The sequence below is a fragment of the Molothrus ater genome, chromosome 12 (genome assembly GCF_012460135.2).
Source record: "Molothrus ater isolate BHLD 08-10-18 breed brown headed cowbird chromosome 12, BPBGC_Mater_1.1, whole genome shotgun sequence".
Taxonomy (NCBI): domain Eukaryota; kingdom Metazoa; phylum Chordata; class Aves; order Passeriformes; family Icteridae; genus Molothrus; species Molothrus ater.
The window spans coordinates 17,793,002-17,927,901 of NC_050489.2; the positions used below are offsets into that span (position 1 = coordinate 17,793,002).

Consider the following 134,900-nt stretch of genomic DNA (forward strand, 5'->3'; position numbering starts at 1 on the left):
CAGCGGCTCCTGCAGTAATTATCTGATGAAAGAGGCAGATTAAGCTCTCAGATGGGCAGGCAGATGCAGAGCTCTGCCGTGTGGGTGACATTGCCAGATTGGGCTCAGATGAAGCAATTTTGAAACGTGAGCAAGGAGAGTTGTGTAACACAGCTTCTCACCCCTCTGGCTTCCCATAGATCACCTTCCTAGAAAATCCTAAAAAAGGAAATTATTTCAGGAATTTCACAGCTTGGGGTAACTTGCTCCTGGTGGGTTCAGATCCCAAGAACTGTATTTTTTTTTTTCAGCCATTCTGGAGAATAATTTACTCTTGATTGAGTCTTTTCTCTGAGCTCTGAATTCTTGTTGCTGATCCCAGCACAAAGAGTGACCACGCCAATTTTGGGGTGAAATGACCTGCTGCTGTGGTTGCAGCTCTATCAAGGGGAATAAAACCTTGAAGAGCTAAAGGGTTAAAGTCCCTCACATACAAAAGAGAATGGCAGAAAGAAATAAGGAACAAAACCTTTTATTTAAAGGCCTAATACTGGAGCAAAGTCCCTCAAATGTGCCCCATATATTAATTCAGCATCACTCATGTGGCTGGAAATGAAAGGAATGCTCCATTTGTTCTGAATGCTTTGGGTTTGCATTTAAAAGTAAAATTGCCAAGGCTCTACAGGCATGTTATTTGTTGGGATTTTCCTGCCTTTATGTTTGCAGAGTTGGATAAACTTTATCACTTTAGTTTAATAGAAGATCTGGAAGATGTTTGCTCATGTGTTTTCTATATTCAGTATATCAACATCAACATTTTCTCATGGATTTTTCACGGATTTGTGGATAATTCTGGCTCTGTCTGGAAAACATAAATGCCAACTGGTAAAAATCAAGTGTGAGAGGAGATCTGGATGTCTCAGTAAATAAATATCCACGGAGGTGATTTTCAACTCAATCTAGTGGTTCTTAAAACACATTTCATAAAGTGTTTCCTGTTAAAAGGCCAGCCCAAAAAGATTTGAGAACTTTTTTTTTTGACAGAGGTGCATTTCCCTTCTGAAGCAAGTGTTCCCACACCTGAGACCCTGTAAGTTACCTGGGATTTTTTCCTGTCATTCCTTTGCAATAAATTCATCACAGTTTCAGTGGTAATGCTTTGATAAAAGGTGCAATTTCCTAAACACTCACCTGTGTTTGCTGAACACACATTTTTTCTGTTTCACTGTGTTTCTGTTTTCAGTTTGTTAGAACTCTCTCTTTTCTTCCTTTTTTTTTTTTCCAGGCCAGCAGGGTAGAAGAATTTAAATATTTAGTATCATGAATATTTGATTATCTTCAAGATTATACTTGCACCTAAAAAGAGAGAAAAAGGACCATGTACTTCTGTCCATCTCTCAGACTACCTGCAGCCTGGGCCCAGCAGCCACAGACTTGCCGAGCAAAATATTCACATTTTTGAGTTTATACTGTGGGGTGGTGTTTGTGTAAGAGGCAGGAGTTTTGAAGACAATGTGGCAAAGTTTGTGCTCCATTTGTGAAGGTTTATTTGTATTTTTTAAAGTAAAACCAATGGGAAACTCACTGACTTCAGACCCACTGAGATACAGGAGGAGACTTTGTGGTGCTGCTTGGATGGATTTCCTTGGCCAGGGCTCAGCCTCACTCTGAATTTGTGATTTTGCTCCAAATATTTGGAAAAGCACCCACTCCCAGCACAGCTGGCAGCAGCCACTTCCCCAGGCTGAAGGAAGGTTTGGGGTTTGCTCTTCCTGCTCCATTCCTGGCAGGGACCTCTCTGAGAGCTCTGAGCTCCTCGTGCTCCCCAGGGACTGTGATCCTGCTCCTCCAGGACTCCCCATTCTGAAAGAACAGCTGAGGAACTCCAGCTTGCTCCATTGCCTTCTCTAGTCCTCAATGTGTATTAGAAATAGAAATAGAAATAGAAATAGAAATAGAAATAGAAATAGAAATAGAAATAGAAATAGAAATAGAAATAGAAATAGAAATAGAATAGAAATATAAATATAGATATAGATATAGATATAGATATAGCTATAGATATAGATATAGATATAGTATAAATGTAAATTAAATACAAATATAAATATAATATAAATATAAATATAAAGTTAAATATAACTATAGATATAAGTTAAATATGAATATAGATATCAGTGAAATAGAAATAGAAATGTAAATTTTAAAATAAAAATAAATATAAATAAATATCAGAATCTTTTATCAGCCAAGGGATCCACAGCACCTGTTCTGATATGTGTAAGGGGGTTACAAACCTGATTTCAGCACCTTGTGGCCACCCAAAACATTCACCCCTCTCACTGTGAGCTTGATCAGTGATGAATTTTCCCACTGTTCTAAAGCTTCCACTAGATTTTTTTGTGTCTATCCATACTAAGTAATGGAATTGTAAATTAGAAAAAGAAAAATAAAAAGCAGGTAGATCAGGCATACATTGTTTGCTCTGGTGGTGTGATCCAAATTAAAAAAAAAAAAAAGGGTTCATTTTTTCCCCCTTCTTCTTTAGCTCTCCTTCTAAAATAAACGACATCATGGAGCAGAACTGGAATACCCAGAATTTAATTTCAGCCTGATGTGAGCACCTCAGAGGGACAGAACAAGGGGAATGGGATGAGTTTTGAAATGCCAGCAGCCTGGCTAATAGCCACATCATAAGCTACACACTGGCAAAAAATGCATGTGCTGGGAAGCATGTGCATGTGCTGTGGTTGTTTTCATGAGGATGGAGCACAGCGTGACTGTGGGGGTTTATAAACAGCAGAGGCACTGAAAATTATTTGTGGGTTGGAGTAAGTAGGAGAAAAAAATCAAATTGCAAAGCATTTTGGTTCAAACTGTCCCACAGACCTCTGGGTAGCTGAGAGTTTATCACCAAGATTGTTGTGGAAGTGAAGGAGGAGGAATTTAAAGTTTGACTGTGCAGGAATGAGTTGCTTGAGGAGCATGGGAAGAGCTGAACAAGCCCTCTGTGCCCTGTGGCTGGAGAGGCTCCCCTTGGCAGGACCTCTGCTGCCTCTGAGCAGCCCCAGAGCCTCTTTACACAAAGCAGTAAAAAACAGGGATGGGAGTAATTCCCAGAGGCCACACACACCTGCTCCCAAAGCAGGGTTAACCCCTTTTATCCCGTTCCTGACAGGGACTTGTCCGAGTTCTCCCCTTGCTGCCCATCCCTTCTCTCCTGCCTCAAGGGAAAATTGAGAACATCCCATGCCCACAAATGGATCCATCCCTGTGCTGCCAGTGCTCAGCTCTCCTCAGAAAGAGAGACTAACAAGAAGTTATCAGGGTTTTTTCCAGTTTTCAAACCCCTTCTGCCATTCCTAGCCTTGTCCAGTGTTTGTGGAGAGCTGCAAGGAGCAGGGTAGAAAATCACACTGTGTAGTTACAGCTTAATAACTGCTTTGAATGTCCAGAATGCCTTCTAAGTGATGTTTTCCAGCTCTTCCACCACCTTTATTACCCTCTGTATGTTTCAAGAGACTCTCTATAACATTCTTTACACCCTTGGGCTACAGGTACCAAATTCAGATGGCAAAGATGGGAACCCATGGGGTTGTGCAGGCTCCTTGTGGATTGGGGCCAAAAACAAAGAGCCTTATCCTGCTCTGTCAGGGCTAGTGGGAATTTTGGTGTCAGCTGAGGGAATGATCAGCCCCTCCAGGAATTAATAAGAGTTCAGGCACCCCAGAATTCTGCTGAGCCTGCAGAGCAGGGGCTGCCTGGCACCATGTGCTCCTGTGGTTGGCACTGGAGGTAATCATTCCCAAAGACAGAATGGCTGGCAGGAAAATGAAAATGATCTTTATCAAATTAACTGAGAATGTGCATTGTGGCTGTATCTGGAAGCACTCTCAGGGCTGCTCTCAGCTCTCACTCTCCCAGCCTCAAAGACATGGCCCTGCACACTGCTGCCAATGTTTTGCATGGGAGGGAACATCAGGCAAAATTCACTCATTTCTTTGTCAGTGCCACCTCAGCGGGAGCCCTGCTGCAAAATTTGGGGTCCTCCTGGCTGGAATTTCAGCACAGGAACTTAACTACTGGACTTCCAAAGCTTTCCATTTAAAGTGTCCAATTTTTAGGGTGAATGAGTTAAAACCAGGAGGAGGACTTAGAAACGAGGAGCCAGAGTTTGTGCAAATAACTCGTGTGGACATCATTCAGCATCAAGGTGAATTTTAACTCTGTTAGATTGTTAAAGGAAATTAGTTTAACATGCCAGAGAGGAATGTTTAGAATGTGTAAATTATCCAAAAGTGTGTGCTTCAAGTAATGGAGAGAATGAAGAACTCTGCTGGAAACAGAGACGTTTTTATTTAATTAGGAATAAACCAGTGCAGCCACAATTTCAGGTTTTCTTTCTGCAGAAATGTTGAAAGGTTTTGTGAAAAACTTGCTGTGGGTCAAAGGTGCTAAATCACAAAGCTAAGGAAGGCTGAATTTATTTTTCTGTTATTTTTACTTCAATGAAATAATGATTAATTTTAATATGAAAATTAAGAGAAAATGTGTCTGTATTTAATGAGAGGAACCAAGGCACTAAAACCTTGACAACTGATTGCCTATCTAGATATTTTTTCCTTTATATGTAAATCTATCTGCAACTTTTCATCTACACATTTAGATGCAAGAAGTTCATAATATCTCTTTATATATTTATTATCATTCATTTCTACTTGTATAATCCCACTTCTTTGTATAGAATTGCTGCAATAATTTTTCTCACAGAGCAGAATGTGTCCACTGAAAGCTGGTGCTGATAGAAGTGTCCTTCAATACTAAATTAAAAATATGAGATTCTATCATCATCTGTCTGGACCAGGGACCTTCATCCTCCTGCTGTCTGCAGCACCACGACAGCTTCCACCTCTTTCCACAACTTCATCTCCAATTTAGGGATGAGCAGCAGCACACATGGCAACCAGAAATAGCCTGGCTTCCAGCAAAATGTCACTCACCCCAGAAAGTTAATAACAAAAAGTCCAATACCTGCTTTTTTTGCTGCCCTGCAGTTGGCATCTCGCACGTCAGGAGGATGCAGGTCCAAGGCTGTGGGAATGGCCATCTGTTCTGCCTGCACACTGCTGATGCTTGGCTCTGCTCAACTGCTCTCATTTTTTAGAGACATCTGGAACTGGTGGCCAGCTATTAAAAAAAAATAATAATAGAATAAAATAAAATACGGCAGCACAGAAAAAATGAAATTGGGCTGAGTGCCGTCGCCATGGGATCATGAGAAATTCCAGCATCTTGGTGGAGTCATGGGATGGTTTGGGTTGGAAGGGAACTTTAAAGCTCATTCAGTCCCACCCCTGCCATGGCAGGGACACCTTTCACCATCCCAGGTGGCTCCAAGCCCTCTCCAGCCTGGCCTTGGACACTCCCAGGGATCCAGGGACAGCCACAGCTTCTCTGGGCACCTCCCACCCTCACAGGGAGAATTTTTTCCTGATATCTCATCTAAATCTACTCAGAAAAGTGTAATAAAGCCAGAGGGGATGACAGCATGAGTAGGTTTTACTGGTTTGTTTTCCTAATGACACCACAAAGCACATGGGGAAGTAGAAGAAGACAATCTAGGGTGCAGAAAGGTGGAAAAATCCAACTGGTTGAGCTCAGTTATGTACAGACTAATGGGGCACATTGTCTAAGCCCTTTAGAATGAAAGTACTGTAATTATATTTTAGCATTGCAGTGTTAATTGGTGCAGGGAATCCCAAAGGTGCACAAGCCACTCCTGGATTCCATGGGGGGTTTTACAGCCAAGGGCACTTTGGAGCACATCAGGAGCCAAAGGAACATTCCCTGTGCTGTGTGATGGGCTAATTCAGCTGCCAGCCCTGGGATCAGCTGGAACACACATGGCTGATGGAAAATATGGAAATATCCACCCAGAGTGAGGAGGAGAAGTTGTTCCCTGGTGAGGAGAGCAGGGGCAGGCAGCTGCTGAGGGCTCACCTGCAGCACCTCCAGAGCCATGGAGCTGATGCTTCACCTGCAGGGCCCTTGGACAAGGGGCTCTGGGTGCAAGTGCAGAGTCAGGAGAGGAGTGGGGAGAGCAGGGCATGGTTCATAACTCTGCATTAATTGCAGCCTCAACAAACACAGCGTGGAGCCACACGGACTGTGAGGAACCAGCTCAGCCCCCAGGGATGGCAGCATCTGCCATGGGCAGCTCCTCCCTCCAGGCTGGGTCCCCTCACCTTTGTGTCCCCCAAGGCATTGTCCCTAAAAATAAAATATAATATATAATATTATTTCAAATAATATTTTTTTTCACTACGTTCACAATTTTTCACTAGATTCATATTTTCCCTGGGGGAAAATAAACCCCCAGCTTTTACTCATAGCCCAAACCTTACATAACTCTTCAGGATATGATTCTGTTTGAAAGGTAAAATGAACATTCTAACAATATAATCATTTTTTTTCAGTACTGAAACCATCAGAAGATTTTTTGCAACTCTTTCTTTAGTGCCTGAAACGACCAAAGTTTTCTAGAACTGCTTTTCTCTCTCCTGCAGAATTCGTGTCAGTATCTTTGTGACACTGTTTTGGGGAGCAGGGAGTTTTGATGGAGAAGTTTGGAGATCAATTCATTTAAAATTCAGCCTTGCTGTGAAGTTTCCTCCCAGCAGCTCTTGTTTAGGAACACAGTTTTTCCTGTACTTAAATTTGAGTCAAACACACCAACAGGATTTCATATGGATGGAGCAGGTGCTCAACAACACTATTGCCAACACCTGCAGCTAAATCACAAATTAATCTTTGCAAATTTTGTTTAGAAAAAAAACCAAAGATGTTATCCCACTTGTACCTCCTGCTTGGCCCTGAAAGGTATGTTTAGATTAGATTTTTCATCTTTTCACAGCAATGATGAAGTCTTAAGGTTGAATTTATTTTTTATTATTATTTTTTATTTCCTATGGGTTAGAACTCTTGGAGCCACCAACTTGCTGGGACTGCAATTAAAAAGAAGAGGGGAAAGCACAAAAGAGTGGAAATGAAATTGAAAATATTGGCTACCTGGCTTAAATTGTGTATTATGCTGTGAAACCTAAAAGTAAATATTTTGTACAAGGAAAATGCTGCTCACATCCTGGGCAGGTGTTTTGCACCTGTGGACCTGCCAAGTTCTGGCTTTTCCCTTTATTTAGCAGAATGTTTGCAGGTGAAATATTTTCACACAAATCTTCCTCTGGTGCAAAGGTCTTGAACACCTGGACAGTGAAGCTGGGAGATCTCAAAAACTGGGATTTTATGTGTCAGAATTGATATTTCTTCACCTGCTTCGCTGTGCAAACTTTTACACAGGAACTTGTGAATTCCAGAGACACAAATTCACCTCTTAGGGGAAACGTTGCTTGTGGGGGCTGCTGAAACCATCATGTCACAAATGTATGTCCAATCTTTTCTCTGATTTACCATCATTTGATTGCTTCAGGATTAAATATGAAGAGGTGTGAAGTAATACAGGCTCTCTGTATCTGCTGCAGGACATGATTCCTAACAGAGCAAATTGGAATAATTGAATTAACTCATCACTTTACTTGAGGATGTGTTTGTTCACATATATATTAACTATATTTATTAATATATATAATATATAATGTTATATCAATATATAAGCATCATATAACTGTATAATAATCAGTTGTGCAATATTTAATAATTATATTATATATTATATACTATATATAATTATATAAAATATATAATATTATATAATTATATAATATATTTTATATACTATATATTATGGTATATAAAATAATATCTAAAATAATATATAATAAATAAATGGAATGCTATAGTAGAATTGTTAGAATATAATATATTCTCTAATATAAAATAATAATTTATATAATAATATGTTTACATATGCATTAAATATTCATATGTATTTATAGATAAATATAAATATATATTATAATATGTAAATGCAAGTATAAATATAAATATTTCCATGAATATAAATATATATAAATGTATTTAATTTTGAAGTGGATTTTCTACCTTTATTGTAGCAAAGCAATTAAATACAAGGTTTATTGCTCATTTTATGGGGTTTTTTTGGGGGGTTTTGCTGCTGTTCCACAGGTTTGGAACCAGCCCCTCACTCAGTCACACACTTTGCTGCATCCAGGTTCCTTTGGAGACTGAATCCTCAGTGAGCAGCACACAGATGGCAACTTGTGCCAGCATTGCTGGGTTCATTACTCCCTGTTTCAGATGGCTATTTAATTTGTTATCACTTCTGGCTGGAAAACTGGCTGTTCATGTAATCAAATGCCTGCTTTCTGTCAGGCCCCAGGCATTTATTTTCATTACTGGGGTTGCCTCAAAATAAAAATAAAAAAAAAAAAATTAAAAAACCAATCTGGAGGCTGGGTGTTGGAGCAAAGCTCTTTGGATAGCTGGGTGTCCATCTGGTGTGCGAGTTTGGAATAAACAGAGAGAGCCTGGAGGATCTTCAGGAGGTGTGGGAGCAGGATGCTTAACAAGAGCCCCAGGGAACGGTGCCTGCCTGAGGAGCACAGATTTAACTCAGTTTAGGAGACCTTAAAGGAGGGGAGAGCCCAGGAGGCATGAAAATAAAGTGGGAATTTTAGCAGTGTTTCCAATTCCATTCCCAGCTCTTTAAATTACAGAGTCTCAGGTTTTCTGTGCTTGAAATGGCTCCTGAGGTGTCAGAAAGTCTCTTTTTTCCCAGCCCCATGACCAAAGAAGTCAAGATTCCTCATCTCTGCTTTTCAAGGTTGTTTATTTTCTCTTATCTGTTCCATTCTTCTGATCTGCTGAGATCTGTCCAGCAGGTCGGGTTGTGGCACAGTCCCTGCCCTTGGGGTGCTGTTGGCTTTTTATACTAAGAACTACCTGTACAATAATTTTCCAATGCCTATGCCCTATGTTAGACAGTCTGTCTCTACTCTAAACCAATCCAGAAGTGTCACCATCACAGCAGAAGATGGAGGAGAAGGAGAAGGAGAAGGAGAAGGAGAAGGAGAAGGAGAAGGAGAAGGAGAAGGAGAAGGAGAAGGAGAAGGAGAAGGAGAAGGAGAAGGAGAAGGAGAAGGAGAAGGAGAAGGAGAAGGAGAAGGAGAAGGAGAAGGAGAAGGAGAAGGAGGACAGGACACACCCAGATTCCTCCATTTTGCCTCTTGAACCCCCATTCTAAATCCCCAAAATGCTACTTTTTCATCCTGTGACAAATTAATTATCATTCTACTCAAATCCTTGTGGCTTGTAACTCCTCACACAAAGCTGGGAATTGTTTCCATGGGCTAGAATCAAAGGCACAGGCGTTTGTGACTCTGTGCCAAGGTCTCTGAGCCCCCTGCCAGGGTTTTGAGTCATCCAGAGGAATGTCCTGGGTTCCCACAACAGAGCATCTCTGCTACCTCAAGAACCTTTCTGCAGCCCTTGTGCCAGCTCTGCATTTCCTCACTCTCTGACCACAAAGATGAAGGATTAGAGCAGAGCTGGGCAAGCCAAGCCCTGCTGGCACCGGGCTCAGGCCATTCTGGGCCATAGTTCACTCATTATTGCTATTTGTTGACATGTTCTCTGTAATTTAAGGAGCTGTTTTCTGCTTTCCCTGGCACTAAAGTCCGATGGGTGTCTGGGATTTTCTGCCCTGCACTTGATTATTTCTTCTGTCTCCACAGTAAGAGCCCAATCTGTCACTGGATTATGTACATTGACTTAGCAGTGAGATTTTAAGGCTGAAATGAGTGTATGAGAATTAGCTGCTGAAATCCTGTGAGAGTGAAATATTGGGAGGGGAGGACTGAATAGAAATAATATTCTGCACAACCCAGCCAATATATGGAAGCCAAAGAGAAAAGGCAAGCAAACAATTCCTTTCTATTTCCATCGTGCAAATTTTAATTTTTAATTCAGTAACAGGAGGGCTTTAAAAAGCCATTAGCCAAAGATTTCCTCTTGGTTGATTTTATTTTCTTACAACAGAATGCCCCTGATTCCTTAAAATAAAATAACGTAGCAGCATTTTATTTAATTAAACCATATGAAATATTTAATATTTTTAAGGTTTCTGGGCAGAAAGGTGTGTGTTTCAGTAACCAGATATCAGCCAGCTCCTGCCCTGGTAACACCACACCATGGTCCAGGAGTTCTCTCTGGCTCCTGCTCAATAGTCCAATTAAATTTGGACACTCTAATCCAAGTAACTGAGTCCACAAACCCACTGGTTCCTAAAGAAATAGTCGCCCTGAGCAATTCTTATCTGAAATTAATCAGATTTTGCCTTTAATAAATGATAAATTTTTAAAGGAATTTCGACATTCTATCAAAATAAGAAAATTGGTGGGTTTTTAGAAAGTGATCATTTTTTAATGTCAATATTCCAGGTATCTCCATCTCAAAAATGAGATGCCTCACATGGGAGCTAAATGTTTTTGGCCGCACGGAACCGATGACAAGAAATCTGAATTTCTCTTCCTCGAAGAGTTCTCAAAGTGTTGATGGATTGTCCTGATGCACAACATGAAACTCTTCCAAAATCTTACAGCTCTTCAGGGAACAGGAAAAATCTTCCCACTCACTTCTTGTGGCAAGGGAGGTATTTCATAGTGAACTTTAAAAACATTGACAGATTTCTCCCTGCAGCCAAAGGAAGGCAGTGAGAGTTTATGTGTTTCAAAGAAAATTGAGATGCTGGCAGACAACATCACTGTCTGTGTGTGTGTCTTTCAAAATGCAGTTGTCACCCAATGCAGTTGTAGTATGAATCATATCCTGAGGAGTTACATAAGGCTTGGGCTATGAGTAAAACTGGGGGTTTATTTTCCCCAAGGGAAAATTTGAATCCAGTGAAAAATTTTTAATCTAGTGAAAAAAAATATAATAAAAGTAAATAATAAAATAATATTAAAATAAAATATTATTTGAGATAATATATTATATATTATGTATTATATAATATATAGTATATAATATATAGTATATTATGTTATATATAGTATATTATATAATATATATACTATATTATATCTTATATTTATTTTATATTATATCTATTTTATGTATTTTCTATATTATATCTATAAAATATATAATATAATATATTCTATTATATATTCTATTATATATTATATTATATATTATGTAGCATATATAATATATATTATAATATATACAGTATGTATTACATTATACATTATACTATTTATAATAGATAAATTATTATATATTATATTTTATATATTATATAACTATTATATATTATATCTATTTATAATAGAAATAATATTATAATATATAAATGTATATTATACATTTATATATTATAATATTATATCTATTATAAATATATGTTATCTATTACAAATTTATATTATATTATATTATATTATATTATATTATATTATATTATATTTATTATATTTATTATATTTATTATATTTATTATATTTATTATATTTATTATATTATATTATTTTTTAATTGTAACAATAACTGAAAAGCTGGAAGCCCCAGAATTAGGAGCCTATTTATCCAAATTCAGTATATTGGACTTATAAATGGATAAATATCAGTGTACAGAGGGTCAGTGCAGAGAACAGCTTTTGTGGCCTGAATTTAGCAACCACTCCACTCTGATGATAAATAAGAAAGGTCCCCTTGGTTATGTAAAAAGAAGAGGGAAGCATCTCAGTGAATAATCCCCAGGGATTACAGGGTCCCAGTGAGAGTCCAGTATTAGCCACAGCCAATGGCTGCACATCTGGAACCAGGAGCCCAGAGGCAGCTGGGGGTGGCACTCATTAAAAATAGATCTGCTGGGGAGCTAAGATGATTATTGGTGCTGATTTGCAGGATTAGACATGGGCAGCAGTCTGTCAGGCTATTTCTTCACTTGAGCACACGAAGCCTCCTCCAGGGCTGGTGCAAACAGTGGTTCCTGGCTGGGGAAGGGAGAATTTGGGAGGGGAGAAGGAGAATTTGGAGGGAGGACACCTCCCCTCTGTGAGCACATGCCCAGACCTGCAGAGATTTGTGTGGCTGCAAGTCTGGAGATGGGGATGATGAACAGGATCTCCCTGCCTGCTGCTCTGAAGCCTTTGCAGCTGGATTTACATCCAGTGTGTGGAAATTGCAGGGGAGCAGGTGCTGCAAGAAGGTAGAAAAATCATAGGGAAAAGCTTCATAAAATCAGGCCTGCTCTCCTAGAATCAGTGCTGGCCTTGTCAAGCTGGCACTGTGAAAGCAATCCTGGTGTTTAGCCCCAAAATTGCCTGTTTTTCCTGTCCCTGAACAGAAATCTACTCTTCCCCCCCCCAATATTTGCTAAGTGTTTTCTTACAGAACAGAACAATCCTGAAAATAAGAATAAAGAGGAATTAGTAACAAGGAAAGCAAGGGTTTCCCAGTCAGATTTTTGCACACTGTTATTTCTGTGGGGACTACAGTTGGTGAACATAACAATCTATTCCTGGCTAAGAAACAACTTACACCTGTATAAACTGGTTTTACACCTTAGATAGAAAAATTAAATCTCTCACAAACAACTTTCCCTGCAGGTACACACTGAGAGTTTGAGTGACCAATCAATCCAGAATAACAATTTGTTACTGACCAATAAAGTCATTGGCAAGAAAGCTCCTGACCATTTGGAATCACACATGAAGTCTTTAAAACTGTATGACAAAGACTTTTGTGAATAAAGAATGGGCTTTTTCCATCATGAATAAAATGGAGTCTGTGTGATTTATTCCCAAAAGCAGGGAGTTACAGGTTCATTTCTTTGAAGGAAATTCTGGATACGTGGGATGGACTGAGAGTGGTGGATGCAATTCAGAGTTTTATTTTAGAATAAACAAGTCAGAGGACTGTAGTCCCCACAGAAAGAACAGTGTGCAAAAATCTGACTGGGAAACCCTTGCTTTCCTTGTTACTAATTCCTCTTTATTCCTATTTTCAGGATTGTTCTGTTTTGCAAGAAAACACTTAGCAAATATCGTGGGGGAAGAATAGATTTCTGTTCAGGGACAGGAAAAATATGCACTTTTTGAGGCGAAACAAGCAGTTTGGCTAACCAGAGGGATATGATCCTGACAGCCCATTTCCCTTCATTTGCTGAGACAATGATAGAACAAACAATTTAAAATAATAAGCACATTCAGAAACATTACAACCTGTGCTATCTGCCAAGGGGGGAAAGCCTCATCCATCAAAGAAGTGATTACAGGTAGTTTGCCCAGATCCTGCTAATTCCAATGTGTACCACTATTTCCTCCTAACTCCTGGTTTATGTGTTTGTTGATAGTGAATGAATATTCTGTTGAACCATCTGAGCACTGGCCTTTCAGCTGGCCATTAAGTTAACTGCTGAGAAATTAGAGCTGGACCTCAGAAATGCAGATTCATGGGGGTTATTTGGTAATTCTTTAATCAACTGCTCCTGCTGAATTGCTGCATGAATTTTGTTTTACCTGGGGCTGTGTCATCCATAGTTACTGTTTAAATTAACCTGTCAGGTCAAGTAAATGTACTTTTCTAATTAGATTCTTAATGTTTCCATCTGTGGCTTGGACAAAATATTTCAAGATCCTTTCCCACCTTGGTTCAGAAACTCTCTCCTGAGAGGGGAATTGCTGGAAAAAGCCAAGCCATGCCCAGCAGCCAATTCCCCCATGCAGATGTGGGTGGATTCAGTGGGGATTCACATCTGGGAGCAGAGATAATAAAAGAGAAGCCCATAAACCCAGTTTATGGCAGCAGCCAGAGTATGCTTTGGAGACAATCTCACTCGGTGCTTCCCCTGTAAATAATCACAAGATACAATGGATCTGTGGGAATTAAGTTCTTAGGAGGTGGTGATGTCATGTCCACAGATTCAGGGCACTATTCACTTGCTTTTGGGAAACATTTGATAGTTACATAATATTCCTCAATCCATGTTCTGGATCAGCTTTGTTCCATCAGGCTTTTCCCATTACTTTAATAACTTCTGGCCCCAGCCTCACAAGTTTGTTTGTTTGTTGTTTTTTTGGGTTTTTTTTAATGTGCCACCATATTTAAAAATAAAAAGAAAAAAGGCCCAAAAAAAGAGAAAAAAAGCAAAGAAAAAAGCCAGGGAGTCCAGCAACTTCTAATTCATGGTTGTTGCTCACATGGATATAAATAATAGGGGTTGTTTAACTCAGGGCAGCTTATTTCTTATCTGAGGAAATATTAATGCCCTCCCTGTTATCTAATTCAGCATAATGTAAGGGGATTTAGTGGAGATTAAGAGAGAAAGTGGGAGAAGGATTTATATTCTTTAGGGCCATGCTGGTGCTCCCAGGAGTTTTGGCATCCCTTCCATTAGAAGAGGTGATTGCTCTCTGAGGAGTTAAAATAATTGGAAGGAGAGGCAAGGAATGAAAAGTCCCGAGGAGAAAAAGAAGCAATTGCTCAAGTTGCAGACTCCCTGCCCTGCTGCTGGAGGGAAACATCTTTGTTCTCAGACCTGGAGGAAAGGCCAGCACCCCAGCAGCAGTTAATTTTTAACAGCTCTGCTCCTCTGCAGAGATTCACTCCCTCGGGGTGCTCCAGCCTGGCCAGACAGTGAAAGAGCACAGTTCTATAATTTAATGTTATCAAATCTCTCCAGTTATGTGTGCAGCTCCTCAGGGAGAGGCTGGAACACCTCCAGGTGATGGATCCAGCACACCCCCAGTCAATGCATTGAGCTTTGCAGATATCTATTGGTTTTATACAGGAATAAAACCAGTTTTATGGTTTGTGTAGAGGTGGGGAGCTATATCAGAAGTCTGCTTCTGTTTGCTTTGAATGCTGTGATGTGATTGAATCCCCAAATTTACCATTTAGGGAATGCTCTGTGGCAGAGTGCCTCTTTCTAGTGCCAGCATGAAATACTTGAATAACATTTGCTCCTCAGCCTTGGAGCCCAAAGCATCACCTTCTTTCCTGAAGGTCACATATTTCCACAAGCATTTTGGACAAGAGAGGTGAATCTATTCATTGCAGACTTACTCTTGATAGGTACTTCCTAAGCAGGGAAAGACTCAGGCAAAGTCAACCACTTTTGTGAGGGTTTATGAGATTCCAACTGGTGCAAACAACAGATTCAAGTAAATTTTGTGGGAGCCTGGTTGTGCTAAGCATCCAACAGGGACAGAAGTTTTCTTCAGCATCTCAGCTCACGTGTAAAATGCAAGGTTGACTTTTTCCCTGTGGAGGTGACATTGGTAGATATGCACAATTATACCTTGATGAGGATGAAAATGGGATCCCTCCAGGGCAGTGTGAAGGCACCAGACTATTTATGACATCTGATCTTACAGTTCTGCTGAATGTAATTGCTCCTTTTGGTGCTAACTGAGCAAAGGCAGGTCAGAAACTCAATACTTCCAGGCTGTGCAGTGAAACAAACACCATCTTTCCACACAAAGGAGGCTTGAAGGGCAGGAACAAGATTAAAATGTGGATTTGAACTAAGGAAAGTTGCATGGACATCTGCTGTTTGAAGCAGGTTGGAGGTAATTCCATCCAGATCATTGGGTTTTACAGCCTGCTCGTTTTTATTGCTCCTTATTCCAAGCAAAAGGAGTAATCCTCTGGGAAGGGGAAGAGAAAAAAATCCTGGATATAATAATACAGCTGTAACCATGCTGTCCAGCCATTTGCATCCAAAAATGGAAAGTCTTTGTGAAAGTGAAGGTTGTAGCCATTCTCTGGGCAGCTTAATCCAGCCAGTGATCCCATAATCCAGGTTCCATTTACTGGCTTCCCCTCCTAACTGGTTTGGAGTCAGCATGATTTCTTCCAAATGCTAATGAAAACCAGGGAGCACTTACTCAGGGAAGCAAATGGAAATAAAATCCATATTTGCAGCCATTATTACAGCTCGGGTCTGACTTTGGCTTTATGTCACAGCATTTTGTGCAGCTCAGCTTCCAGCCTTTGTTCTTTTCTGACCTGGAATATTGGAGGAGTTTGAGATGACCAAGAAAATTTTTGTTTCGGAAATCAAATAGTTTCCTATGGAATTCTTAAATATGGACAAACTTCTTCTGTTTTGTTTGGGGTTTTTATTCCAAGAAATATGAAAATTACATTCCAGGTTTCTGAACTTCTTCTGTTCATCACCCCACGTGTGCAACCTTATTGTTTGAGCTTCTCTCATGAGCAATTTTCACTTTTTGCCTAGTTTCCTCTTGGTTTCTTTTCCACCTGTTCTGGGGTGATTTATGGTTAATTCGCAACTTTCTCTGAAATAATCAGAAATAGTTAATAACGAAATAGAATAATTAAAATGAAATAATTAATCAGGATTCCCTCAAATGTGAAATGGGACCCCTAAATGAGGCCCTCATGTCAGCAGCTTTCCTCGCCACCACCTCACTTCAGTCCTTCCTCACTCCATTGCGTGTGGAGACGCTGAGTTTAATTGTGTTATTCCTGGCAAAGAAGGAGAAAAAAAGCAGAGGAAAACTAGTTCTAACAATCCTATTTGTGAATTATAACTGTACACTCTAATCTAATCATGTTTCTCTTTCCCCAGATGTGGAGAATTTCAAGAGTGCCTCATTACCGACCACTAATTAAATGTGCTGTGAAAGAAATGTGGGGTGAAATCCTGCCAGCTTGGAGCTGCTGGCAAAGCTCCCACTGACTTCAGTGGCACTCAAGTGTTGCTTTTTGGGTTCTGGTCTAATCAGAAGATGATCATTGTAATTATATATTATCTGCTAACATCTGGGATCTCCAATTAAATCTCCAGCCTCATGGCACTGGGCAAGTAAAGAGGTTTATTTGAGTTTTAGGTCATTCATCACAGGTAAAATCCTGACAAGTGCCTGCCTAGAACCACAGGATTTATTTTTTTCTTCCTGGGGGCCCACAGCCCCCTTTGAAGCCAGAGTCTTTCCAGAGTGTGTGTTTGGGTCTGGAAGGATTATCAGCCCCAAACAAGAAGGACTCAGGGGTTGGTGCAGGGGCCAGACATCCTGGGGAAGGCTGGCTGGAGTTCCATGTGAGATGTGGCAGCAGTGCAGGAGGGACCAGAACAACACCCAGAACACAGGAGAGGAGGGTGTGGGGTCTGCCTGAGGGGGCTGAGCTGCCCCAGGGTCTGCTGTGAGCCACAGATGTGAAAATTCAGAGTATCGGGGTCCTCAGATCAGTGATATTTACAGCTGGGGCCTGCCTTGATGGTGACTTTCCTAATTCCTCCCTAAAACTCATTTAAATTCCTCACTGGTTTGTTTTTCCCTTCCCCATGGCACTCCTTGATCTATGTAGTTCAATTAAAAGGCAGCATGAGGGCAGTGTCTACAAGAATTTGTTTATTTCCACATTTTGCCTCCAACAGAAGTTCTCTAAATGCTTCTCTTCTACAGCAACATATTTTCCACTTCTTTTTATTTCCCTCTCCTCTAAGCTGCTGAAACTTTGCTTGAAAGCTGCAGTGTGAGTTAACAAGTGAGTGCCCAAATCCCTGCCTGTTGGTATAAACTGAATTTCCCATTTGTGACCACTCACCTGATGAGGTCAGGCTAACAGAAAGAGGCTCAGATTTGGATTCCTGATTTCCCTCTTTGCTCACAGGAGCACTGCAATGAAAGGAGACTTTTCTGGCTGTGTTTTACCCTTGTCTCTCAGCAGCACTTTTGTGCTAGATCCCTTCCTGTTTCATCTGTGAGGTTAATTGTGGATGAAAAAGGACAGAATTAGGTCTCTGTCATGGCACCACAGTGTGTTTGATTCCTTGGGGATGCTGCAAATCAGACACCTCCCACCAGCAGGTGTCTGAGAATTAGTAAATAAATCCCTTATTTTGTACAAGCTTTCTGAAGAGCTTTTCCCATGTTCAGGGCACACCATGATTTTGTTCTGAAAAATCTGCTTTAATACCATGAAGTGTTTGTTTACATCTGAAGGGGGGGGGGTGTGTGCCCTTAAACTTGTAGTGCTTCCTTTGGCTAATTACAAACCTAATCAGTAACTCCTTTTACATTTCCACTGACTTTGTAGCTCTGGAGACAGATTTTAAGGTGAAGGGGCTTGAAACACTCAGCTGTGGAGCATCAGAGCCCAGTGAAAGCACCACAGTCCCTTCATTTCAGCTGGGGCTGCTCTGTGGGAAAGGGCTCCTGTGGAAATTCATCCTCAGTACTTCTAAATGATGTTGTGTTAATGCAGTGGCTGTGCTTCTTCAGGTTACTACTGAAGGATGTTCCTTTTAACACAGGGGGGATTTCTGGGGGAAAGTCCTTTGTCCTGGGCTGTTCACAGATCCAGCTGCAGTGAACAGCATCTTCTGTTCCCAGGTGGATACCCAGTGGTAAAACAGCCAGACATCAATAGCAGGGCATACCTTTAGAAAAAAACAGCATCCCATTTGAAAAATGAAACAGCCCTTGGCCTTTCATCTGTGCCACTCTCTGTCACCCTGTTTTTTAAGTTCTTCTCAGCCTCCTGATGTTTTACATTCTTGTAATGAACTTTCTCACACTTTTCATTTGTAAATATTTATTGTTTGCATTCTTTTCTGGAGGAGGAGAAATTAGATGGATTGTTGGTTTGTCCAGTGTCATTGGAGAGGTGGCACTGTCACCCTCCAATCCACTGTCGCTTTTGAAAATCTATAAATGTTGGAGTCAGAAATTAAACTTCCCTCTCTTTACCTTGGAGATTCCAGTGTCCATGTGGTTTTATTTCATGTCCTATAGTGACCACTCTGGGACAACTGTGGGAGATGCAGTTTGTGTCTGCAGGGACAAAAACCAGGGGCTGCCAGTGGGATGGGAAAGGCAGAGCACAGCCCTGAGCTGGCTTTAATCAGTGCTGTGGAAGGGCAGGAAAAGAGGTGTAGGCCCAGGTAATCACAGAGGCTGCACCAAGGAGAATTGCAGGAAAACCTGGAGGGCTGGGTTGTGGCTGAGCACCCAGGTGTAGCCATGATATTTTATGAAAAATCCTTTCCTTAGGATTTCTCCTCCTGAGAAGCTGAGAGGCCTCAGGAACAAAATGCAAACAATGGTTATCTGCTGCTGTGGAATGCAACAGGTGCATCTGGGATTGGGCTCATGTGGTTGTTGCTAATTAATGGCCAATCACAGCCCAGCTGGCTGGACTGTCTTGGTCAGTCACAAGCCTTTGTTATCATTCTTTCTTTTTCTATTCTTAGCCAGCCTTCTGATGAAATCCTTTCTTCTATTCTTTTAGTATAGTCTTAATATAATATATATCATAAAATAATAAATCAAGCCTTCTGAAACATGGAGTCAGATCCTCGTCTCTGCCCTCACCCTCAGACCCCTGCAAACACCACCACACCCAGGTGCTGCTGAGGGCCCAGTGTGCACTTTATTGGCAATTAACCTTTCAAAGCAAAACTCTCCTTGCCCTCAGTTTGTTCACCCAGATGTTTCACAGCTCACTCCATGGACAAGTGAGTTCAGTCACAAAGACTCTCCATCCTCTTCCTCCTGCTAAAAATCATTTCATGCATGAACACCACAATATCTTAGCTGAAAAAGCTCTTTACTTCAACTGGGACAGCTGAATTCTTTAAAAATGTCCAAAACACCCTTAAAAGTCTCAGCAAAGGCATCTCCCAGTGTAATTCTGGAGTGGATCTGAGCCCCAGCCCAGTTCCAGTTTGCAGTGCCATGCTGTGCTTTCAGATCCTCCAGCTCTGGGTGTTTCTATTGTGCCATCTTCTGCACCATAAAAACACTCACAGTTTCAAGTTAAATCAACAGTTGTGGCAGAATGGGTACCAGAATTGCAGTCAGATCCTCAATTGCCTTTAAAAGAAGGGAAAATGCTGTGTGACATTTGAGGATGACACTAACAGCATCACTAAAATAAATTAAATGAATGTTATCTCTTTTTCTGAGTGGCTTTTAGAGTCTTTATAATGGTTTTTGGATTGTTGCTGCAGAGTAGCATTAACAAAGTACCAAACATCTATTTCCATGTAATTCATCTTTTGCAATATTTGTTAGTACTGGAGTAATGGAGGAGCCATTCTTAACTGGAAATGGAAGAAATGGAGCATCAGAAGAGAGAGGATGCCATCAAATAGGAAAGCAAACAAGTCTCTGAAATTAGAAAATGTGAGTTTTTTCAGCTTTCAGTACCTTCTCAAACAGAACTGATAATGCCATGTGGGGTTACAGGAGGTTTACCCATGGCTGTTAAGCTGCAAAGAGCTTGTGTAAACAGATTTAATTTCCAAACAAAATCAGACCTCACTCAAAATGAGCACTTCTCTCTATATTCATCCTCAAATGGAAAATTTCTTCAGAAAGTTTGAACCCTGACTTCTAAAACTCCACAACTCTGAGATTTACGCTTGCATGAGGCAAGCCCCTGAGTTTGAATTGAAGGCAAGGCTTTGATTTTAAAGCAGGAATCTCAGAGCAGCTGGGATTCAGGGAGTCTGAGTTTATTCTGAACTTTGAGTGACTACCTAGGGTACTCTGAAAAAAAGAGAAAACTCTGTGTTTTGACTTCTGAGGGGGATTAAAGGCTCGAGGTGACATAAATCACAGATAAGTGTTTTGAGGAGGAGTTTGGCTCTCCAGATGTGACGTTCTCAGTTTGCAGGGGCAGATAAAGAATTTCAGTGCCCAACTTTGACTGGAAGGTTCACAAGCCCTTGCCCTGGGCCATTTGTCAGACATGACACCATAAGGGTGTCCCAGGGATGGTTCAGGCCACGTTTGTGCCTGTCTGGATGTGCCTTTCATTGTTCAACAGCAACACAACCAGGAGCTCAGGGCCAGGGTGCCAAGATCCTGTCTCAAACTGCAGTGGTTGCTCTCACCCCATATTATCTTATAAAACAACACTTCTCAGCTTTTGGTGAGGCCTCAGAAGGCCCTGAATGAAGCTCTAGTGAAGGAGCAATTTCCCCCAAAGCAAAGGAGTCCCCCAGAGGAGCCTGTTTGTGGAATCACTGCATTACAATTAGCTCTGCACAATCCTTCTGTGAGGAATTACAGGACCTTACTCACAGTATCTGTCAAAATAATTGCACCTCTCAGTGATTTTTATCCCTCCATTCCTTGTTTTAAATATGTTCCTTAATTAAGTGGCTCAGCTCATTTCAAAGTGGCCCTGAACTGAAATGAGCAGCACATCTTCCCCATTATCCTGGGAACAAACTGAAACCCTTTCTGTCAGCTCCTGGAGCCTTCTCTGTTCCTCTGCTTGTTCTGATTATGAGACAACACTGTAAAGGGAGAGGATGTTATTTTGGAGCTGCAGGTGACAGGTGACACCAGAGGGCTGACAGTGCACAGGTTGTCCTAGATTGCAAGGCAATGTGTGTGTGTTCTATTGCCCTCTGTCAGAGGTGGGGCAGTTATCTCTGTTCATTGGGCAGTTTTTCTTTATCTGTTCCACAACCAATCCTCCCTCCAGGAGATTTCTTCTGTTAATGGGCCATTGATTAGTAATTATCTTCTGTTCATGGGCCAGTGAGCGTTGCTGCACTTAAAAAATAATAAAATAAAATAAAATAAAATAAAATAAAATAAAATAAAATAAAATAAAATGGCTAATACAAGTCCATCATCCCATTGGGAGATGCTCCACCCAGGGGAGGAGCCAAGCATTCCTACCTGGATACAATCTGAGGTTTGGGACGCCAGAACAGCCTTTTCCACTGGATTCCCAGAGGAGCAGCTGCCTCTTCCATGGGACCTTCAGAGGAAAACTCCCCCCTTGTGCAGGATCCCTGCTCCAGCAGAACAACAGCTGGCACTGCAGGAGGGCTGAGCCCCCATGGGATGGGGCTGTGCCACCCCCTGACACACAGGGGGGCAGCTCCTCTTCTGACTCTGCCAGTGTTGTTTTGTATTACTGCATTGTTTATTTTATTTTTATTTTCTTCCCTAATAAAGAACTGTTATTCCTGCTCCCGTATCTTTGCCTGAGAGCCCCTTAATTTCAAATTCATAACAATTCGGAGGGAGGGGGTTTGCATTTTCCATTTCAGGGGAGGCTCCTGCCTTCCTTAGCAGACACCTGTCTGTCCAAACCAAGACACAGGTATATGCAGAAATAGGTCTGGATTTCCTTCTGGAGACAGAGGGGTGGCACAGGGTGAGTCAGGGAGCCCGGCTGTGCTGCTTTGGGCTGGGACAGAGCTCATCTCCTTCACATGGCACCAGGCTGTGGTTTGGGTTTGTGCTGGAAGATGCTGAGAATTCAGGGATGTTTTGGTTCAGCCAAAGGCCTCTCCTGCTCCTCATGCCACCCTGGCAGGGACACAGCTGAACAAGGGGTTAATTAATTATTCCCTTGTTGTGGGGGAGGATGAGGATGGGAGGATGCAGAGCTCTTGCTGCAGGTGTGGGCACACATGGCAGGACATGCAAACATCACTTTGTGTCACCTCTTTCATCCTGTGCTGCTCCTCAAGCACCTCTGCTGAAAGCACTCCCAGGGAAATGCAGATGAGCCAAATTGGAATCGTCTGCAAAGGAGCAGGAGCTGAGGGGTGTTTTAATGCAGTGGTTCTAATTGCTCCCCATTTCCTGCCAGGGAAATGTGTAACTAATTAAGTCTATGACATTAATTTAACTCAAACAATAAAATGTGCTCGTGTCATCAGAATTATTTACTAAACACACATTTTCCTGGAGGGAGAAGGGGAGAGTTTGTAAACAAAATGCTAAAATATGTTAAAAAACAAAATGTTGTGTTTATCACCTTTCTGAATCCCAGGTGAAGCTGTTGTCAACACAATGAGGGCATTAATTAATATTTAATTTATCATTTATATTAATTTTACATTATTAATGTATTAATCATGATTAATATATTATTACATTATGTCTTATTAATATATTAACTGTAATTATAATATTATTTATAATTAATATGGGAAATAATGCCTGTTTTAAGGTTAGAACTCAGCCTCTGTGCTGGGCACTACCTGATTTCTGTCTGCCTTCCCAGCAGAATCTGTTGTGTCTAATTGGAGATTATCCCAAGTATCACAACACAGCCCAAATCTGACAGTTCAGCTGAGCACTGGAGTAATGACTCAAATAATGCACCTTGGAAAAGTTAATCCTTAAAAATCCGTTAGACATATCTTGTTTTCCAGGTCAAAGCAGAGCTATATTTGACCTTTCAGAGGAATTCAGGAATTTGGGGATGGGGGACAAAGGGAGGACTGAGCAGTTGTTCTGTGGCTCATCTCATGGTGCAAAACAAACTTGCGCATTCTGTGGAAGTGCAACAAAAATTGGATTTTGTTCCACTCTTCCCAGATCTTGTCCCAGCAGATGACAGCCAGGCACAGAAATAAAATAAAGCACCATATCAAAGAGATATTAAATCCTGCTGCCAACAATTGGCTTCATTTTTCTAGATATTGATTGCTGTCAAGGTCCTGTCTGGGGAAGGCTGCAGAGTCCTGGTTTATGACAGCTCACAGAAACAGGGGATCTTCAAATCCTTGCTCTGGGAACATTTCTATTTTGCCACTTAAATTCTCCCACGAGCTCTGATGTTTTATTCCTTAGATCAAGAGGCCCAGAAGGGCACCAAGTTTTCCCTGTCTGCTCTGGGAGAAGGAGGGAGAGGCTGATGGAAGCACCCTGCAGGTCAGGCATTGTCACTCAGGGGTTCTGCCCCTCTGTGCCAGGAGCACTGCAGCACTGCACAGACACTCCCAACACACCAGAACCCTCAAAAACAGCTTCATTTTTCCTTTTTCATTTCAACAGCCCCCTTGGAGAGCCACACAGCTTAAACCCCAAGCCCTTTGAATTGTTCCACAGTGTAAATGCCATATTGATGCTGTGAGTGTAAAAGCCATCCCATCCTCTCCAGGATGGAGTAATTTCTGCCTGGTGATTTCCCCCAGGAGGCTCAAAAAATGAATTTTCTCCAAGGAGGTGAAAGAAGTTGGCAGCAAACCACTGAGGCCAGTGGCTGGAGCAGTTTTGGGGTTTGTCTGAAGCAGTCACAGCTCAGCAACAAAATTCCTGCATTCCCCTCTCCTTTCTCCCAGGGTTTCCTTACCAAATGAGGGGATCTATCACATATTGAAGCCCCATTCACAGTTTCCATATTTCTGCTCATTTTTCCCCATCTATTTCCCACATGGCGACTCAGCCAGCCCAGCGTGCAGCGCTGCCTTTGATCTGTGCACCAGAAAATCTGTATCAAGTCAGCTGCACATTTCTAAGCAGATTAAATTTGCCCTTGTGGTTCATCTGAAGCCTGACAGATCTCTCCTTTGTGTGCTTTGAGGTCCAAGATCCCAAACCAGCAAAACCCTACAGCCCATCTGGAAGTTTAAGCATACGATGCCTCCTTCAATGGGAATCATTTAAAGTGCTTAAAACTCCGTGCTGCCAAAATCCTCTGCTTTTCTACCCTGACCAGTGACCTTCACCTGAACATTACTGAAGTGTTCTGGGCTTGTAATTTGGGGTTTTTTTTTGGAAGATGGTTTTGGAGAAGTGAAAAAAGCCCACAGTCTTCATGTGGAGAGGTGGAGGCTCTTTTTGTTTGGGGTGTGATGGAGATGTAGGGCCTAAGGTAGGGCATGAATTTGAAAGAAAAGCCAACGGTTTTGGAGGAAATGGTAAGAAATGGTGTGGCTGAGTGTCCCCTCTTTGGCTTCACGAGGTTTCAGGCTCATTTGCTCTTTCTCAGCCCACATTTAAAGGAAGGTGTGCTCCCAAGAGCTTGAGATGTGGCAAAATGCAAAGACCTGAGGGAAAAGGTTCCCAAGGGTTGACATGATGTGGGACCTGTGCTTGCAAAGCAGACAGCCTGCTTTTCCCAGCAGGAGCTGCAGAATGTCCATTTTGGGGATCTGACATCTGCCCCAGGCTCCAGGGAGCAGTTTCACCACAAAGGCAACTCTGAGAGAAGCAAAAACTCTGAACCAACTCCAGGCTCAGCTCCCTTCCCTAAGTAGAAACAGAAATTCAGTGCTCTCACTTCTTCTCAACTGCCAAACAAAGCTGAAAGGTTGTCATGCCTGGGGAAATTGATATATTATTACTTTTTAATACAAATGCCCTTTTTTGGTGGCTATTCAGCCCAATATATCCTGGGAGCTATTTTTGAGTGCCAAGCACAGGGGAAAATAGCCCTCTGAGCTCAGGAGCCAAGCCCAGAAGGAACAAACCTCCCCAGGATTCTTCTGGATGCTGCCCATCCTCCCTCATCTATGGAAACATTCCCATTTTGGTGCAAATCATTTATCTGGTAAATTGCAAATGTCAAGGTAAAATGTAATGAAAGGAGTGGGAACAAGAGGAAACTGTGTCCAGTTTTCCTCTCCTTTTGCACCACCCTGTAGCCTTTTTGAAATGTGAAACTATTTTCCAAAATATGCTTCTTTGGAATAAACTGCATGTTATTTACAGCTTCTGACAAGATTCTAAGCTACTGATACCCTTGATATGTGTGTTTAATTTGGGTTTTTTGCAAGAAAAACAGAGAGCAGTTGCTTGTGTGAACCTGAAATCTATTGCAGTTCTTGACCAAGAAAGTTCAGGGAAATAATTTATCTGAAAAAAATGAATTGCTCCTTTTAATCTTTTCAATCTGCTAGGTAATAAATAAATAAATAAATAAATAAATAAATATTAAATGGAAAATAACAGGCCACTTTTTGATTCAAATTGGACTGAAAGAAATCTAAACTGATGGGGGAAGAATCCTGGCTGTTTGTTTTTTTTTGTGGGATCTGCAGCTTGAAAAAGCTGAGGGAGAGAATGTCAAGGGGACATCTCTGATTTAGCTCCTGGGGCTGAGGGGATAAAGGGATCTCCGTGCTCACATAAGGTGAGGAATGAGCAGGGATTTTAGATCATGTTGTTGGTTCTGATAAAGCCATTTTGGCTGCTTCTGGAAGTGACTTTAATTACTGGGGTTGGGACAGCCCAGTGGGTAATGCTGACACAGAGCCTTCAACATCCATCCCAGCCTGATGCTCCCAAAACAGGGGCAACAACATTCTCATCCTCATCCTCATCCTCCTCCTCCTCCTCCTCATCCTCCTCCTTCTCTTTATCCTCTTCATCCTCATCCTCCTCATCTTCCTTATCCTCCTTATCCTCTTCCTCCTCCTCATCTTCATCCTAATCTTCATCTTCCTTATCCTCATCCTCCTCTTCCTCCTCCTCATCCTCCTCTACCTCCTCCTCATCCTCCTTATCCTCATCCTCCTCCTCCTCCTCCTCTCCTGCATCTGCACTGCCTCATTTTTCCCCTGCCCAGGGCTCGGTGGCACCTGAAGCTCTGAGGACTCAGATTTGTGTTTGCTGCCATCCAGACCACCCTGGGTATTTCATCTTCAGCCCATAAAAGTTGCAGCCTGTGCTTCTGAAATCCTCTCACAGTGGCTGCAGCACATGGCTGGGGAGGAGGAGAGGCAGCTTGCCATGTTTTTCCCATCCTTGCTCATAAATAGCCTTTGCTTTGATGTTTCAGATGGCCTTAGCATCCATCAACAGTTGCAGCCCTCAGCAGCTCATTCAGTGAGCTGATGTTTGTGAATAAAGTGGAGATTTTAATCCCCGGGAGCAAAAGGTCAGTTGGAAAGGGGGGATGATTCATCTGTGGGTCTGTCTCCTCTGTCACACAACTGGGCTGTAAAAGTCACAAACTGGTTTTGTGCAAATCAGAAAAAAAAAATATTTAATTAGATAATGAAATATCAAGGTAGCAATGGCCAGGAGTAATTTCTGTCAATGTGAGTTCTCTTTTTAGTAAAGCATCTTTTGTAAACCCCTCCCATGGCCTCTGTTCACAAACCCTTAACTGTCTGGAAGCAGATTCGTTCCCAAACATCCCAGCCCTCTCTGCTCTCACTGACCCCGTGTGGGAGCTCCCTCCTGCCCTGACATCCCACTCCTCCTCGCTGATCCCCTGCCAGGGCTGGAGGTCACTGCAGGGGCCCTGCAGGGAGAGGTGCTCCCAGCAGCTGCCTTTCCTTGCCCTGAACCACAAGCTCTCTGCTGACAGCTTTTTTAGCTTTTATGATCTCTGGAATTCATCATTTTCAGCACAAAAAAAAAACCAAAAAATCCCCAACATCTGTGCAAGGAAATGTCCTTGGTAGCTCAGCATCCCCGGGCTGTGTGCACATAACCACAGCAAGCAACACAGAACTGTCCTCCAGCTCCAGCTCTGGTGACAGGAAAGGGAAATCTCCCATAAATTACAGTTGTGCTTTTAAAAGTTTGTAAGCAAACAGCCACGAATCCCCTTTGTTCTCCACAAGGGCCTGTTTGTGCAAGATGCAAGCTGAGGGCAGGCCTTGGGCAATGCAGGGTGCCCCTGCTCAAGGTTTTCCATGAATGCCACAGCTCTGGGGCAAGCTGGCATCTCCCTGGAGACAAATAATGTAAGGGAAAGGGAAAGGGAAAGGGCAAACTTTGCTAAAGCAGATTGCTTAAGAAAGAAGGCTGGAGTTTGCAAGAAGCTGGGTGTGAGGGGAGCAGTGAGTTTGGTGTTTTGCTGGCAGGCTCAGGCAGTTTGGATTGTTTGTGAGGCTGGTGAAGGAGCCCTGGGGTCCCTGTGAGCTGCTCCATCTGACCTCGGTGTTTTATACCAGTGATGTCCCCTCTCACTCTGAAAAGAGCGGCCCCAAATCCAGAGCAGCTGCTGATGCAGCAGGAACCCAGCCCTGCCCTGCTGTTTTTTCCTTTTTATCCCCCAAAACCATTTCACTGCTGGTCGAGGAGCAGCTCGGAGCTCTCCCCCTCCCACAGACTCCTGCCAACGTGGTTTAGGAGCTGGGGAGCAGGGCCAGGAGGGACAGACCCACAGCACCTGCCTGCATGGATGTGCCAACACATCCCTGTGGTTACCTTTGCTGTCAGAGCAGAAAATGCTCCAGCTCTGGCTGCAAAGCCCATCACAAAAATACCATTATTGTAAGCAGCGGTTATTTCATTAGTGTGGTAAAAGAGATGGTGGCCATTTAAAGGAGCAGGATAGAGTCTGTAATAGAATTAGATGGTCCTGAAAAAGCAGTAGTGGAATTCAATCACGGAGCAATCCACATGCACTTCCTGAAGGTAATCCATCCCAGTGTCAAAGGAAGCCCATTGTTCTCGGCCCCCAGGGTCTCCTGCTCCCACAATGTACAAAGGGCTTCCTTGTCAAGACCAACAAATCTACTTCCCCAGCTTAGTCAGAGATAAGAAAACAATGTCTGGACTAGCCAGACAATTTGTCTATCTTTAGGCACTTTGCTTTTCTCTTTCTAAGTTTCACTGTTTCCCTGTTTGGGCCACTGCTGATAATGCTTTCCCTGGGGTAAGGCTCTGCCTGTCTTTACACATTGCAAAACTGAAAATCACTGCAGGTCATCTTGCATTTGGAACAAGATACTGGAAGTACATTCACATCCCAAACTGGTTCACACACAATAGGAAAAAAAAAAAAGGTTATTCAAAATATGAACCAGCTTCCAAGCTCCTCCTTTGGTGGCCCTAATTTAGAATTAGACTTTTTATTGTCCCTTGCCACCTGTGTACTGTGAGATTTGATTTGTAAACACTGGCTCAGAAACTCAGCATTCATTCATTAATTCTACCAAGAATGTTCTGTTTTGTAACCAGAAAATTGAATTACTTGCTACTTTATTTTAGTACTTTCCACCTTTTGTCTAGGAAATTGAATTACTCTGGTTAGTTTTCTTTCTCCAGTGTCTAATAACTCCCACATACACACCACCCTTCTGTGTTAATATATATTCAGCATCCTTCCAGCAGGTAAAATTCCATCTAAAGCATCCCTGTCCGAGCTTGTTGAGCCTAATAAGAGCTACAGAGGTGAAAGTGGAGCCAGAACTGAGTCAGTGCTTCTCTTTCTTTTGGGGGTGCCCTGGGGGGCTCAGCCAACCTGGGGAATATTGGAAACAAGGCAACCCCCAAGGCAGGGAGAAAATGATGCATCTCACTCTATCTTATTAGAAGGCTAATTACTTTATATATATATTATATAAATTATTCTATAATTATATTACATTATTATTCTATATTATTCTATATATATGACATAATTCTATATATTGCATTCTATATTATTACATAGAATATATATTGCATAAATTACTCTATAATTATATTACATCATTATTCTATATTATTCTATATTATTCTCTCTATATATTACATTATTATACATATGATATTACATTCTATATTATTCTGTAAAATATATATATTCTATATATTCTATATTATATTACATTATTATTCTATATATATGACATTATTCTATATATTATATTACATTCTATATTATTATATAGAATATATATTATATAAATTATTCTATATTATATTACATTATTATTCTATGTTATATTACATACATTCTATATATTATTTATTATAATATATAATATTATATATTGTTATATATTATAATTATATATGATTCTATACTATATTACATTACATCTAAACTGAATCTGCCCAGCACTCAACTCAACTGTACAACCTCTCATGACTGTCAGCTGACAATCCTGACACTCACACACCTGGATTCAATTGGTCAGTGAATCAAAACACACCAGAATCTAATTATCAATTTCCTTCAGGTAAACAGCTCCTTCAGGTAAAATCCTTCCACTTTGGCACAACACAGGTGTGCAGCAAATGAGATAAGAATTGCTTTGATCACTCTCTGAGGTTCAGGGAATGTGAATCTCGGAATGTCCTTGGGAAGTGTGAGAAATGTGGTGACAGAGGGACGTAAAAACCAAGTTTGTGCCTCCACGGAGCTGCCATTAGCTAATGGTTCTCGATTGCAGTTTTACAAAGAGAAGAACTTTCCCTGAGAGCCCCATCCCCGGCAGCAGCAGGAGCCCAGCAGGTCAGGGGAGATGAAGGGCATTTCCCCAAGGCTTCCCGGTGCAATCCATGCCTGCTAATCTTTAGAAAATTACACTGACAAACTCCAGGCAGCGGCTGCAGGAGCCCTGCACAGCAGCCCCCGAAATCACGCACAGCCCATTAATGGATCAGGCCTTTAATGAACTGGAAAATCTCTCCTCAGCAGAGGCCAGAGGATGCTTGGAGGCTCCCAGCCCTGCTGAGCTGGTGGGGAGGCAGGCAGGAAGCTCTGACAGCAAAAACGCTGCTCTGGGGGCTGATGCAGGCTGGGGAGCAGCCCCAGCACCTCACAGGGATGTGGGCTCTGAGGACCGAGTGATGCTCAGCAGCTCCTGAAAAATCCTGAGCTCAGAAACCCCCAGAGGGCAGCTCAAGGAAAGCTGCTGCTGCTCCTGTGCTCTGTGTGTGTTCAGTGGATTTTCAGGAAATACCCTTTTTTCTTCTCTTTCAAACCATCAGGCAGATCTAGGAGGTGCAGCTGGCCAAAACACAATTGCTGGAGAGGCAGATTACTTCAAAGTGAATGGAATCTTGCTACAACCTGCATTAAAAAAAAAAAAAAAGCTTTTTTTTCCTCCTACCAGTCATAAAATCTAGTTATTTCCTGAGCAATATTGCAATTTGCCTGATGCTTATGAGATATTTTGCCTGCTTTCTACTCTGTTTCCTACTGGGCAGAACTGCAAGGTTCTCTAATCTCTAAAAGAAACAAGCATCTGTTTCCTTCATGGTCCATGCCTGATTTAAGGTAATTATACTTCTATTATACTTAGGTATTTTATACTTAGTTATTGTATTATACTATTTTATACTTAGGTATTATATATTAAGGTAATTATACTCCTATTACTCCTCCTACATGAAAAATCCTAGGGAAAATAAGAACAACTGATTTTTTTTTTTTCCTCAAAAAGATATTTTAGCTTGTAATCCACGAGGAATGAACTTTTTAAAAGAAGGAGTCTCCAAATTTTTGTCCTCTCTCTGGGTAAATTTGGTGCATTTCCAACTGCTCCATATCTCTGATGTGTCTTTGCAGAATCTGCACCCAAAGATCTCCCAGCTGGCACATCCTGCTTCTCCTGGTACATCAGCAGTCTGAGCATCCCAGGAGCCATGAAAACAAAAATAAAAAAGCTGATTTTTCTCCAGGAGAGAGGAGAAAGAATGACCAAAATGCAGAAGGGAAAAGAAAATTGCTGGGAAAAGAAGAGAGCTCAGCAGGGAAAGTCTTGGAGTTGATCACATCACCCTGTGGAGGCAGGGGAGATATTTTCTCTCACTCTATTTTCTCTCACTCCTCCCTGTTCTGAAGCAGCTCCCTGGCAGTGTTGGCACTGACAGGAATGTCCCATCAGAGATTTGTGCAGAGATTTGTAACAGAGTGACTCCCATGTCACCTCAGCAAGAAAGCCACGTGAACCTGCATCTTTAGATCTGGTTTTAGATTTTCAGTAATTAAAAAAAACAAAATAAAAACAACAACAACAACAACAACAAAAAACCCAAATAAAATAAAAATAAAAAACCCAAACCATCTTTGTGCTTCTTCTTTGGAGTCAAGTATTGGATTTTTGAATCCCTAGGGGTCAGCTCCTGCTAAACAAAAGGCACTTGATGTCCCCACTGCCCTGAGATGGAGTTTCAGTTCCATTTCCATCCTCAGAGGTTGGGCTTTGCTTCATCTCTATCAGCAGCCACTTAAAAGGCTCAAACAAAGCAACTTTGCCATTCAGAAGAAAACCACCAGACATGCTCCTTAAGGATTTCTGTTTTCCAGAGCTCCTTGACCCCCTGGCCTCACTTCTCAGGTTTTAATAAAAAATCTTTGACAAGTATTTTTCATATTTCTGATTCTGACATGGGGAAAGGGTAACCATTACTTTAAATATGGCTCTGAATTAAAGACCTTGCAGAATCAGCATTTTTCAAATGCAGCCTTTGAACAACTGGAATGTTTCCTTCCACAAAATCCTCGATGAAAACTGAGTCTTGAAGGCAATGTTTGCCCCCCTGCAGAGTGTGAAACCCACAGATTTCAGCACAGATGCTGCAATCCCTGGGCTATGAGAATGAAGAGCAATTTCACTCGAAATGGGAACAGGATTTCATCCCAAAATACAATGGTCCCAGCTGAGGGGAAAAGCTGCCATTAAGGGGTGAAATTCAAAGCAGGAGGGACATACCTTGGAAAAAATTAATTAGGAACAGTTTCAGGTTCTTCTCTGCCTGCTGTCAGTTTGCTGACTTTACACCTCCCACATTCCTACTTTAGAGGGTTGGGGTTCTGCTTTGCAACATACACCCAAACAGCAGGGGCAGAATATTATTATTATTATTATTATTATTATTATTATTATTATTATTATTATTATTATTATTATTATTAGAAGAAGAAGAAGAAGAAGGAATAAGAAGAAATAGAAGAAGAAGAAGGAGGAAGAAGAAGAAGAAGAAGAAGGAATAAGAAGAAGAAAGAATAAGAAGAAGAAGAAAGAAGAAATAATAATAAGAAGAATCATAATAAGAAGAAAGAAGAAATAATAATAAGAAGAATAAAGAATAACAATAATAAAAAGAAATAATAATAATAAGAAATAATAATAAGAAATAAGAAGAAATAAGAAGAACAAAAGGGAATAAATAATAATAAAAAGAAATAATAATTAATAACAATAATAAAAATAAATACTACTAATAATAATAAGAAGAAGAAGAAGAAGAAGAAGAATAAAGAAGAAGAAGAAGAAGAAGAAGAAGAAGAAGAAGAAGAAGAAGAAGAAGAATCCCAAACTATTCCCCATGTGCAGAAAGGGAGACCCAGCACACACAGATTGATGCAGAGCCCTCTGATGAAGGTTGGTTTTTTTCAAACCCAGAATTCCACTGATCCTTTGTAAGCCCTTATTGCCTGTCTGGGATGGGATGAGGCTGTGTCACATTTCAGAGTGCCCTGACCCAGAGGAGCCCTGAGAGGCTGTAAACACAGCCCTGCTCATCCCTGCTCTTGGAAACACTCAGTGCTGCCAGCACTGCTCTGCTCTCCACCATCCGCACTTTCCCAGCCCTTCCAGCAGAGCAGGAGCCCAGCCAGGCTCAGGGCTGGCAGCCTGGGGAAGCAGGACAATTGCAATTCCAAGGGGTAGCTGTGCTTTGGGGCGGGGACCAGGGCTGTGTTCATTTTTCACAGTAGCTGGAGCAACAAAGTCTGCTCTGCAATGGGCCCTGCCCAGAGCTACCCTGATCCTGGTGGTGCCAGCAGATGAAACCTCCTCGGGGGCACATTCTGGGGGGCACCGTGGCAGTGCCCCCACTAAACCTCAAGGCTGGCTCAGACACCAAACCCTGCTGGCATCTGAAGCACTCACGTTGTTTTCCCTTGCCTCATTCCAGACCTCATCATAAAACCCTCTGTCCTTTTTTCTGCTTCTTTCCATCAAGAGGATTTTCATCCCCTCTGAGGAATAGCTGTGGATTCCAGGCTTTGCCCCGGGTCCCTCCCAGCGCCCGTGGGATGAGGACACACAGGGGCAGCAGTGGGGCTGCCCCAGCCCTTCTCTGCTCCATGGCCAGGCTCCAGCTGGCTCCAGGGGCACTGGATCCATCCCCTGGGGGAAAGGGTCACAACCCAGGCTGGCATTTGTTAGAGCAGAGCAGCAGCAGCGCTCAGACATTACTCACATCCCGAGATATGCGGGGCTAAGGCCAAGATTCCTCCTGGAGGCTCCTGGGGCCCTCTCCAGGTCCTTGTGGCTTTGCCAGTAACCCCTTGGCTTCTGGGCTCCCACCTCAGCTCAGCAAGTGCCCTGAGACCACTTTTCATGGTGACCCCAAAGCTCTGGTGTGGAAGGAACTCGTTTGCAAAGCCCTCTGTCAGGGAAAGCAGGAGTTATTCCTACATCTGTTCTGCACAGAGTGTGGGAGCACATCCCACTGCAGAGTGAGGGGAAGGAGGCACAGAGTGAGGAGGGATGGACAGAGTGACAGCAAGGAGGCACAGAGTGAGGAGGGATGGACAGAATGACAGGAAGGAGGGACAGAGTGAGGAGGGATGGACAGAGTGACAGCAAGGAGGCACAGAGTGAGGAGGGATGGACAGAGTGAGGGGAAGGAGGGACAGAGTGAGGAGGGATGGACAGAGTGACAGCAAGGAGGGACAGAGTGAGGAGGGATGGACAGAGTGACAGGAAGGAGGCACAGAGTGAGGAGGGATGGACAGAGTGACAGGAAGGAGGCACAGAGTAAGGAGGGATGGACAGAGTGAGGGGAAGGAGGCACAGAGTGAGGAGGGATGGACAGAGTAAGGGAAAGGAGGGACAGAGTGAGGAGGGATGGACAGAGTGAGGGGAAGGAGGGACAGAGTGAGGAGGGATGGACAGAATGACAGGAAGGAGGGACAGAGTGAGGAGGGATGGACAGAGTGACAGCAAGGTGAAACAGGCTGAAATGCCCCAGCCTGACTGGTGGGCACAACTCCAGCCTTTCAATTCAGAACTCCTCTCCCATTCCCATTCCATTGCCAGCAGAATTTTTATTTCCTTCCTCTGAAAGTCTGCAAACTGATGAAATGCAGTGACATCTGAGTTTGCAGTAACCTGTCAGAAATGTATTTATGAAGAACCAGCATTTCCCCCTAAAGTATCTATTTTTAGGTGGTCACTTTATAAACAGTGCTGCTTTAGAATAGCTGCTCCCCTTTGGGGGGACCAGCCATGAGTTATTCCTGCCCTGAACGTGTTTTTCCACATTTCCAGGAGCTGCTGTGTGGAATGAGTGGCCGCTCCAGTAGATGCATTGTGTCTAATGGCTTTGCTTATGCATTCCTGAGGCTTTGCATTGGTCCCAGCAGCAGCCTGGAAGTTCCTGGCTGTGACTCTCACTCAAGGGCTGATGGTGCAATTATTCACGTGAAGGGAGCTGCTTTATTCTCAGTTATTATCTCTTCTGATCTCCCAGCAAACAATTGCTTGCAAAGAAAGCAGAATCAGGCCGTGTTACACACAATTATAAATCTAAATTGGCCTGGAGGGGGGAGAGCAGCACGTTTTCTTCCTCAGAGAGAGAGGAAAGCTGTAGGAGCTGGGCTGCTGTGCCAGGTCATGTGTGACATGTGTGTAAGTTATGGAATTTCTGACCTAAATTCCAGTGTTTTCTCCTGGATATAATGCTGCCTTCCTATAGCACAGACTGCTGGTTTATTCATCCTCATTCTCCCTTAATTTAAGCTCCCTTCCATTCATTCAAATAATGTTTAAATCTGTTTTCCTTGATTCTTTGAGTGAGGTGTTGCTCTGTAGTAATTCACAGTTACTGTAAATAAACTGATTGTTGAGAGGTCTAAATCTGCCAGTTTAGCTGTGAAAAACTTCCTCTGTGGGAATTCCAGACTAAATCTTCAAAGAAAATCTCTCTTTGAGGCAACTCAGCTAAAAAATCCTAAGAAATTAGTTGGGAAGAACCTACTCCATCCCAGCTTTGAGCTTGAGTTTTCAACATTGACATGGGGCTGACTGTGGAGAACGAAGAGTTTCCTGCTCAAGGAATTGTTGTGAAGATGTTTGAAAGAAGGAGGGAGTTTATTTGAAATTTCTAGAAGCAGGACTGGTCATTGTCCAGTCAATAACTCTGCAGAGGGTGCTAATTGTTACTCACCCTTATGTCCAGATTAAAAGTTGCTTTGATTTGCCTGGGATTTATGGCTGGCAACAAGCTCCCAAAGGAAGGAGCCTGAGGAACAGGAAGCTGGATGGAAGTGGACAGGATTTCTCCAAAGGAAAAGTGGGATTTCATCCCCTGAGACAAGGACAGGCCTCCCAAGTGAGGAGCAGGGACCCAGGGATGAGGAGACACCACTCACATTTCCACAGCTCTGTTCCAGGGCAGAGGCTGGAACAGCTCAGCTGTAAATGCCAAAACTTCTCAGTCACAGTCTGAAACAGCTGCACAGCAAAGTAAATCTGCCCTGCTGCAAACAGCATGTCCAGGGCTCCTCTGGCACAAATGTTGAGTTAATTGAGACAAAGTTGGTAATAACTGCCAGCTCTGCAGACACAGAGCCCCAGATGAAAGAGGTCTTACCCCATTTGTCTCCATTACCTTGTCATGAGAAGGATTTTCCTTCCACACAGCCTCAACAAAATCTGGATGTGGGGCTCAGTGCCCCAGAAACCTCCAGCAGACTCATTGCTCCAGTGCTGGGATTTGGCATTTTGGAATCCTTGGAACAAGGACCCTTCCCTCCTGGGAGCCGTGGGAGGGGTGGCTCAGGCATCAGCTAAATCAGCCTTGTCACTTTGTCCCTGGAGGGTTGGATGGGATAAGAAAGGCTCTGAATCCTCTATTCCAGCTGCTGAATCCCCAGCACGTGGAATTTAGTCTGCACCACCCCTTTGAATTAAATCTGAAGGGAAAAAATGCCCAAAGGAAGAGCCTTTCACCCTGGGTGGAAGAGATGAAGTGCAGAGCACCCAAAGGTGTGGGTGGACAATAAAGGAGCTGGTATTTAACCACACAAGAAGCTATGATTAAATTAATCCACCATTCTCCTTTTTGCAGCTCTTTGGGGGAATTAGATCAAGAAAGTAACAAAGGAATGCCACAGTCTGCCAATAATGTAATTAAAGAGCCAAGCCTCATCTGAGCTTTCTCTTGCCAAAGAGCTTGCTGGATGTGAGTTGGAAAAAAAAAACCCAGATTCAGGACTTTAAAGGGAAGACAGAGAGATATTGTGAAAAAGTATTTGAATACCCAGCTATTCACTTCCTCCCCTTCACATTCTCAGAATACAGAAAACATGGATGATGAAATAATGCACCTACTTCAGGAAGACAAGGCAGAAAAAAGTGATTTCTTAGGGGTGGTTACACTCAAGAAAAGGTTGATGACTTTAAAAGAGAGGTGGAGTTGAAGGGGACCTGGAATTTGTGCCAAACCAACTGCAAATGTTTATCCCATCCTATGGAGATGTGCTAAAAACCAGCCCATGGGACCAGTGCACTGCTTTTAGGTTGTTCTTCTACTCTTAATAATTAAATACAAGTCACAGAGGCCTGAGGCTGCCAGGATCCAGGCTGGACAAAATATACAACTGCTGGTTCTGTAGAAATAATTTACATTGGAACATGTCCATCATTGCTGGGCACTGCAAAACTCAGATAAATGAACCCTGAAGAAGCAAAAAAAACCCCCAAAGTTGCCAAGTGGTGCAAAACATGGGTGTAAATCTGAGCTCAAACTCTGCAAAATCTGAGTGTAAATCTGAGTTTAAACTCTGCAAAACATGAGTGTGAATCTAAGCTCAAATTCTGCAAAACATGAGTGTGAATCTGAGCTCAAACTCTGCAAAACATGGGTGTAAATCTGAGCTTAAACTCTGCAAAACACAAGTGTGAATCTGAGCTCAAACTCTGGCAAGCCCTGGAGCTGCCCTGCAGGTATTAAGTAGCCAGTATTAGGAAGAGCTATAACATACCAAGCAGAGAGATTTGATAATTAGTTTGGGATTCGATTTTGGGAATAAATTCTTCCCTGTGAGGGTGGGCAGGCCCTGGCACAGGTGCCCAGAGGAGCTGAGGCTGCCCCTGGATCCCTGGAATGTCCAAGGCCAGGCTGGATGGGGCTTGGAGAGACCTGGGATGGTGGAAGGTGTCCCTGGACATGGCCTGAATGTGTTTTAAGGTCTTTTTCAACCCAAAACAGTCTTGGATTCTGTGATACTCCTCCATTACTTCTTGAGGGACAGTCTAGAGAGGCATAACCACATAAGAAACGTGCTGGAGATTTAATTTTATGGATATGTAAACAAATATAACTACATAGATATATAAAAATATTTATCTTCATATAACACAAACATGACACTATATAGCACAGTTAGACAGTACATAAAGTTTAACAAGAACATCGAACCAAAACTGAAATGAACATTTTCCAGCACGTAAAATTCACAAGGGGAACAGCAAAGGCAGCTGTGCCCTGCCAAGCTGGGGGTGCTCCCATGAGAGCCAGAGGTTTGATTGCTCTCTGCAGTGCCAGGTCTGAAATTCAGCCTGGTGTGAGTGCTGCTCTTAATCTCTGCCTGCTGCTAACAGCATGTTCAGGGATCTTCTGCTCTGTGCTCTTCAACCTACGCATCTCAGGGCAGCAATTATCAACAGCAACCCGAGACTTTTGTGCCCACCAACCAACTTCATTTTAGAGACTTCCTGATGTGATTTGTCTTTCAAAATTCATCATGGGTTTGCCATTCTTGCAGCATTTGTCCAGTCTTCTCTTAAGGCCATGTAAACTTCTAGTGTCCATAACAACCTTGGTGGACCACGTCAGTGAAGACCCACGTGCTTTGAATTTGGGAGTTTTGCCTATTTCCTATTAGCTCCAAATGCTCTTATAATGGCTGGCTGAAAAGTCAAGTCTTCATCCATAGTTTTCAGTGACTTTTTCAAGATGAAGGATCGTGGTTTACTCAAGTTGCACCATTGACCCTGTACTAAACTACACAACACCTTTGATCGCCCTTGCAATTTTGCTTGCAATATTATCTGCCTGGGCAGATAATGGGCAGCTGGAGCTATTTCAGAGCTCTAGAGGTATTTTACCAGGCCTGGGATATCATTTCATGTCCTTGCCAAAGTGCTGCTGGCCCCAGAGAAGCTGCAGCAGGACAAGGGAGTGCAATGTAATAGGATGTGGGATGTGGAGGTTAAAGGTTCCACGGAGGAAATCCTACACAAGCACAGTGCTGATACACATCTGGCCTTTCCTCTGCCTCTGCAGGTCTCTCTGACAGGCCCTAGAGCTATGAATTTGCTATTTCTGGTTGTAGGCAGGACATTTGTGATGGGAAATCATCCGTCTGGGGCAGAGCTTCAGCCGGGAGAGGTGCAGCCCCAAAATCAAACGGCTTGGCCCAAACTTTCTGACCCTGCCCGGTCTTTGTGGGTCAGAGGACGGTGTTAGCCACAAGATAACCCCTGTTTCAGTGTGCTGTGTGAAATCTGGGATTTGCACATGCCTTTCAGGAGGTTTTCTTGGTGTCCATGATGACGTGTCTGTGTGGTCCCTGGCTCTGACTCTGCTGTGCCCCACAATTTCTGGGAACCCCCAGAGCACAGCTCAGCTCTTTTAGGGCTGGGGCCCCTGAATGTAACTCTGTTACCCCCAGGAATTCAGCCTGGCTGAAGGCACAGCATGGTCAAGGCTGAGGATTTGCTGTGGATCTGTGGGAAATGAATCTGTAGAAAAGTCTCAGAGCCTGACAGAAGGCTCACATAGTCTGCATCTATATGCAAACCTTGAGATAAGAAATGCTCCTATCTCTGGGTCAGAAAAGAGCTTTGTCCAACATGGATCCACAGCCAAAATCCCTTGTCTTTAATTTTAGGGTAAATCTCTGAGATTTCTCTGAGGTTTCCAGTCTGGGCCTCATCTCCTCTCAGCAGTCCCAGTGTGAGAGCTCCACTGCACATCCTCCCAAAATATGAACCAATTCCCAGTGTCCTGAGAGGGAGAGCATCCTGCTGTCCCCTCCTGGGGGGCACCAGCAGCTCACAGAAGCTTTTTGGAGACAAAAGGCTGTGGGACAGCCATGCCCTGGAGGGAGCTGGCACAGGGAGGGACAGCAAGAGCAGCTGGGGCAGTCCTGCCCAGAGGAATTGTTTGGGATTGTCCCCAAAGAGGAGCCTCTCCCCCACACTGAGAGCCATTCTGCCTCCTAATTAATGGGATCGTGCATTTGGAGGCTTCCTGGGAGTTTTGTCAGTGGGATGCAGCACTCAGCAAGTCCTTCCTTAATAACATTCATCTGCTTCACTCAGACCTCATCTCCAGCAAAGCTGGCTACAAGTAGAGGCTTTATATTTTTCTTTACAGGCCTTCCCACATGGTCAGGGGCCACTTAACACTGACCTCTGCCAGGCTTTGCAAGGGCTTGGGGCCAGATGCTTAAAGGGAATCACCTGGCTGTGTTTTGAATTGCTTTTGATCTTTTATTTCACTCTATAAATTCCCAGAGGAGCTCGCTGGGAGCAAACATCTGGCACAGCTTTTCCTGCTCAGGGAAGGAATGAACCCAATATTGAAACCCCAGGTTTGGGGTCTTCATGTGCAGCTGGCAATAAATAAGGGAAGGAATGAACCCAATATTGGAACCCAATATTGAAACCCCAGGTTTGGGGTCTTTCTGTAGAGCTGGCCATGAATAAGGGAAGGAATTAATCCAATATTGAAACCCCAGGTTTGGGGTCTTTATTAGAGCTGGTCACAAATAAGGGCATGAATGAATCCAATCTTGAAACCTCAAGTTTGGTGTCTTCCTGTAGAGCTGGCCATAAAAAAGCCCATGGGTGAGGGGGTGAATCATCTGCATCCAGAGTCACCCCTCAGAGATGCTGCTGTTCCTCTATTTGTTGATTTTTGTATTCACCCCTCAGCACACCTACGGGACTCCTTTTCCTGCTAACCCATGCAAGGACCAATCCCAGTTGCTGGGTTAGCAAGGAAAAAAGTAACAATTCTAATATTGCTGCTGTAGGATACCTCACACACAGCAGAGGATGGAGGGGTGACCACACAGGGACAAATGATGGTGTCCATCAGTGCTGGGGAGCCCAGCACCCCTGGGGCTTTTCCTGCTTCTCATGGGGCAGGTTCAGCTTTGGGAAGCTGAACCAGGGCTGTGGTTTCTTTATGTTCATATTCATAATTTCACGTATTCATAGTCACAACAAAACCACTCTGGATTTACTTTTTTTTTTTTCTAAGAGTGAAGCGAAGTGGGGCAGAGCCTCCATTTGTGAGGCAGCCAGACTAGCAAGGGTGAGACCATCTAAATTAGCTCATATATTATTATTGGCTCATATATATAAAATATCTATATAATAATAATAATTATTATTATATAATATATTATATAATATATTATATAATAATATAATATAATAATATATTATTATATAATATATTATATATTTTATGTTTATATATTATATAATATATTATATAATATGTATAACATATATTACAATTATATTATAATTATATACAAGTATAAATAAAATATATATTATAATAATACATTATATTATATATAATATATATAATATATTACATTATTATTATTATTATTATTATTATTATTATTATTATTATTATTATTATTATTATTATTATTATTATTATTATTATTATCTCATATATAGTCCCTCCTCCCCTATATTTTTTAGGGGGGACACAAAGCAGCTGTAACCTTCCCACTGGGTTAGGTAACATAAAAAATCTCTACTAAGCCCCAGAAAACCACTGCCTTTTGCTGCTGGCAGCAGAACCTGTGCAGAGCTGGCAAGGAAACAGCCCCTGGAAAAGGAATTGCAGCAGCCCCTGCCATGAAGGTGCTGGGATAATATCCAGCTGAAATGAGTCACCTGGTGCTGCTGCAGTGGTGTGCTCTCAGGAAACTCTCTCTTTGATATCATCTCTCTTTAAAAGTCAGATCTTTCCTCTGGGAAAAGGCAAGTCTTGACTTAGGCTGACCTACCTTGTTTTTGGCTAGAAAAACATCTTTTCCCTTGGCTGCCCCATGACTTTCACTCACAACCTCCCTGAGAACATTTTTAAAAGCCATTGACATTTAAGTCATCCCAATCAGGCAGCATGAATCCCAGTTCTAAAAATTGTTTTATTGCCCTAAGCTGATAAAACGCCCATCCTTTCATTCAGGTACATCTTCCTGCAATTATTTTTTTTTTCTTTCTTGTGATAATTCCTTTTAAATCACCATCCATCATCAAATACCTGGCATTTGAATTCCACAACTCAGACACCTGCTTACCAGTAAAATTGAAAATTCTAATTATTGCCAGTGGTTGTGTTTGTAAGGATTTGTGCCTGATGCCTAGAATTTCTTCACAAGCTGCTCAGAATTCTTTACACTAATAGTGGAGACATAAACCTGCCCGTGTTAAACAAGAAAGTCTTCAGAAAGTCAAGGCTGTTCTTTTTTGTTTAAATGGGCCATTCAAAACTGAACTTGGTAGGGCAGGAACTGCTTTGTAGTGGATGAAAAATGCCTCCAGAAGTGAGTGGACTGAGGTCTCTCATGTTTTAGGTTTCACTGAGCTCCAGTTGGGAGGATAATGTGGATATAAATGGGATAAATGATGTCCTGGAGTTGTTTGTCCTATGACAACACAGCCAGAGACTGCCAAGAAGATGAATATCCAGAAAAGGGGAGGAAAATATTCTTTTTTTTTTCTTTTTTATTCTTATTTCTTTTTTCAGTATTGCCAGGGAAGTTTTTCTTAATCTTGCAAAAAATATAAAATCCCTTGCCCAGCTTCCAACAGAGACTGCAGGTAGAAGCATTGGAGGAATGGAGATGGGTGGCAGAAAGAATTAATCAAGAGTTGTGTGCAGGATGAGTTACAGTTCCAAAAGTGAAACATAAAACATCAAAAGTGAAACATATAAACATCAACTTTCATTTTGATGTGAAGACCATGACCAGCTGTTGAATTTTGGTCCTGCAGAATTCTCACTTCTTCAGTGCACAATCCACAGACTGCAAGGCACAGACCCTGTTTTTTCCCAGATAAATGTCAAAGCTGTGTAGCTGCAAAAACAAAGGCCAGTAAATGGTGTCTGAAGTAGCTATTAATCTTTGGAATTAGTTGCTCCAAGTGCAGATTGCAAGTATATGAAACAACAAAAAATGGAATTAAATTAGGGAGATTTATCGTGAGCAGTTGTTGCACAGTGGTTTGTGTTTCAGCAAGAGCACAGAGCAGAGAAAGATCAGCACAAAGACATAAATAAAGTAGGAATACTCCAAGGAAAAATCCTGTTTACTCTGTGCAAGCAGCCATGGCATTTGTCACCTCAGAGCAGAGGAGCCAGGACATGGGTGGGAGCTCCTGCATGGGCTGGATCAAGGTGCAGGTATTAATATTGAAACAGAGTTTGTGAAAGGAATTGGAGACTCCTGTGGTGTCAGACAGAGCCCTCTGAGCAGTGAAAATTCAAATCAGAGGTGGGAGAGGTGGCAGGGCTGTGATTCATTCCTCTCTGGATATACTGAAGCTGTCTGAGGGAGCCTTTCAGTAATTGCAGCACAGCTTTCAGATGGTGTTGGATCGGACCTGGGTGGGGGTGACAGTGACCTGCAGGTGCTGAGCTCTGCCAGCATCCCAAGGTGACACTTTTGTCCTTAGGGAGTCACCTTTCCATGGGCTGGCCTGTGAGCTGCCCACAGCTACCACGGGGTGAAGAGAAAAGCCAGGGGAAAGTGGCCTGTTTGAAGGAAAACTGGGATAAATTCTGTTTTAAATGCCTGACTGCAGCTCTGGGGCAGAGGAGAGCTGGTGAAATGGGGCAGAGCAGGTGACAGGGGCCTGGAGCAGGTGACAGGGCCTGGAGCAGGTGACAGGGGCCTGAAGCAGGTGACAGGGGCCTGGAGCAGGTGACAGGGCCTGGAGCCGGTTACAGGGGCCTGGAGCAGGTGACAGGGGCCTGGAGCAGGTGACAGGGACTGGGAGCAGGTGACAGGGGCCTGGAGCAGGTGACAGGGCCTGGAGCAGGTGACAGGGGCCTGGAGCAGGTGACAGGGGCCTGGAGCAGGTGACAGGGACCGGGAGCAGGTGACAGGGCCTGGAGCTGGTGACAGGGGCCTGGAGCAGGTCATAGGGACCTGGAGCAGGTGACAGGGGCCTGGAGCAGGTGACAGGGCCTGGAGCAGGTGACAGGGGCCTGGAGCAGGTTACAGGGCCTGGAGCAGGTGACAGGGACCGGGAGCAGATGACAGGGACCTGGAGCAGGTGACAGGGCCTGGAGCTGGTGACAGGGGCCTGGAGCAGGTGACAGGGCCTGGAGCAGGTTACAGGGCCTGGAGCAGGTGACAGGGGCCTGGAGCAGGTGACAGGGCCTGGAGCAGGTGACAGGGACCGGGAGCAGATGACAGGGACCTGGAGCAGGTGACAGGGCCTGGAGCAGATGACAGGGACCTGGAGCAGGTGACAGGGGCCTGAAGCAGGTGACAGGGGCCTGGAGCTGGTGACAGGGGCCTGGAGCAAGTGACAGGACCTGGAGCAGGTTACAGGGGCCTGAAGCAGGTGACAGGGACCGGGAGCAGGTGACAGGGGCCTGGAGCAGGTGACAGGGGCCTGGAGCAGATGACAGGGACCTGGAGCAGGTGACAGGGGCCTGGAGCAGGTGACAGGGCCTGAAGCAGGTGACAGGGCCTGAAGCAGGTGACAGGGCCTGAAGCAGGTGACAGGGGCCTGAAGCAGGTGACAGGGCCTGAAGCAGGTGACAGGGGCCTGAAGCAGGTGACAGGGGCCTGGAGCAGGTGACAGGGGCCTGGAGCAGGTTACAGGGCCTGGAGCTGGTGACAGGGGCCTGGAGCTGGTGACAGGGGCCTGGAGCTGTGTTCCCTGCAGGGACAGCCCTCTCCACAGGCAGTGCAGGGTGAAACCTCTGTGGCACAAAATGCTCTCCAGCCCAAATGCTCCCTCCCTGTCCCCCTTCTGTGCCTGAAAGAGCTCTACCATGAGGCCACCTCAAACGCTGCCAGCCCCCAAAACCCAGCTGCACTTCTGGGGATGACTCTGTGCACCAAGCAGGGTTTACAGAAACACAGCAGGGCAGGCTCATTGGGTTAGGGTTAGGGTTTGGGTTTTTGGATTGGATTGGATTCCCAGCTACACAGGGAATCCCAGACCATGCAGAGACACAGCACTTGTGCTGTCCCACTGGGATCCCCCACCCGGTGCCTCTGCAGCTGTGAGGGAGGTGATTATTTCCACTTTAACTCTTCATTCCCTTTCTCCCCATAAGAGTAATCCCTGGTTTTACTTCCCAGCAAAATTCCCAGGCATCAAGTGAGCAGATTTTGTTACAAAGAACATTTTAATAGCTGTAGAGATAAAGAGAGAACTGCCCAAAGCACAGTTACTGCTAGAAAACCTTCAGGAACCTCAACTCTAAATAAATCAAATATATTCCCTTAACTACTGAGCTTTTTAAGGCACACCTTGCTCTTTTTTCAGGTTCCCATCATCATATTCTGGCAAGCTTCAAGATGAAATCCTTTGGCTTCCACCAGTGTGCAGCTCTTGACACTTGGGCATGGATCAAAGTGAATTTCCACAGCTTTCAGGTATAAGGAATAATTGGAAGATATTTTTTTTTGTGTATCCACAGGGTATAACACTCCTCTGCAGACCCATTTTAAAGTGGATATAAAATAAATCCAGCAAGGCTCCTCTCTGCTCAGCAGGGCTGCAGCTGGGGTAAACTGAAGGCAAACAGGGCTTAGTGTCTGCATCTTGACAACTGTTGTGGTTCTGTTCCTTCCTTCACTCAGGTGGAAGCTGGACAAGCTGCTGGAGGAGAAATTCAAGGGGAATTATAAAATAAACAGCCCCACATTTGGCTCAGCATGCCCTGAGCAGCCCTCCTGATGTCTCTAAAGTGACACACATGCAGATAATCACATTTATACACACCAATGTGTATGAATGCCTTGTTCTTACAGCTCTCCTTTGCACCTGCCTCTGTGTCCACCCCAGGCAGGATGCTGGGCACTTTCAGCCTGACTCCAGCACCATTCCCATCCTGCAGGCCCTGGATGTCCACAGAGATGTCCAAAACCCCACGTCCACTCCTTCCATGCCTCCCATTGTCAGGCCCAGCCTGACTCACGTCCCCTTCCTTGCTTTCTCTGTGTGCTCATGTAATTTCCAAGCCACCTTCCTTCCCTATTCCACACCCCAATTTATTTTTTCCTAATGGTCTTTCCCCTCCTTCTAAATAATTTTCAGAAAACCAACGTCACCTTGGTTTAATGAAAGCCCCTGGATGTTTATCATGTCATTAAACCATTTCCTTCCAGTGGGCTCCAGATGAAGTTGTCACTTTGTCAAGGCAGCAGGAAGCACACAAAGGGAGAGCCCACCAGGCTCTTGGGAAGTTTGGGTGAACTGTTTGCAAAAAAATCTGCCGAGCCCACCCCTCCGAGACCTTCATTTCCCCCTGCGGCAGCTGTCATCTGATCCCACGCTTCGCCTCTGAATGGGGCTCTCGGAGGATGCCAGATGTTGGGAACAAAGGTCTAAAAATAACCTTTCCAAGTAATCTTCCCGTCCATCACTCAAGGAGAGCGTGAGCTTTGTGCGAACATGTGAGCCGAGAACCTGATCTAACTTAAACAAGTTCAACAGCAGCTCCCGGCTCCTGCCTCTGGGCTCCTTTTTTTGCTTTTTCTTTTTTTTTTTTTTTTCTTTTTTTTTTTTTTTTTTAATTCCTTCCCCTTTGCCTTCCCAGAAGCTGCGCAGGGAAAAGCTTGGAGCGCTCAGCCCTCGCTCTTTCCCTCCCTCCTCTCCTCCCTCCTCGCAAACCCCGACAGCTCCGGGGTCTTGCTTCCATCTCTCCCTGGGAAAAAAAAAAAAAAAAAAAGAAAGGAAAAAAAAAAAAAAAGAGTTCCAGGCTGCTTCCAGAGATGCAAAAAAATCTTTTCTGTAAAAAGCTCCTGGCTGCAGCGCTGTGTGTGCTGGTGGTGCTGCCGGAGCCGGGCTGTGCCAGGAGCCTGTGGAAACGCGCTCTGCTGAAAATGACGGAGAAATACGATGTGAGTGGGGCTGGGGGGCTCGGGGGATGCTGGCCGAGAAAAGGGGAGTTATCCTGGCGTGGTTTGGGATAAAGGAGTGTTGGATCGGCGGGATGGCTCGGTATCACAGCCATCCGTGAAGTTTTCCCAGGCTGTGCGGGACTTTTGCCACCTAGCTGCTGCAGGGGGAAGCTTGGGGAGCAGGGAGAGAGGTTTGGGATGGCACCGGCACCGCTTTCCCTGGAAAAACCCCGGGGCCACAGGAAAAGGGACCGGGGAGGAGGGGGATGCAAACCCTGAGGCTCCGGGGAGAGATTTAGTGGGGGAACAATAATGGGATTTATTGCTTGGGGCAGGGAAGGTTCCCTGCCCAGCTCCTGTGCTGACTTTTGGGGTAAATTTGTGCTGGAGGGAGGGATGGGGGCATTGCCCACGGCTCTGTAAATCCCTAGAGCACTGAGAGCTCAGCCCCACAGTGCCAGAGCAGCGTGCCCATCGCCCTATGAAGGGTGGTGATCCCAGAAATCCGTCCCTGAGGCTGTGCCTGGCACATCCCAGAGCTGCTGCCCACGCCCTGGCACACCCTGGGTGCCACCATCTGTGCCTGCTCCTGGCAGCCTGCAGGCTCCACAGGGCACTGGGCACAGCCACCACCCCTAGTCCCACTCTGGGGAGAGCTGCCCAAAGCACAGTTACTGCTGGGAAACCTTTAGGGACCTTCACTCTGGTTAAGCAGGAGTGCTGGAGCTGGAACTGGGACAGCAACGAGTGCAGGGGATGGTGCTGGGTCTTGCCCTGGTGTGTCTGGTCCAAATGACTCTCAGAGATGGTCAAAGAGGAAATGGGAATTGAAAAAAAAAGGAAAATAATTTGATAGCTTGAGTTTTGGGACTTGCTGTTTAAAAAAGAAAAAAAGTTTGAAATTTTTGCTTGGTCCATTCAAGTTCCCTTAGAAACCAGCACTGCCCCTTGAATTGCTTGGGTGCAAGCCCCAAACAGTTTATTTTCTTATGCTCAGGTCTGACTGCATCTTCCAACCACTGCATGTGTGTAAACAGCACCTCAGTGTCACAGGCAGATCCTTCCATCTGTTTTCTGCAGCTTTTCATTCCAAAAGGATGTTTTTATGCCCATGACTTTTAGAGTGATGTTCGTGCATGGCAACATTTGGTTTGTGCAATTGCTGACTCAGAATTGTGACACACATCCCTTGCCCCCCGTGAGAAAACTGAAATTCTGTCTCCTTGAAATTGTGCAGAAAACATTGTGCTGATGTTTGAAAGGCACCTCAGGATTTTGTAAAAAATCTTCCTTATAGCCTCTCTTGGGCTAGGGTGTCCTCTGGTTTGCACTTGAATTGGAAAATGGTGACACAAAGATCTGCATTTCCTGCAAAATCACTCACTGCAAAGTGCATTTATCTGGATGTTCTTCTGCCATATTTCAAAGTGAAGCTCAAATTTAATAGGAGCTATGAGGTGAATGACCCAGAGAGATGGGACAGGAGCAGAAGAGGAATTTACATGTTGATTTTCAGATAAGGAGCCAGCTCCCCTGGGGATATATCCTCTTCTTTCAACCTGCACTTCTTCAAAGTGCTGTTTTTCCTGGCAGCCCTGAATCCAGGTGCTACTGATCTGGCAAGCTCAGCTAGAATTGCTCATATTGACAGAAACATTGATCCAGGGAAAACAGAAAATGCTTTTCTTTCTCCTCCTCCAAGCCTTGTCAAGGGGGAAAGCGTCTGCTCTGCATCCTCTCCTGCAGCAGGAGGCAGTTCTGGCAGCCCCTCTGCTTTCTCAGAGGGATGTTTTCTTTCCTACCAAATGCTGTGTGTTCCCTGTGGTTGGAAAAATCAGAGTCTGGGGGCAGAGCAGCCGATTTGTGAGTCATTTGGACAGAGGGATGACAGATGGAGGTGCTCATGGCAGCATGCAGCCATGTGGGACATGGGACATGGGCCACAGGACCTGTGGGACTGTCCCACCCCTGTGGGAGCCCAAAGGACACAGATCTGTGTGGTCTGAGCCCAGAAAATCTGAGGCTGCAGCAGCAGGAGGAGGGTGTCCAGAAAAATGCTGGGTGCAGAATGGCAGGCAGGAGTGAGGATGAGGAGCTGGCTGGGGTCTGGCCAGGGGGGTTTCATTCACCCTGGGTGAGGAAGGCTGTTGGTTGGCAAGCAGGGGTCAAGTGGGGCTGGAGAAGGGAGGAACAGGGATTGCAGTGAGGAGAAAAACCTGGCAGTCACAGTGGGATGCAGGACCTGGGCTTTAAAACAAATCCATGTATTTTCCAAAGGGACATTTGACAAGTTTAGTGATTTGCAGCTGGTGTTCTGCAGCCCCCACACTGCAGGGACTGTTCCCAAGGGTCAGAGGGAGGGAGATACCTGGGTGTGGGTTCAGTTCATTATAAAACACCCATCATGTCTGTTGGGAAAATCTGGGCCAGTCTGGATTTCATTCCACTGACAACTACAGCAAGTGTTTGAGAAAAATCCCAGCCTTCTTCTAAAGTTTTCCAGAAATGAAGAATTCCTCACAGCTGCTGTAATGCTCTTCCAACAATTTACTTACCCTCCAGCAGCCAGCTGTCATAAATCAGCCCTGGGGTACCCTCTTTGTGTTCTGGCCCCCATATCCTCAGAGTAACCTGTGAGCAGAGCAGCCTCAGCTCCCCTTGGAACCTGCACACACACAAAAACCTTTCTCTGCATTTCCTGCTTTCCAACCTTTTCCTCATTGGTGTGCATCTTCTTGGAGCCCACCCCAGTTCTGCAGGGTTCTTCCAGCTGCAAACAGCAGATCCTGAGCTAACAACAGGAGAAAATTATTCCCATTGCTTTGGTGTTGTCCTTCACATTAAGCTGCTTTCAGGCTGATGTTTGCCACTTTGATTATCATTGATGGGTGATTTCCCAGGTCTTTAATGGAAATATTGGAGGATTCAAAATTCATCCTGTGTATTGTTTGTTTGTTTGTTTGATGGCCCGTGTTTGGGAACACCTGCCAGGGCCAGAGCTGGTGGTGGGAGGCTGAAATAAACCTCATGTGTCACCTCTAGAGGCTCCATGCAGAACATGAATGAGCAGAGAGCTGTGCTTTGACACAAGCTCAGCGACCAGTTCCAGACACAAATAACAGAACAGATCTGGGATTTTTGGGAGGCAGACTGCATTGAAATTATGGCTGAGACTGAGTGATTCCATCCAGGGTCTTCCTCACCTTTGTTCCTCAGCTGAACTCTGAATTTTTCCCCTTACTTTGTTTCTGGCTATCTAAGGCAGATATTGTCATTAAAATATTTAATAAGTCTCCCTGGGAAACAGAAATTTACCTCCTGCACTGAAAAATGTTTTTAAAGAAATTTTGATTGTCATCACAATCTGCAAAAATAATAAATCAGAGCCAAACTGTGAATGCTGGGAGAGCTCTTATAAACCTTATAACCCAAACCTGGAGATGTCCTTAACCAGGTTATTTTGGGGGATGAGGGAATCCTCTTTTATGCACCCATAAACAAGGGGGTTTATTAAACCAAACAAGCAAAATATTCTTATTTTGAAAGCAATGAGTTGAGAGCAATAGGTGACCAGAGAAAATGGGCAGGGAGGTCATGAGGTCCAAAGTTATTTGGCTACAACTGTTATATTGTTCCCCAACGGAAATTTCATTCATGGAGCCAGCTGTTCATTGCAGTTTTGGCTTCTTGGGTTCTGAATCATCTGTGAAGCAACTGCAGTAATTGTTTGGTGTTTTTTTCATGTGGCCATTATTTGCCAGTATTATTTTGGTCCCATTTCCGTCTGCAGATGACCTTTCAAATAGAATGGTAAACTGTGACCTTCCAGGGTGAGCACTCCCTCCAACAAGGAGACCTGTTCTGTGTTTGGAACTGCACAGATTTATTGCTCAGTGCTCCCTTATATCCCAAAATTATAGCTGGTATGACAATTTTATCTATTTAAAATCCAGCAACTCAAAAAAAAAAACCAAACCCAAGAAATGTGTATTTTCAATATCTTCAATTTTCACAAAGAGAATAATGAAGATTTTCATGTTTCAAATTTGGAGTGTTTGCAGCTTTTGAGGAATGGACAAATACGAGAGCTTTCACCTTCAGCATGGGAAACATCATCAAAATTGTGTTTTCCAAACCTTTTTAGTGGTTTAAACAGCCTATCAGTTCATGGGAAAACAATGTCACAGAACGGTTTTAAAGGAAAAAGCAGAAGATATTTGTTTATTGATATTGGGAACGGGGCAGGAGACTGTCAAAAAACATCAGGAATTCTCTGTCTGTCTGACACTCCATCTCCTGCAATGGCCTCTCCTTGGCCAGCTTTTGGGAGAATCCATGTGGGAACAGGCTGTTGTCAAAGGACAGATGCTCCAAAGGAGCCATTGGGGGTTACAGAAATAAGGATGGAGCAGGATGCAGAGAGGGATGTTAATCTCACCTCAAATTTCTCCATGGTCTGGTGGTGAAATTTCCTAGAAACCCCTGGGGGACTGTTGCACCACGGTTATTCTTGGAATAACAACCCAAGCTTCTCATCACTGATTTTGTAACACACCAATGATTTGGCCAAGTGTATCTTTACACACGTTTTTATGTATTTATGGCTTTACCATCCTGCTCATGAGCCCATGGCAGCGCTCACTTCATCACCCCTTGATGCTGATGTCTTTTAAAGTGCAAATCCAGAATCCACTTTTGATTTTATGAGAGCTCATGAATGGTTGTTAATAAATCTGAGACCTGAGTGCCCTGAGCACCTTTCTGCAGCCCAGAGGTGAGGGAGTGGTTGAGCCACAGGTGAGAAAGGAGTGGGCTGGGGTGATTCACCTCTGCTGCAGGGATTTGGCTTCTTGCTTAAACAGCCCCAGTGCAAAAAATATCTCAATGGTGCCTCAATAAATGTTCCTGTGCCTGTTGATGCACTTTACACCCCCCTTGTCCTGTCAGTGTGCAGTGAAACATGGGCTCATTTTCTTTGGGACAAAGCTGGCATCACTCACAGGTCTCACCAGAATGTCCCATGGTTTAGAAATGGTCTCTGATTTAACAGCCCAGAGCTCCACCATGGATAAACTTGAAAGGCTCCCCTATAAATTCTGGTCCAGACAAGGTGATGGAGATGGAAGGAGCCCACTGAGGAGAGAGACATTTGTTCCATGTCCCAAAACAACACAGTGCCCGTATTTCCACTGCATCCCTATCAAAGTGTTTTGATGTCCTGGTCATGAGGATGCCTGGAGTCTTCTCTGTTTCCCAGACAAGCATAAAAGACTTTAAAGGATTTTTTTAAACCTAATTTTGAATGCAATAATTTAGTGCTTGTTTGGTATTTCCAAAGCACTCCACTAAGGGGATCTCACAGTGCTGGGGGAGCTGCACAGTTAATTCTCCTCTCTGCTGAATGCTCAAAACCCACTCTGAAACCCCTTGTGATGTAGCACTCCCATTCCTTGAACATGATTCTTTCACTCAGGATTTTTCTCCTGGGAAGCTGAAAGGCAGCGAGGGGCTTCAGAAAGAAGAAAAACAATTCTTATCTCATTTGCTTCTCCTGTGTTGTGCTCATGTGGAATGTGTCTGGAGGTTGTTTACCCACAGGTGATTGTTTCATTGGTTTCATGTGAATTGTTTTGACTCATTGGCCAATCAGGGCCAAGCTGTGTTGAGACTCTGGAAAGAGTCATGAGTTTTCATTATTATCTTTTTCATTTAATGAGTATCTTTTCTGTATTCCTTAGTATAGTATAGTGTCACTATAGGACACAAAATGACCAAATGCGGACACGCAGCTCTCTCAAGGGTAAAAAAAGAATTTTTAATTTCTGATTCCAACATTTACAGATTTCCAAAAGTGACAGTGGATTGGAGGGTGAAAGTGCCACCTCTCCAATGACACTGGACAAACAAACAGTCCATCAGATTTCTCCTCCATAAAAAGAATGCAAAACAATAAGTTATTTATGTGAAGTGCGTGAGAAAGTTCGTTACAAGAATGTAAACATCAGAAGGCTTAGAAAAACTTAAAAAATCAGGGTGACAGTATGGTATAGTATTCTTTATAGTATAATAAAGTAATAAATTAGCCTTCTGAGAACACAGAATCAAATGCACCATTGTCTTGGTTTGGAAAGACAGGTGTCCGCTAAGGAAGGCAGGAGCCTCCCCTGAAATGGAGAATGTAAACCCTCCCCACCCCTCTGAATTGCTATAAATTTTAAATTAAGGGGCTCTCAGGCAAAAATATGGGAGCAGGAAATAACAGTTCTTTAATAGAGAAGGGAAAAAAAAAATAAAGGATAAAATAAACAATGCAGTACACTAGAACAACACTGCCAGAGTCAGAACCCAGCCTGACACCCTGTGGGTCAGGCTGTGGGCAGCAGTCCAACTGGAATTGTGGCTGCAGCCCTCCTGCAGTGTCAGGGGTGGCTCTGCTGGAGCAAGGGGGTCCTGTAGAGAAGGATGAATTCTTCCTCTGAAGATCCAGTGGAGAAAGAGGCAGCTGCTGTTCCTCTGGGGAATCCAGTGGAGAAGCCGTGCTGGTGTCTCAAAACCTCTGGATTATATCCAGGTAGGAATGCTTGGCTCCTCCCTCTGGGCTCACATCTCCCAGTGGGATGCTGTAGTTCTTATCAGTCATGCAGGGACATTCAATAGCTGCTATCAGCAGATGTGTCCCCGGAGGGAGGAGTGACTGTGATCACTCAGGGAGATAAGGCAAACTGCCCACTTGACAAAAGATAATCTGCCATACCATAGCATAGGTAGTAGAAAACACCTTGCACTGCAATCTGGAACAGCCATTCTCTCCCCTTGCTGGGGTAGCCTGCTTTTACAACACCTCCTCCCGCTTCCTCCTGCAGGATGTTCCGTAACTCACCTTACAGCCAACCTGATTTCCTTTTCTTCTCTTTGCAAAGGATTATGAGTACCCTCTTCATTCTCACAGCTCCCAGCAGCAGCAGAAGAGCGACCGGTGCCCGCCGCCGCCGCAGAGCCTGCCGGAGCGCGCCTGCGAGGTGCCCAGCTGCCGCTCCGACGCCGAGTGCCAGCGCCACAAGCGCTGCTGCTACAACGGCTGCATCTACGCCTGCCTCGAGTCCGTGCAGCCCCCGCCAGGTACAGGGAGCCCCGGGGGAGCTGGCAGAGAGAGTGGCTTGTGGGGATGGGGGTGGTGGTGGTGGTGGTCTTCATGTGCGTTGGCGCGGGGTGGGAGGTTGGAGCGCGGGTTCTGTTTCGCACTTGGGGTTTCTGCGGGGTTGATGAGTGAAAGAGGTGTCCAAGGGAAGATGATGTGGCAAAATTGGATGACTTGTAGAAGTCACTCAAAGGCAGTTGTTTTCCCAGGATGGCATTTTCCATGCTCCGTCCCTGGTAGTGTCCAAGGCAAGCTCATGTGGCAAAATTTCCGCTTGGTTGAATTGTAGAAGTCACTTAAGGCCAGTTGTTTTCCCAGCATGGTGTTTTTTCCATGCTCCAACTCTAGAAGTGTCCAAGGAAAGCTGGTGTGGGAAAATTTCTACTTGGATGAATTGCAGAAGTCACTCAAGGCCAGTTGTTTTCCCGGCATGGTGTTTTCCATGCCCCATCCCTGGAAGTAGGGATGCCACACCAAGGCAAGCTAGTGTGGCAAAATTTCTAGTTGGATGAATTGCAGAAGTCACTCAAGGCCAGTTGTTTTCCTGGGATGGCATTTTCCATGCCCCATCCCTGGAAGTATCCAAGGACAGGCAAATGCTGTGGCAAAATCTCTGCTTGGACAAATTGTAGAAATCTCTCAAGGGCAGTTGTTTTCCTGGCATGGTATTTTCCATGTCTCATCCCTAGAAGTGTCCAAGGACAGGTTGAATGAGTCTTGGAGCAAGCTGGGATAGTGAAAGGTGTCCCTGCCCATGGCAAGGGATTGGAATGAGGTGATCCTTAAGGTCCTTTCCAACCCAAACCCCACATTCTGTGTTTCTGTATTCAGGAAAAGAGGCAATCCTGGCCTGAATTAGTGCTGACAGAAGTGAGGCAGCCAGCTCACCATCCTCTGCCATGGGAATGGGAATGAGAATGAGACTGGGAATGGGAATGGGAAGCAGCAGCTGCTTGAGCCTCTAGGACACCAGGTTCTTGTGGCCTTGGACAACATCCATGTCTCCCTTTCCACTGGGACAACAAAAACATGAATATAAATCCAAATCAGATGAATCCATCAGGCAGCCTTCTCACAGGCCCTTAGAGGAAATCCATGACTTTTCCATAACTCTGTGCCCTGTGGCTGCTACGTCTTGACACTGTGGTCTCTTATTTCTGTGTTCTGCAGTCCTGGACTGGCTGGTTCAGCCCAAACCCCGCTGGCTGGGAGGCAATGGGTGGCTTTTGGATGGCCCAGAGGAAGTCTTACAAGGTACAGGACATTTCTCTGTCTTCTCTGCAATATCCATAATCCCACAAAGGCCCTGGAGAATGAATCCCTCATACACAGAGCTTGCCTGGGATGTTGGGCTTCTGGGGCTGCTGGTATTTGTCTGGAGTTTCCACAGGAATAACTCTGTCTGGTGCTGGGAGCTGCTTTCTGCTGCAGTAAATACTTTTTATGGATATGGATTATCCAGCAGAGCATTAGGAATGCTGCAGCGTGCTGGGCTTGTACCCATTCTTCAAATAATAAGAGATATATCTTCCTTTTAGAAAAAGGCTTTGTCATCATACACATAATTTTCTGCCAGCTTCCTGATAGAATGTGGGCGGACTTGGAATGGGAGATCCTTTAATCCAGAGTGGCCTCATCACCCAGATGCCTTGGGCTGGGGCTGTGGCTCTTGGATCTGAAGGTGACTTGGACAGGAGCCCTGGCAAACTGCTGCAGAGCTGTGCCAACTGGGGCATCTAAATTTGGAGACTGACAATGAGATTGAGCTTCTCAGGTTCATTCCATAGGAAAAGGGTTTTAATTAATTTTTTACAGTACCTAAAACTGAAATAAGGAGGGAGTGGGGAGGTGGGAAGAGAAGTTTTCTTCTGTGAGGCATTCCCAGATGTATGGACACCTGAAGTTTTTGGGTTTTTCATGGAAAAGTTAACCCAGCTTTTGATCAGCTTTAGACAGATCCAGGTAGTGCCAATAAATTCCCCTCTTTGGTCTTACACAGATGGTTTTAGACTCGCTGAGCCTCAACTCTCATCTATTATGGAAACTCCAAGTTCTTGAAGAGAAAATTCTGCCTCCAGCTCATTGGAGCTGCACAGCTAGAAACAAGATAAAATAGGTTCCTCCTCATCTATCCTTGTCATGCTTATATTATTTGTTCTTATCTGAACACCTTCATCTCAGCTTGAGGGAGTAATTAGGGAAGCAAGAACCATCAGTCATGGCATGAGAATTACAGCAGAGGTACTTGAAATTAAAAGTCAGAGGGAGGAGTGGCCCTGCAGAGTCTGTACATGTAATGGCCACAAACACTGCCCAGGTCCTGCTTTGCCTTCCCATTCTGAGCTGCACTTGCTGCCTGTCCCAGGTCAGAGTGGTGAAACCTCTCTTTGGGACAGGGGTGGCACGGCCTGACCCCTCGGTGAGTCACTCCTGAGGTTTGGATTCAGCAGCAGGTCTGTGGGTGTGGAGCAGAGAGCAGAGCAGCACACTGCCAGCTTCCTGCTCGTGTTTCCAACTCCTCACCCAGCCTAGAGCCTGGTGGGACACGTCCCTGGGGACCCTTGTCCCTGGTGGGACACACTTGTCCCTGCTTGGGGAGAACAGCCCCATGGGGGGATGATCATCCTGCATGGTGGGCACTGCTGATGCCTCTTTGGGCTGCCTAAAAACAGAGGTCAGACAAAATCAAGAGGGTAAAAAGCAGTTTATTTATATTTATTGAAGGGCCTTCAGGTACATTTAGGGCAGACAAAGCCCCCCAGCAGCTACACCCAAAATAGATGATGGGTCACGGGTTTGCACACTTTTATAAGTTTGGTCCATTTCCATATTGGGGGTTCATCTGCCAATTACAGCTTCAGGTTATGAAGTCATTTACCCCCACTTTGCTCCTTCAACTCACTTTTGTTTCCATCTCTGGGCCCTGAGGCAGTGAGGTGTCCTTGACTGCCAGGCCTGGAGAGGAATTGTTGTGTCTGCCCAAAATGGGAAAGCAGCAGCTCACACTGTACATGGAGTTCAGAGTTACACACTTAGTGCCTAAAGAGGCTGGCCTGGAACAGAGTTAAAAGAATAAAGTAGGGATTTATTAAAAGGCCTTCAAAGGATACACCTTGGGCAGCACAAGAGCCTGGCCATGGCTACACCCAAAATGGATCCAAGATGGACCTCAGGTCACAAGCTTTCACACTTTTATAAGTTTTGGTCCATTTACATATTGGGGTTAATTTTCCAATTACAGCTTCAGGTTGTGAAGTCCCATCCTCCCAGTTTGCTCTTCTCAGTTCACTGTTTTTTATGCTTTTTGGGCCTGGTGTCCTTGGTCCTGGGGCTGGAAAAGGATTGTTTTGTGTGACTGAGCTGTGAGGAGAACTTGCTAATACTTTATATGAAGCTCAGAGTCACACACCAATGAAGTACATAATCTGAAAGATACAGAAGCTAAACTTAAGGCATCACACCAAAGAACTGCAGGATTACAAAACACTGAAAAACATACAAGCTAGAACCCTGCAGCACCAGTGGTGGGCAGTGCCCACCCCACAGCTGGCACACAGGCTGTGGGGAGGGTTTGTGCAGGGAATGGGGCTGAGCTGTGCCAGGAGGGGCCAGCCTCCATGGCAGGGAGCCTGAGGTGGGCTGGTGGCCGCGTTGGGGTCCCTGTGGGTGGCACAGCATGACAGGTTTCTCTTGCAGCTGAGGCCTGCAGCACCACGGAGGACGGGGACGAGCCCCTGCACTGCCCCACGGGCTACGAGTGCCACATCATCAACCCGGGCAACACGGCCGAGGGCATCCCCAACAGGGGCCAGTGCATCAAGCTCCGGGGAAACCCAGGTGGGTGCGGGCAGGAACCTCCCTCGGTGGGATGAGGCCCTTTTCTGACTCACAGATGGGGCAGCTGAAGGGTGTTTTAAAAACTTGGATTCTCTTTTCCGTCTCAGGTGAAAGGTGGGACAATGCAGATTTTATAACTCGTGCCATCACAATCAGAAGCCAACTATTTCTTAATTTCAATACACTTTAAGCATTTCTTGGCCTATCAGCTTTAGCCACACCAGTGTTGTAGATGCCTTAAAGCCAATAATCTAAAATTACTCCTTGTGGGTCCCACTGCATCTTCATCTTTCACAGTTCTGTTTCTCGAAAGTATCCAGTCTTATTTGCAAGGCCACGCTTTGAAACTTGTTTCTAGCTCCATTTCTCTCTCAGCAATGTTTGTCCTATTCCATGGCATTTCTAAGTCAGCATTTCTTGTCTCAAGGTTTGCATACAGATGCACACTGTGTGAGCTTTCTATCAGACTTTGAGAATTCTCTGCAAATCCATTTCCCACACTTTCCCCTCTCTCTTGAATGGAAAAAACTTCTCATGCATGCTGGTGTTTGCAGGGCAGAAGCAGAAAGGAAGGGACCAGGACACCAGGACACTCATGCCCACTCTGGGGCTGTGTCTGCCTGTGCTGTTACTACACAGCACAAAAATTAGAAATATTTATCAGTTACTGCATGCTTCAATGAGAAATTTGAGTTTTAAATTCCAGTTTTGTCTTCTGACTTTGCTTTCTGCATCTAAAAGTTTGTTGCCTTCATTCTGCTGACGCATTTGCCCAAAAAAGAATCTCATACATGCCAAAATATTTTCCAGGAAAGCTCATAGCATGTTTAGGTATTCATTGAATGGTAGGATATGTACATTGGCACTGGGCTACAAATCACCTCAGTATAGAGACATGAGACATCAGTTTTGCCATTTGGTCACTGTAAAAAACTGGAGAAGCATCAAACCAGGTCTCTGAGCTGCTTCCAAAACAGATTAAGAGTTTTTTTCTCAGGCTTTTGGACCATGTGTTTTATAACCTTTTCTTTAATAACATTCATAGTAACCAATGTAATGCAGAACTGTGGGGATCTTAGACATGAAGTATTTCTAAGGGCCTAAATAATTACATAAATGGCAAACAGAACAACCTAGCTGGAACTTGAATTATGTAAAATGTTAAAAGATGGTCTGAAAGGTTACCCAAATTTTATTTCATTTGGGAAAGCCTCTGATTCCTTGACTTGTAGCTATTGAAAAGGTTATAAAATGCTAGTGGCAATTCCCACTCTTATGGCAAATGAGTTGTGTCCACAGAGCTCAGTAATCTCAGCAGTTTATAAGAGGTTTATAGCAACCCAAATTACTTCAGCCACAGAGGACTTTTATTTCCCTCATTGTGAGGCCATTATTTCCCTATCTCTAATTTCTCTGTGCTGTACACAGCAGGTCAAAATCTAACACAAAAAATGAAGGCTGACTGGGTATGTTCTCACCATGAACCTTCTTTTCCAGATGGACACAACCTGAGGCATAAGTATTACAAGGAATATTTTGGTAAGCTGCTGGCATGAAGTGTTTGTTGTTATTATTATTATTATTATTATTAAGCTTTATCATTCTTGCAATGCTTACAAGGAATTTGCTCCTTATGATATGAAGGTTTGAACATAGGAAAAAAAAAAAATCTTCTTTATCTTCAACTCTCTATGCTTTGGTCAGATCTTATTTTAAGATCTACAATGTCCTGACTGTGGACTTATGAGAACCAGAATTTTCAGCTGTGACAGAATGAGTTGAATAGTTTTCTACCAGGGGAACCACCCAGTCCAATAATTTTTGTTATTTTTACGCATATTTTTGGAGCTTTGCTTTTGGCCCAGGACTCCTTTGTGTTGCAGCTGAACACAGAGCTCTGTGAAAAGCAGGGTCTTGGACTGTGGTAAGAGATAAGGGATGGCTGGAGCCCAGTGAATTCCCTCAGAGGTGTCAGGTCCCTCTCACAAATCTGGGGCTCAGAGAAAGCAGGAGCATCTCCCACATCTTTCCTCACAGTTCCAAAGCTCCTGGTTCCTCCCTCTTGGATCTGGATCAGATTGGGAGTGACACTCAGGTATAACTAGACAGCAGTTTGACATAAGATTTCCAAATTTGGCCACTTTGGCTGATAAAACCAGGAGAGGATTTCCTTTCCTCTCCTCCAGTGTGGGCCAGCCCAGCTATCTGTTAAATAATGATACCAATAAACCTGCACTGCTGAGGGAACCTCAAGAAGCCACTTGCCAGGGCCCAACCCCAAAACCTGACTTTGCTGATGTTTGTTTTACAGGGAGCAATTCCAACAATTTGGTTGGCTATGTGAAAAACCAGCAGAAGCATTTAGGCTAATTGAAGGTGTGCCTGGGTAAGTGCCCTGTGAATAAAGGGAAAGCTGGGTGGAAATAGCTGGTGCTTAGAATGCAATTATTCACAGAAACATTGTCTGAGGGTGGTATTTCCTCTGAGCAAAATGCTGGAGTAAGGACAGCACCTTAAAACCCTGTGCAGGTGCATGAAACACTCTCATTCCACCAGACACACCTGATTTCTTTGCAGAACCTTTGCCTTGTGGGTATTTAGAGGATGGAGTGATTTTCAGGATGAAAAATAACTGGTGTTCCTTAAGACTTTAAACTTTGTGTTTAGGGGCTTCTTCTAGCACAGGTGTAACTGGGCCTGCCAGACAAATAAAAAGCTGTTTATTCTGGCCTGACTGCAAAAAGGGTCAGTCTTGAAAATCCTTCAGCACATGGGGGGTTTTGTGGGATAATTTCACGTGTGTGAACACTTGTGCTGAGCAGTGGCACCCACTGATGAGAGCAAAGGCACATGGATCTGGCCAGAGCCAACAGCAAAAGCTCTGTCTGTTTTATCAGCCTTGCATCAGGCAAGAATGAAAATATTTATTACACCAAAAGTTCTCTCCCAAGATGGTTTTCTCAACACTTTCAGCTTCACTTTAAAATTAACTTGGGTTTAACTGGAGTTGTGAAAACAAAGAGTTCTGTACCTACGTCAGGCTGGCTGTTAAGATTGCTCAGCTACTTAAGGACAAGTTCTGTGCAAACATCCTAGGAAGGATAAATATTTTAATTGCTCTTCCTCTTTTTTTTTCTCTTTTGTTGTTTGGTTTTCACCCAGCTGGACCACTCTGTCAAGGAATGCTTTCACCCAGCAGCTTTCTGGTCCCAGATCTCCACATCTCCAGCACCCCCTGATCCCTGCCCACCACTGACCAAAAAATTCATTATCCAAGGAACAGGAAGAGTTTGGATTTTAACCCCACCAGGAAGGGGAGAAATGTGATCCCCTGAAGGAAACCACACTGCTTATCAGCTGCCCTTCTACAAATGAAATGCAAACACCTCCAAGGGATCCCTGAAAGCCACAGAGCCATGATCAGGCTGCTGACACAGAGCCAGCCCTTCATGTGCTTGTTGTGTGACCAATTCAGATTTCAGGCCTGTGAACACAACCCAGTGACATCAGAATTCTACCTAAATATCATCTCTAAGCTGCTTTAAAATAGGTGAGACTAAAGAGGTTCTCTGGATCAAATCCAGTGCCTGCCTGTCTAGAACAACCCCTTTACAAAAGCCTTTTCATCAGCTTAAAATTCAAAGAAATCTGCAAGTTTCTTCTATTTATACCCAGATAAAAACCAGGCTTGACACCCACTTTAAATGGCTAAACCTGAAGTCTTAAGAATTTGAGGAAGTTTAAGCTAGGAGCAAAACCAGCTTTATAAATGATTTTAGGTTACTTTCCTCTTCTCAGTCTGGTGAGCTGCAGATTGAGAGTTAATAATGGAACAGATTCCTTCCTACAATATCCAGGCTGACACACAAATGCATGCCAGGTTTTGTAATGTGCTGCTTTTAGCCAGCACAGTTAATACTCACAAAATCTGGGGGTTTGTACCTGCAAAATCTCAGCAAGAGGCCTGAAGTCTGGATAATGTGTAAAATGTGTTAGAAAATCAAAGTCAGGATAAATTTGTGTGCTGAAAAGGATTGTCTGGCAGATGGGCCACTGCTCCTCAGGAGTCCTGTACCTTTGTGTTGATTTCCCTAAATCCTTAAAGTCTGGATATTGGTATTTGGGCCTCACAGCTTCTTTTAGCTGTTTACAATGGAAAACACATTTTCCATTGTTTTCCTTTCCTGTGGCAGTCCTAAAGGGACAGTTGCATTTATTGTGACAATCCAGCCAGAACTGTCTGGCAGAAAAGCCCCTTTTGCTCCATGGTTTAGTCCATGTCCCCATCTGCCTGCATGAAATTAACATTTTCATTTGCACAGTAGTAGCACTGCATATAAATACCCAATTCACAAATGCAAGCCCCTGCTTCCACTCACAAAATACACGATTTTTTTTTTCCACTCACTAAATGGTTTCAGCCAAATCCAAGACACTCATAAAACTCTTGATACTTTGCACATGACATTTGCAGCTGCAGAGATGGAAGGTGCCAAACTGCTCTTCTGTTTCCTATTCTAAACACACTCCTGGGTGCTTTACAGAGCAAAGGAACAGCTGAAGGGCTCCACATTTTCCTAAATATCTCCATTTGTTGTACTCACTCTTTTTCAAAGTGCAAGAGATTAAATGCAGCACCAAGTTTGGGCAGAGCTGTTTCTATAATTTTGTCCTATGCAGCTTTCTGCAGTGAGATCTTAATTCCTGCTTGGACACAGGAGCCACAGAAGCAGAGAATTGTGGAATGGTTTTGGAAGGGAGTTTGAAGCTCATCACCTTCCACTAGACCAGGTTGTCCAGGCTCCAATCAATATTTTATAGTTCCAATCTGTGTTCAGACCAGAAACTTGTGACTTTTCCTACTGCAGCCTCCCTCCTCAGTGCTGCTCAGTGAAATGGGTTGATTTTGTTCAGCATTACTTCCTGCAGGAAAAAAAATCAAATTCTGATTAAATGAGCAAAGCCCTCCAGTGATCACTGCTGGCCCCAAAGGGTAAATGCCAAAATGTTCTATTTTAAACTAAAAAATTGCTAAAACCTTGGGAGGAGGTCGTTGAAAAACTGGTGGTGTGCATTCACAAATTTGAAAGATTAAAACTTCAAATCTCAGCCTAATCTCTCAAATGCTTAATTTGAGTGGACACATTCACTTCAGTGTCTGTTTTCTTTGTAGCTGCTGAAGCACATACCTGACCACCTGGGTGGGACAGTGCAGGTATGTTCTGCTTGCAAAAAGAATTAAATTTAAAAATAAAAAAAAAGAAAATTGACAAATTAATAATTTGATGATGAATTTCTGTTTACTGGGTGTCTCACAGCCATCACCCTTCTATAGTGGTGCTATAATGCTCAGGGGGATTTTTCCAAGTTAATTCAAGTTATTAATTGTCAAACTCAGAAACAGAAGCCACAGAAGGGACTTGACAAAGTGCTGTGTTTTCAGCAGTGAAACGCTGGAATGTGAAACTCAGACACTGAAATGAAAACACAGAGCAGGTGAGCTGTCCTCAGCTGCTCTGCTCTCCAGAAACAGATGCTCCATCAGCAGCCTGATGCAGCACAGTAGGAAATGCCTGCTGTAGGATGTTTTTAACATTTTCATGACCACTCTGCAGCGTGTTTGGTGCTATGAAAACCTTCCTGTGACTCACTGAGTGCTGCACTGCCCACAGCTCCCACACCCCCGAGGATCTGGGCAGCCCCAGGAGGCCCCTCCCTGGTTTGTGCTGTTCAGGTTCTGCTTTGGTGCTCAATAAAAAGTGACCAGTCTATTTTTCAACCCTGCTGAGTTTCTGTTGTGTCTTCTTGATGTACTTTCAGCTTTGGATTAGGGGGAAAAAATGGAGAAAACTTCTCCATTTTAGTTCTTGGGAGAACATAACACAAGCGTAGGGAGACAAAAGTCATTTTGTCCACTGGGAGGGAGGTGATAGACCCCAAAACACAGCCACCACCTCTGTCCCCTCTCAGAGGGGCCCCTGTTTTGGGTCAGCCCCTCAGTTTTTGGCATTTGCAGTGCCCACAGAGGAGCAGGTGGACGGTGATGCCCCAGGAGAAGTGGCCCTTTGCACGGGGGCCGTGCTGGGGCTGCCAGCTCAGGTGCTTTGGGCTGCACCAGCACTGCCCAGGCAGCTTTGCAGGAGCCTCAGAGGGTGGAGAAACCAAGCAAGGTGGAGGGCAGAGCTGGGCTGTGCCCACTGCTGGCACAGGACAGGGGTTGGGCCGTTCCCAGCCTCCACCACCCACCTGCCCCACCCAGGATCCTGCTCTGCCTGCTCCTCAGAAGGGACAGGAGTGCTCCTGCTCTGCCCTGACAGCACAAAAAAACCAAAACCAAAACCAGACAAACACAAAACAAACAAACAAAACGAAAATAATCAACCAAAAAACACCAAACCCAAAACAAACAAAGAAAACCACCAACAAAAAACAAACAAACAAACAAAAATTAAAAAAAAACAAAACAACTTTTTCTGGTGAGTCTGCAGAGGTAAATCCTATTTCTTCCCATTATTTTCTCCTTGTTATTTTCCATGCAGACAAAATGGCAAGAACAACAAGACAGGCTGTGTAAAACAAAGAAGATTTTTAGAGAGTTTCCCAGACACAGCAGTGGATGGTGGGGCTTGTTCCACTCATCCTGAGTCCCCCACCAGGTGAGACTCCCAATTTAAGCAATGGAAACTGTGCAAAAAGAAACCAAAAGCTTCCATTAAATTCCTCTTCCTTCCCCATTACACACCTGGGGGCAGACCTATGGATTTTACTCAACCTTGATGGGACAAGATGTTCTTTGCTTTAAAAACCAGGAGCAGCCCAGGAAAACCCCAACCCTAAAGCGAAGTGTTTGGATTTTTGGGTAGCAGCAAACTCCATTCTACCCATGCAGAAGAAATTTTTTCCCTCAAGGTGGCACAAGAGGAACAAAAGTGCAACAAGCCTGGTTCTGGCAGGGGAGCAGGTGAAGGAGCTGTGAGTTTTGAGCTCACAGTATCATCGTTTTGGGCTCAGGGAGTCTCAGAGAATGGCTCCTTTGCTGTGTGTGTCTTCATAACAGATATTTTCTACTCAAAAGACAAAAAAAAGAAAGGTTTTCCAAATAATCTCCTTAGAACTGGAGCTTTATTATCCAATTAAATAGGAAATACTGTAAGGGCACTGAAATTGGGCTGTGTTATGTTTTTAGGGCGTGAAAATGATAGAGTGAAGAAATACAACTTGTATTAGTGTTGTTTTCTTAACATTATAGTCCTGATTCAGCCTACTCCCAGGATTTTCTGAGCCATGGGATAGCAAAATACATTAATTTTTCATTAGATTTTCTGAACATGAAAAAATCAACAGCAGCAAGAAAATGAAACTTGAGTCCGTTCAGCAATTTCTCAGAGTGAGGGGCAAACAGCAACATTATTTTCCTGCATTTATTCCATCTCATCAAAGACAATTTCCCAAAACAGAACTGAGGGAACACAAAGATGAGAGGGATGTGATCCTGAGCCCAAACCAGGCTGTTCCTCCCCAGTTTGCTGGATAATAAAACAGCCTGCTGTGATTGTTATGGTTCATTATTATTATTATTATTATTATTATTATTATTATTATTATACTCATCAACACGTTTTTCTCCTTTTCTGTGTCCTTTTTGTCTTGGAATTTCTGCCAGTCCCACTCAGGGCATTGTTCCCCATCCCTACCCCGTGGGTGTGGTGCAGATTCTGGATTTTGCTCTTGCAGCTCCATGTGTCTCTACAAGCAGCAGGACTGTGCCAAGGGGATGATGCTAAATAAGGAAAGGATCAGCCTGCTGCTCAATTAGCCATGGTGGCTAATGAGAGCCACAATGGGCACGGGCTCACCATGCACAGCACAGCCCCAGGATGCTCTACTGGGCAGCAGCTCCATGGATGATGGGTGAGGATTTGGGGTGAGAAAAGCAAAAGCAAAACCAAAGGGAAATTTTCTTCCTACCTGCCTCGAAAGGGGGAAGATATTTTCCACCGCTTTTCTGGCAGGAACACAAGGATTTGGGGTGATGTTAAGATTGTGGAGACCACAAACAGGCTCAGGTGGGCAGGGGGAGGGATTCCCCGGCAGGCAGTGCTGCTGTGCCCTGTCAGGAGCTGCCAGAGCCAGCTGGACGTGCTCCAGCTCTTTGGAAGAGCTGCACGAGGAGGGGGAACCAGTTCAAGAGCACAAATGAGCTCAGAGAGGTTTCACCTCCCGATTCCCATACGATAAAGCCCAAATCCCTCTGTATCTGCTCCAAGCCCTGGCTAAGCACCTTACCTAAGCCCTGGGCAGGGCCACATTCTCAGGAATGTGAGATTCCCGAAAATCAGAGCCCAGCATCACCGCTGGCTCCTTTCCCACGGGAAGGAGCGCTGCTGGGTGATGCAGGAGCTCCCTCCCTCCGCCTGACGCATCCCGCTCGGATCCTTGCGAAAGAATTGCTCAACCGCGGGAGCCGGGAAGCCCCAGCTGGGTTTTACAAGGTCCCGGCTCCTTGCAGGGTTTCCCAATCGCTGTGTTTTCCTCCCAGGATGGGAAGAAGCCCCTCCCTCCCTCCACAACACCTCGGTGGGCGCTTTGTGGGGTGGCCCAGGGGCTCCTCAGCTTTTCCTGGACCTGGTGGGACCCGGGGGATGCAAACAGGAGACAGATGCTCCAAGGAAAAGCAGCGTTTTGGTGAGGGTTTTGGCACCACGGGCTGTCACAGAGGTCATGGGGCTTGGCCTCATCGTGGTCCAGAGCAAAATAAATGTGCAGTTTTCTGGACATTGTCCTTGGAGGAAACTCTCTTCTCCTGAAGAAAAGTGCACATCTGTTTTTCTCTGTCTGGGAATGACTTTTATTCCCTCAGTGCAGTTTCTACTGTCAAAGGAGGATCTGAATCTCCCAGGTTACACCTCAAGGACAGTTTAAGGGTAAGTGGACCCTGCAGTCACAGTGCCTGGGGGAGGATGTCGGTCTCCTGGGGCAAACCAGAGCGTGATGCTCCCTGACAGGCGGCCATAAATCTTTGGGACTGATGCAACCAGTGCACTTTATCAATCCTAGAATCACAAACCAGAGGAGAGGGAGCTGGAAGGGACTCACAGGGATTATTGAAGTCCAGCTCTGGACACCAAAATCCAACCTGAGCTGTGTGCTGGGCTTCACCACGAAAGCACAAATGAAACACTGTGGGTTTGAAAAATGATCATTACAGATCCCCACATCACACCTCCATGATGTAAACACTCCTAAATCCCGGCGTTGTGCTGACTGGAGCATTTCCTAAGAAGAACCATCCCAGCCTGGAAGTTTACAAACAGGCTCGGCCGTGCATGTAACCTATCCCTGGCCAAACACCTTCCCTATCTCCCCGCCGACGCTCCTCCCGCAGCAATCCTTCTGAGGGCGGAGGAAAAACCCCAACCTGCTCTTCAGGTGCCCATGGAGGTGTGCCTCGTGTCGCAGCCCGGTGTCACACACAGCCAGCCTTCCCGGCCGGCTTTTATGGGAGCAGCTCGCAGGGCGCGCACCTCCCTGCGGCTCCGGCGGCCGAGGGAAGGAAGGCGTGACTTGGCGGCAGCTCCAGGTGCCTCTGTCTCCCTGCAGGTAACCCGGAGCTGCCGGGGAGACGGAGCCAGCCCTGCTGCTGCTCCCAGCCTGCTGATCCCGGTGGTGCCACCCCGCTGGTGCCGGTGGTGCCACCCCGCTGGCCCCGGGGCGCTCCGCAGCGCAGCGCGGCGAAGATGGGCCAAGGGAGCATCGCTAAATTCTTCCAGAAAAAGTCGCTCCTCCGCTTCGTGCAGAAATATCAGCCCCTGGGAAGCGGCGAGCCGGAAGAGGAGGTGAGGATTGCCTCTTGCCTGGACCTGCTGGGATAGTTTGTGTGCTTGGGGTTCGCTCTGTGCGCTTCTCCTGCTTTGTCCCCGCCGGTAACTCGAGGTCGCTGTGGTTGCGCTGTCCCCGCTCCGTGCGAGCCCAGTGGCTCCCGCAGCAGGGGGATGAGGTGGGTGCTGTTTGCCAGGGTCAGGAGCCACGGGGAGCCTTGTTTCTATGCAGTAATCCAAGAGATGAGGCCCGAATCCTGCCCAGGAGCTTTGTTCCCTGCTCTGAGGAGCTTCCAAACCAAGGAAGAACGTGGGAGAGCCCTGGAGTGCCACGGGAGTGTGGGCACGACTGAGGAAATGGAGAGCAGGGCTCCCCTGTCCCCAGGGTACCTTGCCACCAGTGCTGGTCACTGGCTGAGGGGCTGTGACCCTCGGGATGTGACCCTGGGGCTGTGACCCTTGGGATGTGACCCTTGGGCTGTGACCCTCGGGATGTGACCCTCAGGTTGTGACCCTGGGGCTGTGACCCTGGGGCTGTGACCCTCGGGATGTGACCCTTGGGCTGTGACCCTGGGGCTGTGACCCTCAGGTTGTGACCCTTGGGCTGTGACCCTGGAGCTGTGACCCTGGAGCTGTGACCCTTGGGATGTGACCCTGGGGCTGTGACCCTTAGGATGTGACCCTGGGGCTGTGACCCTCAGGCTCTGACCCTGGGGCTGTGACCCTGGGGCTGTGACCCTGGGGCTGTGACCGTCGGGCTGTGACCCTGGAGCTGTGACCCTTAGGATGTGACCCTGGGGCTGTGACCCTCGGGATGTGACCCTGAAGCTCTGACCCTCAGGCTCTGACCCTGTCCCTGCACCCCTCTGTGCTGTTCCTGCAGTCATGGCTGGTGGCCAGTGGCCAAGGAGAGTTCTGGCTTTCCACAGTGTCCACTAGGAAATATTGCTTTCCTTCCCTGCAAAATGCTGCACTGCTGTGCCCTCCCTGTCCCCAGTGCAGATGGAGTGGCCAGTGGTGGTTTGGGTGACATATTTGCTGTTCTTCTTGGTTTTTCACCACAAAATCTTCCAGTCTGGGATGATCTGATTATTTGCTCAGCACAAGGCTCCCATGGCTCAAGCCCCAGTTTTTCTGGCGCAAGGCAGATGGGTTGGGTGCTCTGCCACGTGAACCCCATTTGTCTAAATCCTTCAGCACGTGGGCTTAGCCCTTACTGCCATCCCAATGAGTTCCAGCCACGTACTTGGAGAGATTCATGAGCTTTTCCTGAGTGACTGAAGCCTTTCCCAGCTATCATTTCAGCTAATCCCCTTCCTGAGGCTCGTCTGTGCCATGTGGGGTGGGTCAGTGTCACAGGGAGAGGAAAATGAGACACTGAACTCTCACCCTGTGCAGTGCATGGGGTGATGCTGCTCTACACTGCTCACCCAGAGCTCAAAACCCCAGGAAAAGAAGATCTTGATGAGGTTACAGAAAGTCCCTGCGCCCTGGCTTGGTGGGCACCTGAGATTTCTGATTGCACGTAGGCAGGAGGCCACTGGCAACTAGGCTGGCTTGTTCTTAGGCTGCACCATTTATGCTGTGCCAAAATAAATAGTGACATGTGTTTGCCTCCAAACCTAAACCCCTCTTGAACCTCAGCTCTGGTCCTTGCAGAGAGTGGTCTGTGTGTAACAGGAGAGGAAGGTGAGGAGAGCTTTGGCATGGGGTAGGAGGTAGACAGCAGTGTAAAATGAAAATAAAAACTTGGTAAATCAGGAACTTATTCCCAGAGTATGATTTAGGCTGGTAAATTACTCATTTTCCCCCAACTTGATGGCATTTTGCTACTTCACTTGAAAATAGTTGCAGAGCACTTTCAATCTTATGTGCAAAATATAAGTATAAATATAAATATAAATATAAATATAAATATAAATATAAATATAAATATAAATATAAATATAAATATAAATATATAAAATAATATAAAATAAATATATAAAATAAATATATATAAAATATATATAATACATGTAGAAATATATATACTATATAGAAATAGAAATAGAAATAGAAATATATTAAATAAATATATATAAATATATATAAAATACATATATAAATATAGATACTATATAAAATACATTAAATATAAATATAAATATGAATATAAATATAAATATAAATATAAATATAAATATAAATATAAATATAAATATAAATATTTTGGTCAAAGCACTGTGCTGGGCCATAAAGGTGTGATTGCAGGTGATCTGATGGGACTCCAGGCAGGAGAAATGCCCAAGACTTGGTGAGGAAATGCCTTCCCCAACATTTCCTGTGAAGGAAAGCCCCAGAGCTGTCACTGTGGGGTGCTGACCAGCTCACCTGTGGCCATGGTGTTTCCTAGAGATGGCAGAGCACACACCCAGCCCTGTGCAGGCTCTGTTGGGCATGGTTTAACCCCTTCCTGCAGTCCCCCGTTCAGAACCAGGGGAATTCAGTCCCCATTTCAGGGCAATTCTTGTGGGGCTGATTTCCACTTCAGGAGAATTGTTTCCTGCAGAAATCTGAAGAACAGTCAAAGATTTTTTTTCTTCTGAGCATCCCAGTGTGTTTGAAAGTGGGAGAAAAGCCTGGGCACTGCTTCTTTACATCCCCTTTTCCCTCTGCCCAGGTAGCAGGGGCACCCCAGTGGGCACAGCCCAGGGCAGCACTCTCAAGGGGCTGCAGCTGGGTGCTTCAGATCAGCTTTGCTGCAAAACCTGGGGCCTTTTGCACAATCAAAGGCACTACCTTGAAATTTGTATCTGCAAGCAGGGGGACAAGATCTTTGTTTCACGTAAAAACATTGGAATTCTGTTGGCAGATGTGCAACAGGGGAGTGGGAAATTGTGTGGGAGGTGCAGAAATCGTGGTGGTGGTGGTGGGAAAGGGCTGGGAGCTTGGAGAGGGAAGCCCAGCAAGGCAGTTCCTCACCTGCAGGGCTGAGGGCTGCTCTGGGCTGGATTCTGCATCCTGCCTGCACCCCTGGAACATGGGTATTTTTGCCTGCCATGTCCACCCAAAAAAAAAAAAAAAGAAATGTAAAAAGCTTTGGAGAGAATGGTTTGATTAATTTATTGGATTTTTGGCAGGGATTAATTTTAATGTTTGGAAAGGCTTCATGAAGACTAAATAACCCAGCCCACTCTGGACTGCAGTCCAGTAGCTGCTCCAAAGTAACCTAAGACAGGGAAAAGAATATAAAGAATATGCAAAGCCTCAGCAGAGGCAGAGGTGGGGGAAAATCCCTAGAACTGATATTTTTGGGCTGTTTGCCAGAGTACACAAAAAGGGCTGTGTGCTCTGCAGAAAGCCCCACGCTCTCTTTCTTCCACATGGGCTGCTCAGTGGCACAATTGATGGATTGTTTTGGGATGAGGGATGCTCAGGTACCTCCAAGGTGGCTCCCAGCCACACCAGCTGCTCTTTACAGCCTCCAGTATCTCCTGATCTTGCAAAGCCATAGATAAACTGAGAATTCCCCTTTTGTTATTTCTTCCTGCCCTGCTGTGTGGAGTCTGTGCTCTTGTGCAGAAAGGATAAAGGTTATAAATGTAAATGGATATTGTGGATAAGCCACATCTGCTTTGCAATGTCAGCCAGGAGAGGTTTGGTTGGGATGGGATTTGCCCAGGACACTGCCTGGCACCCCACATCCATGGGGTGGGATGGGATTGGGGCACAGGGGCTCTGCAGAGGCAGCACATGCAGAGGAGGAGGAGGAGGGAGATGGGGCCCCTCTGATGCATTTCAGGGGCTGTTCTGGTGGGAAAAGCTGTGCCATGCTCATAAGGGAGAAGCCTTTTATTGGGAGAACTCATCCCAATGAAGCTGTTCCTGTCACAGCAGCCCCTGGCTGCCAGGAGCAGAAGCCACAGAGGGCTCAGACACATCCAGGGCCTTTGGCATTTATTTCCTCCACACCTTTTTAAAGGTAAATATTGCTGATAGAGCTGGGCCCCGCTTCCCTTGGGGACTGCAGGCATGTTATCTTCATGTCCAGGTCTCTTCCTGCCCTCCAGCTGCTTTTATTAAAATTTAAACTCCTCCAGGGCAGAGCTGCACCTTGATACCTGTGTGTGTCACCTGCAGCACAGAGGATCCACATTAATCAGGCTGGAAGTGAATTCCAGGATGTGTTTATCCATGGCAGCCTTGTGTTTTCTTCCCACCAAACCCTTCCATCTTCATAAGTGGCTTTTTGGGATTTCAGTGTCTGGATGTCAACAAAGTTACAGGGAACTGATGGATTTGTACAACCAGGACATCCAAACAGGGATATAAATCAAATAAATCCCCCAACGAGGGATATAAATCCAATAAATCATGAGTTTTAAACATGGAAGGGGTATTTTTGTCCCTTCTCAAGAGGTCTGTTAAGGAGATGGGGAGATAAGGGTGATGTCCAGTGCTAGGATGGCTCAAAAAGGGGAGCAGTGCTGCAGCTTCTCTGAGCAAAATGGGGTCACCAGCTTGAGGGAAATGTCAGGAAATGGCCTTAAAAGGGGCTGCAACAGATGGATATGGCTAAAGCCTGGTCCAGGATCAGGGCTTAGAGATGCTCTGAGCCCTCCAGAAACCCCAAAACTGAAACCAACTCCATGAGAAAACAGCCAAGGACATTTTCTGCATTTATCATTTTCTGCTTTTATGATTTTCTGAATTTATCTCAGGCTTTAGATTGCAAAGCCCTGCACATTCCTAGAAAGTTCCTGAATGTTCAAGTCTCCAAATACCCCTGCAGGAGGAAGAGCCAGACCTGAGTGCATCCCACAGCAAACACTCCAGGGTGCTGGGAGCTGGTGCCCAGTGCCTGCCACGCTCTCTGGGGGTTCCTTTTTAATGAGCACACCCTCCTGTGCTTTATGGATGAAGGGAAAAGGGAATGGAGCTCCTGTCCCTTGGGAAGGGGCAGAATTCTCCCTCTCTGTTCTTAGCCTGATCACAGTGCCTTCACTGTGGGCCTGGCAGAGATTTTGGGGTTGCTGCTGCTGTGGGAAGTGCATTTTAGAGAAGGAAATTAGGGGAATTGAAAGGGAGAGGTTGGGATGCTGAGGGTTTGGGCTGCCTGGATGGGGCAGGAAGGGTTTACCCTGCTTGGAGGAGTTACAGAGTCAGTGGTGGAGCAAAACAGCCCTGGACACAGGAGGGCAGATTTTGCTTCTCCTTCTGGCTCACACTTCTAGCTCACATTTTCAGTTCATTTCTTATGTTTTTAGGAGGGGAAAGGTGTTTTCCTTGCTCTGGGCACCGAGTCTGGGCTGTGAGACACTGGCAGGGGACGGAGCTGCTCTGGGGCAGGACACTCAAACAGAACAAACCTTTCCTGATCAGCACAAACCTTTCCTCACCAGCACCATGAGCTTCCCTCTGTGGCTCCCCAGCTCCTCACAGCCTCTCTCCCCCCACAAGAACCTGCCCCTGCCTTTAAGCCTGCGCTCAGGATTAATTCGAGCTGGTACTAAAGCTCTGAGATTTGGGAAGTGTTGTAGTGACCGAAGGAGCCCAGCTGGCAAGGGGAGGGAAGGGAATGGGATGAAGAGAAGAAGCAAGGAGCTGCTGGAAAGCTTTAATTAACACTGCTCTCACCTGACGAGTGCTTTGCTGTGTTTGCTCAGCCCCAGGAGGAGTGTGAGCTGAAAATCATCCAGCAGGAGCAGGAGGTGGCAGTGCTGCCCCCGAAGGACGCCTGTAAATGCCACAAGGAGGACTTGGCAAGAGCCCTCAACGTAAGGATTTGCCCTTGGGAATGTGGGATCTGCCTGTGGGAATGGCCTGAGCTGCAAAATCAGCCTTTGATTGCCTTGCAAACTGGAGTGCCCAATTCCACTGGCTTTTTGTGGGATGGATCCTCTGAGTGTCCCCACAGCCAGGGAAAGCTTTAGTGCTTGGCTATATTTTGGTTTCTGACCTCAGGATTTTTTAAATCCAGGCAGAATAGATTTTATCCCTTCTCATTTTGTTCCCTTTGAGTTTTGTCAGGGTGTATTTATTTTTATTTTCTCTTTAAATACACAGTGCAGTCAGAAAATCCTTCTTTCTTTTACTATTTTAGATTTCTAATTCATCATCTATGATATAATTTCTCCCTCTTAGAAATATACTTTTTTTAATTAACTTGTGCTTACTTCATGGGTTTCTGTGGTGGTTGATGGTAAAATTTTATAGTTTAACAAAAATACATATTTAAACAGAAGAACAACAGACAGATTTATTTTCTTCATGTGGGACTGAGCCATGAAGATCTTGCCTAGTCTGCTAATAGGGGTTTAATATAAATTTGACATAATAAGTTTTCTGTAACTATAATATGAAATGGGTTTGGGTTTCTTTCCTCTCTAGGTTGATTTACAGACTGGACTCTCTGAGTTTTCCGTGCTCCAGCGCCGGTCAAAACACGGCTGGAATGAATTTTCAGTAGAGAACACAGAGCCAATATGGAAGAAATATCTGGACCAGGTGAGGATTTTCTGCACAGATCCTCATTTCTTGGCAGGAACAAAACCTGGCTGGGTTTTGCTGAGCGTGTGCCTGCATTGAAATATTCAGGGTTTCTACTTCCAGAGGCTGAGCCTTGGAACAGGCTGTGCCCTGGGCACAGGAACTGCTCCTTCTCCTGGGAAAAGCCACTGTGAGGCTCCTCTGCAGCTCCCTGAGGGTGCAGATAACATCTGCAAACAGAAATGGACCTTTTCATCCCCACACAGCCCACAAATCTAACTGTAGATCAGACTGCTGGAGCATATTTATTCCCTTTAAGGCAAGTGAGAAATTTGTGAAAGGTTTGAGGAGAGCCAGTGGTGGCTGGAGGATGCTCTGGTCTGGAGATGCTCTGATTTTGTCGGTCCCTCCAGGAAAGGGGCAGTTGTGGAGCTCAGGGGAGTTTTAGGGTTGTGAAGGCTGACCCAGAACAGAGACTAGATGGAGATAAAGTAGGGATTCATTAAGAGGATCCACCTTGGGCAGCACAACCCAAAATGGCCACCAAAAAAAAAAAATGGACAATTGGTCACGGGGTCTCTCCCTGGGATCAGTTCTGCTCCATTTGCATCTTGCAGTTCATTGTCCCATTCCAGCTTTAGCCCCTGCAGTCCCATCCTCGTTTTTCTCTCTCCAGCCCACGGGGTTTGTGCTCCTGGGCTGAGATTTGGATCATTTGTCCTTGGTGCCCAGCTGGAGCAGGAATTGTTTTGTCTCCCTGCTCTGTGCCCAGAGCTCAGCATCCCCTGATGTGAACCCAGACCCACACACTGAAGCAGCACAGAATGTGAGAAATAGAAAAGCCAAAACCTGAGGCATCAGGGTCTCTGTCAGAGATTCAGTGACAGGTACATTCAGAAATGGTGCCATGTGCTGCTGACATCCACAATTTCACACCAACTGCCCCAAAAGCCAGGCAGAAAGTGATATTTGTCATCTTCTCTTTCCCCAGCTCTTCCTGAGCTATCCTTGAGTTTTGCTTTTATTATCTATTTCTCAACAGCATTTAATACAATTTTCACGTCTCTTTGAGAGCTTTTAACCAGACAAGAAGGCCTTGTCTGTTTGTTTTTATTTTTCAATTCCAACCAGTGATTTGACTGATCTTGCTTAGTTGAATCACAAGGATTTGTGTTGCTTTGAAAGACTTCATTTTTATTTCATGGTTCATCCCTTTTTTTATATGATTGATATTCTTTAAGCTTTTGGTAAGGATCACTAAATCTCTCCAAGGATTCCTGGTAAAAAGTGAGATGGGTTTTTTTCTGCTCAGCCTTAAGAACCAGTTTCTCCTACAGGGACACCAAAGGGATTTGTTGATACATCTCTGATCCTCCTGCAGTCTTTTGGTGCCTCTGCTCCTGCACCATTCACACCCAGCAGCCCTTTGCTGTGGCTTTTTCCAGCTGCTATTTTTGTAAACACTCCCTTTGCCTCGATTTTCCAAAGAGGAATGGAGGGACTTTCACCTTTGGATCCATCCAGGAATAAATTTAAACCCTGGCTTTCCTGCTGAGCATCACCACACATCTGTTGCATGAAGCAGGCAGATTTATCTTTATCCATTTAATTCCTTTCCATCAATTCCCACAGCAGTTAAACAGAGCTGTAATTTTCTCAGGTAGGAAAAGGGGCCTCAAAATCTCTGTTTAGAAGTGAAACAAGTGAGCACCTGACTCCCACAGCCCTGGGTCCAGTGAAGATTTGAGCAGATTAATTAAAGAAAAAATGAAAAAGAAGAAAGAGGATTTCTGGTTTCAGATTCTAAAAAGACAGTAAAGGTTTTGTTTGTTCTTATTGTGCATCTAAGAAGCTTTTGGAATCACCTCTGTGTCTGCAAAGGGGAGCAGTGCCTGTGCAAAAAGGGGGAAAGTGTTTTGGTGTGAACTTCACAGAATTCACAGAATCCCTGGGTTGGAAGAGACCTTCAAGACCATCGAGTCCAACCCAGCCCCAACCCCTCAACCAAACCCTGGCACCCAGTGCCACATCCAGGCTTTGTTAAACACAGCCAGGGATGGTGACTCCACCACCTACCCAGGCAGAACATTCCAGAACTTTATCACCATTTCTGTGAAAAAATTTTCCCTCATATTCAAGCTACATTTCCCTTGGTGCAGTTTGAGACTGCAGCAGACTTTGTCCTGCTGGTCCCCAAGGCCACCAATCCCCTGTGGGGCAGGAACTGCAGAACCTGACCACGATGCAGGGAGGGTCCTGGAGCAGAACCACCCAGGGACCCTTCCTGAGGGACCCTTCTTGTGGGACCCCTCCTGCAGCAAAACCACCCAGGGACCTTTTTTTGTGGGACCCTTCCTGAGGGACCCTGCCTGCAGCAAAACCACCCAGGGATCCTTCCTGCTGGAGCCCTTCCTGCTGGAGCCCTTCCTGTGGGATCCTTCCTGTGGGACCCTTCTTGAGGGACTGTGGGACTCTTCCTGCTGGGCTCTTTCCTGCTGGACCCTTTCCTGTGAGACCCTTCCTGTGGGACCCTTCCTGAGGGACCCTTCCTGTGGGATCCTTCCTGAGGGATCCTTCCTGCTGGGCCCTTCCTGAGGGACCCTTCCTGAGGGATGCTTCCTGAGGAACCCTTCCTGTGGGACTGAGGGACCCTTCCTGAGGGACCCTTCCTGAGGGTCTGCAGCCAGCTCACCTTCAGCACCTCTCCTTCCATATTTCCCTTGTGTTCTCAGTTCAAAAACCCCCTCATTCTCCTGCTGCTGGCCTCAGCTCTAGTGAGTGTCATCACCAAAGAGTACGAGGATGCCGCCAGCATCACCATGGTGAGTGTCACCTGTCCCCATCACCATGGTGTCACCTGTCCCCATCACCATGGTATGTGTCACCTGTCCCCATCACCATGGTGAGTGTCACCTGTCCCCATCACCATGGTGTCACCTGTCCCCATCACCATGGTGAGTGTCACCTGTCCCCATCACCATGGTATGTGTCACCTGTCCCCATCACCATGGTGTCACCTGTCCCCATCACCACAGTGGGTGTCACCTGTCCTATATCACCTTGGTATGTGACACCTGTCCTTTATGCCCATGATGGGTGGCCCCCATCCTGCATTCCCATGGTGGATGTCACCTGTCCTTTATCCCCATAGTGGTGGCCCCATCACCCATATGACACCTGTCATTTGTCCTCGTGATGGTGGTGGTCCCTGTCCTTTCCCCCATGGTGGGTGTCACCTGTTCCCCATTCCCATGGTGGGTGTTGTGTTCCTGATCCCCATGGTGTGTGTCACCTGTCCCCCATCCCCATGGTGGTGGCCCCTGTCCTTTGTCCCCCCGGTGGTGGCCCCTGTCCTGCCCCATGGTCCCTGTGCCCACACCTGTAACCCCTCTGTTCTCAGGCTGTGCTCATCGTGGTCACCGTGGCCTTCATCCAGGTGGGTTGTGCAGAGCTCTGCCCGTGGCCATGGCCAGCAGCACTGAGCCCCCTGCTGTAACTTGGCTCTCCTCTCCCTTCTCCTTTCCAAGGAATATCGCTCAGAAAAGTCCCTGGAAGAGCTCAACAAGCTGGTGCCCCCCGAGTGCAACTGGTGAGCCAGGGCTGAGCAGGGAGGGGGCTGAGAGGGCAGCACCAAAGGGAGAAGAGATTTATTCCAGGCTGTGGTGCACATAGTGAGAAGCTGGTCTCTGGAGGGGTGGCACTGTGAATGGGTGCAGCTCTAGGTCAGGGATGAAATAATCAGTATTGATCAGAAATTATTAGAATTTTTGTTTAACTATTAGGGAAAAATTAGAAATAAGGAGTAGGCATCCTGTGGAATTGAATAAATGCTAAGACAGGAGGGTCCCAGAAAAATCCTGCTCCACATCCCTGCAGCATCCTGCATGTCACTGTCTCCCCAGGCAGGAAAAAACCTCACCTGTGTATATATTTTTTTGCTTTAGGGTAGTTTTCCCCCCAGGATCTGGGCACAAAGCAGCACCTGAGTGCAGGTGCAGGTGGGATGGGGTTCCTGTCCTGCCTGGCGCTGCACACACATGTCAGGCACAGGCACAGCCAGGTCACAGCCCATGGAGCAGCTGCAGGGTGGATCAGACACTGCTTTCCCCACGGCTTTGATGTTTGTTATCAGTGCTGGAAATCACAGGAAATGTTTTCCTTATTTATGTCTTTGCAAATCAGTTTTGTCACGGCCAACAGGAAAAAGTTGTGAGGCTCAGGGAAGCCTTGCCCTGCCAAAGAGGTGTGGGGTTTTCCTCTGGTCCAAAGTTCACCCTGGAGCTTACAAACCCCACTGTTGGTTCTTTATTTATTTATGATATGACACCAGAAGCATCCAACTGCCTGGAAGGCTCCACTTTGAATGCAACAGTGGAATGCCAGGGGTAATTCTAGCTTTAAAAAGCCTCTTCTTTAGGTTCAAGAATCTGCAATTTATTATTTAAAGCATGAAAGCACAACTTCTCATTGCTCCTCTACTGTATAAACAATGTTTAAGTCACTTCTGAAATGTAAATCATCCATAACCTGCCCATCTATTTACGAATTAAAACCAAGCCCAAGCTGAACATAATCCTCTGCTCATTGCTATGAAGATTTTCTGTTCTTATTTACATTGGAAGCTCTTTGGGGCAAGGCTTCTTGCTTTCTTGCCAGCCACATTCCCAAGCTTGCAGAAGGAATAAAACCCTCACAGCCTGCTTCCCTTTCTTCTTTTTCCTCCGTTTGCCTCGTGTAGCCTAAGGGAAGGAAAACTGCAGCACCTTCTAGCACGAGAGCTGGTGCCTGGAGATATCATCTACCTGTCTGTGGGTGACAGGGTTCCTGCAGACCTCAGGCTCATCGAGGTAAATTCAGCTGGAAACCAGCCTGGCTGGCAAAGCCCTTGTCTTAACAGTGCCAGAAATGAACCTTTTGAATTAGGTTACAGATCTGCTGGTGGATGAATCCAGCTTTACTGGGGAAGCTGAGCCTTGCAACAAGACTGAGGGTGTGCTGCTGGAGGCTGGGGACATCACCACGCTGAGCAATGTGGTTTTCATGGGGACCCTGGTGCGATACGGGAAGGGGAAAGTGAGTCCTGACATCACTGATCTTTTCCTGGGCATTAATTACAGATTCTTTTGGTGTGGGCATGGAGAGACAGGAAAAGGTGAATGATGGAGGGGAGGTTGGATATTGGGAAGGAATTCTTCCCTGTGAGGGTGGGGAGGCCCTGGCACAGAGCAGCTGTGGCTGCCCCTGGATCCCTGGCAGTGCCCAAGGCCAGGCTGCATGGGCCTTGGAGCACCCTGGGATAGTGGAAGGTGTCCCTGCCCACGGCAGGGGCTGGAACAAGAGGCTTAAGGTCCCTTCCAACCCAAACCAGTCTGGGATTCTCTAGGTTTTCCCACCTCCATCTCTCTTTTCCCCTTTTTTCAGGGCGTGGTTATTGGCACGGGTGAGAATTCCCAGTTTGGCGAGGTGTTCAAGATGATGCAGGCTGAGGAGGTAACACAGTCCCTGGCTGGGGAAATCCTGGATGTCCTGGGTGAAAGTCTGTGAGCAGGAGCAGTGCCAGGAGTCAGTGCACTGGGCTCAGTTCTGCTGCTGCCACACAATGCCCGTGTGAGTGAGAGACACCAAGTGACAGAGAAGGACAGAACAGGCTCTGCCCTTGGAGGGTTGAGGGTGGGAAAAGCACAAGGGACCATGGATTGAAACCAGAACTGTTGGGTCACTTGCTCTGAGCTAACCATCATCCCCTCATCCACACAACATCCAAAGGAAAACCAGTCATCTCTACTTTTTCCAGACTCCCAAGACTCCTCTGCAGAAGAGCATGGACAGGCTGGGGAAGCAGCTGACCCTGTTCTCCTTTGGGATAATTGGTGAGTGGGATGCAGGGCTCACGCTTGCATGGATGGCTGTGGGATCCCTCTGTGCTCTCCCAAAAGCACTGGTGGGTCTGGCTTACCTGGACTTTGGGGGTTCCAGCAGAGACAGCACTGAAGGAGAGATGTGGATGCCTCATTGGGTTTTAGTTCTACAACATCAGCTAAAACAGGCTAGGGAATTTTTAAATTCTTTTTTTAATTAAATCCTTTACACCCCCAGGTTTGATAATGCTCATTGGCTGGCTGCAAGGGAAGCATCTCCTCAGCATGTTCACCATTGGAGTCAGGTGAGGACTGGAGAGGCCTTTTCTCTTTCACTTCTAATGAAACATCCCAAGGAATTCCCTGTTCAAAACATGGATGTTTCACATAAGAAAACTTGAGTAAAACCTTTCATAAATACATATTTCTCATGCCCTGGCAAAATTAATGTGAGATTTAAACAGAGTGGAGGAAAACAGAACTAAGCTTGAGGGTTCATATAATTTTGCAAACTGTTATCTCAAAAATCTTCACTGGCATCTCTACCTCATCCTGCTGTGAGTGCCCTTTCCTATCTGTGCTGTGAATTTAGTGGGAGTGTACCAACAGCAAATATTGCTCTTTGCTGTTCCTACTGGATTTACATCTAAAGAAAGGAATGCACACCTCACACAGCAGAAAGACGCATGCACAGCTTCTTAATCAAACACAATAAAATGTGTTTTCAGCAGTGCCCATAAAACCTATTAACTTGGTGTTGTCATGGTTCTAAAATCAATTCTTAAATAAAGAAGTGTTCTATGGAAAGAAAAAAAAAATCCTGGGTGAGGAGACAACAGAGAAGCCAAACTGATTCAGTGCAAGGAAAGTGGTTAATCCTGAGTTTTGGAGGGCAGGTGATGGTTTTATAAGGTCTCCTGGATTACATTTTGCACGTGCCTAGAAGCATTCAGAGTTTCCCAAGGAATATCTAATATCCAATATACAGACTGGGGTGGATTTTTCCAGCATATCAGGTGTTGCAGGTTTTGATAATGGGGACATTTGGGGAGCTGGTTCTGTCCCCCACATTGTGGGGTAAGAGAGGAGGTGAGGAGCTGCACATGGCCAGGAGCCAGTGGTTAATATGTGAGCCCTGATGCCAAGGAATATTCAATTCCCATCCTCAGAAAGTTAAATAAATGAAATTAAATCCAACCTCTACACCCTGGCTTAACCAGAAATTACTTCTCTTTGGCAATGTAAAGAAGAAAAATAACTGCTCTGTCAAAATCATCCAGGAAAAGCTCGAAGGGCTGGATAAACATCCTGCTTTTGTATTTACAGTGTGCCAGGAGTCCCAAGGGCTATCCCCTTAGGAAAACTCAGCCCTGGGGATGTTCCTTGGCGCCTTTGGGTCAGTATTGTGGTTTGGCCCCTGTGCTGAGGCTGTTGTGTCTCTGCTGTCCCCAGCCTGGCCGTGGCTGCCATCCCTGAGGGGCTGCCCATCGTGGTCACTGTCACCCTGGTGCTGGGAGTGCTGCGCATGGCCAAGAAAAAGGTGATTGTGAAGAAGCTGCCCATAGTAGAAACCTTAGGTAAGGCTGCAGAGGGGCTACACGGCTTGGTCACCTGCCAGGCTCCAAAATCTGAGCTGGGCAGCCACAGGGCTGATCCAGAAAAATAAATTTGGAATAGGGTTACTGGGACAGAGCAACCCACTCAGAATTAAATACATTTTCTGCCCTGTGTTTCCCTTAGTTTGGTGGTGTGAACATGGTTGGAATGGTGCAACCCAGCCCACGGGGAGCAGGCACACATTGGGTTAAAATCTTGGTTTCTCCTTCCTCTCCATGCTGTGGGATCCTCCTGCAGGTCCATCCCTCCCACTTCTTCAGTGTCTGGCTAAAAAAACCTCCCCAGCCCCTTCCTGGCAGCAGAAATAAAGCCATTTTTCCTTCTGCAGGCTGGGTGGAAATCTCCCTGATATCCAAAAAGTCACGGAGAGGGGGACAGAGGGGACTTGAGGAGGTGTCCAGCACAACCTCACAGCTGCAGGGCACAATGAACCAGGATGGAATTGTTCTTCCAGCTCCCCTTATCTTTAATTTGTCCCTCACTCCAGGCTTTGCTGCTCTGCCCTGGTCAGGGTGGCAGGGATATGGAGGAGGAGACACAGAGTCTCTTCAGCACCACTCATTAAAGGCACAATAAACACCAAAATCTGCTGCACAGCCAGGTCCTGCAGCTGAAACCTGTCCTCTCAGGAAACACTGCTATTGTTTGAACTGCCCTTGTTTGTTCTGCAGTTAAGGAATCTTATCACCCCGATTTTATTGTCTCTGCCCTGACCCAGGACATCTGAAAGGGCTTTTCCCTCCTGAGGGAATTTGTTCTGCTAGGGCTGCGCCCACAGAGCGGAACTGCAGGTGCAGAGAAGGCACAGCCAAAACTGTCTGGGAAACTTCTGAAAAGGAGAAAAACAATCCCTCTTTAATTATCAGTCACTGAAAATGAGGTATTGGAGGTCACAGCTTTGCTGTCTGCTAATCCTTCCAAAGTGTGATTCATTTAACTGCAGCCCAATCTGCTTTATTTTCTCTCCAGGCTTTTACCTGGAGGTCACTGTGCTCATGGGGTTTGTGCCTGAGCACTGTGATCACCCCCAGAGCCAGGGAAGATATTCACACTCAGAAGGGAGCTGGAGCCTGATGCTTATTTTGTATTAATTTCCTCCCTTCTTGGGAGTAGAAACTATCTGGAAAGTGGTGCCTCTGCTAATTCAGCCTTTTGTGGTATTTTGTAAATGGACTGTGGAAAAATGTGCTTGCTGGAAAAGATGGCACAGAGCAGAGCAAAGGGGCAGATTCTGCTCTTAGATGTGGATCTTTGAGTATTTTTTGTGACAGTTTTTAACCCATCTCCTCTCACAGTCCCTTGGTGAGGCAGGGAAGGGCTGCTATTCCTGATTTGGAGAAGCAAGGCTTAATTGGCAGGGTGGGAATTGGGTCTGTCTTTTTGGAATAGAACAGCTCTTCTGATACTGCAACTCAGAAACATTGACCAAAACAATGTGACCCTCTCCAGGTGTCCCCTGCCACATCTCACACCCCAGTGATGCTCACAATGCCCCAGTGTACACTCAAATCCTTCCCTTCCCTTCCCTTCCCTTCCCTTCCCTTCCCTTCCCTTCCCTTCCCTTCCCTTCCCTTCCCTTCCCTTCCCTTCCCTTCCCTTCCCTTCCCTTCCCTTCCCTTCCCTTCCCTTCCCTTCCCTTCCCTTCCCTTCCCTTCCCTTCCCTTCCCTTCCCTTCCCTTCCCTTCCCTTCCCTTCCCTTCCCTTCCCTTCCCTGTTAGGAACCTCACCCACTTTCCAATCTTTTCTCCCTTTCACCGGTGCAGTTCAAACACCACGAGTGAAACTTGTTCCCTCCCCCCCAATCTCCCTGCTGGGCTGCATCATTGCCCAGTTCTGACTGGAGCCACCCCTGCCCCAGGTTGCTGCAATGTCATCTGCTCGGACAAGACGGGCACCCTGACTGCCAACGAGATGACGGTGACACGGCTCGTGACCTCGGACGGCTGCCAGGCTGAGGTAGGGATGGGGCCTGAGGAGCCGACCCAGCCTCTCCTGCTGGAATCCAGCAGCACTCCAGCTGCTTTTGGTTCTCTCAGACCCAATCTGAGAGGCTGGCCAGCCCCAAACCCAGCAGTTTCTGTCATATTCCATGCAGAGAAGGGGTTTTTGCAGACCTGGGGACAAGCAGAGGTGGGGCTGAGGGGACAGAACTGCTCGGGTCCCACAGAGGTGTTCATTGGAGAAAAGGAGACTCAGAGGTGATTTTACCACTCTGTATAGCTCCCTGAAAGGTGGCTGTGCTCAGGTGGGATTGGTCCCTTTCTCCAGGCAACAAATGTCAGAATGAGAGGACACAGCCTCAAGCTGCGACAGGGGAAATACCGGTTGGATATAAGGGAGAAGATTTTTCACAGAAAGAGTGACCAAATACTGGAATGGCTGCCTGGGGAGGTGGTGGAGTGACCATCCCTGGGTGTGTTTAACAAAGCCTGGATGTGGCACTGGGTGCCAGGGTGTAATTGAGGGGTTGGGGCTGGTCTTGGACTCGATGACCTTGAAGGTCTCTTCCAACCTGGTCATTCTGTGATTCTGTGATTGGCAAAACCTGCTGTTCCCTGCACTTACTGTAAATTCTGAAACCTGCCACTGACCTGTGGATGTGACAGTCTGGTCAGAGAGAGAAAGACAGATAAACCTTCCCAGGAATTGTTCTGGGCAGTTTTGAGAAGGTTGAGAGAAAGATTTCAAGCAATCTTGCAGCTGGTGTTTTGGACAGTTGTTTTCTCATAAGATGTTTGCCAAAGGTTGTCTTCTTAATTAGCCAGTGGTGTGATGGGGTGTTGATTAAATGGCCAATCAGGTCCACCTGTATTGGAATGGTGTATAAAAGAATAGGTTTTCAATAAGACTCAGTTTAACCTCCTGAAGAAACCTGGACTCTCTGTGTCACCTCACTCCTGTTCCATCTCCTGCAGGAATACTTATTATAAGAGCAGCTTCATTTTCTGCTTGGTTCATTCCTCCCTGTGCAAAATGAGGGAAAATGCAAAATGTGAGGCAGAGGAGAGACAGACAGTCAAGAGAGCAGGGCTTGAACAAACCCAGGGATGCCACTGCCACTGCCAAAGGTCTGCATCTCTCCCCTGAGCTGCAGGAGACTTCTGGAATCCCAGCAAACAAGTTCCCTATAGGACAAATTCACTCCTTTTGTCCCTAAAAAGCCATTTTAATGTGATATTGTCACTGTCTGCAACCTTTCCTTCAAGCCTTGCTTTGAGAGAGAAAGAAGAACCCCTGCACTCCTTCAAAATGAGAATTTTCTTGAGTGCAGCCCCCTGCACACATCTGCAGTCCAGTCCTGCCTGGCAAAGGGGAAATTTCCCACCTCTCTCTCTCCCTCCCTCAGGTCAGCGGGGTGGGCTACAATGGAGAAGGAAATGTTTATCTTCTGCCATCTAAGGAGATCCTTAAAGAATTTTCCAACATCTCCGTCGGGAAACTCGTGGAGGTAAGTATAAATTATGAAGCAGCTCATCCTAGTTACATTCAGTTTTCAGTTGCACAAATAATTTTGGATAATTAGTGTGAAAAAAACCACTTTTGTAATTCTAAAATGGACTGGTTTGCTAAAACATTCTCATGGAAAGACTGGGTGTGATGTAATTCCTGAAGTTAGGAGTGAAAGGCAGTGATCATAAGGCATGCAGGGAGAGACCAGAGCCATCAGCTTCAGGAGTCAATGATATTCTGGAGAAAAATACAATTCTGGCAGAGGAGAAACCAATAGATTTTACCCTGTTCAGGTTTTTAATGTGCACAGTTTCTAGACATTAGCCAGCCACACAGTCAGTTTATAAATTTATTGTGATGTTCTCTGGGTTTTGTGTCAGCCTTACATAAAATTTTGAACATTCAGCTGTAGGGTAAAGTGGAGTGTTTGGGTGGTGAAATGATTTGAGCTGGAATCTCAAATGGAGACTAGGTCCTGTTTTATTCATACTGCACATTAGAAACAATAGTAGGAGAGACTGAGCCTTCATTTTCATGATCTATGAAGCTCATTAGATGTATCTTATGTTTTCTTGATGTTAATTTATCCAAAGCATAATATTTTACCAAAATATTGGTGTATTATATGCATTAAGTGGCTTCAGAAAACACAAGAACTGATCTCAAGTGATGCTGCTGAATTTTTCCCAAAACTTTTGGGATGTGGCTCCTTTCATTCCCCAACCTTGCATCATTTCATTTAAAGAGATTAAAAAGCTGTGACTTCAGTAATGACAAAAAATAGCTCATGCAAACCTGTCCCTTTCTCCAGGCTGGCTGTGTAGTCAATAATGCTGTTATCAGGAAAAACAGCGTGATAGGACAACCCACAGAAGGAGCTCTCATTGCCCTGGCAATGAAGGTAAGACCCTTAGAGTTTCAAATTTCCTGCAATTCAAATAAATAAATAAATAAATGATTTTTTAAAAGCTGGATTTGTGAGGTCTGGCAGCAGAGTGAGACTGCTGTTAATTCCACAGCTGGGTTTGGTCCTCTCTTGTCCCCTCTGCCCAAGGTCACAGATGTTTCCTCTCCCAGCCATCCTTTAGTCATGGACAAACACTTGCCTTGAGCTCCTGTGCTGACAGAAATCATTGCCTGGCTTGGTTAATCCTGCAGTTAGGCTGGGTAATGCATTTATTGTGGGCTCAGATGGGACAGACTTTTTTATATTTCCTGCACGTGCCAGAGTCCAGGAGGAAGAGAAGAGTTAAAAATGGGCAGGAACAGGCCAGGCCAGATTGAATGGCAGAGTGTCACCCTCATTTTGGGGCATCTGCTGGCTTATACTTTTTCCTGGTCATGATTATGTAAAACAAGATGTTTTTATGAATTTTGGACTCACACTCCCAGGCAGAGCTGTGAAACACCCCAAGGTGTCACCTCATCATTGTCACCCAGGCTGTGGCCTCAGCCCTCAGGTCCCTGATGATAGGATGCACCTGCAAACACCTGATCTTACCTCCTGCTTTTAAAGTTCATAACTCTAGCAGTGAAATCGTGATTTCTCAAGTTTTTTTCTTTTTAAATAATGGCATTTCCTTTCCCCAGACGCTGAGTTAAAACCTTCCTCCTGCTCTGGAATTCAAGCCAAGCAATGGCAGAATATGAGGGAGGGGGTCTCTTCTATTTTTCTTCTTAATGTTTTGGTTTGGTGGGAGCTGGGGACAGAGGTGCTCAAAAGCAGCTTCCAGTGTCTCCCACTTCACCTGGCACACCCCCACACTGCTGGAGCAGGAGTGAATCGATTTGGACTGAAAGGTTTTGTTGTGAATTGCTTTTTGAGTGTAATTCACTGGGAAATAATTCAAAGCCACATCCACAACTGGCCATTCTCTTATTTGCTATTTCCTTTCTTCTTTCAACTAGAGTTGCTGGGAAATAACCCAGAAAAGAAACCCAGAAATCTGCTCAGCCATAGATTTAGGGAATGGACTTGATCCTCCTTTGACTTGAAGCTTTCAGAAAGGCAGAGCAGCTCCCTAATTCTTTAAAACTTCTTCAGGAATCAAGCTTCAAACTCCAATGTAATTTACCCCATATCAGCCACACCAAAAGGGAAAAAATTGTTTGAAATATGAATTTTGCTCTCCTCATGTTTTCTCTTGAGCTCTGTGGTATCTGACAGCCTGGAAGGACACAGTCAAGAGTCAATCCTTGTGATATGGAAAATATATCCAGGTTTTGGCAATGCCCAGCCTCACAGAGCTCTTTTTGTTTTACCTTGCTTCAGATGGAATTAGCTGACATAAAGGACATTTATGTAAGAAAGAAGGAAATTCCATTCAGCTCTGAGCAGAAGTGGATGGCTGTGAAATGCACACTGAAAAATCAGGTAAAGCAAACAGAGGCAGGGGCTGGTTTCGTGTTTCTAATTGTGCACCTCAACAATGGGCATGAAATGGTATCTCCTCAGCAAATAATGTTTTCAGGAGTTAACTATGTCGGGAGAAAATGGAACAAACCTCAAAATTCCCAGCTTGTGGGGGTTTTTAGCCTGTAAAACTGAGTTTGAATGGGAGGGAGAATACTTTTGATACAGTGATTCGAGCAGGAAAACAAAATCTTTTCAGAGATAACTGACAGAGAGAGAGAGGTCTGGTGTTTGGGAGGAAAGGTTGGCCCTTTATCCCTTACTGGGTTAAGGAGCTCGTTTTGGCTGATATTATGCTCTGGTTTAAAAACTCACCAACCTTTTCATCACCATGCTGTCTGTGAGGGCTGAACATGAAAAATGGCCAGAGCAAAAATATCCCATCCTATCCATAATATATGCTCCTCTGCATCTCTTGAAACAGGTAAAAGAGGAAACAGGATCTTTTCTACCTAAAGACTTTTTCATTTAAAATATGCTCCATTTTTTGGACAAAGTGTATTCTCTCCTTGCTTTCAAGGATCAGGAAGATATTTACTTTATGAAAGGAGCATTTGAAGAAGTTATCCAGCACTGCACTCTGTACAACAGTGGTGGCATCTCGTTGTCACTCACACCGCAGCAAAAAGCCCTCTACCAGCAGGAGGAAAAGAGAATGGGCTCCTCAGGACTTCGAGGTCAGTCCTTACTGCCCCCATCTGGCCTAAAACTTTCCTGCTCTGTTATGGTTAGGATGGGCAGAGGCTCAGTCCTCACAAAATCACAGGAGGGTTTGGGTTGAAGGGACTTGAAAGTTCATCTCATCCCACCCCAGCCATGGGCAGGGACACCTTCCACTGTCCCAGGCTGCTGCAAGCCCCAATGTCCAACCTGGCCTTGGGCATTCCAGGATCCAGGGGCAGCCACAGCTCCTCTGTGCTCCCTGTGCCAGGGCCTCCTCATGCTCACAGAGAAGAATTTATTCCTAATCTCCAGTCTAAATCTCAAGTTTCACCTTAAAGCCCTCAGTTCTTAGATCACTTTCACGGTCTCTTCCAAACTCTTGTCAGAGTGCCAAGGGCCATGTCTTAGGTCTGCTGGCTGATCTGGATTTTTGTGCTGGGTTTAAATTAGTGAATTTGAAAGGAGCTGAAAACAACCACTGGAAATTGAGTGTTTCTCTTCCATGGGGAGCTGTGATTGTCTGGGACACGCTCTGGGTGCTGCACTGCAGAGCTTTGTGCTGAGCCTGATCTAAGCACTGCTCTGCCAAGTTTTGGTTTTGGTGAAGACAGCAACAAAAAGCCACTTTGGAAGGAGTTCCAAACATGGATTTGGGAGCTGAGATTTCTGTTTGAAGCTTGGTTCAGTCCTTTGCTAGGCCCAAATCTCTCGATCTCCTGATCCCAGCTGCCTGTCAATGCACAGCCCACAGGAGCTTTATCCATGTGGCACCTCCTTCATCACCAGAAGATCCCCCCAGAAACATCTCAGGCTTCCACACAGTGACACAGACACCATTCCCAGCTCGTAAGGAGATGAGGACAAGCCTTGGCAGCAGGATCTGGAGGATGGTGGAGTTAATGTACAGATTCTCCCACCCTGTGTCCTGTGGTTAAGAGCCCCTGTGCAGTGCTTGATTTAAAATATCCAAATTATCTGCCCTCGTGGCAATGGCAAATTACTGCTCTGAGGGGAAGTGATTAACTCAGGCAGCTGCTGCAGCTTTTGATTCAATCATCAAAGCAATGCTGACATGAACCCCTGGCAAAATATCCTTGAGTGATTTAAGAATGATTGAATGATAACGGGTGTGCACCAGGAACAGAGACAAAATGTTCAGAGCCTGGATGTTTACATGGTGGGAGTTTCACTGGTTTAACTGAATTTACATTTCACATTTTTAGGTTTTAAAAAAAGTGTAAGTTTTTGCAGGAATGCTATTGTTTAACTTAGTAGTTTAACAGTGTCTGGTTTAACATAACACTGTCCAGATTTAATCCATCTGCATTTAGACAAGACGTGGTACACAGCTTAAAATTAGAAAGAAAGAAATCCTAAGAGAAACATGTCAAACAGAAATGCTCTCATTCAGAGAAACTATTATTTAGTGGACTGAATTTTTGTGTCTATACAAGATCTGATTGTAATGACTAAAGATCTGTTTTTAATGACTTTTTCTGCCGGGAAACCGGCAACTTAATATCCTCTCTAAATATTCCTTTTAAAGCACGGAAATACATCATTAACAATTTATTCTTGTCCTCTTTTTCTCCCCTCTGTTACTAGTACTTGCTTTGGCTTCAGGTCCAGAACTTGGCAAACTAACATTTCTAGGTCTGGTGGGAATAATTGATCCCCCAAGGGCTGGGGTGAAAGAAGCTGTGCAAATCCTGTTTGAGTCTGGTGTGTCAGTGAAGATGATCACTGGAGATGCCCTGGAAACAGCTGTGGCTATAGGTACCAAACTTTGCTGCTCTCCTGGGGCTCTGTGGCATGTCTGTCACATTAGTCCAGTGTTTTATCCCTTAATAATCAACTTTATCATCGTTTCTGTGTGCTCAGTAGAGCCTTTAAAGGTCACTGAATTTTTGCTTTTCCATTGAAACAAACATTACATGGAGTATAGAGCAGCTACAAACTCTGGGCCAAATTCCAGTAAATTAATTACACTATTTTAGCACCAGAAATGGCAAAATCTCAGTGTAAGCCTCCTAAAAGACACAGATAGCATTGCTAGCATTATAGAATCCACTAATATTTAGAGAGTGAGTATCTCTTTTCTTTGCAGGACAGAATATTGGTCTCTGCAATGGGAAGCTGAAAGCCATGTCTGGGGAAGAGCTGGACCAACTGGCAGAGGCAGAGCTCTCCTCCACTGTCCAAAATGTAATGGCTTTGATTACATTAAAAAAAGCCTATTTCCAATAGCTTACATCTAATACAAGATTATATTTTGTCTTTGTTGTTTTTCAGGTTTCCATTTTCTTCAGAACAAGTCCAAAGCACAAACTAAAAATAATAAAGGTAATAAGAGCCTGTGAAATTCATTGTACACCTCACAAAAACAAGGGGGAGGGAGGCCTCAGTTCTCTGGATGATCAGGTCTTCCCCAGCAGCATCAGCTCAAACTAAAGGATTGTAAAACCCCAGCTAGAGCACTGGCACTGTTTCTCTGAAGGTATTAGCTGTGGAATTGGACTTGATGATCCTTGTGGGTCCTTTCCACCTCAGGATATTCTATGATTTTATGATGTTTCTTGCAAGTCTGGGCCCTGGGCATACAAAAAAAAAAAAAAAAACTAGTGAGGTATTAGCAACTACAACATCAGGAGAATGATTTCTGAGGATTTTACTCCCCTCTTCTAACTTCTGCTGGTGAGATATATATATATATATTGAGATTCTCTATACTCCTGAAAAACCGAATTCTTGCTCTGAGCTTTGTGCTCTGTGCGGTGCCGAGTCCATTTCACCCTCAGAGTCCAACAGAGCTTCTGATCCTTCAATACAAAAAGAGCAAAGCAAACAGTCCAGGCTCTGAATTGCCAGCATGGCTTGTTCCTGTCCTGGTTTGAGAGCCCCTGAGCTGTCCTCTCCCACAGGCCTTGCAGAGGGCTGGTGCTGTGGTGTCCATGACAGGGGACGGGGTCAACGACGCCGTGGCCCTGAAATCCGCCGATATCGGGATCGCCATGGGGCGGGCAGGGACAGACGTCAGCAAAGAGGCTGCCAACATGATCCTCGTGGATGATGACTTCTCAAAAGTCATGTAGGTTTGGAGATTTTCTTACTCTGCAGCTCTTTTCTGGCTGGCTACTGCAGCAAGCCTGTTTGTTGTGTGAGGAGGGCTGGGGATGGAAGTGGAGAGCCCCAGGGTGGATCCGACTCGTCTGTAGTTGCACACATAACGATGACTTTCCTTCCAAGTGATGTTGACCAAGCCACCTTGCACCTGAAAGCCCTGGTTCCTCTAACTGGGGATCTGAGAGCACCAGTCTGGGTAGATCAGAGCTTTTTTGGTCATAATTTGGGCTCAGTGATCCTGGAGGTGTTTTCCAACCTTTATGATTCTACCTCGTACTCTGCCTCATCCAGAAAGCTCAGAGGAAAAATGTAATTTGCAATGCTCTGTTGGTTCATAACAACAGAGTGGGCAAGGTACAGTGAGTATATAAATAGGTCCCAGGCCTGCTTTATGAACCAAAACCTGGCCACGTGAGCCAGGCTTTCAGATCTATGTGTGGATAAAGGAATTGTAAGTGAGAAGCTGCACTGACAACCTCCTCCTGAGCTGGGCTCTGAACTTCCTCTGAAATAAGGGCTACAAAAGACAATTGTGTTTTGAGTGTCCCAGGGAGCTCAGTGTAAACAGTGGGAGTGCTCTTTACTTAATAAAATCCCCTCTCCCTTCCAGGAATGCAATAGAAGAGGGAAAGGGAATATTTTACAACATAAAAAATTTTGTCCGGTTCCAGTTGAGCACGTAAGTTCCTGTTCGCTTCAGCTCCTGTGAAAGCACCTCTGGGGTGAGGCCCTGCACAATAATGTTCTGTGCTTGCAGGAGTATTTCAGCTTTGAGCCTAATTACCCTATCAACAGTGCTCAACCTCCCCAACCCACTCAATGCCATGCAGATCTTATGGATCAACATCATCATGGATGGGCCACCAGCACAGAGGTATGGAAGAGCCCAATGAGTAAAATAATCTTGGGTTTAATATGTCTGAATTTGGCCTAGGAACACAAACTGTTGTGATTCCTCATCAATCATCATCAGTGGTTCAATAAGCTGCATTTCTGTTCCCTCCTGATCGTTCAAAAAGCACTTCATATTTACTTGAGGTTTTCTGTATTTTCCTGGTTTATGGTGGAATCACTTAACCATTCCATTTTTTGGCTAGGAATGGCCTGTTATCCTGAAAGTACCACCAGGGAGTAGTGGGGATATGCCCCAAAATCACAAGACTTAGGAACCATCCAACTGCTAATTACAATTACAGCTAAATACAATTACAGCTTCCACATTATGCTCACTCTCACTCTGGGGTGGTCTGAGCATTTAATGTTATTTTAGCAGCTCAATGTGCAGAAAAGACCTTTGGTATCAGTGACATGGACTAATTTGGGCCTTATGTCACCTTGTTGGAATAGTCACACTGTGTCCCAAAGAACTGCACCCTCCAGCTCCATCCTGGTTTCTCAGGATGAACATTCTGGGACCCTGCATTAATTAACACATCCCTCTGCTTCTCTTGGAGGCAGTTTGGGGGTTGAACCTGTTGACAGGGACACCATCAAGCAGCCCCCCAGGTGCATCACAGACACCATTCTCAGCAAATCCCTGATCCTGAAAATCTTCATGTCAGCAATCATCATCATCAGTGGAACCCTCTTTGTCTTCTGGAAGGAGGTGAGGGAAATCTGCACTCGGATCTTGTTTCCATCAGGGTGGGTGGAGCACAAAGTGAGAGCAGTTTCTGAAGGACGTGAGAAACTTTCTGGAATCCATCCCATGGGGAAGGATCAGTGTGGGCAGAGGGCTGAAAGAGCAGGGTCAGCTCCCAGCTCTGCTCCTGCCTCCCTCTGTTACCTCTAATTTGGTCCTTCCAATCCAGAATGGGAAACCTATTACTTAATCAATACTTTAAGGGACTTTTCACCTCCAGCTTTCCATTTTCCCAGCAGAAAATGCCAAGTACAATGGATTGCTGTTGGTACTTTAAGTTTCAGTAATTTAATTTAGGATGTTCTTTACTCAAAGTCCACATCAGTTTAAGAATTTCAAGTATGATTGATAAGATCATAAACTATAAAATTAGCAGAGAGAACTGAATGCTACCTACAACAGCTAGAACTACATTTACTCCTTTGTTTTACTACCCTTTGATTTGACAGGGCTCATTAAAGGGAACATTTAATTCTTCTATTGAATTGGCATATTTTTGTAAGGTTAAACTAACCCCTGAATTTTTGTGTGCTCCCAGAATCCAACAGGGGGCATAACTCCTCGAACCACAACGATGACTTTCACCTGTTTTGTGTTTTTTGACCTCTTCAATGCCCTGACATGTCGCTCTCAGGTGAGATGGCTCTGTCAGCAGTAATTTCTTCTCTCAAATCACAAACATAAACATTAGAATACCAGCATTTTGCATAGTAAGGGTTTTTTTAATGTTATTTAAAGCAGTATGATTTTTATCAACTTTTTATACAGATAAAATTATCCATCACAAGAGCAACTACACTTTCAATTACATAGCTCTAAGTTAGTGTTTATGTAACTTAAAAAGTAATGGAGATGAAATGTAAAGAAACAGGGTGTCATTTAGCTCCAACAGAGATTGGGAAAAGCTACTTTTAATTTTTTTTTTCCCTTTTCTAGACAAAGTTGATATTTGAAATCGGCTTTTTCCGAAACCGCATGTTCTTGTATTCCGTGCTTGGCTCATTTTTGGGACAGCTGGCAGTTATCTACATCCCTCCACTCCAAAAGATCTTCCAGACAGAGAATTTAGGAGTGGTAGGTAAGTTGCAAAATAAATAATGGTTTGGTTTTGGTTGGCTCTGTCAGCTCCCAGCACATCACTGGTAGCAGAGATCAACCAACAGCTCCAAACTCTGTGTATTTACACAGAGCTGTCCCAAATAGTAGCAGTAGTTCATATTATCCCAGCTTACATTCTGAATATTGATTTACTGCACATAAATGCAAGTAAATTGAGACATGCCAAGATTTTCCAGCTCTGTATGATGGTATTTCTCAGATCATTATGCAGACACTCCCTTTGTAAAGAGCTGGGTTAAGCTTCAGTTTCCCAGCTGAAATGGAACACAGATTGCAATCAGCAAATTGCACCCTACCACACTGTGTTCCATCTACATTGTGCTGTGTCATAAGCAGGGGGCAGGAATCCCAAATTATTCCTGTTTCCACCCTCCAAGGGGACCATCCCAGCTGAGGGGGGCCCTTGTGTGCTGCAGTGCTGTCCCTAACTCAGCTGGCAAGGGTGCAACGAGGGCTCACAGGGGCTCACCAGCCCAATTCCAGCTGCAGGGAAGCTCTGGGCTGGGATTCCTGCCCAGCTGGGCTCACCTCCACTCCCTCCTCTCCCAGACCTGCTGTTCCTCACCGGCCTGGCTTCCTCGGTGTTTGTGGTTTCCGAGCTCATCAAACTCTGTGAAAAGCGCTGCTGCCCCCCAAAGCATACCAGGGGATGTCACAACTGACTGAGACTGCTCTGAAATACACCTGGAACACAGCTGTGACAATCCCAGTCCATGGCTTTGTGACCCACACATCCTTCCTGAAGGTACTCAAGTGCAGCTGTACCAACAGTCCTTACACCAGAGACTCTTCTCCCCCTCCATGTGAGCTGTCTGCAGAAATCTCCAGAGTGGCTCCTTTTTTTAACCAAGAGCAGGTATATTTTTATAACACTGATCTCTATTCCAGAAGGCTGAGCTAGTCCCAGACAAAAGAAGAGTTTCACACCTGTACAGAAAAATCTATTGTGCATAAACTGAAATTTTATTTATTTAAATCAAACTCATTTTTATTAATAAAATCTACATTTTAAAATGTTACTGACAAGTATCTGAGTGAGGCTCGTGATTTAGACACATCCTTTAATGTTTCACTAGAATGGAAAAGACCTGCCTTGAAGCATTTCTTTTCCTTCAATCTGTAGTGTTTGTGGATTCCCAGATACCCAGCCTTGACTCAGCAAGACTTTCAAGGAAACTGGAGCAGGGAGCTGAAGTGCCAACCCTCAGCTGTCAGTTTTTGTACCTGTGTGACTGACAGGAGAAGAATCAGGCTGATCAGACCCAATGCTCAGCAGAGGATGGATTTAGTGGGAAAGGGACTCAATTCCAAAGAGCCTGAGAACAGAGATGAGTCAGGAACAGGGTGGGGATGTTGGGCTTTGCAGCTGGGCCAAAACTGCACAGAAGAGACTGAGCTGTTCAGATCATAGCTCAGCCTACTGCTGACAAAAGCTTGCTGGACATTTTAGGTGCATGAGCATGAAGCCCAGATTTCTTAATCATTAGCTCAGGTTAAAATAAAAACTGAGTCTTTCCTAAGCCCGTCTTTTACATTTAAAGAACAATTTGGAATAATGCCATCTCCTGCTTGGATCAGTGATGTCCTAGTAAATAATGCTCTACTGAGACATTGCTAAAGTGCCAGTGTCAGTTTTCTTCTTGCCCCAGCTTAACACCTTCAAAGTGAAGAGGAAGAGTCTCAGACACAAACTTGTCAAAAAACTACAATTTCAGAGGTCACAATGCTATGCTGATAGTCACAAGATGAAGTTCAAGCAGGATTATATTTTGGAATCAAAATCTAGAAAGAAACAGCTTTACTAACACTCATTAAAAATCAAAGAAAACCTGGCCACTGAAATATTTTTGGTGGAGAGTAGCTTTGTACAATTCAGGTTTTTTTTATACCCTTGCAGATGGTTTCAGTTCTCAAAAACAAGCTTCTGCCTTGTAATGGAAGGAAAATAAAGCCTAGCTGTTTATTTTATGTTTAACTGCAGAAATTCAACTGTATGCCATCTACATGGGAGTGTTTAATAGGCTTAGGCAGTGCTAAGTGAAAAACACCTCTAAGACTCATGGTGGGAGTTTGAGAATGTTCAAACAAAAGCTGATATCACCACACTTACAGACAGCATCATGTACTTAATACTCCTTACATTGTAAAATTTAATATTTAAATACTATTTATATATAGAGAGAAGAAAACTATACAAAAATATCAGTGCAATTGTTCTGATGCTTATTTTTTTCTGTGTGTTACAAACTTGGGAGATTATCTGGTATCTCTAAGCAAGTACAGCATAAAAGGACATTGTCCCAGGCCTTTCACAGCACTCTCTGTACTGCAGCAAACAGCATGCAAATGCCCCAAGCATTAGTTCAGGTACTCCACAAAACACACCAGCTGAGTCCTAGGATGCCTGGCTGGAGTGATTTGTTCATGCTCTCCTTTCAAAACTAAATTCATGTTGTTTAATATAATTTTTACAAATGAGATCAACGTTAAGGCACAAGTGCAGATTGTTCAGAATATTCAAATCTGGCTCCTCATGAAAAACAACAGGTGGGGGAAAAAATCTCATATAAGAAAACTCCAAGGGAAAGAATTTCAAGGAAGGCCACATGAGCAGAAACTATAGAATTCTATTGTTTTTCTCTAAGCTGCAAAGAAGACAAACTCATGCCAGGACAAAGGGGATTGGACACAGTCCTCTCCTGAGGAGGAGAAAAACTGACAGTCAGAGACACTGATAACCAAACACTTGTTGCTGAGTTAGAAATTGCAGTCCCTACTACAAAGGGTTCTTTTTGACAAGTTAATTACACATAGTAAATTAGCGAGGTCAAACTAATAATTACTGAGAGATGGGAACTAATTCAAGTAGAAAAAGTCCTGAGTATAAGAGACCTGACAAAATTGGTGCTGCTGACTGGTGAAGAGTCACAAAACAGAGCACAAATCCCAACAACTGCATTTCACATTGTGGGGATTCTTTTCCATAACAGAGTAATGATTCATTTTGTGGAAATAAAGTGTACAGCAATCTTCTTTAAACATTTTACAGACATAACCCTGATTTTTATTTCTTTCACAAGGTATCTGTAGATTCTATCTTCAATTAACTGTGGCTGCTTCCTACTCAACCTTTTTTACAGCCTGATCTTTTACTCCAGTCTCATGAGGCTGCTGAAGAATTTACCTTCTCTAGAGAATTCTGTTGGAGGTATTTTTAGGATAAATATGGCTCCAATGATTCTGGTCTAAAGCAACAGACAAGTTTCTGCAGAAACAGATGAAGAGAGATGCACAAGGGCTAGTGTCATACTATAAAACTTGTTGTGTAACATCCTACAGCTCACATGGAATCACCTGCTGAAAATCTGACTTAGAGAGTTTGAAATTTAATGCTTTAACTGAAGCAATGCAGATTTATAGCACCCTTCATATGGCATCATGAGGACTATTCTATGTTCAGCACTGTAAGACATTGTTACAGTTTGTAAGCTTTGCTGACTAATTTCATTGCATGCAAATAAATATGTGCAGTTGAGGTATAAGAGCTTTAATCAGTGCCTGGAACAGGTTTTATAAATATATAACTATGTACATATCAATTCTCCAGGACAGAAAGCCATACTGTCAATAACTTCTGCTGCCTTTAATTCAGTGTGCAGACATGATCTATGGGGAATGAAAGCAGATTCATATTCAGCTGGAGCTCAGTCATGCCTAATGATTATGTCCCCAGTTAATTTTTCTGTCCTCCCCAACCAAAACCCTTCAGGCAGATTAGTGCTTTAGACCTAAGTATTACACAAGTACAAGGCTTAAGCTTTGTCCCAGACAATTAGGTACATTCAAGGGGAAAAAAAAAAAAAAAGGAAAAAATATCTTGTCCAAGGAACATCACCAGCACTTGAAGCAAATAAAAATGAAGTTTTTACATGTTACTGTGGCTCCTTTAGTTCTCATCATCATCACCTTCATCCTCTTCCACGGGCTCCCGCAGACCTTCGCTCTGACGGCTTTTCCCAGCCATTTCCAGCAAGGCCTGAGCCTGAGGATCCACATCCAGGATACTCTTCTTACCTTTTCTCTTCAAAACAAAATAAAATACAGTCAATTTAAAAGGTCAGTATCAGGCTACAGGGAAGACTCACACTCAAAAGTCTGTAAGTGATGTAGTCTGCAAGCTTGGCACAATGTAGAAGAAGTGTTTCCAATTTCAAAATTCACAAACACGTCAAATGATTTTTACTGCTGCAGCTACATAAAACAGCCATAAACTTTTCCTAAGATGACAGTGAGATATTTCAAGTTTATTCAGGTTATAAGCCATCCAGGACATCCTGGTTAACCCCATCTCAGTCTGAAGTGCTGATGGGAGGTTTTTAAAGAGATCCAGTTACAATTCAACATTTTCTGTAAACAGTCTGCTCTGTTTCTACTTAGAGTTATGTGTCCAGTGAAGTCAGGGTAGATGAATTTAGTATGAAAAGAAGTAAAAATTAAAAAGAAATAAATTTTAAAACCCCACCAAACTGTACAGACCAGACAGTTTAATAAGAGAATAAATTGCAGGGATAGAGGAGACTGGAGAGAGGGGTCCTACTCATTCCCCAAAGTAATGTGCAGAAAGACTGGCATAAATCTATTCACACAAATTTATGGTAAAACAATAGTAAATTTAAAGTTACTGATAAAGAAAGCTTTTGAGTCCCTTCTTGAACTAGAGATTAGACTTTACTTGAGAGTTTCCAGTGCTTTTAGAAACTCTGGGGTTTACTGAGCCCCTCCAAGGAGGTTCCTCCCAGAGACCATTCCTCAGTATCAAAAAGGCCTTCTGAAATTCAAAGTACTGCTATTCTGACTCTATCACCTCCTGATATTCTTTCTTGTTGGCAACCTCAATAATTCCACTACAGTTCTGCTATTTGGTGCTACAAAGCACATGGCAGCACAGGGCCAGGTACAGAACATGTTCCTGACTACAGTGGAGAGAGTGTTTGAACAGGAAACTGCAACCATGAGCTTTACATTCGCAACTTCTGTTCCCACCAGGACACAATTTCACAGGTTCAATTCACAATTTCACCTACCCCTGCACTCTCAGGGGCGTCTCCCACTGCCCAAACTTCCATGGCATCCAGTGTAAAATCCTCTCTGGCTGACAGCTGGGGGCTGTTGTAGGTGGTGCAGCGAGGTTTGGCTTTGCTGTGGCCCTTCCCATAGTCACTGTCTATCCAGAGCCCAAAGTAGCCATGCTGTCCACCCATACCCTGTGGAGAAAACCAGCACATTAAACACATCCTGCACAGGGAAACAGACTGGCAAAGTCAGGAAACCTGAAAGTAAGCTGCTGTGGTCACTATTTATGCCACACTTCTGTGAGTAGGTGAAAAAAGGGGATACCCACATCTACTATTCCTGAACACTACTGAAAATTTACCTGAGTGATACTGCCCTACCTCTGTGCTTCACAGAATACAAATATCTGTCACTTGTGCCACAAATTAAACTCCTGGCTTTTGTTTATTGACTATTAACAGCTCCATTTCAAATGGAGTGGCAGGGCTTGGGTTTGCTGCCTCCTTTCCATTTAGGAAAGTATCTAGAGAAACCAAATAATCAAATAATGTAATTTGATGTTGTTCACTTTTTCTAGAGCAAATTAATTCCAGCCTGCTGGAAATCCCCAAAGTTATGGGCACATAATGCTCCAAAACTGTAAAGTATTTCCAGGACAGGTGGTGTGTGCCTCTGCAGAAACTCCTCTGCATCTGGAGAGCTCATTTGGGAACTTGAGTAGGAGTAGCTCCTGCCACTGTCATCACACAGCAGCAGCAGCAGCTGCTTGCAATGTCTGCACTCTCATCCTGCTGGGAATTTTCCTCCATAATTCCAAAAGCAGTTGCTGTGGCAGGGAGAGCAGCCAGTGGAAGAATCCTCAGTTACACAGATTACTTTGTAGTTTTGTGCTGCTTCAGGCATGCAAATTTCCTCAGAGAATAACAAGTGAAATAAATCTGCTCTCAGAAGGAAAAAAAAAACCCACAAAACACTTCCAAACACCAGCCACAAATCCAATTTCCAAATCATCATTTCTGAATACTTACAAGTCCGTTTGGCATAGTCTGTTGGCCATGGTTTAAATACATGTAGTGGTCATTGTACCCTGTGTATGTGTATACAGCCAGAGTGGGGAAAACAGAAAACAGAAAGCATCTGTTGTCACCTGCAAACAGAGAAGCACCTCAGGTCAGACAAGAAGTCAAGCAATAACAAATAAATTAGAAAAAATAATTTAAGCTGAATAATTCAAAGACAGCAGCTGCCATCTCAGAAAGCCAGTAGATCCCCCATCAAGATTTATATATATTTTTTTTATTCTCAGTGAACTCTGTGCAGTCACAAAAATCAATGCAATTACAGGCTGTGATCAAGGGCAGAGTCAGAGGCACCACTAGGACATTATGTCACTATGTCACCTACCCCAGCCTGCATTATATCACCTAACACTGGCCAGCTGACAGATCTGTACAAACTGAATGCAGACATCCCTAGTTCTGACTACACTGACAGATAAATCAGTTTAGTCAATGATTTAGAGCAATTTTCACCATGCCCAGTTCAGGATTCAGAGGCACCTGTGGTGTGCTTGCTGTGTAGGCTTTGTATGTTTCTCTATCAGGAAAAAATACAAGGAAATGGATGTGTAATCAGGGTAAAATAATATTATACCAAGTGTCTGAAGTGGTAATTTTCAAACACTCATTTAAGACATGAATTAAGTTTCTAATGTAGCCACAATGAGGATTCCCAGCAACACCAAATACCCATAGCCCATGATTTTTTTTCACAAATCCATCACAAACATTCTTGCAAAGAGCTCTTCAAAAACCCTCTCTTCTCCCTCAAAATTTTAAGGGAACAAGAAGTTTAGCTTGTCCAAAGAATCCTCTGGCTGCTGGATTTTAGAAAGGGAACACAGTGCACAAATGGCAAGAGAGGCTCAGGTGTTCCTGATGGAGGACTGCCATCCTGTGGTCAAATTATTTAGACACTAATTCATCATCTGTGCTCTACTTCGTTCATTTTCATTTGATTTTCAACCTAAGAAGCTACAGGGCTTGATGGATTTCCCTGAAAACTTGTTCTGTGGTCAGTAAGTCCTGCAATTTTAAAAGCCTTATCAAATAAAAAACTATAAATATTAATCAGCAATATGCCTGGCTGCCATGCTAAGAATAACTGTGCATGTGTTTTATGTTCTTTGAAAGTCAGTGTTATTTTTGCCACAGAGAAATCCACTTGGAAGTCTAAGAAACACTTGGTGTCATTAAAGGGACAGTATCCATTAAGGGGACAGGATTCTGGTGCCTGTACAAAAACCAGGGAATATACCAGAGATACTAAAGAAAGAAAAGTTGAGTTTTACCTTGAAACTGTGGCTTCACCTCCCAGGAGTGAGATGCAAACCCACCAAAGATGAAACCATCCAAGTCCCTTATGATCAGTATGCAAGGACCTTTGTTCACTATATGGGCACACAGCTGTGAGAAGCTTTCCCCGTGGAGCCTGGAGGAAAATAAGAGCTGCCACTTGTGCTGCATCTCTGCAGGCAGGTGGGAGTTGATGTAGATGATGGCTGGGATGTCCAAGAGACTGACAACTCCTCTTCCTTTGATGCCTTTGCAGTGAGGAAGCAGGTTGAGGATGTCGTTGGTTTGGTCTGGGAGGGAATGCAGGACGTGCAGACCTTGCCTGATGACAACACTGAGGAAAACTGAGATCTGGGGAACTCGGTACACCCAGTCCTCAATGGCACTTTGGTCAAAACTTGTCTCCAGCAGCTGAGAACCCACGGGTTTTGTCCCATCTGAGGAATAAGACACACAGGGAGAGGAGTAAGTCTCCTGTCTGGAAAATAATCAGGTGATTTTTAAGTGTAAACATAATAGTCCATTATTGTAATGGACAGAAAACCACATTTGAAAGGAGCCAGGAAAAGTAAAATGTCAACATTAAACAAATTAAACAAATGCAACCATAGAACTGAGAAACCTCTACCTGTGGCATTCTTTGGTTGGGCTGTCATGATTTAGAAATGCAGACTTTGAGCTACAACTCATGAAGTGTTCTTTACAAGACAGCAAGATCTGTTATTACAACAGTGCAAAGACAGAACTATGCTTTTTAAAAGGACATAGCCAAAAATACATGATAAATTTTATATTTAAATAAATATTATTTAGATGCCCATTCCTATCACTTTCAAGTCAGGTATTTGTGAAATACACATGTTCCATGACAAACTAGGACTTCAGATCAAATCTCACCTGAATTTAGGGGAGAAAGATGGTAAGGTTAAATAAATAAAATGCCAATGTCATTTTCTAAGCACTAGGTTTGAAATGTTGGTCTCACCCTTAAAATTCAAAGATGCGACCTAAAGAGAGAAATTCTCATGAGATCACTGCTTACACAAGCTCTGGGATAAGCTGAATCAGGGCTGCTTACCTGGAAGCTTCAATTCTGAGAGCAGCTCAGAAGCCAAAGCTTTGACTCCACTTGAAGAATCCCTCGTATTCTCCAAACTCCAACCTTTCAGCTCCTTCCTGTAGCTCAGTACATGGACTACAGATGTGATCAGATCCTCTGTGAACTTAAAAGATTAAAACATCACCATTTTGGTATTTCTTAAGTGAAATTTCCAAGAGCTTCAAAGGACTGTCTGAAGATAAAGTCAAGCAGTAGTGACACTGTAATCCCAAAGGCAGACACATCTCTTGCCATGACAAGTCAGGAACTACAGAAATGCTATTTCAGTGTCATAGGCCTTGAAAAGGATCCCTTTTCAAGTTGTTTCATACATGTTACTTCACAAAGCACCTCCATAAAATAGAGAATGAAAGAGGGAGGGGAAGGTCAAGTTTTGCAGTGTAGGAGCTGCTAGTGAATTACTGTTCTGTGATATCTCAAAAGTTACATAGTTGATTCTGCAAGTAAAGCTCTAGAAAGCATTTTACTCACTTCCCAGAAGCACCAGCCACACCACAGCCCTTGCTGGCTCTTAACCACAGCCCTGCTTTCTTACTGTCCCCCCAACACACATTTAACTGCTCCGTTACCTCTTGGATTTGTTTGCCCTTCAGAGGCCCTCCCGGTCTTGGCGATCATTCTCATTATGATGCTAATCTTCTCATCTGCATTCCCTTTTAAGAGGTTTGACATAAAAATTACAAACTGCTCCTTAGCAATCTGCTCACTGAGCCCGGCTGATTTGCCAGGCAGGTCAATGCTTTTCATTCCATGGTACAAGCGAGCAGTCATTGCCTCTGGCAGGGGCTCCCGGGTGTGTGCCTGCAGTGAGAGAAACAGCAAAGAGCACGTTTAACAAATGAAGAACAACTGATGTGTTCCAGTTAATCTGTGCTGATATACAGTATGTAGTATCAGCAATAATTTTTGTCAAAGAAGTGCTTTGCCAAGAGAAAAATTTAAAATTTCTGGTTTTAGAGTGGTATTTTTAGTGAATTAGGTTGATACTGTTTTCTAGAAACACCATGGGCTTCAGAAAAACCAACATTGTAAAGGCTTAATAGGATATTAGCAAAGGGTTTCTAGGTGTTAACTGGTGCAAAGGTTTACAGCTCTGACAGTAAAACATTCAAAACTGTGTTTTAATTCTGCTTTCCATAGTGCAGCTCACTTAAAAGCCAAGTGGAGTGTTTTCCATATCTCAGTTTTGGCCTCAAGGTAGTGTTTAACCCCACATACACGTGTAAAAACATTCCCGGAAAATTTCCCCCTGCATAGCAACTAATTGAAGCACAGATCACCTGATTTTTAAAAAGCATCCCTGGTGTTAAAGAGAGTCAAAATCAGCACTTATTCATCTGCATTGCATGTTTGGCCCTTTGAATTGAAATCTAGCTGGAATGTATCATCACTCATCACAGCTCTGTGGGAAAGATCTGACTCTGGATTCAAAGCGTTCAAGATAATTACAGAGTTTAAAAATAAATCACCTCGAGTACATGCACAGAGGAGGAGGTGATTACCCAGGGTCCTCACTGTGCACAGAGGTGTGCTGAGGACCTGGCCTGACTCTTCCACACTGGGGTAGCTCAGTGGGGACTGTGCTGAAATCACTGGAGCCCCGCCTGCCTAAAAGCCCAAGTGCAGCTCCACTCAGGGGAGCTGCTGTTGCTGATTCCTGGCTCAGTACCACCCCTGGGAAGCCACCTGGGCTGCTGCTATTTGCTGTTAATGGCTGTTGCTGGGCATGAGAGCTCCAGCACCCTGAGCTCGGTGCTGCTGGCACTGACGTCAGTGCCACAGCTCCCATTGATTCCAGCAGCAGCAGCAGCAGCAGCAGCAATAGCAGCCACAGCACTCACATCAGAGAGCTCCACAGCGAGGGAGGGATGCTCACGGGGGTACAGCTGCCTTTGAGAGGCTTTCTAAAAATCCTCTATGAGCCTCAAGTGGGAGAGGCAGCAGGGAACACAACTAAAACATTATACTCAAGGATTTTTTACTTCACACTGCTGATTTACCTGCCTACTCCCTACCTAATCCCACCACTTCACTGAGTGTTTTGCTTCTAGCTATTCCAAAGAGTGGGCCTGGGGTGTGAAAAAAAGGAGGTGTGTAAAAAAGGAATCCTTAATAACCATCTAACTCACACCTCTGACAGCTTAGAACCCTTGTTTTGAAAAGGCTTCATGAAATCATCAAGAGGTTCCTGCTCCACCTGCTTCCCAAGCTATGCAGTGCAGCCTGTCCTGGCCCAGATGCCTGGGGCCTCACCAGTGGTACCAGATTGTAGCTGGATCAAATCTGTCACATCTCAGTCCAGACATGAGGCATTGTCACCTACAAGGCAGAAATGCCATTGCCATTCTCCCTGCACCTACAGGAAGTCTTCCAAAAGATTTTCATTTAAGATGGCAAACAAAAAAGGAAGAAAAAAGGTAAATGTTCATCAAAGATCACACTGATCTGGGAGACACTGATCTCTGGAAAGAGAACTTCTGCCAGGTCCCAAACAATTAACAAGCACCAAGGACAGTGGATGAACTAGTGCTGAGAAACCAGGGAGCAGGAACATCATTTCCAAACTTGGTGCTCTAAAAATTGGTGACAGCTCACAGCCAGCCAGGCTGCAGGAAGGCTGAAGCTGGTCTGTATGCACAGGCATTGCTGAACACCTTAAAATAACCTGCTGCTTTCAATGAGCTTTAATTTGACTCCATTATCTGTGTAATATACATCAAACTGCACTTTACCACCACATACATTTGGCCACTTAGTTCCTGACTAGCTGAAGTTATTAAGGATCCCAATGACTCATTTTTGTCTTTTCTTGATTAGAAAATGAATGCAAAGTTAATCAGAAGCATAATGCATGTTAATTAGCTAAAACAGGGAGCCACAGCTTAATCAAGTCAAATTGAATTCTCTCCTTTTAGTACAAGTGAAGAGATTAGAGAGAGTGATATGTCAAGGGAGACAGGCATAACCAAATAAAAATTGACTTTGTGACAGCTCCTCAAGACAATCTGTAAATGATCCCACACTACAGACTCCAGGTGTAAAAATATTCTTCCCATTTTTCAGGTCTCTGTGAAAATATTTCCATACACCCTAACTTACTTCAGAATCAGGAAAGCTGCAAATGGACCCAAAAGTGCAATTTAAGAGATAAATGCAAACCTGAAAGTCACTACTCTGGTTAAACTGCAAGTTAAATATCCATCCTGCCCCAAAATACAAAAAATTAAATTGAGATGAGCAATCCTTAAAAAATACCACATCTTTATAGTTTATTTCTGGAATTCTGTTCAGTGCACTACATCCCAGATATATGATGAATAACAGACTCTCTTACCTGTAGTGCTGCCAGAGTCACAGTTTTCTTTGCAGCTTTGGCATTTTTTGCTCCAGATGAGCCACTGGATCCTGATAAGGTGTCAAACAGTCCATCAATGTCAGACTGCTCCTCAGGAAGAAATCTGGAAAGATGATTCTGATAGGCATTGCTTTCAGCATTCCCCATCTTTTCAACCTGAAGCAGAGAGAAAAAAAATCAAAAGAAACATTAAACACAGAAAGGTATCACAAGGGCCATGAAAGACGTATCAAGCAGACTGACATACCAGTGCAAGCTTTACAAGAAGAGCAAATTAGCAGCCTTACAGGAAATTATTACAACTACTGTTTAGTCTCTGTATTCACCAAGGCTCAATGAACCTGGAGAACATCTGTGAACAGTAACTGTGCTTTAAAGCTGACAGTCTGACAGCTCCTGGCTAAAATCACCCTGGCCACCAATGCCAACCTCAGTCAAGTCTCTATCAAGTGGAAAAACCAATATGATCTAACGGTAAAATTAGTTTACACAAAGTGACCGTGAGTTTGACAGCTGGATTACATCCCTAACATGAAGGGAAAAGCCTGATAATGGATTAGTTATGACAGATTATGCTGCATCTTTCTGGTGCATTAATGGACTGAACCTAAGTTTGCCAATATGATGTGGTACTAAAACACCATCACTGCAAAGTCTCTGAAAATCACATAAGAGTGGGTTTTTTCATGGACACATTCTAAAAATAATTTGAAACAAAGGAACAAAAACATTTAGGAACACAACTGAAGACCCACTAAAAACACACAGATTTTTATGAAACCAATAAATCAATCATTGGGAGTTGGTACCCACAGAATTAAAGCGAGTGGTGGGGGGTTGGTTTGGGGGTTTCTTTGTTTTTTACTTTTGGTGGTACAACTATTTCCCTCAAAGTCCCAGGAGTCACCTGCACTACAGATTGATTTTTAGTGTTGTCTGGGCCATGTGCTCTGCCCTTCTCCTTGGAGCAGCACAGCACAGACCTAACAGTGCCCAAAACCCCAAATTCCACCACGACCACAGTGAGGCCACCACTGCCAACAGCCTTCCCACCTGTTTGAGAAGACACAAGCCTGGGGTGACGATATGGAAAATATCAGATATGGAACAAAAACATCATTTTGCAGGGGGTTCTTTCTGTAAATTCCATATCCTTCCTGACATCTCTCTTTTGTAGACAAGCCCATCATGCAGCCCTTCAGCCACGTCTGAAGGACACAGTGCTGAGCCCAATGCAGTATTTCTGTCGTTAACTTTGTTTACCGTAGACAAGAGGCCGGGCTGTGGCTGCTTCACCTTCAGGCCTAGAGCCTTGTTTGCCTGAGGAAGACGCCGATTGTGCGGTAAGCACCGAGGGCTGAATGGAAACCACTACAACCTAAAAAACAGACCGTGGACATGTTGTTAATTTAAGCAGCGAAAAGGGGGCTTTGAAGGGTTTATTCCCGGGGTGCCCAGCTCATCCTCCGCAGCCGGCGGCAGCAGCTCCCGCCCCATCCCAGTGACGAGGCTGGGGCTGGGCCGAGCCCCCCGCCCGCCCCTCGCTTACCGGCAGGGCGGGCCGGCCCCGATGGGCCCCGGGCTGTGACACCGGCCCGGGCCTCGATAGCCCCCGATGGGCCCCGCGCTGTGACACCGGCCCGGGCCTCGATAGCCCCCGATGGGCCCCGCGCTGTGACACCGGCCCGGGCCTGGCCGGCGCCATCCGGCACCTCCGCCCGCACGGCCGGGGCGGAGCGCGGGGCCGGCCCTCGGCCGCGGGGAGGGACGGGCGGAGCGAGGAAGGCAGGGAAGGGATGGAGGAAGGCAGGGAAGGCGAGGAGCGCGGTGTTGCCCCCGCGATCTGGAGGCGACAGGCGGGCGGTGAGGATGCAGCCTGAAAGCTCCGCACACAGCGAGAGCCAGCCTGCCTCCATCAGGGCTTCCTCAGCCTTGAGGGGACCTTCTCTCTAAGGGAACGCTTTTTCCTGAGGAAACCCTCATTTTTGAGCGAACACTTCCCTCCTTTTTGAGGGAACCCTCCACCCTGAGAGAAGTCTCCATTTTGAGGGGACCGTGCAGCCTGAGGGGACCCTTTTCCCTGGAGAGAAAATCTCCTTTAGGAAACCGCCCTCCCTGAGGAGACCCTGCTTTTCCAGGAACCCTTTTCCCTGAGGAGACCCTGCTTTTCCAGGAACCCTCCTCCCTGAGGGGACCCTTCTTCCTGAGACATCCCTTTTCCCTCAGCCTCCTTGGCCCTAAAAGTTGTTTCAAAAAGAGTAAAAATTCAGAGCTGTAGCTGGGACACAGCAACCACCCTTCGCAGCTCCTGTCTGAGGTGCCAGGTCCCCTGTGCTGAAGCATTTTAAAAACCATCCCAGAAATTATCCTGGGAAGGTCCTAGAAAGGTCTGTGGGTGAAGGTGTTGCTGGCCCTGATCTGTGCTGGAAACAGCTCATGGCCTTTGGGATGGGAAAAGCTGGGTGTGCCTGTGTGTAGTAAATATACTCTGTGTAGTAAATATACTCTGTGTAGTAAATATACTCTGTGTAGTAAGTACACACACACAGGTCACTTGCAGGGTAAACGCTCCAGCTCTGGTCAGTTTCAATGGCAGTGGGGAGTGGAGGAAAAGCACAACAATTTGTCAATGAATGGGTTCAGTTTCTGTCTCCTGACTGGCAGAATCAGGCTGGTGCGAAGCTGAGAGGTAAAAAGGCTGTACATAGGCTAAGGGACAAATGCAAGGTGACAGGGACTGGCCATGCCTTCAGTCAGACATGGGAAGACTTGGGAGAAAAAATTATAACCTCAGTGGTTGCAAAACTCTGGTCCCACAAATCTTTTTTTTTTTTTCAGGTGGCAACTTTTCATCCCATTTGCATTATTCTCCTTGTTCTTTTAGCTACAGGGTTTGGTTCCTGCAGCACACCAAGGCCTTCACATACAGAGCAGTGACACCATTTTTGTCCATGCTTTGTCTGACTCTGGTTGATTTTCTTGCAGCCTGAGCTCAGTGTGAAGCCTCCTTCTCCTTCCAGAGCTGGGAAGTTCATACAAATCTGCAAATTCACACAAATCTGGTACTGTGACTGTTCCTGCAACAAGGTACCATGGAACAGGTTAGCAGCTTTGGCATTTAACTTTTAATAATAGTCTGATCAGTGTGTTTTTAACAGAAAGCAGAAATGTGAATAAGAAGAGAATTTAGGGGGGAAAATCATAGTTTCCCAGAGAAGTTATTAATGTCCCATCTCTGGAAGTTTTCAAGACCAGGTTGGATGGGGCTTGGAGCACCCTGAGCTAGTGAAAGTTGTTCCTGCCCATGGTAGTGTTGGAATGAGATGAGCTTTAAGGTTCTTTCTAACACATCCCAATCTGTGATTCTGTCTGCACTAACCATGGCAGAGCTCCCACTGTTTTGCTCTTTCGCAAGAATGAGTAAAAATCTTGATAAAGTTAAACCACACTTTTTAATTGTGGGGTGGTTTTTTTAACCTTCACAGGTGCAAAGTTTCATAAAAACCTGTAGAATAATCTTCCTCTTGCCAGCTCAGAAACAGATTGACCAGAATTCCAGGGTGGATGCTGTTTCAGGCTCTCTCTGATCACCACTAGAGGCACAGGAGTTCCCCAGCTCTTTCAGCAGGGTCAGCACATAGCAAGTAAAAATGAAATAATTAATGGCACGTTCATATGATGTGAATATAACCTGGGCTAGTGGAAGGTGTCCCTGCCCGTAGCAGGGTCGGGATGACCATTTTAACTCAAAACAGCTCGAAACATTCCAGGATTCAATGACATTCCTCTTGAAACTGCTGGAGATGTCTTTGCCCACACGATGGCACCGCATGTTTAGGAAGTTCCCCACACTGCGGGCTTCAGCACCGCTCCGAGCCGGTTTGGATTCCCCCGTTCAAACACTGTGGGTTAGAAGTAAAACCCGTGTAATAAATTAGTTTATCCCTTTCCTATTAACTCTGCATAATGACCGTGAGGACAAAACTGTTCTTGGTGGAAATCCCTCCCTGGGCTACATGAGCATGTTCTGGAAAAAGTCTGCTGTGACTTTGGTTTCCATCAGTGTTAATAAACTTCCAGAAAGTGAAACGTGCACAATGAGAAAAACAAAGTTTTTTCATTCAAGTTAACTTTTTCTTCTTTAATATTTTTTTAAAGGTTAGTGTTTCTGTGGATGTATTGCTTCACTTGCAGTTGGAGTTTTACATTTGTTTGTTTTACTGGTTGTGTTTCATATTTTATCTCTTCCTGTAGGACCTCTTTTCAGTCTGGAGATACAAGCCTTGAGATTCTAGGCTTACTGACCTTGCACTCAGACTGACAACCAGCCAGCTAATTCTGATTGACCAGTATCATCCTCACAAAGAAATGATGATCTCAAGACCCTTTTTCTCCAGCTACTGAGCTCAGAATCAATCAAAAGCTACTGAAAGGTACCTGGCCTGGTTTAGCTCCAATTTATCCCCTTTTGTTCAAGCCTTGCCCGTTTGTGACAGAGATGACTGCGAGCTGTGGGTTTGTCGGCCCTGCCCCTCAGTCTGACCCGAGCTTCCTGCTGCTCCTGGATGGAGTTTTGTCACTTGCCTGTGACATTAGGCTGTAAACTCCAGCTCTGAAAGCCACAAGAACTCACACTAAATCGCACAGATTATGCTCCTGCTGAGGGAATTTCCAGGTCAGAGGCTAACCACCCTTTGAACGCCTGTTCTTCGCACTGTAAAACCTGGTGCGTAAGGGCAGCAATTCGCAGCTCTCCTTAAATGAGTCGTCACTTCCTCATGTGTATTTTCAGCTACTCAGCAGAGCTGGTGAAGTGCTTTGTTTCTGCCAGTCAGAAAGAAGAGAATACACTAAGATGCCTTTTAAGGACATTTAAGAATATACTGGTGTATAAAAAAGAGGAAAAACACACAAGAAGGTTCTATAAACAATTGTGGCTAATTTTGTGAACTGGTGTTAGACGTATGTTTGATTGCAGAGTGAAAAAAACAAAACCACAAAACCCCAAACTATTTCTTTTAAAGACTATATATTTTTGACTTTAATAAAATGGAGTAGGTTTGGTTTTATTAGTTTGCCAAGACCACAGAAAATTTAGATTAGTTTCAGGTAATCCTCATTTCAGTTCAAGTCTCTCAGTTCAGGTAAGTCTCCTTCAGTTAAAATAAATTATTTCAAGATAAGAAAATAGAATATAAGTTATGAGCTAAGCAGCTCTGCGTTTATATCAAGCACATGCGGTTTACCTCAGTTATCTTTTAGTTTCTTTAAAATTCTTTTTTTCTCCTCTCTTGAGTTGGAACAGAGAAATTTTGCAGCTCATTAGTCTTGTATACATATGTTAAGGTTGTTACTCTGTGGTGTCAGTGACTCAGGATCGTTCTGATTCACCTTTGGTATGATTCATACCTCGCACTGAGTTCTCACTGAAGGCCAGCTGAGGAAGGGACCCTGCTGTGCCAAAGGCTGTGCAGACAGACAGGATTTCTGCTCCAAAGAGCTTATAATTAGCTGCACTCACACATGCAATGAGCAGAACTCCAGCCCTCTCAGGCACAGGCATCTGAGAACTCCAAAAATGGCATTATCACACCGGAGGCACTTTTCAGCAGGGTGTTTTGGGGGTATGTTCACCTCCTGGGAAGGAGAGATTGGGACTGTAGGTCCAAATAAGCCGTTCAGTTTGAGCCCTATTGCAGCCTGGAGTGCAGATAAGCTCTGCTGAGAGTCACGTGGAGGAAACACGGCTGATGCTTTTCACTTCCCAGTTATCACTCAGCATTTCAGTTCCATTCTATTGCAGAACTCTGCCCTTTGCAAAAAAGGTCACATTTGAGTTAAAAGAGTTAAATTATAAAAGACCCTTTCCATGTTTTAGGGTCTAGTGAACACAGAAGTCATTTCACCCCTTTTAATGCCATTAGGCTCAGTTTCCTGTACTGATGGACACATGAAGTTTCACAAGCCATCTGCAGTCACAGTGGAATCTTGCAATAATGGTATTTGATGAAACTAGTGGTAGGCTGGGCTCTCTGATCATCTGTAGGGTGACCTCAGCACAAAATTCTTTTTGACTTTAAAAGGTATCCTCCAAACCCACCCCTCATACCCTTTTATATCCCTGTTGTTCAGCTCTGCCTGTAACTGGCTGCTGTAGGAGCTGTAACTTCACAGCTTCTCACCTGATTTGCCTTCGGGTTTTTGTAGGATTGCCATATAAGGCTAAAAGAAAGTCTGATTCTCACCCAAACTGAGTCCTTAGGTAGTCACAAAGGAAGTTCTGGGTTTTGCAAGTCTTTGTACTTCCCTTTACAAACCCTCTGCCTGCTGGTAACCAACTCTTCTATAAAAGGAGAAAGGGTGCAGTGAACAGATGAATCTGATTATTGGGGTTTGAACTAAGTGATGTTTAAGGTCACCTCCAAACCATTCTCTGATTCTATGATTATGGGTAGAGATTAAAACATGCAGTATTTTAGAAAATGTACTTACAGGTGGGATAACATTAATATAAACCACAGCAAATTTAACAAGGCAAACAATCCTTAACAAAAGAACTTCTTCCACCAAATATGCAAACTCTGATGCTGAGAAACCCTACACAGCCCCTTTTGTTTATTTTCTGCTTAGCCCAGGCCTAGTTTGAATTAAATTCCAGATTACTTACTGCATTACCCAACTCTTGTTTTGTTTGCAAAAATTTGTAATCTGTGTTTAGTGAAAACTGTAGAGGAATACAACAAGCCTGTAAATGAGTAAAGGAATCAAATGGTAGAATTCTGAATATCAACTGTCTTTGGGTTTGCTTCTTTTTTTTTTTTTTGTTTGGTTGGTTTAACTTGGGTTTGCTTTTTTTTTTTTTTTCATTTACAGGCTGCTTTCTATGAAGGAATTTTAGAATTTGTTGAGGGTATTTTCTCCAATGAGGAAGTCTTCCATAGAAAATATATAACTTTAGCTGTTTCCATATATAGTACTACAGGATGGAAAGCAGAGGATGCAGATGGAAACAGAAGGTCTCATTTCCTCATTTCCTCATTTCCTCAGAGCACAGCTTAGTTCCATCTATTTCAATTGTAATGTGGGCAGCACATTACAACTGTGGCCCAGACTTTCTGTTCTGTTTGTGAGCATGGATCACCTCACAGGGTGTTACCACAGTTGTGTCCTTGGGGTCAGACTGTTTGGTCTGCCGACCCCAAACCCTGGAAGTGCCACCGCCATCAGAAACAATGAGGTGCAAACACAGTGAAAAACATCAAAGAATTTTAGAGCACTGAGTGTTGCAAACAAAAACATGTTTGAGCAGGAGATAGGAACGTTCTGGTAACATTCCTGAACTCATTTTCACTCTTGTTCACCTCTTTAATGCATGCAGACTCTTTCTCCAAACAGTTGGAGAAAACCTCTTGAAACATGCTAGATTTGTGAGGGAAGGCTTTTTCAGCAGGGCAGCTGTGTTTCTTGGCAGTGTGCAGTATTGACACCCACCATGTAACAAGAAACCAGTGTTTTGTCCTCTGTTGTATGGAAAACCCTTAAGTTTTGAAAATAAGTGATGGAAACATGATCGTGGCTTGTGATGTCAAGAGCCATTGAGGAAACAAATAAATTTCTTGCAGTTTCAAGGGTTTGTACAAGTGCCCTGCTTTGTTATGTGCAGCTACTTTTCCCACACAGCTTCTTCCCTTCCACCTGGGCTGGATTTGATCTATTCATTCTTTCTTTGTTCTTGTTGTTTGTGCAGCACAGTTTATTTTCCACTGTAACCCATCTTTTTAACTGCTTCCCATATTTCTGTCCAGGTGTGGAATGTGGCTTTCAGAGTCCAAAGCCTTTGGTTACCTTTCACAGAGTGACCCAGAGCCCATAATGGGGTGGCTATTGCTCAGAACAAAACCAGTGCAGGTTGTGGGAGCACCCAGTTGTTGCTGACTGCTCAGTGCTGGGATCTCTGCTCCAAGAGTGTCCAGGAAAAGGTGAGACACCAGATCAAAGTGTGGGAGAGGAAGCAGTTCCTGCTTCATGCCTTTCCCAGGGGTGTATGTATATATATATACTATATATAGTATGCAATCGTGTCCTTGTACATCTCAGCATTGCCAAATTGCTCCAATAAGTTCCAGGTTGTTTTTTTTTTTCAAAATTTTGGGCTACAAAAGCCTGGTTCTGGAGCAGCTTCCTCTGTGATCCAGCTGGATGGAATTTTGTCACTTGCCTGTGACATTAGGCTGTAAACTGCAGGGTAACCAGCTCTTAAAGCCACAAGATACTCACACTAAATCCTACAGATTATGCTCCTGCTGAGGGAATTTCCAGGTCAGAGGCCAACCACCCTTTTCAACACCTGTTCTTTGCACTGAGAGTGTAAAAAAGTCAAGCTGGAAACCTGGTGATCCAGCAGCTGGATCCTGTGTGATCCAGCAGCTTCCTGTGTGATCCAGCAGCTGGATCCTGTGTGATCCAGCAGCTGGATCCTGTGTGATTCAGCAGCTTGATCCTGTGTGATCCAGCAGCTTCCTGTGTGATCCAGCAGCTGGATCCTGTGTGATCCAGCAGCTGGATCCTGTGTGATCCAGCTGTGCTGCTTGCTGGAGCCATGAGCTGTGGGAGGAAGTTGGGGCAATAAGCTGCTTCCATCTCAGTGTTTATTCCATGTGTGGGTACTCCAGTACCTTCATGAAACACCTGTGGCAGATGTGTCCCCCACAGATGCTCTCCAGAGCAGAACACAGCCGCTTTCTCAGTGGTTTCTGTTTTCAAGTTGTACTTTATCACAGGAGAGGGAAACCATCATTATCGACAAGCAGTCTTAAACTGCAAATCCAGCTCTTCTGCCCAGTACAAAGAGCTTTTAAAGGTCAGTCTGGCTCTTTACAGCTTGGGCCTAATTAGGCATTGCAAACAAGCAAGAGGATAACCTGTGCTTTTATACTGAGGAAGGTACCAGTGAGATCAAGACAATAGTAGTGAGCTGGGACAGCTTTGAAGGGCTGCCTGTAAATCATCTGCTGCTAGGGGTGACTCAGAGCCTGTGTCCCCAGACAGGGCTCAAGTTGCAGTTTAAAGCAGCGATTTCCAGTACTAAACAGAAAATGTGTCACAGGACATCAGAGTCCAAGCCAAGCTCTGCCTTTAGGTAGGGCTCTGTGCTGGCAGCTGATGTGGGGAAGGGGAGATTCAAGGTGGTGGGAAAAGAGGGTGAAGTGGTGAAATGCTTTGTGTAAATGGTTGGGATTGAAAAATGAAAAAACCTTTTTTTTCTTCCCCCCCAAGGTCTGTCCTTGTCCTGCTCTATGGCCTCAGGCAGGTTTGTTGTTCACTTGTACATCTCTCCACACAAATACTGAAAGAGTACATGGTGTAATGGGCCTGATTTTATTGCAGTGCTGTAGCAACATGCTTTCTAACAACACAGGGAGGAAAAGTAACAGCACTGTTTCTACAAGCACCCCTGGAACCACCCTTTATTCCCATCCTGCAAAAAGAATCTCCCTCCCTTAGGTACCTCCTCTCAGAGGCAATGCCAAGCTGTGGAGCTGCACAGAATAAAACTGGTTCCAATGGCTTGGGGTGCATCAAAACCCCCCTGACACTCAAAAACAGCCACAAATCTGGCAGAGTGTGAGGCCACCACCAAAAGTGGGTGTCACACGATACCTTCTGCCACTGAGGAAGAGCAGGCTGTTTCTATGGCTACTACTGCCTCTCTCTCAAATGCATGAACCACTGGTGCTGATGAGATCATATTGTATTATAGAAAAAAATATTTACTCACATACTGCTTTACACTGCAGCATTTGTTGAGCTAGTAAATATCTGAGTTCCTATCATAAAGACATTTTCCACTTTACGTATTTTTATAAAAGGGTAGGGTTCTCCTCGTCTCTGATTTATAAATGCATCCATTTTGGCCTCGAAAATCCTTGTTCTGGTTTCCATGACAACAGGTCCGATTTTTGAGACTATTTCTTCCCCTTATTTCATCTTGGGTGGGGAAGAGTTGCTGTCCCCTTCCAGTAGCAGTGCAATGGGCAAACAAAATGGTTGTCTTGGAGGAAAATCTGCAGACTTGAAGCCAGAAACTTCAGCCAGTTTTTTGAAACACAAGTGAGAGATGGCATTGCTAACCTAGCACAGGTCTGAGTCAGATTTTTTGTACATGAAAATTCAAGTGCATATGTAATTCCAGGAAATTTTAGTCATGTACCACCCAGTCATGTACTTAACAAACTGGTCTGTTATCCCTGAATAGCTCTGTGTTGGCACACAGCAAAATAACCAGACAAAGAGGATCCAGCCAGTCTGTTCATATTGTCACTTTACAGATTAATTAGTACTGAATGCACTTTATTATTTGAAATACACTCTCACCAGCTCTATTTTTTCCCTCAAGACATCCCATTTTCAGTACTGAACTGCTAGGACTGTCTGTTTCACAGATCATTCATGGGTAAGGCATATTCCTTCAACGTGGAACAGTGCATTTGAGACCATGGGTAGTAAAGGCACCATAAATAATCCACAGCTGCTCAGTGCATTTTGCACTTTTAACATTTTCAGGAAAAATGAAGATAGACAGCTGCTGGTACTCCATGGCTGAAGTGGTTTAGTAATTGCTCTTCTAAAATGATAAAAAGGCCTTTTTTGCAAACTCCTCAGAAAATCCCTGGAGAGGTCTTGGTTCCTGTTCCCTGCAGAGAAGAAGCACAATGTACCTGCATCATTTTGGGCAATAAGTACCTTCAAATGTGCTGTCCCCCCAAGTTTCAGATGTAACTTCTCTCTTTTACTTTCTGCAGAGTTTTCTTAATTTATGTGGGTAAAAGGCATTATTTACCACAGTGTTTAAGGTATCATTGTGTCATGGCATTGTAATCTCACAGATGGCATTATAAATCACAGTGTTTAAGATATCATTGTATCATGGCATTATAATGTCATTTTAGCTGGCAGCAGCTCGATAAATCATCTACCCATTCCTGAAAGAAGTCTGGGATTGCTCCCAGTGTCCAATCCAAGTGCTGGAGATTCCAGCCCATCTTTTGAAGCAGAAATCCAAGAGTAGGTCAGGTATTCTCCATTAAGGCAGAAGGCAGGAGTATCTAATTCAGGCTGTTTTATCCACTCCATTGTAACCTGTCTGTAATTCACATTAGAGGCTGCTCTGTGACTCTGCTGTCCCCACCTGTGCAGTCCCTGACACATCTCAGGGTAAAGTGAGATTATTGCTGAAAGCCAAGAGCAGTTAGGAGTGAATCAATACCAGGCACAACACAAAAGTGATTCAGTGATTGCCTTAAATAACCACGCACAGGTTTTGCCTTCTGTCCTGACTAAAACATGCTGCCCATGCTGAGTCCCTTGGGGACAGTGAAGTCACAGCAGCACCATTTCAGCTGCGCAGCCAACCAGAGACAATATGAGCACCCTCCTTTTCTGTGCCCTACCGTGACATGCAAGGGATTAAAATGTGAGTCATCTGCTGAAAGAATTCTGATCCTGAGGCAGTAGCATGGCTCTTAGAAAGGTTTTGAATTCTGTAAATATTAATTATGAGTGGTGAAGAAAGCAGACACAATTGAAAACAATGAAACCAATGCAATTCCATCTGCATTTTTAACTTTTCAGATATCGATGTTTCCATCTAAATTGCTCTCACACTTAAAATGCTTCAGTGGTTTTATAACCCATTGAAAATTAATTTTTACCTTTCTGGGTTTTTTCATTTCTGGTGGCACAACTTCATGTGATATTGCCCGCCACAAAAGTGTTGTGTTGAAAGCCTAAATTTTGTTTGTAGTGCTGTCTGAATGGTCCTGCAAATAATTAATTGATTCCTGCTTTTCATATAGCCCAGAGCAAGTTTAGAGGAAATAAATGTAACATGAGTTAGTCATCCTTTAAATAATCTCAAAGCAGGGAGCCCTACATTAACAGCAGGCTGATAATAAGCTGTGCAGTGCTGTCTCCAGTGAAGCTTTCCACATGACTTCAAATAAATTGATGAGCTGTCATTTATTTGTTTGTTTGCTTTTTCTCAGCGGGTGAATTTACAGTCTCCTTGCTGAAGTATCAATTATTCTTGTAGAATTGAATACTTCTGTTTTAGGATTATGCATGTAGAGGCTAAGGTGGTTTGAGACATGATGCAAATTAATAAATACCAACTCTCTTAAGACACCTGTGATAGGGTTTGGTTTTTTTGGACTAGAGATAAATATGTTACAGGAACAGCAAAGAATGGGATTAAAAAGAATCAGCAGACCTGATCTAACCATTTAATTTTTTATTTTTTTCCAGCTTCTGCTGCTGACCATCTGCAGCTGCTGTCGGTCAGGCATTGATCTGACCTCTGAGGGACAGAAATTCATTCTGTTGCCTGCCTGGTCGTTCAAGGCTTTTTATCCTGGCATTTAAATTGGATTTTATTCAATTTTATTTAAATCCACTGTATCAACACTTAATGAACAGAAGCCCTCCCACTCTGCTCTGTGGCATCCCATTGTATAGCAGCTCTTTATTCTTGTGTGTGTGCTATGCATATTCATGTCCCTTAATCTTTCATGCTAATGTACATTTCCCTTTCCCATTCTTTTTCTCTTCTTGATTATCATTAAATACCTGGATGATACTTAAATGTCAGAAAAGCCCTGAGAAGTGCCACATACTGCAGAACAAATAGTTTATGTTTAAAAAGCCCTGAGCATGGGAATATCTGCTTTCCAGGCAGAGGGACTGTTCTGGCCAGCTCTGAAAAAAAAAAGAGATCTCTTGAGAGAAATAGATTTATGGTGCTGGTGGTGTTTTGATTTTGAACTTTGATATTGAAATTGGAGGTTCAGAAATGAATCCTGTCTTCTCTCTAGTTCATCTCTGCCCTGACATGATAATGGGTCACTTGGAACAATCAGCTGGCTTCATTAATTATTAATCCTAACACATGGCAAAAGCAATCTGGAGATTGGCTGGATGTGTGGGGGTCTGTTGATGGAAATGTAAAGGGGGCAATTACCACTCTGAAAATAAATGAGGGTGGCAAGTGCCAAAGAGAAGGGAGAATCAGGAGCCTTAGGTATAGCTGGAAGAATTAAAAGATATTTTATCTTACAGTCAGATTTATATCTTAAATTACATTAAAGTGAAAATTCCTCCAGCAGGGCATGTAGTTCACATGAGGATTGGGTTACTTGGCTGAGCTGTGGTCTATGCAGATATGCATTTATAAATGTTCACAGAAATTGTGATACTTGCTGAGTGCATAGGAAAAGCAGTGAGCTGTTCACTTTTAGGAACTGATACCCAGTTGAGCAAGAATAGAACTCTTATCCATGTGTTGTAGGAGCTTCCTGGGCATTTATGCTGAAGGGAGAAAACAGAAGTCTTGAGACGTGGAGTAAGTAGCTGCTACATAACATGAATGCTGTTTGAAGGTGACTTTTTATCTGCACAGACCTTGGTAGTGTCATGAATAAAAATACTCATTGCCACTGCAGAGAGGGAAATGTGTGCATTTGTCCAAAGTCTGATACAATGAGAGGGTTTTTTTCCCTTTGGCCTCTCCCTCTATTTGCTGTACCAGAACAGGAGCTCATGTTCTGGTTTCAAAGGGGCTCTCTGTACACTTCCTTTCTGTCAATGATACATTGATGAGATTTGTGCACAATAACATCTTATTTTAATATCTTAAAGAACCCTTGCTGGGAGAGTGGTGTGTTCCAAACCCCTGCCTGCTCAATGTGATGCATTGCTGGGGCTGCTGCTCTCTGGATATTGTCTGGATTCAGCTCCCAGGTGAGCTCTCCCTCCCAACAGCCACGGTCCCTGTGGCAGTGGAGCCATCTGTAGCACCTCCAGATGCCCCACCCCAGGTTTTTCCTGAATTATCCAGCTCCAGTGGCAGTGGAAGGCAAGGCTAGAAAGGTTAACAGCTCTCCCTCTCACCCCCAAATTGCTGAGGAGGGCTGGCAAACCACAAAGGGCTTTCTCATGCTTAGGCTCCAACAGCTCAAGCAGTGCCACGGATTAATGGAGCTCCAGACTGTCTGATGGAGTTTTTCCCACAGAGCAAAATATTAACCAAGTCAATTGATTGCATTTTCATTTCTTGAGGGAGGTGCAGCCCACACATCCCATTGTGTGTGAGCACAGACAGTCTGCTGAAGCAATACTCTGTTATCTCACAGTGCTTTGTGCTGCATCTCCAGCCCTTGCCTCTGCTGTAAAAGGAAATGGAAATTCTTGCTCACAAGACCCATCTGACAAAGAAATAAATTCTTGTAAAGTCAGTGTCCCAAACTTAGGAAATTACAGTATCTGCTGCAGCAAAATGCTGTGATAAACCCCCATCCATCTGGAATGTTTCCATAATCCACTACAGATTGCCAATTAATTGCATACTTAGTTCAATGTAATAAGGACAGATAATAGGCTGTATTAGTGTAAGTCCCTCAGGGGCAGTGGAAATACATCACAATATTCCTAAATAGTGTATTTTTATTAAAGCAACGCCTGCAAGCTTCTGTCTGCTACCAGAAACCTTTTGTGTGGGGAGCTGTGCATGTAATGAAAGGCCAGATTTACAGCACACACTCCTATTAAGTGAAGCACTTAATTGCTTACTTCAAGTACCAGTTCAAATAAACTGAACTCATCTATTTTCTAATTAAATGTGGGAAATTATAGTGTGGCTGGTTGGGACACAAGGTTTTTAAACCCTCTTCAAGAGCAGGAGGAACTGTAAACAGTGTCTTATGCTGTTAAGATTAAAATGAGACTGAAATCACAGAAAGATCCTCTGAACAATGGTGTGTGAAATATTTAGGATTTTGCACACATAATAAATCACTTTTTTTTTTCTTTTTTGCTAGCTTACAAAGAATCTTTTGTGGCCATTTTGGATTTAGACTAAAATTCCTATTAATTAAACCAATTACCTAATGAGAAGTCATAGCTTTTAAATAAATAAGTAGAATTAATTTTATTTGGATGAATTCGGTTTTTCTGTGCTCCACTGAACATAATGTCCATGATGACTTTTTTCTGCTCACAGGAGATTTAATATTTTACAGCAGTGTTTCTGGGGAGCAACTTGGTAAACAGCAATTGTTCTCTAGAGGATAAAAAATGGGAAAACTGGTTTGGACATCAAGTCAGATTGTCACAGGATTATTAGGGTTTAAGGAAATTACTCATCTTTATTTCATTTATTGCTACACTTAGTTAATCTTGCATATCTGTGACAACCACAAGAGTGGTGTAATTTTTCAGTTTTAATTTTCTGAACATTTTGTGTGTGTGTTGTATAACTGCAATATTTTAGTACCCAAAGACCTACTGCTGGGTATAGCTCTGTACCTCCGTGTGAAATCACTGCTGTAGAACCAGGGATGGATAGAGAGCGTTAATTTTAAATGGAATTACCTCAGGAAAGTCTTGGGTTGCTCTGGGAGGGCTCCCACTGAAATGCCTGTGACTTACCTGCCCCAAAAACCACCTGATGGTTTTCCTGTTGATTTTTAGCACATTCTCCTGTGGATTTTTCAGAAATGAGAAAGCTGAGCATGTTTAGCACAGTTTGCTGCTATCAAGAACCATTTTGTCTTTGCTGTTTCCTTTTCCTGAGGCTGTCACATGAGCAATGAAGCAAAACTTCACTCATGAGCCACTACTTGTAAGAAGAGACAGAACGAAGCTGGGCCTCCCTGCCTCCTCATGTATTATACATGTGAAAGTCATGATAATTTCATAGGATTTCACACTGTAAAATTAATGTCCCCATGACCCAGGGCCTGTGGATCTTCCTCCTAGCAGGCACCACATGAATTAATCACTCAGCTCCACTTTTGTGCCATAGACTCAGTTTAGCCAATTCCCAGGAGTGCCAGGCACTGCATTTGCTGGTTCCAGCAGGGGATATGTTATTTATTACCCCTGGAAACATGGAGCACTCATGTCCACAGGGAGGGTCAGCTTCCATTTAGCCTCCCCCAAGCCCCTGTGCGACAGACATTATTGCTTTAGAATAATTTAGCTTTTTTATGCTGCTAGGGAGAAATTACTTCAGCAGATTACAAGTAGATGGATGTTTTCCTCTCTTAAATGCAAGGTTTGGGGTTTTTTTTGCTGTTCTCAAATGGGTTTTATACTATCAAACTAGAGAATCTCATTCCTGTAATCTAATCAAAGATGTTAATATGGAGAGCAGTGGTTGCTAACCAAATAGAAATCTGCCACTGTCTCTTTTCAGTCCTGATAAGGCTCTTTCCTTTTAGCTGAAAACCATCTGGGAAGCCTCTGGATCACGTGCAGGACTTGCCTGCATTGATAAAAGCTTGAAAAAAATACTGATTATAGAGCCATTTGATCTGGCTTGGAATTAAAGTGCCTATAGAAACTCCCTCCCACAGTGCAAGATAAAACTACTGGTAACATGTAACAGATCTCAGGAAGCTTCTTACACCTTCAAACAGGAGAGCAAGGCTTCCTGAATCTAAAATCTGAATTTTACAACAGAATTCCACCACAATTTCTCTGTGCTAGAGATAGCTTGTTCCTAGTTAGTATTTTAATTTTTTAAATGAACAAAAATTCTTCTGTTTTGCTGCCCCAACTGAGCAATAATAAGAGCTGACAAACCTTTTTTGTGTGTGTGTGTGTAGATCTGCTCTGTATTTAACAAACAGCACTCTTTTCCCCCCAGCTCTGCAAACACACTCTTGTAAATCTCAATCAAAACCCATTCAGGACATTTCATCTTAAGTGGTTTCATCTTACTGTAATTACCAAGTCATGTGAGGAATAGCAAACAATTGTCTGCACAACAATGGAGATGAAATAGAGATAGCCTCTAATTAATTCCATCTAGGTTATAATTAATTTTGACTGAGTTGCTCAGGACAATATCCTTAAGTCTCACAGGCTGCTCTAAAAGGGGGCTGATCACCAGCTGCTGCTCTTTGATTTTTCAGAGCAGATGGGGCTATTTCCAGCTATTGCTTAAAAGGAAATGATGAGGTGGAGGGTGGGGAGTGATTGATTGGCTTTGAGCAGGCCTTGGGGTGAGAGTGCTGGAGGAAATGCTCTGTCTGAAAAGTAGACTCTGATAAGGTCTCTGGAATATTTTAGAGATGTTTTGGTTTAATTTATCTTTAATTTTGTAAGCACAACTTTTTTCTTTATTAACAAAATGTATGATTAGTGATGGGGTGCCTTGTCAGTAAATATTTCATTATATGCTATGTATTAAGTGTCATATAAGCATATTAATTAATCACATTAATGAACATATAAGGCTTTGGGTCACAGTGTTGATAAAGATGATGAAGGATGCAAATATGAGTGTTTCTGGTCCTTGCCATTTTGTAGAAACAGAAGATGAAAAATACCAGTTTGGATTGTTACTCTAGTTCTGTCTCTGTCAGCAGAGAGCTGTTCTCTACCTCATCATACAAGAGGCTTTGGTAAATAATGCATTAACATTAATTTGAGAAATTCTGCCACTTCCTTTGTTTGCTGGCAAACGGCAAAATTCTCAGATGGATTTGTTGTTAGAAATTATTCATAATGTCTGCAATAAATAAATCCTAGCTTGCTAGTAGGCTGTAGTCATTAGGAGCAATGGATTTACCAGTGTGGCAGTTTCAAACACCACAGTATTTAGGGTTTCTGACTGGAGAGCATCTAGAACTCTTTAATACCTGTCATGGGCTCAGTTCTGAATGCAAAAGGTGAAAACAGAGGTTGGAAACCAACATTGTCTGACTATCTCTAGTAAAACACTTGTGTGAAAAGAGAGCAGATGTGTGACAGCTTCAGAGCTAAAATTCTCAAAGCTGAGAATTTGCCTGTGGGGAGGGAAAAGTCAAAATTATTTTCACATTATGCATTTCAGCAGGAATAAATAGGAAGGTTGGGGATTTAAATATTAAATAATGGTGTATCAAATGTGTTTTCTAGTAATTTCATGTTCAGTCTGTATTTTCCTGTGCTAAATCTTCTGCTTGCTATCATTTTCTTTTGCTGGACTTTGATTGCCGTAGTGTACACACCATCCTATGAATTCCTAAAGACCAGTGCCATGTGCTTTTCCAGGTGAAAACCCCACGGAAAGCAGTGTTTAAAATCTTAATGAAGTTCCTGCTCATATGTGAGAAAAGAAATTAGATGAGCAATCTCTGTCTTATGGTGGGCTTTGAAACTGGTACCAAATGCTTTCTCCAGTAATCGTTTCACTGCGAATATGTGGCTCCAGTCCAAACCAGTTCTTGTTTCCTGTTTAGTCTGAGGGAGACAAGTCACAGCTCTGGTTTTGGGAAAGCACTGGTGGGGTGTGTGGAAACACTGCCAGTGTTATCTGTTTGTGGTACCTTGAATGTGATGGCTGTTGAATCTTTTTTGTACTTTTTTTTTTATCCTTTCATTCTTTTGTTTGCCCTACAAGTACTTTTTCTGAACCCAATGAATTCATTAGAATGCTTTAATCTGCCTTTCCCATCAGAGAAGCCACACAGTTTCACCCAATAACCCTTGTATTGAGCCCAATAATCATGTTCCAATTGTAAATTCTCTTTTTTTGACCTTTAACACAGGTGCCCTTAAACTCCTTGGTTTTCCCAAGTGTGTTTTATTAATTGTAGGCATGTCAAGGTACAATTTGACACTGCCTATGTGGTTCACTTGCTCAGTATCATTGCTGATTTCTCAGGGAAGAGGCATGGCCCATCTCCTCTAGGAAGCTGTTACAATCCAGATGAATATGTCTGTGTTTTGAAATAAATTAAGACTGCAAGTAAGTTTTTTTTTCTCCACTTCAGTTCTGTCTTTTTAGCAAAATTGTGCTTCCCTTGCTTGCAGTTTTAGGCCCTGGTAAAGCATTGCAGGGCAGCTTCCCTGCTCTCCTGCAATTCCAGCCTGCCTGGACAACAGGAACATTTTGTCTCCTGAGACACCAATGTGCTGAATCAGTGGAGCCATGGTTTTCAGCCTAATAACTGTCCCCGTTAGAGTGGGCAAGTAATTCAACTTTTTGTTTAAAATAAGAACTTTTTAAGTGACTCACACATTTGTTCCATTGCTTCAAAGGATTGTTCCATGCTGGCAAAATCTCCCATGGAAAAGTCCAAGAGAAAATTGAAGGAAGATCTGCAGTTTTCAGAGTTTTGCATTGTTTGCTTCTGGCTTATTCAGGTATGTTGTTCAATTAGACCTAATTCCTTTTTATCTATTCTTGGAGGGGAAATCCCTCTCCATGTACTAACAAATGGTCAGACATGCCCATGGCTCATTACTGAATAGACACAGGAGGCCTGTCCTTTCCAAGGTTTCCAAGATATTTCCTTTAGCAGAGAAAAAGAGGGGAAAAAAGAACCCACATAGAACCCTGAAATGCCTCCCTGACAGTTCTCAGTGCTAAAACAGTTTTTGCATCAGGTTGGGATATAAAACCTGAATTTAAAGGGCTTTATGGAGATGTGGTAATGTTCTAAATATTATGTTGAGAAAGAACAGCTGCATGTGTTTGTGCTGGTTCAAGGCAGGTGAGGGTTCTCTGACTGAACCTTGTGAGGGTACAGCAGCTTTCCACAGCCACCCATCATCAGTATTGTCACCTAATTCTGCCTAAAGATTGTGATTGCTGTAGTGATTTTATTACTTTAATTCTTTATTCAGTAGTAATGCTGGATTGATGTATTCTTTCCTTCTAGTTTCTTTTTCCAGTTTCACTTTTTCCTGGTTTTGTCTTGTCCTCGGTTTTATCAAAGGAATTTGTTATACAGCGAAGTGGATTCCTTTCTAGACCTTGAACTATTCACAGCCAGTGGTGGAGCTTGGCCTCCAGAGCTGTAGCATTCAGTTGGTGTGGTGAGGGATCCACTGAATTTCATTTTTAAGCTGGTCTCCATCTCAAAAGGCATGGCTTCAGGTGTGGGAGTGGCTTGCTGTAGGACAGTGATGAATTCCCTCTGTCACCCAACTGCTGGTCCTGCCTCTACCCCAGGTACTCTCACAGAAACTCTGGGTTTGACCACAAGGCTTCTGAGGAGAATGGTAGTAATTAATAAGAAATAATAATAATAATAAAGCTTTTTTCTCTAGTCCTACCAGGATCAGTTTTAAGGGCTCAGGCCAGAATCCTCCAAGGTAATAATCTTTGTGTGGCTAATTATGAGAAATGAATAACCTTCTGACTTCTTATTCTGGGGGAGTGTGGGGTGTTTAAGGAAACTGAGGCACACTGAAGTGACCAAGTTTGCTTGAAATGTTGTAGCCAAGAGGAACAGACCAGCAGAACTGAGCAATAGCATGCAGTCTCTGAATATCTTGCTTAGCTCTTCTTTTTTCACTCTTGTTTCTGAACACTTGATTAATAAGTTTAGCAAAACAATGGGCTTGCTTTCCTTAGTTCCCATTCCCTTTGGGGTAATCTACAGAGCCCAAGTGCTTTATGCACTGCAGTTTAAAAATGCACCAGGAAGTCTCATATCCTGTTCTCTGACTTTCTTCAACTTTCCTTTGAACTGTAACTCAGAAATAATTACAACAGAAATAAGCTGTGTGTGTGTCTCTAGAAATGTTTCAGTACTAATGAGAGTTTCAAAATTGCAAACTATGGAAATGAATGCACTTGATTCTTCTATAGTGAAGATCTTGACCAACTTGTAAGTTTTGAGTACTGATGAGAGATAAGAATGGATTTTTGTCTTTTCCTTGTGAATATTTTTTCACAGTTTCCAGTTAGGCTTGAAAAGGAGCTTAGCCTGATCTTGAAATGCAGAAAGGAGAAGCAGAGAGCCCACACCCTGTTCATGCTTACTCTGCTCTTTGCAATCAGTGTTGGTTAGTTCCCTCTGGGACACAGAAGATGAGACCAGGATGGTGTTTCAAGTTGCAGACACTGAAACCAAAGGCCTTTTTATGGTGTGCCACTCCTGTCTCCTTTGTCCACTTGAAACAGGTTTTTCCAATGTAAGAAGCTTACTTAACCCAGGGTTTAAGGCTATTTTTATCCAGTGTGAAATGTGCATGTAAAGAAAGCCTTTAGAGGTAGAGGACAGCACTGTTTGTTTTTCCTCAAGGTCTCCTTTATGCTCCAGAAAGATATAACTATTTTCTGGAAAACTTAGATAATATTCAGATGTCCTGCACACTCATATTGCTTGGGTCAATCCTTTGAGGGGCAAAGCAGCAGATAAGTTTGCAAAATCCCACTGGTGCAGTAATTCAAATGAACTGTAATGTCATTGCTTTGCATGGTCCTGATTTCTACAGGGATTCTGGATCCCTATCTGTGAGATCTTACTGAATCCTATCAAATACATGTGGAAATTTCTCATTCCCTGCACTGTTTGCAACAATAAATAAGAGCCCTCCTGTGTTCAACTCACATTAGCTACTCAAATTGCCACTATTTCATTATATATTCAAGTGGAGGATATTTTTAAAGCACAGCTCCTTAGCACAGCTTGGGGGTCAGCACATCCATCCCTTTGTGCTGCTGCTCCCCAGCATGCCTGGAGGTGTTTATGTAGCTGCCAACTGGTGGGGTCAGGGTTCCAGAATGTAAAATACTGCTGCAGAGATGACAGCTAGGATTCCACAGCCTTCCCCAGAGCAGCCATGGCACTGTCACAGCACAGTTTCACTCCACCTTAAATGCAAAAGCATGTCTGTAACTATTGTGAGCTTTTAATCGCTCCAATTACCCTGCTTTCCCCTTGCTGACAGCTGGCATGCACACCAGTCCCTGGTTAAGGCTTGCAGGAGAGATGGATTTCTTTTTTTCAAAGCACCAAGCACAGCCCCAGCAATACCCATCAATTTGCTCAGCTGGAGTTTTCTGATTTTTCACAGAAGATGCTTAATGCAGAAGCCATTATAATGTGCAAGATCACTGCCCTTGCAGAGGATGCAGCAACACAGAACAAACTAAATCCAGGGGGTTATTAAAATGAATAAAATTAATGATGCCAGAGTTATCATTAAACAAGAGCTTGGTTTAAAAAGCTGTGCTGGTAGCTGGAGGTTTGGCAACACAGGCTATTTGGCATTTGAGTCAAAAGTGAGTAAAACCTCTATGGTACCAGATTAAAAATGTTAATATAGAGGAGAAAACATACTCTGCCATCCATAGAAGTCCCATTGTCATGGAATATTCTGAGTTGGGAGGCACCCACAAGGATCATGAGTCCAACCCTTAGGTACTCAGCTTTGTTCCTTTGCAGCCTCTCCTGCATGGCCTCTCTGTGCTGACTTGTCCAGCAAGATTATTACAGGTTTTTTGGCTAATGGAGGTGGACTCTTTCCCCTTTCTCTCATCATGGAAAGTCCTGCCGTGTGCACTGAGAGTGTTCCTTCTCAAGTGCTTGATGAACAAAGAGACAAAAACCTAACCCTGGCAGCATTGAGTTTTCCCAGCAATCATAACCTGCCTCTAATACCTTAATCCCAGCAGCAGATCCTGTTACACAAACTGGGTACCAAAGCCTGAAGGAGGGTGTGGATTTCACCCTCTGGGAGGCCTCTCATCACTTGGGATGGGTCAAAGATGGAGTAACCTGCCAAAGACCAGAGCTGGGCATGTGTTTTTGTCCTAGCAGCAATGCCAGCTCATGCCCCTCTCTAACTGACCACCCAGCATCCTGAACTGTGGAACTGGTGAGGCTGAGCGTTTGCTTTCGAAAGGAAAATGTGGGGTTGTTGGGTTTTTTGTTTCCTTGGGGTTTTTTCCCCATATGTCCCGCTCCTTTCCTTCATTTAGCTTATCCAAAGTCTGACAGACACTTGTGGCACAGGGATTGAGATGGTTCTAGGTCCATGCTTAGTAGTTGGTTCTTGCTACTGTGTTATACAAGATCTCACAAATACTGCAATGTCACCAAACTCCCAGGTGTTCTTCAGAAATGTGTTCTCTGGAAAACCTCTCCAAAAAGCACTGAGTTGAGAGCCCTCACTTCAAACACCCTGTCAAAATTGGATGCAAAAACCCTATTTGAGAGGAAACAATTGAATTCATTTGCCAACCTGGCCCATTAACAGAAATTATTTATGCTCCAAAGGCAGCTGCACTGCAAAGTTCTCCAATGGTTTAGCAGACAGCTGCTCCTGCTCTGTGCTGAGCTGGAGCTGTGGCTGCTGGTGCCTTCTCCAGTGATAGAAAGGCTGGCAAAAATCTTGGCTTCAGCTCCCTTACAAACAACAGTGAAACCAGGAGCCAGGAAATGTGGGCACAAATGTCCTGGAGGGAGCTGTCTCATGGCTGTGGTTTTACACCCACCTCCCACCTCTCCTGCTCCCTGCTGGAGCAGTTTGTTTGAGAGCTGCAGAATAAAAGTTGCCATGGGATCTCTGTCTGTTTGTACCAGTGCAGAGCTGCATGCTTTCTTTAGTGTTTGACTGTGTGCTCACCCTCCAGGTGTCCCTGCAGCTCCAGGTCCTCTTTGGAGCTCCAGGAGTGCTTCAGTGAGCACTGGGTTCAGGCTCTCAGCTCATTGCAGAATAACCTTGGGGTGTTGTGGAAGTGGAGGGGAAATTAAGTATTTTACCCTCTCCATCCACAAATTAGTCCTGTTGTCCAAAGTAACTTCAAACTCTCTTTGATTTAGGTGTGTGAGGGTCTAGATCCCAGGTTTGCTGTACCCTCCATCTCCCCAGCCAGACCAGTCCATGCCTTTACCCAGCAATCCCTGTTCCTCTGCAAAGTCAGGAGGTGGCTGAGCTGCATTTGTTTTCAAGACACATTTTAATAGTACAAAATTAAAAGTTACCCTTTAATTGCACTAATCCTTCCCCAAAGTTGATGTGGCACCTGCTGGGTGCTGTTTCAGCAGGTGGAGGTGCCCAAGCAGCCCCAGAGAGGGCACAAACCCTTCCCTCTTGTGTGTGCCATCAGCTCTACCTTTGTTCAGACAGGCTCAGGATTGCTCTGGCAATCCCAGTCACAAACTGCAAAGGATTCATCCTAAAACCCAAAAAAGGCTTGTGCTTTAAGGGCTTTTCTCCCTTTCTTATTTTCTCTGTCCCAGAAACCAGTTCTGAGCAGATGGGCCTACAGCAGCTTTATCAGGGATCCTTTGTTCCCTGGTTTCTGAGCCTGAGCTAACACAGCTGCTCTTGGAGTCAGTGGGAATATCAGGTGTTTGTTTTCCTGTGCCTCAGATCAGAAGGATCCTTGCAAAGAAACCACCCAGTCTGATGGCTCTTGTCAGCTCCAGAACATCACCCAGTGGGGTGAGCTCTGTAACTGCTCAGGAAAACTCTGCCTTGCTGCAGCCAGAAAAGCATTGGTGCATTTTCTGTGTGCCACAATTGCAGAGCCCTGGAGAAGAGCTCTGTTAAATCCCACAGGAGTGGTGTGGGAGATTCCTTCATCTGTTCCCTACACCCTGCTCTGAAAGGTCACTAATTTAGGCAGAAGCAAGTACTAATTAGCTGTGTGCACACCTCCAGCCTCAGCTGAGATGAGCACTGAGAGCTTCCATGGATGAGAATTTATTGGGCTGCTTCTTGGGGTGGTTTTATCTCTCTGGCTGCTTGCTTGGTCTTGTCTTGGACATCTGTTTACAGTGATATAAATAGAAGTTTATTTTTTCTGTCCTTGTCCTAGTTATGCTGATAATGTGCACACAAAGCTCTGTCCATCAGATGAACTTTGTGATGAACAGGTTTGTGGAATTCCTTGGTGTGCCCACAATGAAGCAAAGTAGCTCAGGGGATCTCTCATTGTATTTTATTCTCTAGATGCTGAATACATTTCAGAACCATCTTCCTCTCCCAAACTGAAATGTGAAAAGCAATTCTGCTCCACCCACTGACCTTCATGTCCTTGCCTCAGGTGGAGCAGGAATTCCTACAGAGCTGATATTTTCTCTGCTTCTGAGGAAAAATTTCTTTATTTGCTCTGAGTCACATTGGATGTTATCTGTGGCTGTGTGGTTACACAATTCCTGATCCTACTGCCTGCCTAGAATTTGCCACAGGATTATCAGAAAGCAGAAACTGGAGGACCTTTCTAGGTGTGAACACAAATTCAAATTCCCCTGCTTTATCTTGACTTGTTCTGACCATTTGCTGAAACAAGTCTCTCTGAGTCCAGCCAAGATTTTACACAAATGAATGTGGTGTGCAAAACTTAGAGCAACACATTTGTACCTGAGAGGGAAAAGAGCTCTGGGGGAAGTTCCTGGATCAGAGCAGCTGAAATGGGGAATAGGGAAAATGGAACCAAAAAGACCTTTTCAGTTCTCTAAAGAACATGTCTGGGTGAGCTCCCACACAAATCTGGCCTTGATTGCCTCTTACTTGATATAGTGAAAAGAGATCTTGGGGGATTTTTTAAATTTTATTTTTAAGAAGTAGCAGATGAACGTGGCCAAAAGTGAATAGGAACAATCTGAGGAATTGCAAAATGCTAAAAGAAAGTAAAAGCACTGTCAGGGGTTCTATTATTGCCTGAGTAAAGACAGAATGTGCAGTATTTAATCACAGCCTTACAGGATTGTGCTTGATGAATGCATTTGTTGAATAGTGAGGCTGGTTCAGCAGTGCCCTTGGTGCCCACGGTGGGAAGAATTCCTGTTTGCTTGGATCCCAGGTGTGATCCCAGCAGCTGCAGCCTCTCCAGTGCCAGTTCTGACACTGAATAAATTGCAGTGCATCTGAAATGGCTGGAGCAGCACGAGGGGCTCTCCCACAGAAATAGTTCACGAGTGATTACCCCCTCTCTGTCTCCAGCAGACAACACAGCAAATGTTTGCAGAGCACAGCAATCCAGCAATCATTTCAGCATCAATCCTATTGCTTCTGAATGGAAATGCACGAGAGAACTCCATGTACAAACCCCAAAAATATTTCCTGGGCACAAAGCCAAAGCAGAATAATTTAACTGCATCAAAGTGCTTCATGTTTGGGGGGAGGTTTTTTTTTTGTGCCAACACGTGAAAATCACCATGTTCTCAAGGAAGGCAGAGGTTTTGTAGAAGCAGTGGTGGTAGAATATTTTTTCATTGAATTTTGACCCATTTTCTTGAGGCATGCTGTTCAAAACTCAGGGGCACATGCAAATTAGGGGCAAAAGTCTAATTGGCACATGCATTTGCCATAACTGGAAGAACAGAATGGAAGTGATTTTGTGTTAGGGGATTAATAACACCCCAGGTCTGAACAGAAGGGGAGTGTGAGGGGGTGGGAGGTGGTTCCAGTTCCATGATTCCTGCCAATGTCAACCCTGGCATATATATAATTAGCCTACTTGATTAACATCACAGAATAAGAATGTGAATAGGGGAACTCTTCTACTCTGGCAGCCCCAGGCTGAGGAGCTGGAAGGTGCAGACAGAGAGGGTGGGCAGCAAAACCTTGTGGGTAGAACAGCTGGTAATGAACTTTTGCTCACTGGAGGCTTAGCATGACTTCCCTTTTCCTTGTTGATGGCAAAGCTCCAGTCACAGCCTCCTTTCCTGCACTTGTGGTCTCTCTCAGAACCTTGCACAGTCCTGTCTATGACTGCTCTGCTTTTCAGGCTGCTAGGGAGTCACAGAATTCACAGAATGACTGGGGTGGAAAAGACCCTAAAGATCATGGAGTCCAACCCAGCCCCAAGACCTCAGCTAAACCCTGGCACCCAGTGCCACATCCAGGCTTGTTTTAAACACAGTCATGGACTTGTGCTCCCTGAGCCCTTGTGTGGAGCACCACAGCCCTCCAGGAACTGCTGAATACCACAATTCACACAGACAAAGGAAGGAGCATTAGCTGCTCTGTTTTTTTCCTCTACTCACTAGCAAAATAACCAAGGGAATCCATCCTTCCCCAGAATGTGGAAGCGGGAATAAGTGGCTGTAGAATCCCACAGGGCAGATGTCTGATAACAAATCCATGCATAGCTCTCCCTCATGGAAAATAAAGGAATAGAAGAAGTCATTATTACCCCTGCCTCAAGCAGAAGCTTAGCAGCTCACAGGAGTGACAGCTCAGATTATTGGTGTATTTATAATAAAGTCTTTTAAGTCTGCCACGTGGATTTGTGAGTCAGCAAAGAGAGCAAATAGGTCTGTAAGGGACAGGGCAGCACAGAAGGGAAAACTGTCAGGGATTACTCAACCTTGAACATGCCCCAGTGTGCCTCCATTTCCTTTAGCAGTAACTATTGTTCTGGGAATGAGAGATTCATTTTTGATTTCTGTGAAAGCAAAGAGCAGGGAAGGCAGTGAGAAGTGCCAGATGGTGATGGAGCAGGTCAGGCTGCCCCAGCTGGCAGCAGCACAGAGGTGAGCTCTGCACAGAGGGGTTCTCCCAAACCACCCTCCAGGCAAAGGCTGCTAGGAACCTACATCTGGAAATTCACTGTGCTCTACAGCTGCATGGTGCAGTAGGTTTGGGGGAACTGATTGCCTTTCTAATAGGTTTACAGCTGGAGATAGCAATTTAGGGCTCATAGGAAGGAGAGTCCTTAATCCTGTTCAATCTGGAGGCTCCTTGCAGGGCTGAGATCACAAAGAACCCAAAAATAAAACACAAGACTTGACTAATTGCCAGTGCTTAAACATTGAGTAGTTTTTATTATTTATCTAATACAGAAGACTTTAATGCTATGTAATTTTTCTGCACTGACACTTTAGAAAAAAAAATAAATCACACTGTTGTGACTGGCCAGAAAGCAGCAGCTGAATGCCATGGCATAAAGGAGAGATTTTAATGAAATGGATGCACAACTCATCCCAAAAGTTGGTTGGAATGGAACACTAATTCACATTAGGATCTTCCAAAGCCTTGCTAAACACAGTTCCTAATCACTCACTGATGGTCCCACTCTGCTTTTTATAGCAGTGGTAATCCAGGTAACCTGGACAAACTCCAACTTGGATAATTATGTTCTCCTGACCTAAATTCTCCTTGGTGTTTCAGATGGATGCTATTCTTGGGCTGCTATCCTTAATAAGCAGTTGCTGCTTTGTGCACTCTGAAGGCACTCTGTGTTTCACCTGAGTGAGCTGTGTCTCACTGGACACACAGCCTGTCTGAGGGACACTCTGGGAGGTTTGTAGACCTTAAAAACCTTTTGTAGGAGTAAAGTAGGAGAGGATTTCATGTATTTCATTTACAATTTACAGCATCTACTTAAAAATATTTTGGTTGATATATATCAGATGTAGTAATTAAATCAGATATTTTGGCATGCATACACACTCTGGGATGTGGGCATTGGAGGCACTTTAACAGGCAGTCCTAGAAATTCAGCTTTTCTTGGCATTTATCACTGGCTTCAAAGAATGAATGCTCATAATTCTGCCAAACACTCAGTAATGAGGATTTCAGCTGAGCATTTCCAGCTTGTTCTTCCCAGCTCCAGCTGGTCAGCAGTACCTGAAACAGATCAGTGGTTCCTGGAACCACATCTCCTCCAGGAGAGCTCAGCACAGAGCACAGACTAAAGAACGCTTGCAGATAAACCCTCTGGAGTTTTTTGAGGGGGGAAAGAAGCAGGTGTTTGGGTTCTTTGGTTGGTTGAAAGGTTTTTTTAATAAGGACTCAAATACGAGGCAGCAGCCTGAGGGAACTATAAAGCAGATCTAGTGGATCACCCTGGGGACATCAGCTGAGTCAACATTAGCTACATTTACCAGACTTTCTTCCCCATCTTGATTTCAGTCTGTGCTCTAAGTGTGAAATACTTCTCTTCACTGCTGTCACTCATCTGGTTTGTGTTTTTATCAAAATCATTTTACTCATCCTCCTCTTTTGCTTGGGCCTTATCTGCCCTCTTTCATCATTGTCACATTTTTCACACGGTCTGAGCTCCTGGGATGTTCTTGGACCCTCTCCCTTCACCAGTCAAACAAGAACAGGAAAACAGCAAAGCTGGGACCAACATTTCAGGAAACAAAGAAATGTGTTTAGAAGGGAAAAATCCCTTCTAAACCCCCAGATCTGAGGAAGGATGGGACAGGAAGTAGGAGGGTGACTGGAAGGAAGAGCAAAGTTGCTGCTGCTGTTGAAGGATGTGTCAGCAGAGCATGAAAAAGCAGGAAGTGGAAAGGTGGAGTGTCAGTGGGTGAGGATGGAGGCACCGGTGGAAAGGACAAGGACTGGGAACAGGAAACAGCACAAAGCCCCTGCTCAGAGGAAACAGGCAAAATTCCAGAGTCCTCAGCAGCCCAGCCATGCTGCATTCCCACTGAGCCCTGCCAGTGTAACACCTACAGTGAGCTCCAGGCACTCCCAGTGAAACCCCTTTGGTTTGCATCAGGGCACAGCCACAAAGCCATTGCATTTTCATTGTGCAGTAAAATCCACAAATCATGTATGTCTGACTATGTAAGTCCAACTCTTTGCTAGGAC

At 44.4% G+C, this 134,900-nt stretch overlaps 3 protein-coding genes across 3 annotated transcripts; 2 read left to right on the forward strand and 1 right to left on the reverse strand.

The window, feature by feature from the left end:
• The first annotated feature begins 42,752 nt into the window (after positions 1-42,752).
• On the forward strand, positions 42,753-63,271 carry WFDC1 (WAP four-disulfide core domain 1). The gene is made up of 8 exons (XM_036390541.2): positions 42,753-42,827; positions 46,363-46,512; positions 53,433-53,631; positions 54,821-54,904; positions 57,347-57,487; positions 58,985-59,026; positions 59,799-59,873; positions 60,650-63,271. The coding sequence occupies exons 1-7, from the start codon at positions 42,753-42,755 to the stop codon at positions 59,855-59,857; spliced, it is 750 nt and encodes a 249-aa protein (XP_036246434.2). The 3' UTR covers positions 59,858-59,873; positions 60,650-63,271.
• A 3,953-nt stretch (positions 63,272-67,224) lies between these two features.
• ATP2C2 (ATPase secretory pathway Ca2+ transporting 2) lies at positions 67,225-94,381 on the forward strand. The gene is made up of 27 exons (XM_036390364.2): positions 67,225-67,323; positions 72,954-73,064; positions 73,678-73,794; positions 76,509-76,598; positions 77,177-77,212; positions 77,304-77,365; positions 78,515-78,623; positions 78,700-78,849; positions 79,198-79,266; positions 79,571-79,646; positions 79,873-79,939; positions 81,087-81,211; positions 83,110-83,207; positions 84,598-84,699; positions 85,513-85,602; positions 86,974-87,075; positions 87,635-87,791; positions 89,383-89,553; positions 89,885-89,982; positions 90,070-90,120; positions 90,699-90,865; positions 91,511-91,579; positions 91,658-91,774; positions 92,359-92,506; positions 93,081-93,176; positions 93,479-93,620; positions 94,211-94,381. The coding sequence occupies exons 1-27, from the start codon at positions 67,225-67,227 to the stop codon at positions 94,321-94,323; spliced, it is 2,832 nt and encodes a 943-aa protein (XP_036246257.1). The 3' UTR covers positions 94,324-94,381.
• A 220-nt stretch (positions 94,382-94,601) lies between these two features.
• Positions 94,602-107,267, reverse strand: MEAK7 (MTOR associated protein, eak-7 homolog). The gene is given in 10 exon segments (XM_036390365.2): positions 94,602-97,742; positions 98,746-98,925; positions 99,763-99,881; positions 101,085-101,525; positions 102,167-102,311; positions 102,778-102,810; positions 102,812-103,009; positions 105,543-105,719; positions 106,827-106,941; positions 107,113-107,267. Coding segments are annotated over 8 exon segments (1,419 nt in total). The 5' UTR covers positions 105,711-105,719; positions 106,827-106,941; positions 107,113-107,267; the 3' UTR covers positions 94,602-97,607.
• Positions 107,268-134,900: the final 27,633 nt, after the last annotated feature.

Excerpts from the sequence above, each read along its gene's own strand:
- ATP2C2 (XM_036390364.2), top strand. The coding sequence starts at position 67,225 with ATGGGCCAAGGGAGCATCGCTAAATTCTTCCAGAAAAAGTCGCTCCTC. Across the intron at positions 78,850-79,197 it reads TGCGATACGGGAAGGGGAAA|GGCGTGGTTATTGGCACGGG; the intron begins GTGAGTCCTGAC and ends CCCTTTTTTCAG. Across the intron at positions 79,940-81,086 it reads ATGTTCACCATTGGAGTCAG|CCTGGCCGTGGCTGCCATCC; the intron begins GTGAGGACTGGA and ends TGCTGTCCCCAG.
- WFDC1 (XM_036390541.2), top strand. The coding sequence starts at position 42,753 with ATGGCATTTGTCACCTCAGAGCAGAGGAGCCAGGACATGGGTGGGAGC. Across the intron at positions 53,632-54,820 it reads GTCCGTGCAGCCCCCGCCAG|TCCTGGACTGGCTGGTTCAG; the intron begins GTACAGGGAGCC and ends TGTGTTCTGCAG. Across the intron at positions 54,905-57,346 it reads CCCAGAGGAAGTCTTACAAG|CTGAGGCCTGCAGCACCACG; the intron begins GTACAGGACATT and ends TTTCTCTTGCAG.